The 141,200-nt window shown below is 40.5% G+C and overlaps 7 protein-coding genes across 16 annotated transcripts; 6 read left to right on the top strand and 1 right to left on the bottom strand.

Annotated features, from left to right (window-relative positions):
- Positions 1 to 30,513: 30,513 nt before the first annotated feature.
- MIP (major intrinsic protein of lens fiber) lies at positions 30,514 to 33,312 on the top strand. The gene is made up of 4 exons (XM_074270008.1): positions 30,514 to 30,955; positions 31,383 to 31,547; positions 31,961 to 32,041; positions 33,020 to 33,312. Exons 1-4 carry the CDS (start codon positions 30,596 to 30,598, stop codon positions 33,203 to 33,205), a joined length of 792 nt encoding a protein of 263 aa, XP_074126109.1. The 5' UTR covers positions 30,514 to 30,595; the 3' UTR covers positions 33,206 to 33,312.
- A 2,354-nt stretch (positions 33,313 to 35,666) lies between these two features.
- Positions 35,667 to 62,104, top strand: TIMELESS (timeless circadian regulator). Of its 5 annotated transcripts, none has more exons than XM_074269996.1 (29): positions 35,667 to 35,754; positions 39,739 to 39,887; positions 40,033 to 40,186; positions 40,321 to 40,435; positions 40,537 to 40,599; positions 41,304 to 41,405; positions 41,577 to 41,732; positions 41,837 to 41,970; positions 42,152 to 42,239; positions 42,541 to 42,717; positions 43,421 to 43,638; positions 43,874 to 43,977; positions 44,115 to 44,284; positions 48,213 to 48,350; positions 48,436 to 48,587; positions 48,901 to 48,998; positions 49,118 to 49,241; positions 49,355 to 49,556; positions 49,822 to 49,967; positions 50,489 to 50,574; positions 51,812 to 51,935; positions 52,019 to 52,101; positions 60,095 to 60,237; positions 60,401 to 60,578; positions 60,676 to 60,744; positions 60,865 to 60,983; positions 61,084 to 61,276; positions 61,367 to 61,462; positions 61,755 to 62,104. In XM_074269996.1, exons 2-29 carry the CDS (start codon positions 39,803 to 39,805, stop codon positions 61,829 to 61,831), a joined length of 3,594 nt encoding a protein of 1,197 aa, XP_074126097.1. In that variant the 5' UTR covers positions 35,667 to 35,754; positions 39,739 to 39,802; the 3' UTR covers positions 61,832 to 62,104. The 5 variants fall into 5 exon arrangements, with proteins under 5 accessions (XP_074126097.1, XP_074126100.1, XP_074126101.1 ...); XM_074269998.1 differs by lacking the exon at positions 35,667 to 35,754 and adding an exon at positions 35,826 to 35,892; XM_074269997.1 differs by lacking the exon at positions 35,667 to 35,754 and adding an exon at positions 36,047 to 36,179.
- A 2,284-nt stretch (positions 62,105 to 64,388) lies between these two features.
- Positions 64,389 to 65,833, top strand: APOF (apolipoprotein F). 2 transcript variants are annotated; one of them, XM_074270007.1, is made up of 2 exons: positions 64,389 to 64,561; positions 64,809 to 65,833. In XM_074270007.1, the coding sequence occupies exon 2, from the start codon at positions 64,836 to 64,838 to the stop codon at positions 65,742 to 65,744; it is 909 nt and encodes a 302-aa protein (XP_074126108.1). In that variant the 5' UTR covers positions 64,389 to 64,561; positions 64,809 to 64,835; the 3' UTR covers positions 65,745 to 65,833. The 2 variants fall into 2 exon arrangements, with proteins under 2 accessions (XP_074126108.1, XP_074126107.1); XM_074270006.1 differs by having other exon boundaries at positions 64,509 to 64,561; positions 64,813 to 65,833.
- A 497-nt stretch (positions 65,834 to 66,330) lies between these two features.
- On the top strand, positions 66,331 to 88,985 carry STAT2 (signal transducer and activator of transcription 2). Of its 4 annotated transcripts, none has more exons than XM_074270002.1 (24): positions 66,331 to 66,504; positions 77,194 to 77,397; positions 77,581 to 77,731; positions 78,127 to 78,225; positions 78,410 to 78,502; positions 78,612 to 78,690; positions 79,080 to 79,165; positions 79,392 to 79,540; positions 80,803 to 80,955; positions 81,086 to 81,178; positions 81,904 to 81,963; positions 82,123 to 82,143; positions 82,436 to 82,529; positions 82,890 to 82,937; positions 83,025 to 83,108; positions 83,212 to 83,310; positions 83,431 to 83,566; positions 84,219 to 84,274; positions 84,367 to 84,461; positions 84,797 to 84,936; positions 85,163 to 85,345; positions 85,645 to 85,702; positions 87,804 to 87,964; positions 88,193 to 88,985. In XM_074270002.1, exons 2-24 carry the CDS (start codon positions 77,267 to 77,269, stop codon positions 88,336 to 88,338), a joined length of 2,415 nt encoding a protein of 804 aa, XP_074126103.1. In that variant the 5' UTR covers positions 66,331 to 66,504; positions 77,194 to 77,266; the 3' UTR covers positions 88,339 to 88,985. The 4 variants fall into 4 exon arrangements, with proteins under 4 accessions (XP_074126103.1, XP_074126106.1, XP_074126102.1 ...); XM_074270005.1 differs by having other exon boundaries at positions 85,648 to 85,702; XM_074270001.1 differs by having other exon boundaries at positions 66,396 to 66,504; positions 77,117 to 77,397.
- A 744-nt stretch (positions 88,986 to 89,729) lies between these two features.
- Positions 89,730 to 91,693, bottom strand: IL23A (interleukin 23 subunit alpha). The gene is made up of 4 exons (XM_074270009.1): positions 91,418 to 91,693; positions 90,383 to 90,484; positions 90,153 to 90,299; positions 89,730 to 90,042 (listed from the first exon to the last, which is right to left on the bottom strand). Exons 1-4 carry the CDS (start codon positions 91,580 to 91,582, stop codon positions 89,875 to 89,877), a joined length of 582 nt encoding a protein of 193 aa, XP_074126110.1. The 5' UTR covers positions 91,583 to 91,693; the 3' UTR covers positions 89,730 to 89,874.
- A 6,434-nt stretch (positions 91,694 to 98,127) lies between these two features.
- Positions 98,128 to 112,188, top strand: PAN2 (poly(A) specific ribonuclease subunit PAN2). 2 transcript variants are annotated; one of them, XM_074270010.1, is made up of 25 exons: positions 98,128 to 98,949; positions 102,179 to 102,348; positions 102,494 to 102,614; positions 102,835 to 102,912; positions 104,046 to 104,313; positions 104,643 to 104,985; positions 105,202 to 105,298; positions 105,802 to 105,921; positions 106,149 to 106,268; positions 106,643 to 106,771; positions 106,867 to 107,066; positions 107,178 to 107,323; positions 107,448 to 107,554; positions 107,806 to 107,904; positions 108,025 to 108,098; positions 108,201 to 108,342; positions 108,505 to 108,645; positions 108,755 to 108,814; positions 109,008 to 109,098; positions 109,765 to 109,922; positions 110,022 to 110,165; positions 110,276 to 110,455; positions 110,633 to 110,726; positions 111,181 to 111,378; positions 111,547 to 112,188. In XM_074270010.1, the coding sequence occupies exons 1-25, from the start codon at positions 98,668 to 98,670 to the stop codon at positions 111,579 to 111,581; spliced, it is 3,597 nt and encodes a 1,198-aa protein (XP_074126111.1). In that variant the 5' UTR covers positions 98,128 to 98,667; the 3' UTR covers positions 111,582 to 112,188. The 2 variants fall into 2 exon arrangements, with proteins under 2 accessions (XP_074126111.1, XP_074126112.1); XM_074270011.1 differs by having other exon boundaries at positions 108,508 to 108,645.
- Positions 112,189 to 112,576: 388 nt separating this feature from the next.
- CNPY2 (canopy FGF signaling regulator 2) lies at positions 112,577 to 117,114 on the top strand. Its single transcript, XM_074270012.1, has 6 exons — positions 112,577 to 112,829; positions 112,980 to 113,099; positions 115,206 to 115,321; positions 115,964 to 116,167; positions 116,306 to 116,402; positions 116,944 to 117,114. Exons 2-6 carry the CDS (start codon positions 113,012 to 113,014, stop codon positions 116,985 to 116,987), a joined length of 549 nt encoding a protein of 182 aa, XP_074126113.1. The 5' UTR covers positions 112,577 to 112,829; positions 112,980 to 113,011; the 3' UTR covers positions 116,988 to 117,114.
- The last annotated feature ends 24,086 nt before the right edge of the window (positions 117,115 to 141,200 follow it).

The following is a 141,200-nucleotide window of genomic DNA, read 5'->3' on the forward strand; positions in this document are numbered from 1 at the left end:
TCTATTCCCTCCCCCCGACGACAGGCAATACCATACATTTTACATGTGTTACAATATAGTCTAGGTACAATACATGTGTGCGAATATCATTTTCTTGTTGCACAATAAACATTAGAATCCGAAGGTACATGCAACCTGGGCAGACAGATATTAGTGCTAACAATTTTCATTCCCCTCCCAGTGTTTCTTCTCTGGGTGCAGCTACCCCTGTCCATCATTGATCAACTGGAAGTGAGTTGGATCTTCTTTATGTTGAAGATTTCCACTTCCATCAGAATACATCCCCATACAGTATTGTTGTTGAAGTGTACAGTGATGATCTGGTTCTGCTCATTTCACTCAGCATCAGTTGATTTAAGTCTCTCCAGGCCTCTCTATATTCCTCCTGCTGGTCATTTCTTACCGAGCAATAATATTCCATAACCTTCATATACCACAATTTACCCAACCATTCTCCAACTGATGGACATCCATTCATCTTCCAGTTTCTAGCTACAACAAAAAGAGCTGCCACAAACATTTTGGCACATATATGTCTCTTTCCGCTCTTTAGTATTTCTTTGGGATATAATCCCAGTAGTAGCGCTGCTGGGTCAAAGGGTATGCACAGTTTGATAACTTTTTGGGCATAATTCCAGATTGCTCTCCAGAATGGCTGGATTCTTTCACAACTCCACCAGCAATGTATTAGTGTCCCAATTTCCCCACATCCCCTCCAACATTTTTCATTATTTGTTCCTGTCATCTTAGCCAATCTGACAGGTGTGTAGTGGTATCTCAGAGTGGTCTTAATTTGCATTTCTCTGATCAGTAGTGATTTGGAACACTCTTTCATGTGAGTGGATATAGTTTCAATTTCTTCCTCTGAGAATTGTCTGTTCATATCCTTTGACCATTTATCAATTGGAGAATGGTTCGGTTTCTTATAAATTATGGTCAGTTCTCTATATATTTTGGAAATGAGACCTTTGTCAGAACCTTTGTTTTTAAAAATATTTTCCCAATTTGTTACTTCCCTTCTAATCTTGTTTGCATTAGTATTATTTGTACAGAAACTTTTTAGTTTGATGTAATCAAAATCTTCTATTTTGTGATCAATAATGATCTCTAGTTCTCCTCTGGTCATAAATTCCTTCCTCCTCCACAAGTCTGAGAGGTAGATTATCCTCTGTTCCTCTAATCTATTTATTATCTCCCTCTTTATGCCTAAATCATGGACCCATTTTGATCTTATCTTGGTATATGGTGTTAAGTGTGGATCCATATCTAATTTCTGCCATACTAATTTCCAGTTTTCCCAACAGTTTTTTCCGAATAATGAATTTTTATCCCTAATGTTGGAATCTTTGGGTTTGTCAAAGATTAGATTGCTATAGATGTACCCTTTTTTGTCCTTTGTATCTAATCTGTTCCACTGATCTACCGGTCTATTTCGTAGCCAATACCAAATGGTTTTGGTGACTGCTGCTATATAATATAGCTTTAGATCAGGTACACTTAGACCACCTTCCTCTGAGTTTTTTTTCATTAGTTCCCTTGCAATTCTTGACCTTTTATTCTTCCATATGAATTTTGTTGTTATTTTTTCTAGGTCATTAAAATAGTTTCTTGGGAGTCTGATTGGTATAGCACTAAATAAATAGATTAGTTTGGGGAGTATTGTCATCTTTATTATATTCGCTCGGCCTATCCAAGAGCACTGAATGTCTTTCCAATTATTTAAATCTGATTTTATTTTTGTGGCAAGTGTTTTGTAATTTTTCTCATATAATTCCTGACTTTTCTTTGGTAGATGGATTCCCAAATATTTTATACTCTCAACATTTGTTTGGAATGGAATTTCTCTTTGTATCTCTTGCTGTTGCATTTTGTTAGTGATATATAAAAATGCCGAGGATTTATGTGGATTTATTTTGTATCCTGCCACTTTGCTGAAATTTTGAATTATTTCTAGTAGCTTTTTAGCAGAGTCTTTGGGGTTCTCTAAGTATACCATCATGTCATCTGCAAAAAGTGATAGTTTAATTTCCTCATTTCCTACTCTAATTCCTTGAATCTCTTTCTCGGCTCTTATTGCCGAGGCTAGCGTTTCTAGTACTATATTGAATAGTAATGGTGATAGTGGGCAACCTTGTTTCACTCCTGATCTTACTGGGAAAGGTTGCAGTTTATTTCTATTGCATATTATGCTTACTGACGGTCTTAAATATATACTCCTGATTATTCTAAGGAATAATCCATTTATTCCTATACTCTCAAGAGTTTTTAGTAGGAATGGATGTTGGATTTTGTCAAATGCTTTTTCTGCATCTATTGAGATGATCATATGGTTCTTATTAATTTGATTATTAATATGGTCAATTATATTAATAGTTTTCCTAATATTAAACCAGCCCTGCATTCCTGGAATAAATCCTAATTGATCATAGTGTATTATCTTGGAGATGATTTTCTGAAGTCTTTTTGCTAATATCTTATTTAAGATTTTAGCATCAATATTCATTAAGGAGATTGGTCTATAATTTTCTTTCTCAGTTTTCGATCTACCAGGTTTAGGTATCAGTACCATGTCTGTGTCATAAAAGGAGTTTGGTAGGACTCCTTCATCCCCTATTTTTTCAAATAATTTATATAACATTGGGGCTAATTGTTCTTTAAATGTTTGGTAGAATTCACATGTGAATCCATCTGGCCCTGGGGATTTTTTCCTGGGGAGTTGATTAATAGCTTGTTCTATTTCTTTTTCTGAAATGGGACTATTTAAGCAATTTATCTCCTCCTCTGTTAATCTAGGGAGCCTATATTTTTGGAGAAAGTCATCCATTTCACTTAAGTTATCAAATTTATTGGCATAAAGTTGGGCAAAGTAATTCCTTATTATTTCTCTAATTTCCTCTTCATTGGTGGAAAGATCCCCCTTTTCATTTGTAAGACTATCAATTTGATTTTCCTCTTTCTTTTTTTTGATCAAATTTACCAAAGGTTTATCTATTTTATTGGCTTTTTCATAAAACCAACTCTTGGTTTTATTTATTAATTCAATAGTTTTTTTACTTTCAATTTTATTGATTTCTCCTTTTAATTTTTGTATTTCGAGTTTAATTTTTGGTTGGGGGTTTATAATTTGGTCTTTTTCTAGCCTTTTAAGTTGTAAGCCCAATTCGTTAATCTTCTCTTTTTCAATTTTCTTCAAATAAGCCTCTAAAGATATAAAATTTCCCCTTATTACTGCTTTAGCTGCATCCCAAAGATTTTGATATGATGTCTCATCATTATCATTATCTTGGGTGAAATTGTTAATTGTTTTTATAATTTGCTCTTTCACCCAGTCATTCTTTAAGATGAGATTATTCAGTTTCCAATTACTTTTTGGTCTATTTACCCCTAACTTTTTACTGAATGTAGATTTTATTGCATTGTGATCTGAGAAGAAGGCATTTATTATTTCTGCCTTCCTACATTTAATTTTGAGATCTTTATGTCCTAATATATGGTCAATTTTTGTATAGGATCCATGAACTGCTGAGAAGAAAGTATATTCCTTCCTATTGCCATTCAGTTTTCTCCAAAGGTCTATCATACCTAGTTTTTCTAATGTTCTATTTACTTTTTTAATTTCTTTCTTGTTTGTTTTGTGGTTTGATTTGTCTAAATCTGAGAGTGCAAGGTTGAGATCTCCCACTATTATAGTTTTACTGTCTATTTCTTCTTGCAGTTCTCTTAACTTTTCCTTTAGAAAGTTAGATGCTATACCACTTGGTGCATATATGTTTAGTATTGATATGGCTTCATTATTTATGCTACCTTTCAGCAGGATATAGTTTCCTTCCTTATCTTTTTTAACGAGATCTACTTCTGCTTTTGCTTGATCTGAGATAAGGATAGCTACCCCTGCTTTTTTGGCTTTACCTGAAGCATAATAGGCTCTGTTCCAACCTTTTACCTTTACTCTGTATGTATCTCCCTGCTTTAAGTGTGTTTCCTGTAGACAACATATTGTAGGGTTCTGCTTTTTGATCCAATCTGCTATCCGTCTCCGTTTGATGGGATCGTTCATCCCATTTACATTTACAGTTAAAATTACTAATTCTGTGTTTCCTGCCATCGTATTATCCCCAGATTATACTTTTTTCCCTTGACCCCCCTGATCCCCCTCCCCGATATTTAATTTACAGACCCCCCTTGTGACGCGCAACCCTCCCTCTTTTTTTTTTTTTTTTTTTAGGATCCCTCCCCCCTCCCTCCAAGTCCCTTCATTATTCTCCTTTTCCTTTCCCCTTTTCCTCTCCCCCCTTTTAATGAGGTGAGAGAAAATTCTCTGAAAAACAAATATGTTAATTATTTACTCTTTGAGCCTCTTCTGATGAGAGTAAGATTCACACAATGATTCTCCCCCTCACTAAGTTCCCTCAGATATGGTGTATTTTCTATGTCTCTTCCTGGGATGTAGTTTCCCTCTTTTTATCACTCCTTCCCCTTTTTCTGAACCGACCTCCTTCCCTTTACCACACCCCCCTTTTTTTCTTTTATATCAGTAAAATCAAATTATCCTTGAGTATTTTTTATATACCCACAACAGAGTTACAGTTCTCAAGGGTTCTGTGTACCTTTTTCTGTTTCTCTTCAGTCTTGTGGATGTAGATCAAATTTTTTGTTTAAGTCTAGTTTTTTTCTTAGAAACATATAGAATTCCTCTGTTTCATTGAATGACCATCTTCTTCCATGGAAAAAGATGCTAAACTTAGCTGGGTAGTTCATTCTTGGTTGCAGTCCTTGATCTTTTGCCTTTCGGAATATCAGGTTCCAGGCCCTTCTATCTTTTAATGTGGAGGCAGCCAGATCTTGGGTGACCCTTATTGTGGCACCTTGGTATTTAAATTGTTTTTTTCTAGCTGCTTGCAGGATTTTCTCCTTTGTGTGGTAATTCTGCAGCTTAGCCACAATATTCCGTGGTGTTCTTTTTTTAGGGTCTATTTCAGAAGGAGTTCGATGAATTCTTTCCACATCTACTTTCCCTTCTGTTTCTATTATCTCTGGACAGTTCTCTTTGATAATTTCCTGTAAAATAGAATCTAGGCTCTTTTTTTGGTCATAGTTTTCTGGAAGTCCAATAATCCGCAGATTATCTCTCCTAGATCTATTTTCCAGGTCTATAGATTTTCCCAGTAAGTATTTGACGTTGTTCTCCAGCTTCTCATTTTTTTTGTTTTGTTTGACTGATTCTTGGGTTCTCTGTGAATCATTCATTTCTATTTGTTCCATCCTGACTTTTAAGGAGTTATTTTCTTCTTTCACAGTTTTTAGTTCTTTTTGTAAATGCCCAATTTCGTTTTTAAATGAATTATTTTGCTCTATTGAGTTTTTTTCCATTTCCCTAATTTTTTTTTTTGAGAATTATTTTCTTTTTCCAATTCAGAAATTCTATTTTCTTGAGACTTTTTTATCTTTTCCAATTCAGAAATCCTACTTTCCTGTGTTTTTTTAACCTTTTCTAATTCACTAATTTTGTTTCCCTGCATCTCCTGTGAATTCTTTATTTTTTCCAACTCCAATTTCAGGACGTTGTTATTCTCTATCATAACTTCCCTTTCTTTTCCCCATTTTTCTTCGATCTCCCTCAATTTTTTAAGAGCTTCTTCTAGGAGAGAGTTATGTGATGGGGGGCAGGAATCGTTCCCCTTTAGGTTGTTGTCTGTTGATTCTCTGCTGTCAACTTCCTCGGGGTTGGATACCCGCTCTTTCTCTGTATAGAAGGAATCTATGGTTTTTCTAGCTTTTTTGCTCATACTTAAAAAAATCTTTTGGGGTCTGTCTCTGGGGTAGGAAATTATTTACTTCTTTACCAGCTTCCTCCCAGACCGGATGGATGCAGTGGCTCCTGAGCCTGAGCTAAGAGAGAGCTCTGGGAGAGAGTTCCCCACCCCCTCCCTGGAAGTGCCTCAGAGGTGATTAGCACTACTGTGCTTCGAGGGCGTAGAATAGTGAAGACAGCACGAAGCCCAGCCTATGTGTCCGGGTGAGGAGTGGATGTCTGCAGCAGGTGACGTGAGAAGCCCCTGCGCTCAAACTGGAAGTGTCTGCCAGAAACCGTGGTCCCTAGTTCAAAGGTTCCACTTCTCTGGGACTTCCTGGAGCTGAGTTCCACTCCCTCCAGCTAAGCTAGGCAGGGTGTGTTGCCTTCGGCCGTATCCACCCACTTGTCTATCTCTTAACTATTCTCAGGTGGTAGCTGAGGCCACACCCCCTGGTGCCGAGTCTGTTGAGTCACCCCCAGGGTCCGGGGAAAATCTAATCTGAGTTTTAAAATATTTTGGCTTTCTCTTCTGAACTGCTAAATAATTAGCAGAGAAGAGCTAACAGCCTGTGCCAGATTCCTTTACCTCAGTGGCTTCTCTGATCCCAGAGCCCTTCCCAGCGCAGTGGGCGCAGTGTGCCCCTACCCCACCGTCTGTGCTGGTCTTTCTTATTCCTCCCCTGAGAACTGACCTTTCCTGTTGAAACTCCAGATTCTCTTCAGCTGGTAAGTCGTGCTTCCAGTCCTTGTGGTATCTATCAGTCCTGAGCTAATTTTGAGACTTAATTTATCTAATTGGTTGTGAGGGAGTGAGGACGTTCACTGAGTCGTGTGTTTCTTCTCCGCCATCTTCGAAAATAAAAAGCTTTAAAAAAAAGAATAAAAAAAGTCTGTCTTGTGGTTCTCTACCATCTTTGTGAAAATGTTTTGAGAAAGTATTAATGGGAGATAGTCTTAACTGAGATTACAGACAAATATTAATTTATTAGACCTTGAACCCTTTCCACCACTCTAAGCTGCTATAAAGCAACTGAGCAATGAAAATGGTGAAGAATCATCCTAGAAAGATGGTGTGATGATATCTTGAGTTGTTGCACAGCCCAAAGCTTTATCCACAAGAGGCAGATCAACTATCAGTAATCAGACAGGCAAGTATGCCCAAACTTAGTAAATGTTCCATTCATCCCTGTGGAATCCAGGCCCTGGCAGAACTTTGTCCACACTACTGCTACTTTTGTTTTGCCTGTGTAGATGCAGCCAGGTGCCCTATCTAGCAAATCTGAGCTTAACCATACAAAATAAAAGATGGATGCTCAATTATGAAGAATTTAAAAGTTTTTTAGAAAGAAAATCAGAACTGAATACATTATTTGTCTTTTGAATATTCCAAATAACAAACATGTAGGAGTAAATAAATACAGTCAGCAAGGACAGCCATAGGAACAGAATGCCACAGAAAGACCAGTAAGAGACTTTTTCCTAAATGCATAAAAAGAAGGGAAGGGTGAAGGCAGAAATCTAATAGAGGTAACATTAAAAAGTAGATGGGGGCCAGAACCTGGCAACACCCACACTACAGACAGGTATGTTTTTTGTGGAACTATATTACAACATGGAAGGATACATATAGGAGGGAAACCAAGGGAATAGAAAGGAGTGATATGCTGTGGTCAGATCAAAGGCTAGCAATGAGGTAACCTTTTGGGTCTCAAAATGAGAAGAACCTACAGGAGAATGGGTGAAGAGAAGAAAGGAAAAAATTGAAGGAAGGAAGTGGAGGAAGGAAGGAAGAGGGAACTCAAGGAAGAAAGAGGTCTTACTTTGGAAAATGAAGACCTTACTCTGGAAGAGACCTGGGGGGATGTGGTGCTTGAAAAGTCTGCTCATCCTGGGACGAGGAACCCCTGGAAGTACCTGGCAAGAGTAGCATAGCATGGACACAGGCAGATTTCTAGGAAAAGTAGGGGGAAAAAGTCAATAAAGAGTATACAAATCATAGGTAATGATTTATACATACATAATCAGGAAGTGGTGGAGGAAAAGGGCCCTATCCATGGAGCAATGTCCTCTCTGAGACAGAATAGAAAAAGGGAATCCATGGTACAAGCCCTAGAAGGCAGTGACAGAAAGAATCTTGAGATAAAGGAATACCTTGGAAGTTTTGATTGTATACAAAATACAGAGAAAAGAGATCAGATAATTATAGGGGTCAGAAATCAGAGAATGAAGGTCTAAAGCAAACAGACAAGATGGGTAATGAAAAGAGAGAAATTTTTTTTTGGAAAGGGTTACAAAAATAAAATTTAAAAGGAACATAATTAGCTAAAAAGGAAAAGAATAAAAAGGAATATCAAATGAGAAGGTTAAAATAACTGAAAACAAAATATGTCTACAGAAGAAGAGGGAGCTTGAAACTGAAAAGTTTCTGCAAACATTAATGCATCTAAGATAAGTGTTTCAATGGGAGAAAATATCTTTGTATCAAATTTTCACAATAAGGATTTGGTATCTAAGACATATTAATAAACATAATAAATATATGTAAATAATAGCTACTCTCCAATAGATAGTCAAAGGATATGAATAAACAGTTCTCAAAAGAACCACAAAGCATTCATAACCACATGAAAAAAAATGTTCCAAATCACTAAGAATCATTTAGTGATCACTAAGAATCACTAAGAATAAGAAAAATGGAAGTTTCACCTCATATCCTGCAAATTGGCCCAAAAAATGTCAACAATTTCCAGCCTTTTACCCTTATTCTGTATATATCTGTTTCAAATGTGTTTCTTGTAAACAACATATTGTATGTAGGATTTTTTTCTTTTATTCTGCTCTGCTATTCGCTTCAGTTTTATGGGAGAGTTTATCCCATTCCCACTTACAATTATGATTACCATCTTCCTCTATACTATTTTTCCCCAATATATTTTTGTTCTTTCCATCCTATCCCTCCGTAGTAGTGTTTTATTTCTAACCCACCCCACTCTCAGCCTACCTCCCCTTCTATCCAGCTTCTCCCTTTTCTTTCCTTTTCTCCTCTTTTTTATAGGGTAAAAGAAATTTCTTTACCCAACTGAGTGAATTTGTTATTCCCTCTTTGAGCCCAAACTGATGAGATTAAGCTTCAGACAATGCTCATCCCCATCCCTTCTTTCCCTCTGTTGTAAGAGGGTTTTTGTGGCTCTTCATGTGATCTAATTTGTTCCATTTTATCTCCCCTTTCTTCTCCTCCTGATACAATCCTTTATCTACCCTTTAATGTTTTTTTTTTTTTATATCATCACATCAGAGTTGATATTCACACCCTCAGTCCATGTTTGCCCCCTCTATATCCATATAACAATAACAAATACAGTTCTTAAGAGTTACAGGCATCATTTTCCCATCTTGGAATGTAAACAGTTTAACTTTTATATAATATATATATTTCCCCTGTTAACCTTTCTATGCTTCTTTTGAGTCATATGTTTGAAGATCAAATTTTCTGTTTTGTTTTGTTTTGTTTTTCAATAGAAATGATTGAAAGTTTCTTAATAAATTGAAGATCGATCTCCTCTTCTGAAAGATGATGCTCAATCTCACTGGGTAGTCGATTCTTAGTTGTAACTGGAAGTCCTTTGCCTTCTGGAATTCTAGGCCCTCCGATTTTTCATTACAGAAGCTTCCAGATCCTGGGTAATGCTTACTATTGCTCCCTGATGCTTGAATTGTTTTTTTTCTGACAACATACAGTATTTTTTCCTTGAGATTATAGTTCTAGAGTTTCTCAACAATGTTCTTTGAGGTTTTCCTTGTGGGATTTCTTTCCAGAGGTGATCAATGGATTCTTTCAATGATTATTTTGCCCTCTGGTTCTGGCATATCAGGGAATTTTTACTTGATGATCTCTTAAAGAATGTTATGTAGGGGTTTTTTGGTCATGGCCTTCAGAGTGGTATAAACATTTTGGAAAGCAATTTGTATTATACAAATAAAATAACTAAAATGTCCACATCCTTTGAACCAGAGACTCTACTAAAGAGCTTATATCCCATGGAAGCCACTGATAAGAAAAAAGTCCCCATATGATCCAAAATATTTATAGCAGCTTTTTTGGTGATAGCTAAGAATTTAAAATTAAAGTAGATTTCCACCATTTGGAGAATAGCCAAACAAACTGCAACATATGAATATAATGGAATATTCCCATACAGTAAGAAATTATATATGTGATGAATTCAAGGAAGCTTGGAAAGATCTTCATGAAAGGATGCTGAGTGAAATAAGCAGAGAGCAAGAAAATAATATACATAATAGTTGCAACAATATAAATTGAAAGAACGATGATTATAAAATTATAAAGATGAAGAAGGACTGAAATGAAAAGACATCTTTCACCATACACACACACACCGCTCTTTGTGCAGGTGGGAGATTTCACAGGTATTACACATTACATCTTTTTTGGACTTTTTCAGTGTATTCATCAGTTGTACTGACTTTTTCCCCAAAAAATACTATTTGTCATATGAGGTAACAATTTGGAAAGAGGAGGGAAAGGGATACCATGGGATACTATGGTGGTATAAGAAATAGAAAAAAAAAGTATTAAAATATATTAAAAACAAAAAGAAAATAATTCTGATCTTGTAGATCCCATCCCCTCCAAAAAAAAAAAAAAAGGATTTCAGTCCCACCTTCCCAGGAATCTATTGACTACACTTTTGAGAACTGCTGATATAGTTATTTTTAGTTCCAAGTAATTATGTGGAAGCTTGGGGCACAGGGGATAGGTTTTGCTTCTGGTAATGTGTGACTCATTGATGATTGGCTTGTATTGTGATATAACAAAAAGTCCCATTTTTTTGCTGTGGAGCCAGATAAGCTGGTGATTCAGTACATGTAATAAAGGGAATGAACAAAAGTTTAGAATAATTTCCTGTTGGACATTTCCACATAGAAGTCTGAGATTACATGTGTATCAAACTTACAATGATGCTTCACTATATTTAGTGAAACCTTTCCCCTCCCTTGTAGCAAAACGGAAATTATAGAAAGTATAAACTGTAGCATATACACTAGACCCAAACTTCTTTTTTTTTTATTAATTTTATAATTATAATTTTGTTGACAGTACATATGCATGGGTAATTTTTTTTTACATCATTATCCCTTGTACTCATTTCTTTTCTGAATTTTCCCCTCCCTCCCTCTACCCACTCCCCTAGATGACAGGCAATCCTATATATGTTAAATGTTTTACAGTATATCCTAGATACAATATATGTGTGTAAAACCGAATTTCTTGTTGCATGGTAAGAATTGGATTCAGAAAGTAAAAGCAACCTGGGTAGAAAGACAATAGTGCAAACAGTTTACACTCATTTCCCAGTGTTCCTTCTCTGGGTGTAGTTGTTTCTGTCCATAATTGATCAACTAGAAGTGAGTTGGATCTTCTTTATGTTGAAGATATCCACCTCCATCAGAATACATCTTCATACAGTATTGTTGTTGAAGTGTATAGTGTTCTCCTGGTTCTGCTCATTTCACTCAGCATCAGTTCATGTAATAGACCCAAACATCTTAAACTGTGTATGGCATCCCCTTATACTATCATATAATTTAATGTAAGGGTCATGAAATTATGATTTATTAATCAGGAAATTTTATTTCATATACTTATATACCATAAAAATTTCTTAGGCAAAAAGGCATCATGAGTAAAAAATGTTTAAGAAGCCTTGTACTAGATAATACAGAATGAAAGAGCTCTCCCATTGAAAATGAGATAGTTCAGTTAAGAGAAAAAATCTGGATCTTTCATCCAAAGTGAGGTTTCCCAAAGTCTCTAGTATAGTAAGTTAGAGATAGAAAACAGAGACTGTCAGTTCTTATCATGTCTCCCCAGAATCTTCCTTAAGCAACCTAAAGTTGGACTGGTTTCTTCCATCTTCCATCCCAAAAATGGAAACTAGAAACATTTGTTGTGACTTGAGACTCAAAGTGGACTTTAAAGAACACTACAAAAGATTGGAGTTTTCTTAATTTCATTAACTCTATCTCACCCTTCATGCAGAGCAGGGCATTCATCTCCAAGGAAAATAGTGTTCCATATCAATGAACTTTGGAACTGGGCCTAACCTAACATATCCAAAATGGAACTCATTCCTCTATACCTTCCTTATATCACTAATCAATCATTCTGTCAGTCAGGCTTCAAGTTCCCCAATTCGAATCAGACATTACAATTTTTTCTTGCTCGTAATTGTTTTTTCTACTTCTCATCTCTGCTGCTTCTACTCTCATCTGTATTTGATCATGTCACTGGTTCACAGTAGTCCTGTGACTACTTTTCTTTTCAAATTAATTTTCTCTTCTCCCTCCCTTCTAGCCAAACTTTTTGGGGACAGCCATTAAATTGGATCACTCAGGATTTCCTAAAAGTCTTTTCTACTCCTCTATGTTTGCTGGTAGTAGTCTCTGTCTAGAATGCTCATATCTGCCTATCAGAATCCTACTTGTCTTTTAAGTTTTAAGCTCAAGGCCATCTTTTTTCTATTTAACGCTTCCCCACCTCAGCTAGAAGTCACTTGAGCTTTCAGAGAAGAGCAGACTATTCCATATGAAGAGATCACCTCTAATCAAATTGGGAATTAGAAAGACAAAAAAACTGGCCTGACTTGAGTACAGGCTTCTTGTTATGAGGTACAAAAGGAAATAGAGGAGAATGGGTAAAAGTGGGCCCAAATGATTATTATCATTAATAATAACTTCTCACATTTGTGGATCACTGTAAGTTTTATATAATACTTTCCTCACAATGACCTTGGGAAGTAAGTTGGATAAATATTTTTACCCTCCTCATTTTTCAGATGAAAAGACTGACCCATATGCTTTAGATGTTTTTGCCATTTGCCCTTGAAACTGACTTTGGGGTAGGAAGGGACAGAGGGTTACCAGGGATGGTTTGTGCCAGAAACAGTGGACAGAGATCTGATAATGAGAACTAAAACAAGGACTAGAACCAGGTACAGTTTATCCTAAGCCTGGCCAGCACTAGAAGGTGAATTCAGACAGAGCAGTTTAAACAATATAGTTTATTACATTAGATAGTAGATTGGAAATCTCAGTAGCTGGTGAGGAGACCAGTAATCATATTCTTTTCTTTTCTTCCCCCACTCCATTTTTCCTTTGCTTTCACCTGTTTCAATCCAGGACTCAGAGTTGGATTCTGGACATTAACAACCACATCCCTTTCCACAAGCTGAGAGTATGGGAGGAAGTTATGGAACTCCAAAAAGAGACAGTCAATGTAGGCAGTTTTTTCAGCAGAAAAAAGAATCAACCATGGGTTCAAGAATAAGCATTTCAATTAGGAAGAAGAGCTATGGAGCCAAGTAACAAGCCCAGGAAGGCTAGCTATGGAATATTGAAGGAATACTATACTAAAGGAGGAATAGCATGAGGATATCATGAGAAGGAGCCCCCTATTACCTGAGGCATGAATTGTGTTAACCACATATATTCCCTATATCTGTGTTCACTATTAGTGTATTCTATGTAAGGGCCTACTCTTCCCACCGACTATGTGTATAAGTGGGAATGTATCCCAGTTTTATGGAGTAATGTTTTATAACTGCTTTTCCTACTTAATAAATGCCTTGTTTTGAGCTAATTCAGTCTGTTGGCTGCCTAGTAAAAGTAAGTAGATTCTACAGAGTACCTTTGAACCAATTACCCATCCAAGGGACTCAATCTTTGTGTATGAGTAGAGGGAGTGATTCCCAAAGTGGGTGTCACATATAAATATAGAATAAGGATGCTGGTCACCTGTCTTCTATGGCTTATGAATTAAGAATGATTTTTACATTTTTAATACAATAACATTTTACTTCAAAATAAAAAACACAAAATAAAAAAAATTGCTCTCATGGCCTACAAAAGTAAGCAGGAGACCATTTGGTTCAGAGGCCATAATTTGCTGATCAAAACCTGATAAAGAGGTATTTAGATTTGTGATTTTAGGTGGTTAGGTAGCATAATGGACTTGCTATGGGAGAATTGAAGTAAGAAAGACCTAAGTTCAAATCTGGCTTTAAATACTTAGCTGTGCTGCCTCAAGTTTCAGCTAATATTCAAAACTAGGTTCTTTTACTTGTAGTACAGCATCATTTCCCTGTACCAAGTTGTCCCTTAAGAGTATGCTGCCTGAATCTGGAATTATGGCCAAAAAGTTATCAAACTGTGCATATCCTTTGACTGAACAGTGTTACTACTAGGCTTATATCCCAAAGAAATACTAAAGAAGGGAAAGGGACTTATATGTGTAAGAATGTGGCAGCTCTCTTTGTGGCAGCCAAAAACTGGAAACTGGGTGGATGCCCATCAATTGGAGAATGGCTGAATAAATTGTGGTATATGGATAGTATGGAATATTATTGTTCTGTAAGAAATGACCAACAGGATGATTTCAGAAAGGCCTGGAGGGACTTACATGAACTGATACTGAGTGAAATGAGCAGAACCAGAAGATCGCTGTACACTTCAACAACAATGCTGTATGAAGATGTATTCTGATGGAAGTGGATATCTTCAACAAAGAGAAGATCTAATTCAGTTCTAATTGATCAGTGATAGACAAAATCAGCCACACCCAGAAAAGGAATATTGGGAAATGAGTGTGAACTGTTTGCATTTTGTTTTTCTTCCCAGGTTATTTTTACCTTTTAAATCCAATTCCTGTGCAACAAGAAATTCATTTCTGCACACATATATTGTATCTAGGATATGCTACAACATATTTAACATGTATAAGACTGTCTCCCATGTAGGGGAGGTGGTGGAGGGAGGGAAGGGAAAAATTGGAACAGAAGTTAGTGCAAGGGATAATGTTGTAAAAAATTATCTATGCATATGTACTGTCAATAAAAAGTTATAATAATAATAAAAAAAAAAAGAGTATGCTGCCTGGGGCAGTTTCTAAATTCTTGTGGCCAGTCATGTTGGTTGAGGGGATTACTTTGAAGAAATTATGTCAATAGAAAATTGTGGTAGTTTAAGGCAATTCCTGTTATTTTGTGAAAAATTATGCTAAGAAATTTCTCTGCTAGGGAGTGGGACTCTAGAGCTATAGGTTTTCCTATTTTTTTTTTTTTTTGTTTGTTTTTTGTGGCTGGGGTTAAGTGACTTGCCCAGGGTCACACAGCCAGGAAGTGTTAAGTGTCTGAGATCAGATTTGAACTCGGGTCCTCCTGAATTCAAGGCTGGTGCTCTATCCACTGTGCCACCTAGCTGCCCCCAGGTTTTCCAATTTTTAATAATTCTGAGCAATAAGAAATTAGTCTAGAGTTTGCAACCCAGTCAGCAAAATTTTGAAGATTTTTGATCTAGACATTTGAAACCATATGGCTTTGGTGGGTAGGAAAAGACCATACTTTTGAGAGGATTTTTTATACATATGATAAAGAAATGAACATCAGTGGGATGGTGAATGGGGAGTATAGTGCTACGTGGCAAGAAACTTTTTTTACTGTACTTTCTCTTAATTAACCGATTAATAAAATGACACCCAAGCTTTCTATAAGCTTACAGAAGGAATTATGTAAACTGGGGTAGGCTGTTTGTGCTCCTACAACGGTCCATTTGTGACATTGGTGACCTCACCAATTATATTCTAGTGTACATCCATGTCACACACCATTGTTATGATGTTCTTATTTTCACAACAAAGGCTATTCCTAAGATGAAAAAACTTCTTCCTGTTTCTATACCCATTCTTTATATCACCAGTTCTCACAAGTATCATCTGAGGAAGCAATTCTTGTGGAAAGGGGTTTGCCATCCTCACCAATCAACTGCCACTTTCATGGCAGGCAAATCAGCCTGGTTGAAGCAGCAACTGAGGGAGAGACAAGAGGCTGAATATGTCAAGAAAGTTAAACCTTGGCTTCTTAAACTTTTTCTTCTCTTTTTGCCCAAGAAATTTTTATGCTACCCCAGATATATAGGTATAGACAATAGGTATACAAATCAAACATTTACTGACAAAGAAAATTATTCTTTTGTGTTTTTTGCTGAGTCAATTGGGGTTAAGTGACTTGCCCAGGGTCACACAGCTTTATGTCTGAAGCCAGAGTTGAGCTCAGGTCCTCCTGACTTCAGGGCTGGTGTTCTGTCCACCGTACCTAGCTGCCCCCTAATAATTTATTTTTAATAAAGAAATTTATTTTTAAATTTTTTGCTCTATATGTAATTTTATCATTTACTAAAGATAAAAGCAAATATGCATGATAATGAGATGGATGTGCTTATTTCGACATAAAGAATTAAATCGTGGCAGTAAAAGGTAATTTGATAACTTTTACTATTGCCAAACTTTTCACAACCCCTCCATTCAGTTTCCCATAGTTTAAGAAATTTTGAATTAAACTATCGCTATCATTTTGACCACAATCTCCCCTTGTTCACTGATAGAGGTATCTGTTCCTGATAGTGACCTCCATTACCATCTGCTTTGCTACCCTAAGGACCATGGGACCTTTTCATCTGACTTCTCTCTGAAACTTTCCATATGTGCGTCTCCCCCATCAAAATGTGAGCTCCTTGAGGGCAGGTAATGTCTTACTTTTCTATTTGTATCTCCACCTCTTAAATCAGTACTTTGCACATACTAAATAATTAATATTTCATTCATTTATTTCTAGGGTTTAAAAAACCATTTTATTCAAATTTTAATTATAAATGTTTTCAGTTAATCAATAGCTCAAAAACAATCAAACATATTCTATGTAACAAATAAAGATAGTGAAACAGATATATGCATATAATCAGCACTATATAGTTCCATAGCAAAGTAACATTCTCATGTAAATGAAAATGTCAATAACTGCATAATGCACACCAATAATGAACATACAAAAAAAAAAAAAAGTAATATTCGGGAACTCTATCCGACATGCAAATCAGCAACACATCACCAATTATATGCAGCTTCCTGGATTATTAACCAAAAATATTCACAAGCATCCTATAAAGTATAGGCAACCTGACAGAGGAAATCCCAAAGAAAAAAATTTTTTTTTCTAAAAATATATTAAAAATCTGAAGAGAGAACAAAGTTTCCAGAAAAATTACAAAAATTAGAAGTAACATTCAGTTTCTGTTGGTCATGTCATTCACAACCTACTCAAAACTAAAATCAAAATATATCTGGTAAGATGGAGGTTGTATTTGTGCTTAGTATGTATCTCAAGGTGATAAAGCTCATGTGGCTCCTTTAACCTACAAAAAGGTAGTGTAGCACTTTATTAATTACCAAGTAAAGGAATATAATATTTGGTTTGTCCACCAGATGGGGATATATTCATCACAAGGGCAAGTTAACTTTCAACTTATCACCAACCAAATGGTTTCATCTGTGTCTTAATAGATATAAGAAAATCTTCCTCTCTACATGCCAGCCTGCCACCCTGCCAAGGGTCAAGGCATTAGGTAGCAGGTTAAAACCACAGTGACTAGATTTTGAATTTAAAAGGGCTGATCAATCAATACACATTTATTAAGTGATACCATGTACAAAGAGGAAATGCTAGCCACTGGGGAAAATAATAATTCAAATAGATAAAAGGCAATGCATAGACATGTAATAAAAAAATCATTTTGATAAATAAAACAAGAAAAAATTCATATAAGAAACCTACAGGTTTTAGTGGGCTAAATTTGCAATATGTATTAATAATGCTATATATTTCTAGTATACTCAGTCACTGGAGATCTGTATCTACTAAAGACCAATCCATTTATTCCTATACTTTTTAATGTTTTTAAACTTAAAAGGATACTGTATTTTATCAAATGCCTTTTTTTTGTATGTTGACACAATTATTTAGTTTGTATCAATTTGTTATTAATATGGTCTATTATGCCCATAATTGTCCTAATAATATTGAACTAGCCTTGCATCCTTGGTACAAATCTAAATAAAATAACATTTTTAATATATGTGGGAACCTCTTTGCTAATATTTTATTCAATACTTTTGCATTAATATTAATACACATGTGCTACTGAATAAAGGTAGAGAGAATCTATGCATCTGTTCTGCACCTCAAATTCATGTTTCATAAATTCAATTGCTGCCAAGCAATCCTACTTATCAACTTACTATTCCACTCCCCTTAGTGGAAACCTTTTCATCCCATCTTAAATCTCACATGGCTCTTCCCTCTTCTCTCAGTTGAGAATTTTTCTTCATATTTTACAGAAAAAAAATTGAGGCCATTTGCTATGAACACTCTTTTCTCCCCTCTTCCCAATCTTCTATCATTCAGGTGCCTTCTGCCATTTTCTCTTTCACCTGTATCACAAGATGAAGTAGCCTTTCTCCTTATCAAGGTTAATCCCATTCCATCTAATAGCCTCCAACAGTATCTTCCAACAGATTGCCCCTTCATTCATCCCTACTCTTTCATTTATGTTCAATCTCTCCCTTGTTACTCACTCATTTCCTTCGGCCTTCAAGCATGCTCATGTCTTTTGAGGTGGTGGTTGTTCTTTTTAAAAACTTTTCAATAGTATTTTATTTTTCCAAATATACCTAAAAGATCATTTTCAACATTCCTTTTTTGTAGGACTTTGTGTTCCAAATTTTTCTTCCTCCCTCCCTTATCTCCTCCCATCCCAAGACAGCAAGCAATCTGATAGATGTAAATATGTGCAATTCTTTTCAATAGTGCAAGAAATCAACCACAAGGGAAAAAAAAACACCAAAAAAACACCAACCAACTAACAAGGTGAAAATGTATGCTTCAATCCACATTCAGTCTCCCTTGTTCTTTCTCTGAATGCAGATAGCATTTTCCACCCCAAGTCTATTGTTATTGTATTCTTGAGAAGAGCCGTGTCTATCACAGTTGATCATCACATAATCTTACTGTTATTTTGAATAATTTTCTCTTGGTTCTGTTCACTTCACCCATCATCAGTTCATGTGAGTCTCCAGGCTTTTCTGAAATCATTCTGCTCAGGGGCAGTTAGGTGGTACAGTAGATAGAGTACCAGCCCTGAATTCAGGAGAACCTGAGTTCAAATTTGACCTCAGACACTAAATACTTTCTAGCTGTGTGACCCTGGGCAAGTCACTTAATCCCAATTGCCTCAGCAAAAAAAGAGAGAGAGAGAGAGAGAGAGAGAGAGAGAGAGAGAGAGAGAGAGAGAGAGAGAGAGAGAGAGAGAGAGAAAGCAAATCAATCTGTTCCTCATTTCTTATAGAATAATATTTCATAATATTTATATACCATAATTTATTCAGCCATTCCCCAACTGGTGGGCATCCACTCAGTTTCCAGTGCCTTGCTACCCCAAAAAAGGCTGACATTTTTGCACATGTGGGTCCCTTTTCCTCTTTTATGATCTCTTTGGCATACAGTCCCAGTAGTGAGATTACTGTATTAAGGGATATGCAAAGTTTTATAAAGTCCTTTAGGCATAGTTCCAAATTAAGCATGCCTAAGAAAAAACCCTCACCTGATCCTTACATCCACTCTATTAGTCCTATACCTCTTCTGCTCTTTGTCACAAACTCCTCAAAGAGATCATCTATAACAGTTACCTCTACTTACTCTTCTTTCACTCTCTCCTTAAGCCTTTTCAATCTGACTTCTGATCTTATCATACCACTGAAATTGCCTTCAATAAAGTTACCAATGATCTTTAGGTTTCCAAATCCAATGTGTTATAAGTTATGGATAAAGCACTTTTCCAATTAATAAAGTGCTTATGAATCTTAGAACACCTTCTTTGACTGCTCAGAAGCTTCTATTCCATCCCTTTTTCTGGCTTACTACTAAGTTCTCAGTATTTCAGGTTGTTGAGTTTGTCACATAGGCAATAAACCTTCAGATAGGTGAATTGCTACTATATTTATATGAGCAAAACAATGTTAACTGGCCAGGATGTGGAAATATCCCTATTATATTATATTGTTCAATCATGTCCAACTCTTTGTGACCCCATAGGCCATACTGTTTATGGAATTTTATTGTCAAAGATAGTGGAGAGGTTTGCCATTTAGTAAGAATCTGAGGCTGCTAGAATCCAGGTCTTCCTGACTCCTGACCCAGCATTCTATCCATCAAATCATCTCATTACTTAAAAGTATGCATTAAGATAGAGTCAGAGTCAATAAACATTATACACTATTATGTGCTGGAGATACAAAGAAAGGCAAAAAGTGTATCCACCCTCAAGGAGCTACCAGTCTAATGGTATCCATTAAACTGAGGTTCTATGTGCTCCCAACTGGAGTTTTCATTGGCTGGCCCTTGTGAACATTCTCTCTCCTCATCTCTGCCTTCCTTCAAGAATTAATTAAAATCCCATCTTCTACAAGAAGCCCTTCCTAGTCCTCCTTAATATTCATCCTTTCCTTCTGAGATTACCCCCCTCCATTTATCCTCTTGTATAGCTTGTTTGTACAAAGTTGTTTGCATATTGTCTACTTCCACTAGACTACAGTCCTTATGAATAGGAACTATTTGCCTTTCTTTGTATCCCTAACATTTAACACAGTACCTGGCATGTAATAGGTACTTAATAAATGCTACTTGACTGACTGACTGACTGTAAAGTTTATTAGGTAAATGTCAGATTGCTGCCAATATCAATGCCTCTTTTTTTAGAGATTCTTTTTTTCCTTTTCTTTTTTTATTTAATAGTATTTTTTCCAGTTACATGTAAAGATAATTTTCAACATTCAGCTTTGTAAGATTTTGAGTTCCAAATTTTTTTTCTCTCTCTCCCTTCCTTCTTTCCTGCCCAAGATAATAAGCAATTTGGTATGTTATACATATACGTTCATGTTAAACATATTTCCACACTGGTCATGTTGTAAAAGAAGAATCAGAACAAAAGGGGAAAACCATGAGAAAGAACAAAAATTAAAAATAAAACAAAAAAAAAGTGAAAATAGTATGCTTTGCTCTGAATTCAGGCTTTATAGTTCTTTCTTTGGATGTGGATAGAATTTTCTATCACTAGTCCCTTGGAATTGGATCAGTGCATTGTTGAGAAAAATTAAATCTATGATAGCTGATCATCACATAATGTCGCTATTACAGTGTACAATGTTCTCCTGATTCTGCATCAGTTCCACATCAGTTCATGTAAGTCTTTCCAGGATTTTCTGAAATCCACATTCCAACAGGCATTCTTAACTTAGAGATCCACAAACTTTTTTTAAAAAATTTATTTTGTTAATTATAATTCAGTATAATGGGGCAGCTAGATGGCACAATGGATAGAGCACTGGCCCTAAAGTCAAAGAGGACCTGAGTTCAAATTGACCTCAGACACAATACTTTCTAGCTGTGTGACTTTGGGCAAGTCACTTAATCCCAATTGCCTAAGGGGGGAAAAATTATAATTCAGTATCATTGGTTTCCTTTGGATTCTGATTTGTTTTATTTTGTACATTTAAAAACATTGTTTGAAGAAAAGGTCTGTAGGCTTCAACAGATTTCCAGAGAAGTTTAGGATGTGCAAAAAGCTCAAGAACTCTCGATTCACTGTTTTTCATGATGCTTTCACTGTTTTCTTCCTTGGGAGACAGTAGAGAAACAGGTTCCTGAACTACTGCAAATGAGGTTGGAAGCTCAATCCAAGGGAGAGGATGAAATTGGGGATTGAGTTTAACTGCTGTAATAGATGAAACCATTCCAGGAGATGGTGGAAGGGTTTGATTGTGGAGCTGGAACTGAAGTGGCTCTGCTTTAGATTGTCATTTTTAATCCATCCCATCTTCCTCCCCAAGTTCTTTTCATCAGCTTTGTATCTTTGAGAGCAAGATCACGGTTAAGGATTTTGCCCATCTAAATACATTTTTTTTTTTGGCTTACCACCAGGAAGATATACTTCCCTTTTTAAGTTCAGTTTTCATTCAGTGCCTTAACCATGTCCTCGAGAGCTCCCAGCTGTCAAGGATACTCCGGGCTCTGGCAGTCTTTTAGCCCCACTGATAGGGTAGTAATTTGCAGGTAGGTTTGGTAACAGTCTCCCTGAAGATCAGCCTCTTCATGAGGGGCTCAGGTATTCTCCCCAAGGCACAGAACCCTTGAAAAATCCTCAGAAGACTCAGGCAGATATGAGAGAGCATCCTTTCACCAGGACAGAAAGTAGGCCCCCACTGATCCAATGAAATAGTCTAGTGGTTGCTATAGAGCAGGGATTCTTGACTGGGAGTTTGTAAACTTTTTTTTCCCCTGAGGCAATTGGATTAAGTGACTTGCCCAGGGTCACATAGCCAGGAAGTATTACATGTCTGAGATCAAATTTGAACTCAGGTCCGCCTGACTTCAGGACTAGTGCTCTATCTACTACATCAAGTAGCTGCCCCAAACTTGTAATTAAAAAAAAAAAAATTTAATGAAGTGATGCAAAGCAATTCCAATAGACATGTGATGGAAAGAGCCATCTGTATCTAGAGAGAGAACTATGAAGACTGAATGTGGCTCAAAGCAGAGTATTTTCTCTTTAAAAAAAAAAAAAAATTGAAAACTGTATTTTAATATGAGTGTTTTCCTTTGTGTTTTATCTTATGCATTTGAAAACATTATTCTGAAAAGGTATCCATAGGTTTCATTGGATTCTCAAAGGTTCCTGTAGCACAAAAACAGATTGAGAACCTGAGACATAAAGGTCTTCTTTTTCCAGGATAATATGGAAAACTCCTCAGAAAAGGCTTGGGGGTCAAAAGGGAGAATTATTTAAAAGTTCTTTTTTAAATTTATTTTTATTCTGAAATTAACAAACAGGCATTTCCATAAATGGAAAAAAAAAGATTATACATGAAATAATCTTTATAATGAATAGTTAGTATACACTTATTTTTGTCTATGATAAGTTCTACTTGTAACTTTCAAAGCCGTCCCGTTTATATTGTGTTTTCCTTTCTAAAGATATCACAGTAGCAAGTCAGTTTCTGCATAGTTTTCGAGTTTGAGTACACTGAGTTCAAAACCAGCCTCAGATACTTACTAATTCTGAGACTTTGGGCAAATTGCTTAACTTCTGACAACTTCAGTTTCCTTACCCAAAAAGTGAGATAAAATAGCACCTATCTATCAATATTGGTATAAAAATACGAGATACTTGTAAAGTATTGTGTAAACCATAACGTATTGTACAAAATGCTAGTTTGTTGTTGTTCAGTCATTTTTTTCAGTCACATCCAAGTCTTCATAACTTCATTTAGGCTTTGCTTGGTAAAGATATTGGAATGATTTGTCATTTCCTTCTCCAGCTCATTTCACAGATGAGGAAACTGAGGGAAACAAGTTAAGGACTTGCCTAGGATTATACCTCTAGTGTCAAATTTGAATTCAGGAAAATGTCTTCAGGACTCCAGGACTGGCACTCTCTCTCTATTGCACCACCCAACTGCCTCCAAACCTACAATCTTACTGTTACTGTTATTATATCACCCTCCTGTGCTTCCTTGTCATTGTACTTTCTTTTGTCTAGCAGGCTGGGGAACATCTACCTGGGTAGAAGATGAATGTCAATATCAACCTTTGCCCTGGGACAAAAGGTAATAATCTTCTAGCTCTCTTACTACAGAAGATACTGCCCTGTGATGAAGACTGGTGACTACTTCAGAAGTGTCATCAATTATACTAAGGCCCTGGCAAATTTTTTGTCTTTCTCAAAACAGGCACTTCCCCCCAAAAAAAATTTATTCTTATTTCTAGTTATTCTGAACATTAGATATTCCTGGTGCTGTTATTACTAATTTCACCAACTTACCACTGTAAATTGCCCTTTGACAACACTGACACATAAACCAGATTGTTAAGATCTGAGGCTCAGATCCCAAAAGAAGGAGGCAAAGTCTGAGATTCCTAGTCTTTGTTCTCTCTTCTATATTTGATCAGTTCAGTTCTAGAATCCATCAAGAGATCATTACATTGCTTATTGCCTTTTTTGCTATCTTTTTGGTTTTATTATTCTTTTACCTACACTAATGTCCTCTGTCAATGCTGCCTATGTCAGGTTTCTCACATCCCCCACACTGGGATTGATTTGCAATGGCCCTATGGCATTTAGGTGATGGAAAATTCTTGAAAAGAGTTTTAATCTCTCGCCACCAAAGGGTGGATGTGATAGGAACAACATCTATTCTACCTAGGCTAGGCTAGCTTTTTTCACGAAAAAAAAATATTTTTGACACTTTTTAAGATCAGGGAACTAAGGCTTGAACCCTTATTGCAGCTTCCTGATTACATATATTTAAAAGCCCAGCACACAAGGAGTTGGAAATGCCTCTGACTTGACAGATTTCCCATTGCCATTCAATTCAACATACCCTTCTGACTAAATATGTCACTTGTGACAAATGTGGATAGCTGTGCCTTTTTGTACCAATGCTATGTCCTTGGTGATTATTCTTTTTAATCCTAAATATAAAGCACTGAACCAGCCTGAATAAGATATGGTCCAGAGTATTCCACTACTAGAATATGAACTTCTAAGAGGCAGGTAGAGTCTCCCCTCAGTACTCAGTGTAGTTCTCTGAATACAAATAAAACATTTAAACATTTGATGCTGTTAGTAAAATGAATAAGATCTTAATAGATAAGGAGTTAAAAGTAGGGGCATAATGTGAAGGAATACTTTACAGCGAGAGAAACAACAAACTTCCAACAACTCTGGGGCACAGAGTAAAAATTCAGGGTAGCAAAAGCTGGGGAATATCTATAAATGTTGTTCCCTTCCAACCTGAGTTATTCCCTCACAACATGTAGCCTGGAGATTGTTCTGGACTTTGCCAGCAGTCAGCAAAGCACCATCAGAGAAAGGGAAAAGAGAAAGGAGGTGACCCAGAGTTACTAGGAAGGCCAGGGTTGATCCGGGTTGGACAGATACTAAATTGGGGCCTTTGTCCCACTAAAGCCATTCACACAATGGGATTATGTTGCTATGCTGAGTTGGCATCCCATGGACCCAGAGCTGAGCTGCAGATCATAGGGGAGGGAACCTGGTATGGACAGAGGGTCCCTTTATTCAAGAGCAATATCCCACTGGCTCTTGTCCTTCCCATCTCTAGCTTCTCTGAAGGATGTAGATTGTCTTCTTTGGTATAAATTGGTTCTTAAGGAGGCATCAGCCTCAGATGGACTATCCTGCCCTTTGAAACCAATGGGGTCATTTGCATAAAGTGGGATGATCTGTACTTTGGGGGATATCCTGAACCACTTTATCATGCAACCTAAAATAAATTTTCCTAATCTCCTTGGTGGATATAGTCTGACCTATTTATACATTCATTCTCCCTTATACCCCCTGATCAACTCCTAAAACATAAATGAATAGATTACTAGAGATATTTTTAAAAGGCTTTTAGAAAGCATTTTGCTTAATCCTTTTAGAGATGAAATAATGGCCAGAGAAGCCCAAGGTTGTCCATCTCTGAAGTAATACAAGCAGGTCTTTTGATTTCAAATCCAGAACTCTTGTCATGACAGTATCAGTTCATGCTTGCTCTGCCTTATTTAAAGACTGTTAGGAAGGATGATCAGATCATAGAATCAGTAGATTCAGGATTTGAATCTTGCCTTTTCTACTTAATACAATTACCTTAATCTTCCTGACCCTCGTTATTCTTAACTATAAAAAAGGAATAAAAAGAGGAATAGTTCATATTGGATTACTTGCTATCTAAGGGAGGGAGGAAAATATAGAATATAAGATTTTGCCAGAGTGAATGTTAAAAGCTATCTTTGCATGTATTGAAGTTAGGAAAACCTGATTTCAAATCCAGTCTCAGATACTTACTCAACGTGTGATCCTGAGCAAATTACTTAACACCAATTGCATACAAAACAACAATAAAAGAGCTTCTAATACCTGTACAACCTACCTAATCAAATAAGGTAACAAATCTAATGTTCTTGGGAAACTTTGAAGTGCTACCCATATAAATGTTAAGTTCCTATAATCACTCATCTGGACACTAGGGAGGTTCACACAAACACATTATTCATCTCTCATCTACTCCCTACTTTTGCAATGGTTTTTCAGTCTTTTATGGGATGAAAAAGAAATTACTTTGGCAAGCTTTATGGGCCACCACATTCTTATGACCTCTATTGCTTTTTTTTTTTTTTTTTTTTTAAACCTTTTCACTTTTAAATTCAGGTAGCTAGTCAGTTACCAATGTGGCCCTGGGATTTATTCAGGTCCAGGTTGTTCAATTGGTGAGAAGGGATGGCCCTCCAAGGTCTATTCTATCACTGAATAATCAGCTTCAAAAAAGGGATAGAGAAGATTAGGTAGAGCTCTCTTTTCTATTCTCCCTTAGAAACCGTTCTTCAAATTAGCCCAGGAGAGTTGGAGGCTGATTGGATAAAGGAGGGAGGGGGTAAGATTTGTGGAGAAAGGAGCAACAGTGTCCTAGGGAAGTAAGAAAAATTGAAGCCACAGGCAAGAGGAGGGGGCTAGAAGATTGTTATAAAAGGGGAGAATATGCTTTTCCATTGGCTGAAGGAAAGAGGATAAATTAATGTCAGAGATGGTGCATAGCTCAGACTTGTCTGTCTACCCCCCTCTCTCTGACTATGATATCTGAAGTACTTGGCTTCCAACTTCCCCAATCCACTGATGGCTAGACCATCTACACATAAAAGAAGATTCTTTGATTTGGAGAGGAGAGACCAACAGAGAGACCCCAAACCTCCAAGGCAGAATGATAGTCTGGGAGGTAAGATGAGTGTGTTGGAGGAGTGAGACAAAGGGAGAGAGACATAATTTCTAGTCTTTTCCCAGTGATTCTATCCTTCTCATAAAGCAAAGGTTCTTAACTTGGGGTCTGTAAACTTGTTTTTGTTTGAATAATTTGATAATTATATTTTAATAGAATTAGTTTTCTTAGAAATTTTGTATAATTTACATGCTTAAAAACATTTCAGGTAGGGGTCTATAGAATTCCCTAGAGTGTCAAAAACAAAAGTTTTGTTTTAGAGAGCACAAACATCCCTGGTGTTTTTCCATTTTTAAGTTTGGATCCAGCATGGTGATATCACTTTCTCTGGCCATCCACCATAATGCATTAACTGTGTAACTATACATCTCTTTCCTAGGATCTGAGAAGTCAGTAGCTCTGGAAGGCAGTGTTGTCTGAAGGCCTGGGAACCCTAATCATTGTAGGGGTAGAGCTTGGGGCCTCTTGCCCTAGCAGGGGTCTGTTCCAAGAATAACCCCAGATCCCTTACAGCCAGTCACAGCAGGAGAGCTGGTGGTAGTGGCCCTAGTGCAGGTTTTGGGGGAGGTCAGTGGAGCTCAAACAAACCCAGCTCTGACCTTGGCACTGCTTTGTGCCCGCCTGCTTGATCTGTTCTGGGGAGCTGCCTTCATACTGGCACAAAAGCACAGGTGCCATTCTGGCCTCTTCCATTTTCTACCTGGCATTGCCCCAGGCTGCTGTAGTTCAGCTTGTAATCAGGGTGAGTAGAGGTCTCCTCCCTGCTCCAATCTCCATTAACTAGTAACAAGCAGGGCAGAAGAGATGTGCAGGGCTTGAGAAACCTGGATGGGGAAAAAGGGAAGAGAAAAAGGAATAAGAAAAGATATTTTTTAAAAATTATTGAACGGCATATTAATGCATAAATAAATATTTACCTTAAAAAATTATATAGTCAACATCTTTGACAAATTAGCTTCAGGTTGTCTACTTCTGGCTGCTTGGAGCACAAAATTTGGAATTTAGGATAAAGAAACCATACACACAAATACACACATATACATATGTCCTAGTTTCCTAATTCTGAGCATTCTTGGTCTCCTCCAGGCAAGCGGTGGAAATCAGGCAGGCCAAGCCCTGGGTATGGAATTTTTCTTCACTTTCCAGCTAATTCTCACTATATTTGCTGTTACTGGCCAGGAACAACAGAGAAAGCCAGCTGAGCTGGGAAGTCTGACTGTGGGGTTTTCTGTGGCGGCAGGGATATTGGCTGTGGTAAGAGGATCCCCACTTTCATAAGTCTTCCTACTTTTAGGACCTTTGCACAACTTAAGGAGAAAGTTGATCTTGTTCTTAATAGATAGAGTTAACCTGTGAAAACAATAAAAATGCAAACAATATGCAAATATATGCAATAATTTCAAATGAACACCTGTGTGAGCTTTTGAGTCTGCAGTTCTAATGATGTTTTTAGATCTTATTTTTATTTGATCTATTGTTTTATTATCATCATCATTCCTCCCGCAATCTCAGTAAACCATCCCTTGTAATGGACATAAAAGAAAAAAAAGCATTTCAGTAAAAACAACCAACACAGCAACTATTTCTGAAAGTATATGCAAATATTACACACACCTGGTCCTTCAACCTCTATCAAGAAGAGAAGGAAAGGTTGGTTTTGCCTTTTTTTCCCCCTAAGGCTGAGTTGGTTATTATCTGATGCCTTTTGAAAAGGAGAATATATAGTTGAGCAGAGAGGCTGATGGGAGGAGTGGCTGTAGGGTACAGTGATCAAGCTCTAGAGTTCTTATTAATGCTTGATGGAGAATAAAAAGGGAGGGGTTGACAACACACAAAGGACAAATATGCCCATTCTCCTTTGGGGCCAGAAAGACTGTCAAAGCAGGAGACTTACATCTTCCTGTTACAGGTTTTGTGCAGGGGCCGTTTTCTAGAAGCAGCATGAATCCCACCAGATCTCTGGGGCCTGCTGTGGTGACTGGGATCTGAGACCATCACTGGGTGAGAAGACCTAAGAGGATGGGTGCTTGAAGCAGAGCGATGGGGTACAAAATTAGGGTTTAGGGATCCTGTCTCTTGGAGAGGTTCCAAGGAGTAATGTGACAAAGTCACTTTGCCCCTTACAGGACCAAAGGATTATAGACTTAGAGATGGCAGGGACCTTAGATGCCATCTCATCCATTTCCCCCAGATAGCACCCAATTAAGTCAAAATGCTTATTGTAGTAACAGTGGATTATTAAACAGCATGTTAGGGAGGCCTGAGTTCAAATGTTGCGCAGACATTCACTAGCTGTGTGACCTTGTGCAAATCCCTTAACTCCTGCTTGTCTTAGTTTCCTCAACTGTAAAAGGGGGATTATGATGGCACCAATTTAACAAGGTTGTGGTTTGTAAAGCACTTAGCATAGTGCCTGGCACATAGGGGGTGCCATATAAATGTTTCTAGCCTCCTTCAAATGAATAAGTTCACTTTTTTCACTGTCATACTGTTCCTCTGGCCCTCAAACTCAATAATCCTTTCCATTTCATAGAAGGATGCTGGGACCTCTAATGAGCTCTCTCTCTGGGAATTCTCTATTCTTCTCCCCCCCCCCACCCTTGTTCCAGTGTATTGGCTTACCTTTGAGATCTTGTGTGCCATTCCCAGATCGTTCTTGACTCCCCTGTCCCTTTCCCCATAGAGGATTAGATTAGATTGGTTCTAACCTCCATATATCAAGTCAAGAAGAATGCTTACTAGTGCCAGGCACTGAACTAAGTGTGAGGGAAGAAAAGAAAGGCCCAAACCATCCTGGGCTCTCAAGGAATTAACAATTCCGCGTGATCGTGTGAATCCCAACCATCTCTTCTCTTCTCCTGACAGGTATACGGGATAGGGCCCACCCTCGGTGCCATTCTTGCAGGCTTCTCCTTTGAATTTCTCTTCTCATCAAGAGCTTCACGGAAAAAGCTTGCCGTCTGTGTAACCTGTTGTGATGTGGAAATGGTGCCAATATATCCCACTCCTCTACCTCTATTGCCACACAGCACCCACCTCCATGCCCTAAGTCCCACCCCTACCAGTCTCCTCCTATTCCACCTCTCTCCCCTTGACCAACCTGCTCCCCAAACCACTCCCAGAGCCCTTCCTTAGAATGTAGCTAGTATGGCACTGTTTGGATCTGGTGTTCACAATTTGTTTTTCTAGGAGACCTCTAGATCCTTCTACAGTATTGTGACTCAGTTTCCCCCCCTTCCACCACCTAGTATTATTGAAGTCTTGAGTTAGGATAGAGGAAAAATATGTTGCTTTTAAGGTAAAATTACCAACATTTCACCTCTAGCAGAACCTGCCTTGGCTCTATTTCCTCCCCCTGAAAAGCACCCCCATGGTGCTAGAGGCCAGGCTGAGGTTTGGAATGGAGGGGGCAGAGGCAGACCAGGGCTCAGAGAAAGACCATACACAGCAAAAATCATTCTGTCCCAGGCCTGCAGGGTTCACAGATTCCAGCCTTGGCCAGCCAATAACAGTGGATCCTCTAATCCTCCTGGATGGGGCAATTCACTCCTTTAGACACCCTCCCCGCCATCCCCCAATTCTCACCCCCAATTTCTGAAGCTGGCTGACTCAGAGTAGCCCTGAGGCCCCCAAGAACACTGCCTTTGACCCCAAGTATTTCCCCTGAGCCTGACTTTTATATCACAAGCAGAATTTAGCAGCGTTCATCTAGCTGACATCAGTTCAGGGCCCTGAACCTCCAATTCAAGACCCAAAGCTCCCCTCTTCCCTCCCCTCCCCAGAATCTCCCCAATTCCCAACCCTTCTCTGTGGATTCTCCTCATCTCTCACCTGGGAGAAGGGGGGAGGGGAAGAGAAGGAAGCAGCTTTATAAGGGGTGGACAGTGGGTCCGTCCCTCCTCAGCAGTGATGGGGTTAAGAGGCTGGGCCAGCAGCCTTTTGTCTGCCCCTCCCCATGGATTAAGAGCTCTTCTATAAAGGAAGCTGTCCAGTGGGGCCAGGCCAGGGGGGTAGCAGGGACCCAGGAACTGTATCTCCCCTGTTCCCCCCATTCCCCCCTTGCAATGTGGGAACTTCGCTCAGCCTCCTTCTGGAGGGCCATTTTTGCCGAATTTTTTGCCACCCTCTTTTATGTCTTCTTTGGGCTGGGAGCCTCCCTACGCTGGACCCCCGGCCCTATACACGTCCTGCAGGTGGCTGTGGCCTTTGGACTGGCCCTGGCCACGTTGGTGCAGGCAGTAGGCCATGTCAGCGGAGCCCATGTCAACCCAGCCGTCACCTTCGCTTTCCTCGTGGGCTCCCAGATGTCCCTGCTCCGGGCCCTCTGCTACATTGTAGCCCAGTTGCTGGGGGCTGTGGCTGGGGCTGCTGTGCTGTATAGTGTTACCCCCGCAGCTGTCCGTGGGAACCTGGCGCTCAACACGGTAATGGCCACAAGGAGCTGTAAGGGACCCTAAAGACCCCTATTCCTTGCTGTTGGCTAGGGAAGCTGGGGTGTGGAGGGGAGAGGAGCCCCAGAGTCGGGAAGTCTGATGGGGTCGTGGAGAGAAAAGGTCGTGTGTCTTCACCAGCAGCTAGAGCAGAGTATGCTGTAGGAGCCCTGGGACCAACATTACTCCTAGCTTGTTGTGTAGCTTTGGATTTCAGTGATAAGAGGGCATAACTAAACCCATACATCCCCTCTGGAGTATCGTTGGAGATAAAATAAAGTCATGAATACTAGTATCTGAGTGGTTCATAGCCTCCATCATCCCCTGGGAGGCTGCAAACTTTCCAAGGAGGGGTGGGGTGGGAGCAGGGGCAGTGCTGCTGGGCCCTTCACAACGGATCTCCTCTCTTCTCCCTGCCCAGCTACACCCTGGGGTGAGCGTGGGTCAGGCCACTATCGTGGAGATCTTCTTGACCCTTCAGTTTGTGCTCTGCATCTTTGCCACGTTTGATGAGAGGAGGAATGGACGCTTGGGTTCTGTGGCATTAGCTATTGGTGTCTCTCTCACCCTGGGGCACCTGTTTGGGGTAAGCTGTGGGTGGGGTAGGGAAAACCCCATGCTCAAGGGTGGCCAGGGCCCCGAAACCTTCCCCAATCCCCAGAAGAACTTTCTGAATTCGGAAATCTCCTACAAGTCCACATATTGATTTCTTGACCTTGGGGGGGAGGAAACAGGTATATATCCGGCTACCTCATGTTACATCTAGAATAGGGACAATGGAGGTATGCTAACTTTCAGGTTATATATGTCACCAGGTTTGACTCCAATGAACAGTGACCATCACTATCAATTCCCTCAGAACAGCTGCCTTGCCCCCATCTCACCCTCACTTTGCCAACTATAGGGAAACTCAATCAAATCAGATTGGGGACAAATGCTGGTGGGGTGGTGGTGGAGGGGAGATTGTGGGGATTTCTATTACAGCCGTGTCTCTTGCAGATGTATTATACAGGTGCAGGCATGAACCCTGCTCGATCCTTTGCTCCTGCTATCCTCACCAGGAACTTCAGCAACCACTGGGTAAGGGAGAGGGACAGACAAGTCCAGTACACGGAGGTGGGTAAGGTCCAGGGGTACAGAGTTTAGTTCTTCTACCAGCAGCCTCACCTGAGAGGGACCCTCTGAGAGGGACTGTCCATTTGTAAACAGTACCAATCTAATCTGGATCTTAAAATGAGAGTTAATTTCAGGCTTTAAAATTTGGTTCACAGATTTGGAGTTAGTACAAACTTTAGTCCAGACCTCTTGTTTCACTGATAAGGACACTAAAGCAGAGAGGACATATATATTGTACCTAAAGTTACATAAGTATTTGGTGGCAAAGTCAAGGAAATGAATATAGGATCTGACCATCAACTTATCCCTCTTTTTATACAAGCTGCCTCTCAGGCCAACTGTGTACTGAGAAACTATGAAGAGATACAACTAAAGAGGAAGAAAATGTTTCCTTATCTTCAAAGAATTAATGGTCTTTTGGGGAATATAATATATATAAACTTGAAAAAAATTTCAGCATGAAAATATGAATTTACAAACATGCATAGATGCTGAGATGATAAGACTTAAAGAATTAATTGAAGCGGGAAAAGTCATCAGGAAAGGAAACATGGCCTCTCTGACCTCAGTTTCTCTATCTCAGTTTTCTCTAAGTGAAGATGGTGACCTCCTTATGGGAGTAAGATATAAGAGGATCTGACAGTCTCTGGAATATAAAGTGAGAAAACTCTCAGCTTGCTCGTATTATCCTCTTCTCTCCCCAGAGACTCTGGGACAACTGGAAGGGACAGTGCTGCTGAAGCATCTTAAGCTGGGTTTTGAAGAACAATGGAGTGTCTAGGGGAGAAAAAAGTGGTTCCACTTAGGTCATGTCCAGTTTCACAACTTAATCCCAGAGGGTCTACATTACAGAATGTCTGTTGGGTTAGGGTTTGGGAGAGTAACCTCTCTTCTCCATTGTCCGTCCGCTCTTGGCTCACCCCTTGTTTCCTCTACTTACAGGTGTACTGGGTAGGACCAATCATCGGGGGATCTCTAGGTGGCCTCCTCTATGACTTCCTCCTCTTTCCCCGGATCAAGAGTGTGTCAGAGAGACTAACTATCCTCAAGGGTATCAGGCCCAATGACTCTGATGGGCAACCAGAGGTCACTGGGGAGCCTGTTGAGCTAAAGACCCAAGCCCTATAGGGGCCTCGATAGGACTGAAGTGGACAAAGGCTGTTTTGTTTTGGTGGCAGGGGGAAAGCCAGTCCCCAGGGGGATGGGGGGCATGTACCTCTTTATTTTTTTATTTATTTGTGGGGGCAAGGTGTTTGTTTTTTTGCTGTGTGAGATCTGGTTAGTGCAGATACCACCCCCCACCATGCCATGGTTACATGCTTGTGCTTATGTATGTGGACGTGTGTGGCCATGTATCTGCTTGTGTTTAGGGGCATGAAAGTTGGGGGAAGGAAAAGGGGCTGGGTTTGTATGTTACCCTATGCTTCTCCTGCTTCTCCCCACAACCCATTTGGGGTGTATAAAGGGTAAGGGCAGACCTAGCACCCCTAAATTTTCCCTCTTCATTGTACTGCCAGCTGTGTGACCCTTGATTTCCAACTACAGGGATGATGGGGGCTGCTCTCAAAGGTGAGAAGCAACTTCAGAGAGGCAAAGGACCAGTGCATTTCAAGAGGGAGACAGTTATTTAGTCTAGAAGGGAATTTTGGGGTGGAGAAGCTCAGCATCTCTTTTGGGGTGAGGCTGAGACTTTGCAGATGGAAAGTTATTCCAAGTAGAGGATGGAACAGAAGCTTCAGACCAAGTTGTAGCTGGACCACGTAAAGCTAATGAGACATGACAGGTGAAGACAAGAAATTCTCCCTAATTCAGAGCTACTTGCCTGGTGGGTAGGCTGGCTGCTTGGAATGAGAGCATACTCCTCAGGTTTGGGCTATTTTGTAAAGCAGCATAAACCCCTCTACACAAAATGGCTGGGTTGCGTTTTCATTCTGGGACAGGGGTGGGAGGATCCCAGGCCTAGCCTGTGGGAAGTTAAACATTTCCAACACTCCCCCTTCCCTATCCTACGGCAAATAGCATCTCTATCCCAATACAGATAACCTAGGTTTTGGTCAAGAGAAGGAACAGTCAGTGGAATGGGAGCAGAAGGAGGAACTGTTCTAGGGGGTTCAGCCAACCCAAGTTAAAGGAGCCCCTGTGATCTGAGTTACATCAAATCATTCTTCAAATGGCACTTTCCTCTCCCTTCGGTTTCCTGCTTTCACTTCTACAACTCTTTTCTACTTTCTTTCCCTCCATTCTTTCAATAAATATATTTTTTTGCCTCCTGACTCCCAACAGCACCCTTTTATCCTCTCTACTCAAATGTCTTAATTATGATGGACATTTACACAATATTCTAAGACTTATACAATTTGTTTCAATAAATCCTCACAACAATCCCGGAGTCATAAACCCATTTTGCAGGTGAAAAAAGTGAGTCAAGGAGAAGTTAAATTACCCAAGATCATAGAGCTAACAAGTGGCTAAGCTAGACTCCAAAGCTCTTATACCTTCAAATTTAGGATTCTTACCACTACAGGAAAAACTACTTTTTAAGAGTCAAGAATTCAAACCAAACTAAAAAATAAAAAAGCTCTTTATTTTGCAAAATAAACTCAAAAGAGATAGTTCCATAAAAAATGTCATTGATCCCTTCTTTAGTGAGTCTGTCCTAGCCACGTGCAGATTTAAATCGGAGTCTCCAAATTCATAGATTAGGAAACTGAAGAGCAGAGACAAAAGTTGTTTGTTTGTTTGTTTTTCCACACTAAAGAGGTTAAGTGACTTTCCCAGTCAATAAACATTTATTAAGCAACTGTTAAGTTGAAGACGCAATGCTGAACAATGGGAATACAAAGAAAGGGAATACAGCTGAATGGAGAAAACCGTATGAAAATGCGCACAAACAAGGTATAAGCAAGATAAAATGGCCATAATCAGCCCAAGAAAAGAGCACTATAAGTGGGGTAAAGATTTCTGGTGGAGGGTGCGAGTTTAACTGGACCCGCTAGGAAGCCAGGGAAATCTGGAGGCCGGCAGGAGGGAACGGCCCGAGTGCATGGGGGGGGGGGGGGGGAGAGAGGGAGGGGGAGGACAGCCAATGAGAATTCCCTGAATCAGGTGAGGGAGTTTCAGCGAGAAGACCGGAGTCCCCGGGCCGCAGGCTTGGGGATGAGAGGCAAGGAAAGTGACGAGGGCAGGGAAAGACAAACAAAGCCTAAAGATTAAGTGACAAATACAAAGTAACCTCCCGAGGCTGCGCTCGCACTCAGCCAGTATTTCCGGACCCCAAGGAAAGGGCTCCACCACGCCGCCTACCGACAAATGGTGTGAGCTCTCATTTCACCGTTCTGGATTTAAGTTCAGGCCCACAACTAGCTCTCATTTAAGCCGATGACGCCTCTTGCTCCTGCTTGTCCCACTCCCCCTAATTCTCCGAACAAACCAAAAATAAAAATAAAAAACTCAAGGATAAATCAGAGAAAACTTCACTCCGCGCGGAGAGCGCCCAGAGAACTGCCCCTCAGCGTCGGCCCACACTCAGCAGCAGCGGGCGCTCGCGGCGGGCCGTACCATTCCTCCAAAGCGGAGACGAGCCTGGCCCCGCCCCTTCCCCCTCCAGTAAATGGATGGTCCCACTTTGTCCAGTGGCGGGAAAAGGCGCCGGGAGCTGGAGGACCCGGAGGGAAGTGGTGAGTGCCTCGCGCACCGGCGGGAACGCGATAGAAGTGCGCCCGGACTTTAGGCTCCTCGCTGCCCTTCCTGAGAGTGGGGAGTGAAGAGGGAATTCTCACCATAAACTACAATTTCTTGGCTGCAGAGTGGGGCAGGTTCGCGCATGCGCGTCGGCGTGCGGTCGGTCCAGCTGGCCGCCCCACCGGATGGGGGAGGGGAGGAGGAGATTCGCGCTTGCGCTGAAGCCTGGGAGCGATCTTTTTCCTGCTAGTATTTCTCCCCTGAGGAGCGGGGGAGAGATCCGGGAAGCGAATGACCAGGTCAAGCTAGATTATTTCTAGACCTTGGTGGAAAAGGTTTGGAGGAGCAAAGGCGAACCCTAGGAATCCAGAGCTTGTTTTCGCTTGTCCCAGGAACTTTAAAGTGCCCGCTTGTGAGCCGGGTCAGTCCCTGGGACGGGGGGAAATCTCAGCCCTGTAGGCGCCTCCTTTCCTCTGTTCTCTTGTTTCCTTCTGTATTCACCTTCTGCCCCAGCAGACCTTTTCCGCGACAACTTTACCGTTAAAATCTTTGCTGCCAAATCTGGCCGTGCCCAAAACCCGCCTGGTCCTCTGCGAACTCTGCCTTGAACGCTTCTACTGGACGTGATCCCTCCCTATAGCGAATCCTGTCAGACTGCTCACTTTTGTTTTAGTCATCCCGAGCAGGCAAAAATAAATATCTTTTCATTCAGTAGCAGAGTTCTTTCATCTTGGAGGATAGCTTTTTCTCATTGCTGACTTCTATTTTGAAGGCTTGGGAAGCAGTCCTCTCCTCACGAAAATTGTTGCTTAGGAACTTGAAGTAACCTTGGGAGCAAATGGGGCCTGCGTATCTGTAGAGTTGGTAGAGGTATAGTTACCAGATTGGAAAAGTAGGAGGTGTTCAGGTCGGGAAGTACTTTCAATGCCAAATGAGGAGTTTACATATGACTAGAGGTAATAGAGAAGCACTGAAGTTTATGGAGTTGGGAGGAAGAGAGGTGCAAATCAAACATTTACTCATCATAACTCAGAGCTTTGTGACCCCCCCATATTGGGGTCATGACCCATAGTTCAAGAAGCATTCTTGTAGAGAACAGCGGGAGCAAGGGAAGCTGCTGTATGTAGTAAGAGGCTCGAGTTATTGGAGCTGGAACCGAGGCAGTGGTTATTTGAATGGAGAGAAGATGTATCCCGGAGATGTTACCGCGGTAGAAATAAGACTTGGCTAGAATGGCAGTGTGCATGAAAGGGGAGGAGACAAATTAGACTGAAAGGGTGGGTTGGGGTCGAGAAGGGAAAGCTTTTAGTATGCAGCTGAGGAGTCTGGGCTTTACTCTAACGTCAGCAAGTAGCCACTCAAGCTTAGAGGCAGGTTGAGTATAGATCCTCGGCCCATGTAGCAAATGGTGATTCTACTGCACTTTGGCATATTCACTGAGAAGGAGGCTGGGACACTGAAACTGTCCCTAGCAGTGGAGAAAGCTCCAAGTGTGGAGAGCAATGTGGGAAATAGTTTTTCTTTTCTTTTTTTTTTAATTATATAATTATAACATTTTTTGACAGTACATATTCATAGGTAATTCTTTACAACATTATCCCTTGTACTCCCTTCTGTTCTGAATTTTTCCCTCCTTCCCTCCACCCCCTCCCCTAGATGGCAGGCTTTCCCATACATATTAAATATCTTATAGTATATCCTAGGTACGATATATAAGTGCAGACCCGAATTTTGTTGTTGTTGTTGTTGCAAAGGAAGAATTGGATTCGGAAGGTAAAAATAACCTGGGAAGAAAAACAAAAAATGCAAATAGTTTACACTCATTTCCCAGGGAAATAGTTTCAAACAGAAAAAAACAGAATTGTGCATCTGTCTGTCGTCTGTCCTTTCAACCTTTGTGAGTGCTGGAGAGGCAGACATGCATGATGACAGAGTCTGTATGGGGAAATGTCATTCTCTTCTGAAATCTAGTATCTAGACAGATACTTCATAAAACCACAGAAGAACTAGATTATTTCAAAAGCTTTCTTTTAAATTGCGTGATTAAAGAGCCACTAAAGATGCAAGAGCAAGAATCTGCTGAAAGACAGAAGCTTAAGTTCCTGGCTTTTAAAACCAGGGGTGAGAGATGATCAGGATTCAGCTACACCTGAATTGGGAGAATCATGGGAAGATTTAATTGTTGCCTGCTTGTCTTGTGTCCTGCTATATCCTTACTGTTCTTGCATAGAAATGGGGATAAATAATAGCATCTATTTCACAGGGTTGTTGTGAGGACCAAAGGAGATACTATTTGTGGGTTTTGGTTGTTCTTGTTCCATAGAAATATTTGTCCTTTCTTCATTCCCTTTTTCTAGATCTATGATCCATTCTGTGAATCAGTATGTAAATTTAAAAGGAGAGTTTGCTTCACTAAAAGATAAAACCGCCTTCCTCAGTGCCTACCACATGGTAGATATTTAATAAATGCTTGATGATTGGTTGATAGTAATATACCAAGAGGGGAGACTTTTTAATGGAGACTTTTTTTTTAATGTAATAGTATTTTATTTTTCTAAATACATGTAAAGATTTTTGTAAAACTTTGTGTTCTAAATTTTTCTCCCTTCCTCTCTTTCATGCTCCCTCCCCAAGATAGCAAGCATTCTGATTTAGGTTAAATATGTGCTATTATTTTAAACATATTAACATTTGTCATGCTGTGCAAGAAAAATCAAACCAAAAGAAAAAAACCATGAGAAAGAAACAAATAAACAAACAAAAAAGGTGAAAATACTATACTTTGATCTACATTCAGTCTCCATAGTTCTCTCTCTGGATACAGATGGCTCTCTCCATCACAAATGTATTGGAATTGCCTTAAATCACTACATTGTTGAGAAGAGCCAAGTCCATCACAGTTGATCATCATAATCTTGTAATTGTTGTATACAATGTTCTCCTGGTTCTGCTCACTTCACACAGTGTCAGATCATGTAAGTCTTTCCAGGCTTTTCTGAAAGCAGCTTGCTCATCATTTCTTTTAGAATGAGCTATTCCATTAACTTCATAACTTACTGAGGCTCATTTCAAGGCAATGTTACATGGAGGACAGAGCTCTGCACTTGGAGTTGGGAAGACTTGGATTCAGATTCTACCTCATATACTTCCTAGCTGGCCCTGGGCATGTCACCTATTTGCTCTGGCTCTCAATTTCCTTGTCTGAGAGGAGGGAGCTGGATTTCTTAGGTGATCCTTTCTACCCCTAATTAATAGTTAGTACATACATAGCATGTATTATATGACAGGCACTCTGTTGAGTGCTTTATACACATTCTCTCTGATTCTCATAACAACCCTAGGAAATAGCTACTATTATTATCCCCATTTTACAGTTGAGGAAACTGAGACACACAGAAATTATGTGACTTGCCCAGGGTTATCCAGTAAGTATCTGAGTCTGGATTTGAACTCAGGTTTTTGTGATACCAGGCCTGACTTTCTATCCATTGCTCTACCCAGTATCTCTACAATTTAATACTCTTTTGATTCTTGGCTTCTTGCTGTGGTATCAGAGGTGATGAAACTAATTGATTCTTTTTCACCCAAGAAAGTTGTGAAGATAACACCTCACATTTATATAATTATTACAGTTACAAAAACACAAGGAAGATCATACAATCAGAGTTATCCTGTCAGTTGAGGAAACTTAGACTCAGTAGCTTGTTTGTGGTTGCTCAGCTAATAAATGGCAGAGCCAGGACCCAGACCTGGATATTCTGAGTCCTGGTCCAGTGTTCACAGAGGACCCAGCCCAGCCCCAGTGGCCAGTCAAGATATAGGTGATCAGACAATGATGAATGAGATGAAGGGTAGAAAGCTGGAGGGACAGCAGTCACAACGCCCCTTCTGCAGATTGGGGCCAGGAGGGAGAATATGGTCTGAGTCCCAGACATTCATCCCCCTTAGATGAAAAAGCCATTATTTTTCTCTCTACTCAGGCCTCTCCCTTGTCAACTGGCCTCCTCTCTCTCCCGGCTCAGCTATTGATTTATAGACTTGCACATGATGAACTGTGAACTTCTAGCTACGTGCAGTGCCCTTGGGTATCTTGAAGGAGATATTTACCACAAAGAGCCAGATTGCTTAGGTAAGGACCCTTAGGTATTAAATAAATAAGTTTGGGGACTTTTTATTTCCTCAGCTTGTCACCTTGTCTCAGATTGGAATTGAGTGAGGACTTAAGTGGAATCCTTGCCCCCAGCTCCCAGGGAGATCTTTTATTCCCTTTACAGAGAGTGTGAAGGATTTGATTCGCTACCTGAAGTATGAGGATGAGACCCATGATGTGCGGCAGCAACTAGGAGCAGCCCAGATCCTTCAAGGGGACCTTCTGCCCATCCTCATCCAGCATCGCCAGGACAAGCCACTCTTTGATGCTGTTATCAGGTTGTTTCCCCATGGTGTTTTTGTCCCCAGCCTATGGCCTCCCTTTGGGAGGAGGGTTAGCATGGGTATAAGCCAGTGGCCCCTGTTTTGGTGGGTGAGGGAGCCTCATAGATTTTCCTTTACTTCCTCATCAGGCTTATGGTCAACCTGACACAACCTGCCCTGCTCTGCTTTGGCAAAGTTCCTGAGGATCCCAGCTTCCGGCATCACTTCCTGCAAGTGTTAAGCTACCTACAGGCCTACAAAGAAGTGAGGCTTGGGAATTGTTGGGTTGTGCTTAAGGTGGTAGGATAAAGGACTACTTCTATGTATTTTGGCTTATATCCGTGCCTTTTGCCTTCTTGCCCTAGGCCTTTGCTAATGAGAAGGTCTTTGGGGTTCTCAGTGAGACACTCTACGAGCTCTTGCAGCTGGTAAGTAAGCTATGTGTCCTGGACCTTTGCTGTACTCAGAATTCCAAAGTGGACATTACTAGAAGATACGAGTACCGGAGGCTTGATCCTTTCCTTCAGGAATATTAGTCTAATCCCCTAATATTTATCTAAGTCTTGTGCTCCTTGGAATACTTTGTTCAGTTGGCCCAACTCTTTGTGACCCCATTGGGAATTTTTCTTGGTTGAGATATTAGAGGGGTTTGCCATTTCCATCTCTAGCTCATTTTATAGATGAGGAAACTGAGGCAAACAGGGTTAAGTGACTTGCCCAGGGTCACAGCTAGTAAGTGTCTGAGGCCAGATTTGAACTTAGAAGGATGAGGCTTCTGATTCTGGGTCTGGGACTCTGCACTGCACCATTTCACTGCCCCTAGAATCCTTTCCCAGCTCTCTAACCTTTATGATAACCATTGATATTTATGCAGTGTTTTAAGACTTGCCAAGAACTTTCCATGTTATCTCATTTTGAGTCTCATAATAATTCTGCTGGTATGATTACCTCTCCCTTCACAGATGAGGAAACTAAAGCTTGGAGATAGAAAGACTTAGTCACTACCAGGGTTGGTCATACAGCTAGTAGGTGTCAGAGGTGGGATTCACACCCAGGTCTTCTCCCATCCTCCCAAGCTGATTTCAGGTGAGTTCCACAAGATAAGCAAGCCACCTTCCATGTGTGTTTATAGGGCTGGGAGGAGCGTCAGGAAGAAGACAACTTACTAATTGAGCGGATTCTTCTGCTGGTTAGAAACATTCTCCATGTCCCAGCTGACCCGGATCAAGAAAAGGTGAGTGTCCAAACATAAAAGACAAAGGACTGCCCTCCTCCTCACACTCCCAAGAAGAGAAGGCATTTGGGTAAAGTTGCCAGCCCCTGTTTTGGCCCTCCTCCCAACCATGCCTGCCAAGGTGTAGGGAACCTGGGAGCAGTGCTGAGGGGCTCTCTCTCTCTGGGACAGAACGTCGATGATGAAGCCAGTGTCCACGACCAACTGCTCTGGGCCTTGCACCTCAGTGGTTTCGACGACCTAATGCTCTTCTTGGCCAGCTCTGCGTCTGAACAGCAGTGGAGTCTACATGTGCTAGAAATTGTTTCCCTCATGTTCCGGGACCAGGTGAGGCCCAAGCCTTGCCCTCGTACCTGCTCTGACTTGGCTACCGGGTTGCGGGCAGCTCCTCCTTAGCCCAGAACCCTCAGAAACCCCTTTGACTCCTCCAGAATCCTGAGCAGCTGGCTGTGGCCGGGCAGGCACGCTCAGCACGTGAGCAGGGTGCCGACGTGGCTGAGCTGGAAATTCTGCGGCAGAGGGAGATGGCAGAGAAGAAGAACCGGGCCCTTCAGCGGAGCAGCAGGTGAGCTGCTCTCGTCCATCACTGGTTTGTCATGGGGCTCATTCTTGGCCTCATAGGCTAGGGGTATCTGTCAAGGTGGCTTTTGGCAGAGTTTGCTTCAAGATGGTGAGAGACAGAACCATTTGAGAGATATGAGATGGTAGAAAAGGAAAAGTCACACTGAACTGTCTGCTTTCTATAGACATTCTCGTTTTGGGGGATCCTACGTTATCCAGGGTCTGAAATCCATTGGAGACAGGGACGTTGTCTTTCATAAAAGTCTACACAATGTAAGTAAAAGTGTGGTAAGTTCTCTGTGCAGTTGCAGCTGGGGTACGAGCTTAGTGAAGGGGATCAAGAAGCAAAGAGAAAGCTTTGCCAAGGCTGAAATCAGCTGTCTCCTTAGACATAGGAACAATGGGGGTGCATCTTGCTCATCTAAGAATCTGGCACTAGGAAGAGAAAAATGCACTGGGAGTCTGCAAAGGATGGACCAGGGATATACATGGAAGAAGGTGCTGTGAATGACACTGAGATCCCTTCCAGCTCTGTATTTATGATCTTATAACACTCTTGTAACTCCTTCTCTAGTTTCAAACTTATAGCCCAGATGTGGGTAAAGATACTCGCTATGTGCCCCGACGCCGTCAGCTGGCCCAGGAGCCTGCTCTCCAGCGCCGTTCAGCCCTTAATGTGCGCCTTTTCCTACGGGACTTTTGCTCTGAGTTTCTGGAGAACTGCTACAACCGCCTCATGGGCCTGGTCAAGGTAAACTTTGGAAAAACTCCATAGGAGGGTTAGGAGAGACTTGAGGGACGGAATGAAAACATAGGGGAATGGAGGTAAGAAAAGAGATGGGAAGAGTGGAAAAGAAATAAGTATCAGGAACTTGGGCAGCCCTGTGGTGCAGTGGGATAGAGTCCTGGGCCTTGGGTGAGGAAGATTTATCTCCCTTACTTCAAATCTGGCCTCAGACATTTAGTAGCCATGTGACTCTGGAGAAGTCACTTACTCCTATTTGCCTCAGTTCCCTTTTCTGTAAAATGACCTAGAAAAGGAATTGGCAAACTATTCCAGTATCCCTGCCAAGAAAACCTCAAACAGGGACATGAAGAGTAAAAAATAATTGAAAATGACTAAACAACAAAATTAGGAACTCATGGAAATTTGCTTCAAGGATACAGGTATAGATGAGGAAAAGCCCTGAGAGTATCTCTGACTCATGGGAAAGAGGGTGGCAGGAGATGATAGAACATTAAAACAAGAAATAGGAGTATTGAGGAAAAGACAGGTTTGACAAGGATGATCCTGGAGGGTGTATAAGGAGGTATGAGAAGACCTTGGAAAACCAAGAGAAGCAGGATCTTGGGGGCTCTCAATTATCATGTAGGTTCCTGGATAAAACACAAGACTGGTAGAGTGCTTGATGGTTTCTCCTGATGGAGTATCCTCTTCTCTTCCCTGGCATTAGGACCATCTGCTCCGGGAAAAGGCACAGCAACATGATGAGACTTACTATCTGTGGGCATTGGCCTTCTTCATGACTTTCAACCGTGCCTCCAATTTTCGGCCTAGCTTGGTTTCTGAGACTCTCAGTGTCCGAACTTTCCACTTCATTGAACAGAACCTCACTAATTACTATGAGATGATGCTAACTGATCGGAAAGAAGCTGTCTCTTGGGGTCGCCGGTGAGTTACACAGCAAGAATTTCTTTCTGATCATTCTGGATCCCCAGGTTCTGGCTTTGTGACCCTTAGAACAGCATTCCATTTTGCTTTGATTCAGGTCATCTGGACAGGGAGCTTAGGGGTAGGATGGAGGCAGCCTGCTGCTGGTCTTCCCACTTCTAGGTGTCTGAAGTTTGTTGCCAAACTCCTACATCTTCTTTGTTTCATTTTGTGCCCTTCCTCTCAAACCTTGTAGAATGCACCTAGCCTTAAAGGCCTATCAGGAACTTCTGGCCACAGTGAACAAGATGGACACGTCTGAGGATGAAGCAGTGAGAGAGAGTAGCCGCATCATTAAGAGTAAGGGAGACCTTACCCCTAGCCTTCTCTATCACTTCAGTAGCATCTTACTCTGTCATCTTTATTTCTCATCCTTCCTTCTTCAGCACTGTAGAAGTCTTTAAGCCAGTCCCTCTCTTTTCTTTGTTTCTTTCTAGATAATGTCTTTTACATAATGGAATACAGAGAATTATTCCTGACTCTCTTTCGGAAATTTGATGAGACACGCCAGCCCCGCTCCTATCTTCGTGACCTGGTGGAGACAACTCATCTCTTCCTTAAGATGTTGGAGCGTTTCTGCCGAAGCCGTGGAAATCTAATAGTGCAGGTATTGGACATTGGGAAGGCAGAGGTCTGGAGGTATTTTTGCTAATTTTTTTCCTTCAAAAAAGGTTTTTAAATTATAATGTAGAACAACATCAGCAAATTTGTACATTTCCATACATGAAGAAAAGTAAAAAATAGGGATTCTACATGGAACCGTGAATTTACCACATATAGCTTGTTCTTTTTAATATTTTATAAGCCAAATGGTAATTTTAACATTAGTAGTACCTGCTTGTTTGTGAACTCTACTTTGGTTTCCTCTGTATTTTTTTCAACATTTCATTGCTGCTTCTTTTTTTTTACTCTTTTCCCTTTTTTTTTTTTTTTTTCCATCATTCTCATTATCCTCTACCTGACACTTTTTTCTCTTCCCATGTAACAAAAGCATAGTAAAGCAAAACAAATTGCTTTTGTAATGAAAATGTGTCTTCTGCACCTGCACCACAAGCCTTCATCTCTGCATCTAGAGAGATTTGGCATACTTCATCAGACTTCTGGAATTGTGATTAATTTGTCCATTAATCAAAATTCTTTTCTTTCAGAGTTCTCTTTTAAAATGTTATAGCTGTTGTGAAATTAATTCTCTCAATTCTACTTTTCATTGTGTATTAGTTCATTTAAGTCTTTCCAGATTTCTCTTAAATCTCTCTCTTACAAAAGGAGCTCTTCCTTCTTAACTTTCTCTGTGGCCTAATTGTATGGGTGATGTCTTTTTATTTGTGCATAAATTGAATTTAAGTGAGGCAGAGTTGCACAAGGTTGTTAGTCTCATTCTCTGTTCTAAAGCCATCACTATCCAGTGGTAGGTCAGAGTAAATACTACTGATGATGACTCGAGAAGACCTGGATGTCTTGGGTGTCTACCCAGTTTCTAAGTACTTCATAACACTGCACCTACCTTCAAGGCCTTTGGAATAAATTGTTCTCATCTACCCATTCCTCCAGGGAAAGTCTTTACATGCTTAACTCACCAGAGCATTTGAGACCCCTTGGTAGTTTAACCTGTCTGCCAAAACAATTTATTGGGCATGGTCATTGTACATGCTTCAGATTCTTGGAGTCACAGCTGACAGTTAGATGGATCAGGTAGACACCAGAGGTGGAAAGCAGTCCTGTAAAGGCAATGAATTTGTTGACCATTAAATTCCCTTCCAGTTGTTATGACTGAGATTTCAACAAGGATAAACTGAGGCAGATCTCCATGCCAGATAACATTTATTAACAGGAGCATGCTACCTGTCTTATGAGACTAAGAAGTACTCTTTGTTTGAATCCAGGTATGAGATAGAGACCCAGACTTTTGGAGAGCAAACCAGATATCCTTGAAGGACACCTTGGTGCCTTAATGGTATCAGGCCCAAACTACCTTGTTTTCTTACACACTCTCTAAAGTCTCTGAGGCAGGAGAGCTGGATTTTAAAATTTAATCCATTACAGGCCAGCTGAACTGTGAACTAAGTTCAAAGACAAAGAACCATGACTTAGGCAGTTATGGAAGGAAATCAATTACTTGTAAATAGGCTCAATAAGAAAATAATACATGGCTTTTTGTGGTGGCAAAAAAATTGGAAATGTAAATAATAAGAAAACTACCAAAGATTCTTGAATATTTGAATGATATAATTGGTTCACTAGGAAGATGATACTATCAGTAGTGAATAAGATAAATTGGGAAAGAAACTGAAGGTGGGGAGCCTAGGAAATATGACAGTAATTTAAGGTGAGAACTATCAAATGCCTGGATTAAGACATTGGCAGTAGGAATAATAATTATTATAACAATTTACGTAGCATTTTAAGGTTTGAAATGTGCTTTTTGTCCATTTTCTCATTTGTTCCCTTTCATCAATGCTGCGATTTAGGTAGTATAGAGATGGTGTTATTTTCATCTTATAATATGAAGATTCTGAGATTTGAGGAGGGGATCACATTTCTTAAGTATGTCATCTAGCTTGTAAGTCTCAGAAGTAGGATTCACATTTAGGCCTTCCTGACTGAGCCTGATCCTCCAATCAGGATGAAGTTCTGCCCCCTCTAATGGAAAAGAAGAGAGGATATATAAAAGATATATTGGAGTGTTAAATCCATTGGATTTAGAAATTGGTTGAATAGGCAAGTGGGTCACAAATGAGAAATATCGAGAGGATTCCATAGTTTGAAGCACATGTGACAGAGACTACTGATGCCATAACAGGAATAGGGATGTTTGAAGGAAGAACAAGTTCTAGGTCAAAGATGTTCAGATGTGCAGGCTGTGAATCTTGAGGCTCAGATAAGCCAATGGAATTGTATGGGAGGCTGTTAGAAATGCAGGCCTGAGCCCTTTTTGTAGTGGCTAGAAACTGGAAAATGAACAGATGCCCATCAATTGAAAAATGGTTTGGTAAATTATGGTATATGAATGTTATGGAATATTATTGTTCTGTAAGCAATGACCAACAGGATGAATACAGAGAGGCTTGGAGAGACTTACATCAACTGATGCTGAGTGAAACGAGCAGAACTAGGGGATCATTATACACTTCAACAATGATACTGTATGAGGATGTATTCTGATGGAAGTGGATATCTTCAACATAGAGAAGAGCTAATCCACTTCCAATTGATCAATGATGGACAGAATCAGCTACACCCAAAAAAGGAACACTGGGAAATGAGTGTAAACTGTTAGCATTTTTTGTTTTTCTCCCCAGATTATTTTTACCTTCCAAATACAATTCTTCCTTTGCAACAACAACAAAATTTGGTTCTGCACATACATATTGTACCTAGGATATACTATAAGATATTTAATATATATGGGAATGCCTGCCATCTAGGGAAGGGGATGGAGGGAAGGAGGGGAAAAATTCGGAACAGAAGGGAGTACAAGGGATAATGTTGTAAAAAAATTACCTATGCATATGTACTGTCAAAAAAAAATGTTATAATTATAAAATTAATTTAAAAAAAAAGAGTACAGTTAGGTTTTGAAGCTATGGAGAGATATTTTCATATAATAGGTATTAGTTATCTATGTTATGCTATATCATTTTATGTTGTTATGTTATATTGTATAAATAAAACAATAAACATAAAAATAAAATAAAAAAGATTTAAAAAAGAAAAAGAAATGCAGGCCTGAAGCTGGAGAGAACCTTGCAGAAGAAATGGATTGGGGGCCATTTGCATCAAGTTGGTAGCTAAAAGCAATAAGTGAGAGAGCCACAGAGAGATGACCCAAAGTAGAGTCTGAGAGAATAGTTACACTTTAAAACATGAAAAAAGAGAACGGACTTCACAAATGCAGGAGTTTGTGCTGAAATTTTGCTGTAACATTTTGTTACAATGTGAGACACTGTCAGGAAGGCCCATTAAAACCAAAGAACCAGACGGATCTAAATATAATAATACAGTTTTCCCAAAAGAGCTCTAGGAATGTTCGTTCCTTAAGAGCAGAGAATTCTTTCTAGAATGACCTCCATGATTGTGTTAGTATATGGAACTTCCAGTGAAAAAACTCCCTTCATTTATGCAGATTGGCACCTTTCCTACTATGTAGGTTGTAGAGTTGTCCAGAGAGAAATATGACTCATCCAGAGTCATGCAAACAATATGGGTATGTGACAGAGATGAAATTAAAACACAGGTCTTTCTGACTTCAAGGTTGCCTGTCAATCCACTGTGTCACTTTATCTTTTGATGTCACAGTAAATATTATAATGAATTATGATATATTGTAATAATGTAATATTGTACATCAACAAACTCTACATAGCACATAAGTTGTGCAAAATACCTTGTATTGTATTCCCTAGAGGGACAGGAGATTAATGATAAGAAGAGAATGCCAGCCATTGCCACAGGAAGGGGGGGTTGGCCACTCTGGGTATCGTGCTGACTTTTACCTCCAGCACCAACTTTATGCTCACACATTGCTTCCTCCATAGAACAAAAGAAGGAGAAGGAAGAAGAAAAAGAAGGCACACACTCAGTCCCCAGCTGCTGCTGGTCATGTTCCCCATCGCCCAGAGGATGCAGAGGACATGTGGCCGTCCCTCGCTGAGCAGCTGAAGCATTGTGCCCAGGTAGATACCTCCAGAGAATAGGAAGAAGGTAGGTGGGCCCAGAAAATATTCTCCTCCTTGCCTTCACAACTGTGTCCTTTCCTAGAATTCTGAGCTCACTCTGGAGTCTGTGGTTCCCTTTGATGCGGCTTCAGAGGTGCCAGTAGAAGAGCAGCGGACAGAAGCTATGGTGCGGATCCAGGACAGTCTCCTGTCTGGTCAGGCCACTGAGGCCCTGGCCCTCCTTCGGTCAGCCAGGTTAGAGCCCTGTCTCTTCATCTTTCTGGGCCTGCAAATTCCAGATGCTTAGCTTCTTGGGAGACCTCTGTGGAGAGACACCTCACAGCTCTATTGTTGGTAGCTCTGGTAGCCTTTTCTGGTCTGAAACCAAGTCAGATTCTTTGAAACTGTGTCCTGGCTACAAGATCCCCTACCATTTTAATTTTAATTCTTAATTATATGTAGGCCTTAAATGTTTTCATGGACAACAAGTGGAGTAATTTTGTTAATGCTAAATCCTTCCATGTCTGGTTCTCTAAGCTGAATCTCTAACTTTCCTTGTATTTTCCAGAGAAGTATGGCCAGAAGGGGATATATTCGGCTCCCCAGATTTTTCCTTAGATGAAGAAATTGAACTGCTAAGACAGATATTCTCTGCCCCACTTCCCCGTGAGTATCTGGCTTCTTCATATCCTCTTGTTATTCATATCCTCATATTTAGGTATAGAAGGAATGAATGGATAAAAAAGTTAAGAATGGTAACTCCTGTTTCCCATCACTGTTTATAGGGCAGCAAGAGCCTGAAGAACAAGGTGGGGAGGAAGAAGAAGAGGAGGAGGAAGAGGAAGAGGAGGAGTTGCAAACTGTCCAAGTTTTGGAGAAGGAGTTTAACTTCCTAGACTACTTGAGAAGGTGAGAGAAAAATGGGAGATGAGGGAAATTGTCTCTGTGGCTACAAGGAGAGGGGAGGAAAGGATCTGGCTTCTGAAATCCTCTTTCTCCTCCTTCTTTGCATTTGACTATAGATTTGCCTGTTCAGCTGTTGTCAAAGCTTATGTACTACTACTGCAGAACTACCAGAAGAACACTCCCCATACCAATCACTGTGTGGTTAAGATGCTACACCGACTGGCCCACGATCTCAAAATGGAAGCCTTGCTCTTCCAAATCTCCCTCTTTAGTCTCTTTAATCGGATATTTAGTGACCCTGCTTCTGGAGCCTATAAAGTAAGAGGAAACTGAGCCGGGTGGAAATGGAGGGAGCAACAGACTAGGGCGAAAGCAGACGAATAGAGATGTCAGTGAAGAAAAAGGAGAATGAAGGGAGAGGGGCTGGGGGGAAGAAAGAACTAGAAAGGTAAGGAAAACAGTTTCCAGAGTTGAACTGAGGAAAAAGAGATCTGGTTGTTGGGAAAGCTGCTGGTCTGGGGGGAAGATGGGGGAACCTTATAAGTGTCTGATCTTTTCCTTCTTTAATTCTCTTTTCTCCCAGGAATTGGTCACGTTTGCCAGATATGTGTTGGCCAAGTTCTTTGCATTAACTGAAGTCAATCGCAAGGCCTTTGTGGAACTTCTCTTCTGGAAGAACACAGCTGTTGTGCGGGAGATGACTGAGGGCTATGGTTCCCTGGATGCTGAGTAAGTATCGGCAAGGGAAATGATCGAGGGAGGACAGAGAGCCCAGGGAAGCCTTGAGCAGCTGTGAGAGAGGGGAGGAACTGTGCTCCTGGGGAGACAGAATTGCCAGCCTACCTCAAGATAACTCTGAGAATTCATGTGAATGTGACTGTCACAGTGAAAATGCAGAACAAAGCCGTACCCTTGTCCCTGGAACCATCTTGGTTGGACTGCTTTCTTCTCATGTTTTTCCTTGCCATTTGTTCTCCCCTGTTCTCTTGATCCATTTACCTTCACCTGAAATACTGCCCAGCTCCTGAGGTGGCCATGGCAGAAAAAAACTACTTTTACCCTCCTTCACCTCATGTAGGGAAAGGAGGGCAGGCAGGCAGACCCAGGCCCATTCCCTTCAGATCTTATTTGGCTCATTTTCCTACCTACTTAAGATCTTCTCCTTTCTGGGTCTGGCAGGGGACTCCACACCTCTTACTTCTCTCACGGAGACTAGCAATTCCATTTGTTCCCCTCCTAACCTCTTCTAGATCTACTAACCGAAAACCCTCCAAGTGGAGCCCAGAGGAGGAGAAACAGCTACAGGAGTTGTACCTTGCCTATAAAGATATAGAAGGTAACATGAGAGCTTGGGCATAAACAGTCAACCAGCATTTTTTGAGTGTGTCCCAGTCATTGCACATGCAGAGACAAAAATCAAACAGTTCTGGGGAGACTGGGGCGGGGGAGAGGATGGACGGGAAGGGAGAGGATAAGAATGTGCCTACAACATCAATTCCAAGTAATTTTAAAGAGGACAAAAGGGCTAGCTGGGGTGGGTGGATCAGGAAAGGCTTTCCATAGCAAATGCTTGAGCTGAGCTTGGAGGAAAAGTAGCCATTCTGAGATGTGGTGGTAAGGAGGAAGTGAATTCCAGGACAGAGAAAACTGTAAGATTTAGCAAAAAGGCTGTTTTGGATAGAATTTACCAGGGGCAGTAATGTATCTGGAAAGGTAGTTCGAGATTGGTTTGGGAAGAGCTGTAAGTACCAGACAGCAGATTGTAAAGGGAACTATTGGAGTTTACGGAGCAAGAGAGCGACGTGCTTTGGGAAAATCCCTCTAGCATCTATGTGGAGGATTAGAGGGGAGAGATGAGGAGACCAATGAGGAAGCTCTCGCTATAGTCCCAGTGAAGCATGATAGAGACGAACAAAAGCTCTCTTTGTGTGAATAAAGAGAAAGAGAAAAATATGAGATAATGTAGAGATACTTCACAGAGCTTGGAAACTGATTGGATAGGTGGGATGAGGGGGAGAGGTAAATCCAGCTCCGGGGCAAGGTTGTAACAATGGGAGACTAATTGGGGAAAGAGATAATGAGTTATCTTGAATATAAGTTGCTTGTGAGACACCCATTTTCTAAAGTCCAGGAGGCAATTGGGAATGTGAGACTTGAAGCTTAAGCTTAGGAGAGACAAAGGCTGGAAATGTAGCTCTGGAAATCATCTGCAAGGAAATGATAAGTGATAAGGAGAGTTGGGGAGAAGGCCCAGGACACATCCTCAGGTTACATTCAACGGGAATGATCTATTAATCATGATATAGCAAAAGGGATTGAGAAATGGCCCAAGAAAGTCATGAGGCAGCTTGACATAGTGGAAAGAATGCCACTATGGAGTCAAAAGACTCAGCTTTGAAATCCATGCCCTGCAAGTAAATACCTCTTAGCTTAAGGCATTTCACTTGACTTCCATAGGTTTCAGTTGGCAAAGAAAGGAGCTGAACCTTTGCATTCTTTTGCAGTAAAATAAATGATCATGTCCAGTGAGCTCTAGATCTCCTTCTACCCACCTGTTCTTCCTTTCTCCCTAGGAGAGGATGTAATAGATGCCATCTTGACCCGCCTGACGACTACAACTCATTCTCGAAAACAAGTCATTCAAAAGTTGGTTCAACTTGGACTGGCTGACAGTGTCAAGGATTTCCAAAGACAAAGGCAGGCATCCTTAGGGAATTAGGAATTTTCTTTCCCACTCTAGCTCTCATTTCCTCCACTGATCTTGGTTTTCTTCCAAACAGGAAGGGGACACGCTTGGTTTTATGGACAGAAGAGCAAGAATTAGAACTCCAGCGACTCTTTGAAGAGTTTCAGGGTTCTGATGGTGAGGTGATGGCTTGGGAATGGTCTCTGAAAGCTGAGGAGAGGGGAGGGAAGGACAGAATCTGATTCTTTCTGCCACTGCTTTTCATCTCTCTCACTAGTTTCATTATTCTTTTTAATAAAAGTTTTATGATTTAATTATCTCAATCAGTGCAAATTTAACTACCAGTAAATACATCTAATTTGAATTAATTACATTTTCATGAAAACAAACTTCAACAGCATGTCTAATTATCTACTTTGTGTCCTCTTTATTTTTTCCATCTTTGTACTTTGAAAGTTTTGTTTTACTTACATTGCGTGTTCTTCTAATTCTACTTTCTTCTATTTCTATATTTTATATTTAATCATCTTTTACCACTTTTAATGCTATAGTAGCATTCATGATGCAGTGGAAAATGCTCTAGCTTTGGGAGGTAGAATCTCTGCTCTCCCATTCCTACCTGTGAGATTGTGGGCAAGTCATTCTTTAATCTATAAAAAGAAGAGATTAAAGTAAATAATCTCTAAGGTTTCTTTTAGCAATAAATATATGATGTATCATAGTATATTCAGTTGTTCCTTAATTATTAGATACAAAGATTGTTTCCAGCTTTGAATACTATGGATAAAACATGAAATCTTCCCTTCAGTCATTACATTAAAATAAAAAAATATCTGCCATTTATTAAGCATTGATGAGGTGCAAGTGCTGGAGATACAAATAGAAAAATAAAGTTATTAGTTTCAACAAAATATATTCAATATTTCCATGTTCAAGCTACTATTAGCTTATTACTATAGGGAGGAGAAATAGATCTTAGGTAAGCCCAATTTTGGCCTCAAAGAACTTATAGTCCCATACACATAAACATAATATAGTATAATACATATTGAATGCCTCATATAGGTTCAAAATAGCATTTTTTATAAAAAATGAAGAAAAAGTTGTTATTCATCATCATCATAATAATTGCTAATATTTGTATAACGTTGTAGGGTTGGAAGAATGCTTTTCATGCATTTTTTCATTTGATCTTCACAACAATCTTAGAAGGCAGGTGCTGTGATTATCTCTGTTTTTCAGGTGGGGATATTGAGGTTAAGAGATGGTAATATGAAATTTGCATCTTATTCTTCCTAAGTCCCAAGTTCTTTCCACCAAACTAAGCTGCCTTTTATTTACAGGGCATCAGGAAAGGCTTAATGGAAGAAATGGCATATGATTAGGCTTTAAATGATAGGTGCAATGAGTGAATACATTCAAGGTGTGGAGACAGCATGAACAAAACCATGGGAAAATGCTAGTCATGTTTGGGAAAACGAGAGTAGTCCATTTTGGCATATAATGAATGGTAGGAGGGTAAGCCATAAAGTAGGGTAGATTGGAGAAGGACTTGAATACCAGGTCAAGGAGTTTGAACTTTATTTCAATGGGGACTAGGAACTTTTTAGAATAGAAGGGTGATATAATAGCGGATAAAGCAATGGGCCTAGAGTCAGGAAGATTTGAGTCTGGATCCAACCTCTGGCACCTCCTGCCTATGTAAACTTGGACAAGTCAGTCAACCTCTGTTTCCCTTGTTTCCTCAATTGTAAAATGGGGAGAAGAACAGCACCTATCTCATAGGCTTGTTCTGAAGATCAAATAACATATTATTTGGGATTTGGGTGTTTTTTGTTTGTTTGTTTTTTAAGAGCAGAATTATCTTTATTTTTAATAACAGTGTTTTATTTTTTTAAAGTACATGCAAAGATAGTTTTCAACATTTATCCTTGGAAAACCTCATTTTCATATTTTTCTTTTTCTCTACCCTCTTCTTCTAGACAGTAATCCAAGATAGATTAAACATGTGCAATTCTTCTAAACATTTCCACATTGAATGGATCCAGTCATTCTGGAGAGCAATTTAGAACTATGCTCAAAAAGTTATCAAAATGTGCATACCCTTTGATTCAGTAGTGTTTCTACTAGTTATATCCCAAAGAAATCTTAAAGGAGGAAAAGGGACTTACATGTACAAAAATGTGGTAGCCCTTTTTGTAGTGGCAAGAAACTGGAAACTGAATAAATGCCCATTAATTGGACAATGGTTGAATAAGTTATGGTATATGAATATTATTGAATATTATTGTTCTGTAAGAAATGACCAGCAGGATGATTTCAGAGAGGCCTGGAGAGACTTATAGGAACTGATGCTAAGTGAAGTGAGTAGAACCAGGATATCATTGTACACAGCAACAAGAAGATTGTATGATGATCAATTCTGATAGACATGATTCTTTCCAACAATGAAATGATTAAGGCCAATTCCAATGATCTTGTGATGAAGAAAGCCATCTACATCCAGAGAAAGAACTGTAGGACCTCAGTGTAAACAACAACATAGCATTTTCATTCTTCTTTTGTTGTTGTTTGCTTACATTTTGTTTTCCTTCTCATTTTTTTTCTTTTTGATCTGATTTTTCTTGTGCAGCAAGATAATTGTATAAATATATACACATATGTTGGATTTTACATGTATTTTAACATGTTTAACATATTGGATTACTTGCCATCTAGGGGAGCAAGTGGGGGGAAGGAGGGGAAGATTTGGATACAAGATTTTACAAGGATCAGTGTTGAAAAATTATCCATGTATTATGTTTTGAAAATAAAAAGCTTTAATTAAAAAAAAAATTCCCACATTTATTATGCTGCACAAGAAAAATCAGATCAAAGGGGGGAGGCACGGAATCGAAAGGAAAAAACCAACCAAGCAAACGACAACAAAGATTGAAAATATTATGTTGTGATCCATGTTCAATCCCCATAGTCTTCTCTCTGGATGCAGATGGCTCTCTCCATCACAAGTCTTTTGGAATTTGGCCTCGTTATTGAAAAGAGCTGAGTCCATCATAGTTGATCACATAATCTTGTTGTTGCTGTGTATAGTGTTCTTTTGGTTCTACTCACTTCACTTAGCGTCAGTCTCTTTTTAAAAATCATTCAGTTGATCATTTTTTATAGAATAATAACATTCTGTTACATTTGTATACCATAACTTATTCAGCCATTTCCCAACTAATTGGCATCCACTCAATTTCTAGTTCCTTGCCACTACAAAAAGGCCTGCTAGAAACATTTTTGCACATGTGAATCCTTTTCTCTCTTTTATGATATCTTTGTGATGTAGACCCAGTGGAAACACTGCTGGATCAAAGGGTATGCACAATTTTATAGCCCTTTGGGCATAGTTTCAAATTGCTCTCCAGAATGTTTGGATAAGTTCACAACTCTACCAACAATGTATTAGTGTCCCAGTCTTCCCACATCCCCTCCAGGTTTTATCATTATTTTTTCTTGTCATCTTAGCCAATCTGAGAGGTGTGAAGTGGTACTGTAGAGTTGTCTTAATTTTCATTGTTCTAACCAATACTGATTTTTTCATATGACTAAAAATGGTCTTTAATTCTTTCATCTGAAAATTGTCTGTTCATATCCTTTGTTCATTTATCAATTGGATAATGGCTTGTATTCGTTTTATAATTTTAAGTCAGTTCTCTATATATTTTAGAAATGAGGCCTTTGTCAGAAACTTTGAAAGTAAAATTTTTTCCCCTATTTTTCTGCTTCCCTTCTAGTCTTGGCTGCATTGGATTTGTTTGTACAAAACCTTTTAAATTTAATATAATCAAAATTATCCATTTTGCATTTCTTGTTCTTTTTTGGACATAAATTCTTTCTCCACAGATCTGAGAGATAAATTATTCCTTGTTCTTTTAATTTGCTTATAGTGTCACCTTATGTGTTTAAATCATGAACTCATTTCAGCCTTATTTTGGAATAGGGTGTTAGGTATTGCACCATGCCTAATTTCTGCCATATTATTTTCCAGTTTTCCCAGTAATTTTTGTCAAATAGTGATAGAAGCTGGAGTCAAACACTTTATCAAACACTAGATTACTATAGTCATTGACTTTTATATTTTGTGAACCTATCCATTGATCTACTACTCTGTATCTTAGCCAATACCAAATGGTTTTGATGACTGCTGCTTTATAATATAGTTTTAGATATGGTACAACAAAACAAACTTTGTTTTAATTTTTTTTCATTAGTTCCCTTGAAATTCTTGACCTTTTGTTCATCCAAATGAATTTTGATACCATTTTTTTTAGCTCTATAAAATAATATCGTGGCAGTTTGATTGGTATTGAATAAATAGATTTAGGTAGAATTGTCATTTTTACTGCATTAGCTCAGTCTACTTATAAGCAGTTAATATTTTTCCAATTGTTTAGATTTAACTTTATTTTTGTAAAAAGTGTTCTGTAATTATGGTCCTATTGTTCCTGGATTTGTCTCAGCAAGTAGACTCTCAAATATTTTGTATTATCTAAAGTTATTTTAAATGGAATTTCTCTTTCTATTTCTTGCAAGCCCCATTCATTGATCTTTTCTTTCTGTATTTTATGCAAGTAAGCATCTAGAGATAAAAAATTTCCCCTAAGAACTGCTTTGGCTGCATCCCATAAATTTTGTTATGTTGTGTCATTATTGTCATTCTCTTGGATGAAATTATTGATTGTGTCTATGATTTGTTGTTTTACCCACTCATTCTTTAGGATTAATGTATTTTTGGTCTATTTTCCCCTGATCCTTTATTACATGTAATTTTTATTGCATCATGAACTGAAAAGAATGCATTTACTATTTCTGCCTCTCTGCATTTAATCATGTGATTGTATGCCCTAATTTATGGTCAATATACTACTGAGAAAAAATTATATTACTTTCTTTCCCCATTCAATTTTCTCCAAAAGTCTACCATTCCTAACTTTTCTAAAATTCTATTTACCTCTAACTTTTTTCTTGTTTATTTTGTGGTTCAATGTATCTAGTTCTGATAGAGGGAAGTTGAGATGCCTCTACTAGTATAATCTTGCTGTGTATTTCTTCAAGCAGCTTACCTTCTCCTCTCAGTATTTGGATGCTATATAATTTAGTGCATATATGTTTAGTATCAATATTTCTTCATTATCTATGGTACCCTTTAGCAAGGTGCAGTTTCCTTCCTTATCTCTTTTAATTAGATCTATTTTTGCTTTTGTTTGATCTGCTTTAAAAACGACATATTGTAGGATTCTGGCTTTTAATCCAGTCTGCTATCTGCTTCTGTTTTATGAGAGTGCTCATCCCATTCACATTCCCAATTAAAATTAGTAACTGTATTTCTTGCCATCCTGTTTTTCCCATGATATATTTTTCTCTTTCCTTTCCCCCTTTCCTTCCTCACCAGTCTTTTGCTTCAGATCACCATTTTCCTTAATCTGCCTTCCCTTTTATTCAGCCCTTTTCCCCTTCTTACCCCATTTTCTTTCTACTTCTGTCCTCCCTTCTATTAGCCTCCCCCTTTCTTTTCCCCTTTCTCCTCCTACTTCCCTATAGGGTGAGACAACTTTCTATGTCAAAGTAAATATGTATGATATTCCTTCTTTGAGCCAAATCTAATGAAGTTAAGGTTCAAACAATGCTCATCCCTCTCCCTTCTTTTCCTCAGCTATAATACGTCTTTTTTTGCCTCTTCATATGATGTAATATATCCCATTTCACCTCCCCTTTCCTCTTCTTCCCATATAATCCCTTTTTCACCCCTCGTTTCCTTTTTATATCTCACATTAAAGTCAACTAAAGTCATCCTCCAAGTATACCCCTAGCAAAGATTCAGTTCTCATCTTCCCATGTATGAATATATACGTTTTGAACTTAAAAAAAAAAAAAGATGTTTTTCTGTTCAGCTCTCATCTTTTCATCAAAAATAATTGAAAATCCTCTATTTCATTGAATGTCCATTTTTTTCTCCTGAAAGACAATAGTTTTGCTGGGTAGTTGATTCTTGGCTGCAATCCAAGCTCCTTTGCCCTCTGGAATATCATAATCCAGACCCTTTGATCCTTTAAATAGAAGCTATTAGGTCCTGGGTAATCCTGATTGTGGCTCCTCAATATTTGAATTGTTTCTTTATGGCTGCTTGCAGTATTTTCTCCTTGATCTGATAGTTCTGGAATTTAGCTGCAGTATTCCTTGGTGTTTTAATTTTGGGGTCTCTTTCAGGGGAGTTATGGATGGATTCTTTCAATGGCTAGTTTACTTTCTGGTTCTAGGATATTATGGCAGTTTTTCCTTGATTTCTTGGAAAATGTTATCCAGGGTCTTGTTTTTATCACTCTTTTCAGGTAGTGCAATAATTCTTAAATTGTCTCTCCTGGATCTGTTTTCCGAGTAGGTTTTTTTTTTTTTTTTTTTCCAGTGATGTATTTTACATTTTCTTCTCCCTTTTTTTGGTTTTGTTTGATTCTTGATGTTTCATTGAGTCATTCACTTCCATTTCTCCAATTCTGATGTTTAGTGAATTATTTTCTTCATTTAGCTTTTTTACTTCCTTTTGCATTTGGTCAATTTGTGCTTTTAAAGGAGTTATTTTATTCATTGGATTTTTTTTTTCCATTTCACCAGTTCTATTTTTTTTTTTTTTTTGCCTCTTAAAATTTTTTAAAATTAATTTTATAAATATAACATTTTTTGACAGTACATATGCATAGGTAATTTTTTTACAACATTATCCCTTGTACTCCCTTCTGTTCCGTATTTTTCCCCTCCTTCCCTCCACCCCCACCCCTAGCTTCCTCTAGAGGGCAACAGCAGCTTCATGCTGCTGCCCCACTGGGCTGGATGGGCCTGGCCATGTCCTGCTTGTTGTGCTGGGTTCAGGGGCTCACTATTTGCCTTCTGTGGTTGTTCTGGAGGTCTTTCATTTAGTCTGCTGATCCACTGGCTTCTGAACTAGGACAGAGTAGCCAGTGCTGTTGTACTTTGGCTAAAAGTTTTTCTGCTCTCAGGGCCTCTCTACCTTTGCTGAGCTGTGCATGTATGCCCCCTACACACCTGACTGAGACAGGCCTTTCCTGAAGTCCTTCCAAGATATCTTCTGCTGGAAATTTGTTACATTCCAAACATTTGTGAGTCCTCTCACTCCAAAATCCATTCAGAGATTTGATCTAGTGTTGATTCTGAAGGAAGCAAGAAGAGTTCAAGGCAAAGTCCTGTCTACTCTCTGCCATCTTGGCTTTGCATACCATGAAATACTACTTGTAAAAACTGTTTAGCATAATGCCTGGCATATAGTAAGTGCTTTAAAATAACAACAACAAAAAATCCTCCAAAATATACACATTAGGAAGAACAAGTAGCTGGATGAAGAATGGATTGGAAAATGGAGGAGACAGAAGAATCATCTAAAAGAAGCTATTTCAGGAGTTCAGAAGAGTAGTAATGGAAGAGTGTGTTTAGTTCTAGGAAGAAGAAAAAAAAGTGAACAAAAAGAGAAGATGAGGTGAGGGCAGAATGGGAGGACATTGGAGTTATAAAATTTGGAAATCAATTGAATATGAGAAATAAGGAAAAGGAAACAGCTAAATAAAATATCAAATTTGCAAATGTGGGAGAGTGGGTAAATACTTCTGATTGAAATAGTAAAATCAGAAAGGGGAATTTAGGAGGAAAGATTTGGGAAAGAATGCTCAGTTTGGGATTGGTAGAATTTATGATTCATTTTTTTCTGGAGAAGGCCAGAGGATTTGGGCTGAGCGTCACAAGTAGCGATGAGGGATTGGCTTTATCAGGGAGTACACATACCAGAGGGAAGGAAGAGTCTAGGTGATGATATTGAGAAAAACCAAGAATGGAGTTGGGGCATTATGAGGAGGATGGTCTCCTCAGATGGCTTCAGTCTTTTCTGTAAAGGGGATAAGTCAGCTTGTCTGAGATATGGTCAAGGTGCAGGTGAGAAAAAAAAGTTTGAAAGAGTGAGTGGGGAAAGATATTAGAAGGATTATTCAGAAGCAGGTGGAGCTCATTTTCTGCATTTTGGGAAGCAGCAGGGTCTGGTCAGCCTCTTCTGACAATTCTCTGGTCTCATTCTCTTCCATCTGGTGCTCCTGGATCGCTTCCCTACCTCTGTCCCTTTCTGCAGATGTCCTGGGTCACATCATGAAGAATATCACAGCTAAGCGCTCACGGGCCCGGATAGTGGAGAAACTTCTGTCCTTGGGGCTGGTTGCAGAGCGGCGGGAGCTATACAAGAAGCGCCGGAGGAAGCCTGCAACTGCCAGTCTTGTAAGCACATCTTGGTACTGCTTCCACTGAGCCCTCTTCATTTCATTCTTGACTATTCCCACATCTTCTAGTGAGGAGGGCAGGATCAGAAGGTCTGACTCAGCACTCTCAAGCTGCCTCTACTCCTCATGTTCTAGCCCAACTTAGGCCTGCTTCTTTCCAGATGGATGGAAAAGATCCTCTTAAGGACCCTGACCAGGAGGATCCAGAGGAAGAAGAAGAGGAGGATCAACTGCTGGAGGAGGATAGTGAGGAGGATGAAGAGGGCCCAGAGGCTGAAGCAGCCCAAGATACCCCAGGCCACCTAGCCCAAAGCCTTAGGCAGATCCTGCAAGAAGAAGGTGAGGAGACTGGGAACAAAGGTTTGGGATTAGAAAGACTGGGGTGGAGGACCCCCAGATCATCCCCCAGATCATCATTTTCCCTTTACCTCCTCAGACTTCTCTGCCCCTATCCAGTGGCTCCAGAACTGCTTGATTCGAATAGCTGATGACCGGGAGGAAGATGGTGAGTGGGAAAGGTTGGGGGATTTGAGGAGGAGGGGACTGAAGCCTTCTAGAAACATGATCAGGGACTAGAAGGAACAGGGCTTTCTCCCTCATCTAGGTCTGTCCCTTCTCTTCCTAGGCTGCAGCCAGGCAGTGCCCTTGGTGCCTCTGACAGAGGAGAATGAGGATGCAATGGAGAATCGGGACTTCCAGAAACTGTTGAGAAAGCTGGGGATTCGGCCTCCAGCCTCAGAACAGGTCAGCTCTGTGGCCCGTCAGAGGACCAGACTGGGGACTGGTGGTTTTCTTGCCCTTCTCCCCATTCCGACTGTTGGTCATATATTCCCTGACCATTTAGGAATCTTTCTGGAGAGTTCCAGCCAAGTTGAGCCCTGCACTGCTGCGGAGGGCGGCAGCTTCTTTGGGTCAAGCAGAATCTGAGAGACAGTCTACAGACTGCCCAGAGCAGGGGCCCAGGAAGGAGAAGCCTGCACAAGCCCTGGGATCCCCTGTGATAGCCAAAAAACGGAAGGTTGCTCTAGGGATGGCAGGTAACAGGTCTGGGAGTAGGGAACTGGCTGGGGCATGAGGCAGCAAGCAGAGCCTCGCCCTTACTGGTATTCCTCGTTGGATCATTTCAGAAGGAAAAGCTGATGAGGAGCCATCAAGTTCTGGGTCCCAGAAGCTACAACTACTAGACAGTGATGGGGAGCAGAAGGATGAAAATGAAAACAAAGGTCAGGGAAGGAGTCTGTCTATGCATATTTTCCTCTTATTCTTTCTTTTCATTACACTGTGTCTGTGCCTTGGGATAATACCTTCCTCCTGTCTTCCTTCTTTATGACTCTGTGTGTGTGTGTGTGTGTGTGTGTGTGTGTGTGTGTGTGTGTGTGTGTGTGTGTGTAAAATATCTCTCTCCTGTTCTATCACCCTCTTCATGTGTGTCTGTGTGTAATAGCCTTCCTTCTATTCTTCCTCTTTGTCCTCCTCATAATTATCCTGACCATTTTCCTTCTTCAAATCTCATAGATACTGATCCAGACTCCCCTGAGCCCCTGAGGATCCACAAGAAGAGGAGGTTTCTGATTGAGGATGAAGATGACTAAGAAGCTGCTTTGGTGTGACATGGGAGGGTGCCCCAGCACTGGTCCCCACAGCTAGCTCCCAGGAGCAGCTCCAAATTGCTGGGGCAGACTGGCAAAGGGGACAGTGGATGTGTCCTTTGTTCCATTTTCCTAGGGTAACAGGCTCTGCTCTTCTCTTACCCTTGGTTACCTGCCTTGGTCCAGCTTTGGAACTTTGGGGTGGGAGTAAGAGGGGCAATTTATAGATACTTCTTGTTTTGTGCTTTATTATGAAATTAAAGCAGTAAATAAAAACCTGCTTCTATTGGCCTGAATTTCAACACATTTTAACTCTTTGTCCAGGCTTCCATATATATACCTTACTTGAAATGACAGTGACACTATCAGGGTCTTTTTGTTCCATGCATACCCAACTTTAAGGGAGTCCAGGGACCCTGAATCCAGTGAAGCTTTCCATGACTGTTGGCAGGAGGGGGAATGATGTTTACAGGGCAGTGACAGAGAAAGAGAAAAAGGCATTTGTCACCATAGCAACAAGGGCAAAGGTCCTAGTCCAGCCTGCAGAGAAGGAAATATGCCATATCTTTTTTGACCTCTTGAACCATCTGCTTCCCACAATCTACTGACTTTAGCTTTTGTAGGGACTAGGAGCACAGAAAAATAGGCAGTTAGACCTAGGAGAATCATTTCTCAAGCTTTTTTTTTTTCTTCAGAGACTTTCCTCATAAATCCTTACAATACAATGAGTATCATGAGATTCAAGTCTCAGGAGAGATGGGATAAGAACAGAGCCTAACTATGACCTGGCAAAACTCTATCTTGCCATTTCCTTATCTGACTCTACTTGACCCCCTACCTTTTATTTTTCTTCAGCAGGACTACCCCAACCACCATCCTTATGGCCCAGATTCAGCTTTGTTTTGCTATATCTTACTATATCAACTGATTATCACTACAATAAAAGCCATAATAGAGACTCTCACCTCTCCTCCTGTCTCTTTCCAATAATATGCTGGCTACATTCTCTAGCCAACCTCAATCCCCAAAGTAGGATCTACTATTTGAATTTCCCAATTTGGACCCTTGCTCTGACATAAAGTGGCATGGGGTGTGGCTAAGGAGGTTTTTTGCCCTATGTTTGCACTGTGACTTGGATTTTTTGACTTAAGAGGGAAGGAACCCATTGAGACTTCAGTCCTTGGATTCCAAGATGTCAGCCAGGCTTAATAAGACCCTACTCTATAGCTCCTGGGCAAATTTCAGTTGAATTAGGGAGTATTTTTGGTTACCTGTCCCTCCAGAGAACTCATGAACTTGAGTAGATGATTTATCAAATCGAACAGCAGGCATGTGAGTTTACCTTGGTTCTGTTCCCATAGATCCCAAAACCCATTTCTGGTCTTTTACCTCTGCCTCCTACCCAAGAGTTTTCATCTGAGGCTTGAAGTATCATGTAATATCTGTTAAAATTTCCTTAATTAAAGGCTATGATAATGTGCCAAGCTAATCAAAAAGTCCTGGCCAAGCCTTCTCTAACACACGCACACATTCCTTACATCCCCTCTAAGACTTGCAGCTTGGTGAAGAATATAATCCATTTATTTTCTTACATGAAATGTAGACTATGGAACAAATAACCCGATAAGGATGAGGATGAGGGGCAGAAGCTCTAAATAGTTTGTAAATTTTTTAAAATTAAAATTAAAGGGTCTAAGAAGCTCTAGAATGGGGAAGGAAATATCCTGGATTCATTGACAACTTATAATAGATAAAGGCTGTGGATTTAAGACCTTATACCTAACCAATTCTGTTTTGCCATTTTCCCCCTTAACTTCTAGACCCTTCTTTCTCCTAGTGCCTCATTCACTCATTAAGCAAATATTGCGCATAATTGTGTATTTAGCCTTTACTAAAATCTTCTAGTGCTTTATAATTAACATGGAGGAGACTCTAGGTCCTTAAAAGTTACATTGCACTAGAGATTGCTTGACTGAGGACCAGCCTGGATACATTTGGAGAGTCTCAAACTAATCTTTTCTCTTTCATAATGTCCATTTCATAGACTTCTCTGAACCTGACCAGGAATGTTGGGATGTGGGTGGCAAATGAATAGCAATAGAACTGTTAAGTAAAACACTTTTTTCTAATTCAGAAGACATAACATTAGCTTATCTTTATACTTAACTTTATACATATTCCTTTTGATCTTTGTTGAAAATAAAAAACATAAGAATTATTATAACAACTACCATGCACCAGGCACCATGCTAAGGATTTTACAGATATCCCATTTGAAAATATTATCGTACTTGATCTTCCCATCTAGGTAAGTGCTACCACCATTTTACAGTTGAGGAAAGCAAAGGTTAAATGACTTGCCCAGAGTCACACAGCTACCTGAAGCTGGATTTGAACCCTGGTCTCCTCAACTTCAGTGCTGTCTCCAGGGCACCATTTTGGTATTGTTCCCATTATACTGACGAAGAAACAGGTTCATGGCAGCTAAGTGAATTGTTAAATGTCACGGAGTTCAGAAAGGAAGAAGACCTGGACTCCAAACCTCTGGCTGCATGTCTAGTTCTGTTCACTTTCCTACCACACAAAGGGACAAGGTCTGATCTGGTGCAAGGTAGACAAATATTTGCAGTGACCATTTCTCTTGCCAGTCTTTGGGATAGGATAGGAAGAGCAGGGCTATGTGAAGTCCACGATAGGAGACTACAAAGGAGAGACCAACTGTCACTTGAGCAGGTAGGTTTCCTTGTGTCTCTTTTGTGCCAGGAGAAATGATTCTCTAGCTTTCCATAGTCAAAGACAAAGACGAGACAGGAGAAATAGAAGGGAGCACAAATTCTTGAATGATTAGTCCAGAAATTCCACCTTTGGCCATTAGCATCAAGTTATAGAGGTGGAGGTTGTACTGTGGAGCAAAGTGTCCCCCATCTGAAATCTGAATGCCAGAAGAGAATAGCTTTGTCTCCTTTATATTCTTCTCTAGCAAGGCTGCAGTCCACCACTCTCCAAAATGCCTGTATTGATGCTTCTGTGTGGCTTCCTGCTATACCCAGTAGCTGCTGGATCCCAGCCAAAGACCCTTCCTCTCCCGCCTCCGACCCTGGACCCCCAGCCGCCCATTCTCAGCCCCCTTTCCTGCGGGGACTTGTTGCCTGAATCTCTTCCCCATTTCAACCACTTAGCCCCCCTGCCTAGGTACCTGGTTAGCCTGGCCCTGTACATACCCCTGGAGCAAGCCGGCTGCCCGACCGATGCCCGTAACCTCCGGCAGCAGCTCCATGGGCTGGGGGGGGTGAAAGCCACGGAGACCCTGCTCCGACAGCTCCACGGCCTGCCGGGGGACAAAAGAGACAGGAAGTCTGAGCGGGCCCTGCTCTCCATGCTGCAGCTCCTGGGCAGGAGGCCGCAGAGGCCGGGAAGGTCAGCGAGGACCGCCCGATCCCTCTCCGCGCCACATTGTATCTCTGAGAAGGAACAGCGGGTGCACAGCATCATCCAGCTCCTGCCCCAGGTGGGCAGTTACTACAACCTCGGGACCGCTTTCTATTACGCCGCCCTGAACTGCACGGCTCAGGCCTGGGAGCGCGGGCAGGAAGCGGGGCTGGACCTGGGCTACGATCTCCTGGTGGGGCTGATGGGAGTGGTGGGCGGCCCCGTAGGGGTAGCGGCTGGCGTGGTGCTCAGACCAGTGGTCAAGTCCGAGGCTCGGAGGCTGATCGAATACTACTACAGCAACAAGGAGGAGTTGGCAAGCCCTCCCCTGAGCCCAGGTCCAAGCGGGCAGGACTGGGGGCTCACCCCAGGAGCAGGCGGCCGCCCGACGGAAGACCACGGGCCGAGCAGCAGCGAGCTCGGGGCTGAGGAGGTGACAGAAGCCCCCTCCCTGTGGAGCTGGAGGTCATTCAGCATCTGGGGCTAGAAGGAAATCAGCGGGGAGCCGGGGGGGGGGGCGGAAGTGGCTTATGAGGAGTCCGAGGCCCGAATCATTAAACGCAGGTGCCTAATAAATGCGGCTTGTTTGTTCTAATTGGAAAGCGCAGGACGTAGACCCGTCCCCATCCTTCCTCCAGGTAACCTCCTCTAGCTCTCGCCCACTGAAGGGTTGTGTTGTTTTGCGTGACTTCGTGGGGATTTCTGGGCAAAAATGTGCAGCAGGCAGCCTTAGTGACCCGAGGCGGGACTTGAACTCGAGAACATGGGTCGGGGAGGCCCTGCAGCTCTCAAGCTCTCCCTCCATTGACTGACAGTCCTTAGTCAACCCCAGTTTCAGACAAGCTCCTTTTCCCCAAGAGCTCCGCCTCGATTCCCGGAAACTCTTCTTCCCAGCCCTGCTCAATCTTCAACTTTTCACTGGGCTATTCTTCCAGAGGAGCCCCCTCCCGCCGCAGAAAGTGGGGCGGAGTTTTCTTGCCTTCCGTCCAATTGCTGCAGGTGGGAGGCGGGGCTTTTCTCTCACTCCCCACCCTTTGGGGAGGGGCGGGGCTTGTTTTCCGGAGGAAGCCTTCGAGGAGAGCGGAGAATCGTTCGCGCGGCCGGAGGGAGGAGAGTTTGGACCGGAATAGCGGTGCAGGGGGAGGAGCCGGGGAGCGAGGGGGAGGGGCTTCCAGTGTTTGTAGTCGATCTGGCCGAGGAGAACCGGGCTGCGGGATCCGGGAGCTAGGCAGAGCGACCCCCGACAGGTAAGGGGGCTGGGAGTGAAGCGTGGCTCCCGGGTATGCGGGCGTAGAGTCTCCGAAGCTGGCGGACGGGCGGCCCCACACAGGAGCGCAGGCGCCCCAGACTTAGCACCAGCAATGAGTTTTGTTACCTAACTCGACCACCCCACCCCTCCCCACGACCCCCCACTCTCCACCCCTCGAGTAGGTCCTTTGACCCCCCCCAACCACGCCCCTTCGTATATTCTGATTTAAATACTCTCCCCAGGTCTTCCTCAATTTCCACTTCCCCATCCCCCATCCCTGGCACCCTAATTCTACCGAGAGAAGTGGGGTCTCACTAGGTGGTGGGCGAGGAAGGCTTAAAACTATATGTAATTTATTAACGTCGCATTTTAGGGAGGAGGGGCGAGGGCGGGACCTCCGGATGTTCGTTCTGAGTAGGACTGACTGCCACTGCTGCGGGAGGTGGGACTACTCACTTCTCACTTTCTCTCATATATATGAGGCTTTTAATAGCAGATAATTTTTTTTCTTGTTATTGATGCACAGTCAGGAAGGAAGGAGAAATACGAATGAACATCAAGCATTTTGCACCAGACTCACAAAAAACAAAACAAAAAACTGAAGTCATGTGGAGTGAAGGCTTTGGCACATTATCTAACTTAGGTGGTAATCCAGATCTCTGGGAATGTACCGTTAAACTTCTTCCAGTACCTGAGTTGGATTTCACTCAGTTCAGTCTAGGGTTTAACCTATAAAATCAGGGTGATTCAGTTAATTTTCACAAATTTCTTGTTTTCTTTCCCCCTAAAATCCTTATATTCTTTCCAATTTTTAATGATCCAAGAGTTAAGTACTCTCCAGAGCATATTTATTACATGGGGGGAAATGTATACATATATAATAATAATATATCCATATTTATTTATACATGTATTATGCACATGTGTACATGCATGTATTGGAATAGTTACACAGGGCAGTATACACATGTGTATTGTCTGGTTGCGTGTGTTTTGTTTGTGCATGCATGTACACATTTATCATGCAGTGTATATACATGTATATATATGTTTGTGTATTTACCTTTAAATGCATAGGTGGATAGAAAGATAGATTTAAACCCCTAAAATCTCAATATTTCCAGAGTCTCTGTCTTTGGTATTTAGCTAGGTATGCACATGATTTTTGCATAAATTTATTCCCTGCTCTACTTCCTCTTTGTCTTCATATCACTTTGGTTTCCCTTCCCCTATTTATTGAAACCCCTCTTATGACCAAGATTAAAAACAGTTCACCAAAACCAGTCCACACAGAAACTGTACAGTATTCTAGCATCATAATACTTCATCTCTTCAATAAAGGGACAGGGCTCTATTTTTTCAGTTCTTTGAAAAGCTCAGTCGTAATTACAGAGCATTCAATTTTCAAAAATTGTCCTTTTACTTTTTAGTCATTGTGCATGTTATATATTTTTCCCTAAGTAAAAGTTTCTCTTATATTAGCTACTTTGATTTCATTTATGCCAAACTTTTCAATTTCATGTAATCAACATTATCTGCTTCATCTTTTGTGATTGTCTCTTTATCTTATTTTAAGAATGTCCTCTCTAGTCATAATTGTGATGCTCCATCCCTTTTCCTCCAAATTTTAACAATATGATTTTAAAATTTTTTCTAACATGCATTTGTAATTCATTGTGGTGTATAGATGCCAGACAGCTATGTGCTTCAGTGAATGTAGTGCTGGGTCTAAAGTGAAAAGACTTGATATGATATAAATAAAGATATGAACTCAGCTATTAGCTAGATGACCTTACACAAGTCACTGAAGCTGTCTAATCCTCAGTCTTATCTTTTAAATGGACATAATAATATTTCTACCTTGCAGGTTTACTGTTAGGTTAAAATGAGATCATATATGTAAAATTCTTTGTAATTTTAAAGCAGTAGGTAAAATGTTAGCTATTATATTGTTGATAAGATCTAAAACTATATTTTTGCTAAGCTGCTTACTCGTTTCCCCAGATTTTTGTCAGTTCTTCTTCCAAGAAGTTTATGTTCTCAGTTCATTGAACATAAAGTTGAGTTTGATTATTTCTGGTTCTTGCTTCATTAATATTTTCCACTGATTGACTTTGCTATGTTTTAGTCAATACCCAATAATTTTGTTAGTTACTATTTTACAATACAATTTTGAAGTCTGAAAGAGCCATCCTACCTTTAGTATCTCTTTTTTTATTTATTTACCCTGAAATTGCAGATATTTGTTCCTCCAGATGAATTTGGTTAATATTTTGTCTAGCTCTTTAAATTATATCCTTGGATAGTTTGGAATAGAGCAATAAATTTACATTATGGTATTATCATTCCTATGATATTGGTCTAGCCTAACCATGGAAAAATGAGTAGTTCTTCAATAATTTTAGCTTTGCTTTAAATAATTATTGATATCTTTTGCATTTGCATTACTTTCATTTCTTAATTTATTACTCTTACCCCTTTAAAATAGCAGCCCATACCTTGTAACAAAGAACACAAAAAAAATAATGAAGAAAAAGTGTAGATCCTCCAATGTTGTCTCCAGAAACTGACGATTGCTCTCTGGTCTAGAGGAGAGACTTCTTCCTCCAGAGAGCCGCCTCAACTCTGACCTAGAACAGAGACTTTCTCTCTCTGGAGTGCCACCCTCTTTTATCCTCCCAGAGAATGGGCGTGGGATAACGCAAGGGCTTCTGGGAAAAATTACTTCAACCAATGAACTTGCTTCTCCTAGGCATGCAAGCTCCTCCCCAAGGAGTTCACAAGTAAAACTCCCAGTAAAGGCCGGAATTAGAGAATTGCCAAGTACTGACTTAGCACTTAGTAAGAACTTATCATTTCATTATCTCATTAGCACTTAGTAAGAACCTAACACTCCAACTAACCAACACACCAGTGAAATCTGTACAATGGAATCAGTATGTACAGTGTTCCATTTTCAAATAGCACCCTGTCTCTGCAAAGATGGAAGAAGGAGCATTTTTTTTGTCTGTAAAATGAAGAGTTGGACCAGATATGTTCTTCTCTCTCTCTCTCTCTCTCTCTCTCTCTCTCTCTCTCTCTCTCTCTCTCTCTCTCTCTCTCTTCTCTCTTTTTTTTTTTTTTTTTTTTTTTTTTTTGAGGCTGGGGTTAAGTGACTTGCCCAGGGTCACACAGCTAGAAAGTGTTAAGTGTCTGAGACCAGATTTGAACTCGAGTCCTGAATTTAGGGCTGGTGCTCTATCCACTGCACCACCTAGCTGCCCCCTTCTTATATCTCTTTTAAAGCTAAACCTGATCCTTATAATTAACCAGTGTTTAATTTATGCACCTATGAATTGTGTTTGTTAATTTTTTACTCATTAGACAGTAATTTTCCATTATATTAATTTATTATAATTTGCTTAACCATTCTTCAATTAAAGAGCTTCTTTGTTTTCAATTCTTTGCCTTCACAAAAAGTGCTACGTAACTCTTGGCATATAATATTCCTGTCTTTTACCTGCTTGACATATGTGCTCAGCAGATACACGCTTGGATTAAAGGATATGGATGTCACTTTTTAAAAAATATTATTCCAAATTGCTTTCTAATATGGTTAGTTCTATTCACCGCCCAATCAATTGTATATTATTAATAGTGTCTGAATTTCTTCAGCCTCTCAAAAAATGTAAACTAGTTTCATATTTTGTTTTCTTTGCCAATTTGCTGAGTGTGGTATAAAATCTCAAAATTTTTAATTTTTGTTACTTTTATTATTAGTGATTTGGAGCAGTTTTTCATATGGTTGTGAATTGTTTGTATTTCTTTTAGAACTGTTTGTCCTTATCCTTTGATCACATCCAATGAGAAATAGTTCTTTATTTTATATTTATGTTAGAGGTACATAGATATCACAATGGATAGAACACTGGCCCTGAAATCAGGAGGAACTGAGTTCAAATGCAACATTCAGACTTACAAGCTGTGAGACCCTGGACTAGTCACTTAATTCCAATTGTCTCTCCAAAAAAAAAAATATATATGTGTGTGTATATGATATTTATGCTAATTTATAGTTTAGTAACTAATTAATTCCTTTGCATTTTAGTTTTGTGAGCATGTGATTGGGATAATAGGTTCAAATAATTTTTTCTTATGTTTTTGAAATTTTGTCTTGTTCATTTCTTATTTTCCTCTTTGAGGATACTTATGTTGTTTTTGTTAATTTTAATCTTTTCAAAGAATTAGCTCTTAGCTTTGTTTCTCATTTCAGTAACCTTATTTTAATTTTACATATTTCTGTAGTTTTCAAGATTTCTTTTGTGCTTTTTTTGGTATTTATTTGTTTACTTTCTAATTTTTAAGATGCATACTAAATTGATTAAACTAAATTGATTTTTGTTTCACTTATGTATGTTTTCAGATACTTTTTTCCCACTGAGGATAATTTTAGATTCATCCCAGAAATGTTGTATTGTTTCATTATTATCATTTTCTTTCACCTAATTACTGTTTCTAGGAATTATTTAGTTGTCTGAATATCATTATTAAGTCTTCATTTTTTTCTCTATCTTTTACTATGACTATTTATATTATATTATGTAAAGGATGTATTTAGTATATCTACTTCTTTATATTCCAATCTTCTCTATGTCCTGGTATGAGGTCCCATGTGGTACTAAAACTGTGTTTATATGTTTATTCTTTAATGTTACTATTCTGAAGATGATACAGATCTTTTCAGATCTATTTTTTCTACAAGTTTGTTCAGCTTCACATTTTCCATTTTATATCTTTTTTCAGTTAAATTTATTCAGCTCAGAAAAAGGAATATTAAAATCTATAACTATTATATAATTATCTAGACCTTTTTTCAATTTAGTTAACTTTTCTTTGGGAATTTAAATGTATATTTGATATATACACATTAAATGCTCATATTAGTTCTTTGATTATGATACCTACAAGTATCTTGTGGTTTCTTTCCTAATCTCTTTTAACATTGTGAGTTTTTATTTTTGTTTTATCTAATAGCAGAATTGGCAACATCTGCTTTTTAAAATATCATGAGAAGCAGCTAGTTGGTACAGTAGATAGAGTACTGTCTCTAGAGTCACAAAAAATAAAATTAAACCCTCAGACATGAGCTAGCTGTAAAACCCTGGGCAAGGCACTTAATATTGCCAGTTTTCTAAACTATAAAATAGGACCAATAACAGCTCCTACCATTGCAGAGTTGTTGTGAGGATCTAATAAAATAGTATTTTAAAAGCAGGTAGCATAGTACTTAGCACATAATCAGTTCTATATAATTATTAGCTATTACTGTATTATCATTACCTTTCATTTATCTCATTTTCATTCTGCATTTTTTTTATGTTCTTCTTGTCTGTGCAAATTATTGGACTTTGTTTAATCCAGATTGTTACACTTTTATTTCATTGGATTGCTTAACTTTAAGGTCATTTATGTTTTCCTCCATTTATTTATTTTTAATTTATTTTATTTTTATCCCTTTTCTCTTTTTGGTGATTAGTTTTTCTTATACTATTTTGATTTTTTTTAAAGTACAGACTCTTCCCTCCCTTTTACTGGAACTATCCTGAATTGTTTGAATTTAAATATATTATATCTTAATTTTTATTTATTTGTTTCTCTTCTTTTAACCCTTCTTCCCCTCAATCTCTCAGCTTCTTCCTTCTGCTCTTAGGATCCTTTTGGCTTATGAATTTATGCCAGGCTTTTATAAGGGCATTTTCTCTTATTATTTTGTGAATCTTTTTTTTTTTTTTTTTGCATTTCCCATTAGCATCAGTTTTTTGGCTTTCTGCTTTCCACTGGGGAAATACTTAAGGCACAAATTAAGTTTATACCTCATACCATATGCCAAGACAACCTCCAAATGAAAGCATGACCTAAAAATAAAAAGTCATATCATAAACAAATTAGTGGCAGGTGTCACTTCTGTACAAGTATCATAAGAAGATGTCCATCCTTATATCTACTCTCTATCTCCACATAATCTTATGTGGCATGTTCCCTTCACAGACCAGGCCCTAACTGCACAGCAAACAGAAAGCAATTACTTAGTGTCTAGGGGAGGGAGAGGGAGGAAAGGAGGGAGAAAAGGAGGGAGAAAAATTTGAATCGCAAGATTCTTCAAGAATGAATGTTGAAAAAAATTTTTACATGTATTTTGAAAATATAAAGCTATTATTAAATATATATCTATAAGTACTTTACATTGTTTAGCCATTTCCTTTATTTTTCTTTATTTCTCCTGAATAATGTGTTTGTGTTTCAAAGATTCTACCTACCTAGCTTTCAGATTTAAAGAAAAGGTAAGAATTCATAATGAAACAAATTATAAAGAAGATAATGAAATAAAATGCACAATATTGATCTAAAAGTTTTTGCATAAACAAATCTAATGTAGTAAATTTTAAAAGAGAATTATTTAGGAGAATAGCAAGTGCCCAAGGTAAAAATTAGCACTGCTTTGTTCCTTTTAAGAGGGATTCTGCTGGATATTTTTTCATCTGTTGAACTCTCACATCATTTACTGTAATGCCATAAGGCTCTTTAGCCCCATACTTCCTCTTTGCCACTTTCAATATGTAGACCTTATAGGAGAAATTCGTAGATAACATAGTAAGAGGCTGTCAAGGGAAGTGTTATATAAAATTATGAGCTCATTGAGGGCAGAGTCTATACCCATTTTAAAAAATGACATTCAGTCATATGGCTTTTTATCTTTTTTTAGTGATAAATTTCATTTTAACACCACAAATCTAAAAATGTAAACTAAACCAAAATATGCTCCTCAAAAGAAGTAAGCATATTTTGTAGATACTTGTGTATATTTGTATTGTTCCTGTAGAGTGTAAGCTTCTTGAGGTCAGGAACTGTACTTTTTTTGTTTTTGAGTCTCCATCACCTAGCACAGTACCTTATATTTAGCTGATGTTTAATAAATTTCAACAATGAAATTTATGAATTGTTTGAATTGAATAATACATTAGTATCTGCTCCTATGTACTTTTTACCATGTGCTTTTCAGATATTTTATTATTATTTTTGCTTTTATTTAGTTTACTTTTATGACAAAGAAAAATAATTAAGCAAAAACACTCCCCAAGAGTAACTACATCTGACAATGCATATAACATTTCACCCTAGGAGTCTCCTTCATCTCTGCGAGAGGTTGGAAGTATCTTTCATTACCCAAACTCGATTCATAACCATTGTTGATTATTACATAGAATTCAACTTCTTCTCTTTTTGTTATATTTTTGTCTCTGATTATTCCATTGTGTCAGCAGTTCATGGAAATTTTTCCATGTGTATCTGAATAACTCATTCCTCATTTTCTTCTGTGTAGTACTATCCTATTTTAGTCATAGATTTAAAATCAGAAGGGATCTTAGAAGTCCTTGACTCCAAGTGGATCAGGAAACTGAGATACTTGACACTGAGTGGTTCAGTGATCTGCCCCGGGTCACACAACTAGAAAAATGTCTGCCTTGTCATTCAGACTTAGACCTTCTTGGTTCCAAATCCAGCACTCTTTCCGTTATGACACCTGGCTGTCCTGGGCCCAGTTTCTTTAGCCATTCTCTAGTTGCTGAGCACCTTTGTAATTTCCAGTTCTTTGCTACCAGGAAAAAGTGCTACCAGGAATATTTTCTCTTGTTTTAGTTTTTGTTTCTATCTTTGACCTTCATGGATTATGTGCTCTATAGTGAAATTTCTGGGTCAGAGGTATATGGAGACTCAAAGACAAAAACAGTACAGCTCCTGACCTCAAGGAGCTTACCCTTTACAAGGACATATATACAAATATCTATAAAACATGCCTAGGGGAGTATATTTTGGTTTAGTTTGCATTTTAGGTTTTGGTGTCAAAATAAAATTTATCACTGAAAAAAGATAAAAAGTCATATGATTGAATGTCATTTTTTAAAATGGGCATAGACTACTCTCAATTTCTTGAATAATCCTAAATCAATATCATATAGTTGAATTAGTTTCTAGAGCCACGAACAATGTATTAGTATACTTATCTTCCCCTAGCTCCTCAAATACTGACATATCTGCTTTTTTTCCTCTTTTATATGCCTTCCCATATGTTTAAAATTCTTCTTATTCTTTGTTCTTTACAGTACAACAATATTCCATCACATTGTCATTCCACAATTTAGTAAGCCATTACCAGGTTGTTGAGTAGTTTGCAATTTTCTGCCATTAAAATAGTGGTATTATAAATATATTTTTTAAAGATAATGCTTTTCATACTGTCAGTAATAATCCTAGTGAGAGTACTACACTAAAGGTTATGGACATTTTTGTAAGTTTGCATAATTTCATATTGTTTTCTATTCATGTATACATGGAAGCACATCATTCCTAGGAATTTGTGATCTCTAAAGGGAAGGGTCAGGCTCTTTTGTCTCCAGCTCTTTATATCTCTACCCCAAAATTTCAAAGGAATCATTTAGAGATTAGGTTTGCTCATATCTAAAAATCTCTTTAAAGCAAGGAATAGAAAGGGGAATGTACATTGTAAATCAGATATAGGACAGCTATTTACTTCTTTCAACCAGAATAAATCCAGAAAATAGAAAAGGTCCAAACAAGCGTGTCTTAATAAAAATTTAAACAAGGAGTTTTTTAAACAAGCAGTATTTTATAATTAGTTATGCTTTCCCTGGAAGTTGAAACTTAAAATATCAAAACCTGTATTGCAGTACTCCCCATCAGTTGTTCCTATTCCCCATCTCCAACCTTCACCTCTTCAAGGAAGTGAGGGAGAATCATTTCCTCATTTTTTTTCTCTAACGCCATTATAGTTTACAGAGTACTGGCCTTATTTTCTTTTCCTTTACCTTACTACACTTCTTGTGTGTGTGTGTGTGTAATTTCCATGGTTCTGCTTGCTTCACTCTGCATCGATGCCTATAATTTTTGTCATATTTCTCTAAATTTCTTTAATTAATTTCTTATGATATAAAGATAATTTGTTATATTCAGGTATCCACTTGGTTTCTAGTTCTTTGCTAATAAAAAAAAGTGCTTAAAAAAGTGGATATTGTGTTTTTTACATAAGCCTTTTTTTTTTCTTTTCTATCTTTAAACTCATTGGAGTATACATTCTATTTTGAGGACTCAGGGAAATAAGGCTCAGGAAGGTCATATTAAGAGGCACACTTCCATCAATTGGGGAATGGCTGAATAAGTTATGATATATGAAAGTAATGGAATATTATTGTTTTATAAAAAATGATGAGCAAGCTGATTATAGAAATGCCTGGAAAGATATACACAAATTGATGCTGAGTGAAACAAGCAGAACTAAGAATATATTGTACACAGTAACAGCAAAATTGTGCAGTGATCAACAATGAAAAACTTGGTTCTTCTCAGTAGTTCAGTGATCCAAGACAATCCTAATAAACTTTGAATGGAAAATGCCTATGCATCCAGAGAGAGAACTATGGAGATTGAATGTAAATTAACACATGCCATGTTCACTTTTTTTTCCTTTTTTTTTTTTCCTCATAGTTTTTCTCTTTTGTTCTAATTTTTTTTCTCCTAACATGATTCATAAAGAAATATGTATTTTAAAAAAGAGGCACAATCAAGGTCCCATAGTACCCCATAACTCAGGTCTTCACTCCCAGATTGGGACATTGTCTGTCTACACTACTGAGCAGGTATCCCCTTGGGAGGTGCCAGTTAAACTGCATGCATGGCACCTATTAGTGTTTATACAAAAGCAATTAGAAAGCAAGCAGAAGGTTAGGCACTGGTCATGAGCCTGCTGCAGACAAGTGAGACTGAAGCATGACAAAATGAACAAGCCCTCATCTTGCTGATCTTACATACTATATAGTTAGATATGTTATACAACTAGATCTGTGTTTTGGAGTCAGTTTAGAAAGTGGCATTTTCTAGTTACCCACCGTTAGTGCCAGGCCTCTCTTCTGCTTCCAGCTCTGTAAAGAGCTGATTGTAGACCGTGGAATGCATTTGCTCCTGAGTACTGTGGGAACCAGATAAAAATGTAATTGGAAATTATTTAATAAAATATAAAAATACAGGGATTCTTACATACATTTTAGTAGCCTGTTTGTAATTTTACTTTGATATCACTGATCTAGTCTAACGTTTTGGTTTTACAGATGAAAAAAACTGAGAGGTGCCAAATTCTGAAATGACTTATTTCATAGTTCTTAGTAGTTATAGCTCTTAAGTCATAAAAGAAGGATTCAAATTCAGACTCCTGATCCCAATTCCATGGTATTTTCTATAATACCACATTATATCCTTGAAACTCTGTTACCTCATCTATAAAATGAGAATTCTCTGACTATCCATCACTCAAGATTGCTATGAAGGAAGAGTTCTATAAACCATAAAACACTATATATATGTGTATAATATATATAGACTTATATTGTTTCTATAACAGGAATGTATTTGTTTTTGTTTTTTTAATTAATTTTATAATTATAAATTTTTTTGACAGTATATATGCATGAGTAATTTTTTTATAACATTATCCCTTGTATTCATTTTTCCAAATTTTCTCCTCCCTCCCTCTACTCCCTAATCTCATACATTTTAAACAGGAATATATTTGGCCAGAAGAGATCTTACTGTTCTTCTGAGTTTGAGCCAGATCCATCTAAACTATAAAAATTTACAGTGTGCCTGGAGCTGACCCTGCAGATTCACACTTGGATAATCTTTGTGCTGTGGCCTCTCGTGTCTAATCCTGGATGGCCAACTGGGAGATTCTGCAAGGGCTAGACCAGCCCTTCCAAGAGCAGCTACATGAACTTTATTCAAAGAGTCTCTTGCCTATGGACGTACGGAAACACCTAGCATCCTGGATTGAGGACCAAAACTGGTAAGGCTCATGAATGGCCCTCTGCTCTTGAGCTCCCAGAAACTTGAGGCATATGGGAATAGTGAGAGAGAGGTCTTAGGAGAGTAGGAAAAAAACAAACAAACCAACAAACAAACATTCAAAGGCCTCTAGATTGTGACCCTTACAAAGATGCTAATCTTTTTCTCTATCTTGTCTGCCTAGGTACCAAGCAATCACGAGTCCTGACACGTCTCATGCTTATCTGCTCTTCCATCATCTCCTAGATCAACTGGGCTCCCAGTCTAATAGCTATAGTCAGGATTCTGACCTGCTACTGCAGCATAACTTAAGAAAGTTCTGCCGGGATATTCAGGTCCTAAATATGGGAGGGTGGAAGGGGCGGAGGGGTCACTGAGCAGAAAAAGGCAAAGGATAGAGCAGGTCAGGGCTTCTTAAATTGTTTCCATTTGTGATCCCTTTTCATTTGCGAAATTTTTACATGACCCTAACTATATAGGTATGTAACCTAGGTATATAGGTATACAAATCAAACATTTATTGATGATGTCATAATTTCACTTCCATATTCAGTTACATGACCCCATAATGAGGTCACAGCCCACAATTTAAGAAGCTTTGGAATATAGAATAGGTCCCAGCTTTAGGAAACACTGAAGGATGGCAGTAGGAGACAGGCTGAGGATTTGGGGCAGGAGGCACTGAGAGTGCCTGTGAAGGAGTCATTGTGTTCCTCTCATCCCTATTTAGGCTTTGTACCAGGATAATCCCACCCAGCTGGCTGGACTAATTTATAATTTGCTGCTCGAGGAAAAAAATATCCTGAACCAGGCTCAGAGGATCCAGCAGGTAAGGAAAATTCTCTTAGTTGTAGTGGACCTGTGTTGGGTGAGGAAAGAATGGGTGTGATAGGAAGGCCTTTTTATTGTCCATGGAGAGACCATATCCATCACATGTCCCTCAACCCCACTAAGGTAATTGGACTACAAGCACTGGACCTGTGACCAGATATGTTCATAGTTCCTTCTTTCAGGACCATGCGGACCCGAGTCCTGAAGTGCCCATGGAGACAAGGCAGCAGCAGGAAATTGAGTCTCGGATTCAGGAATTGAAGGATATGATGCAGGTAGTAGGGGCCAGAGGAGGGGTGGACAGGGCTTCCCACTGACCTACCATGTCAGTCCCTATTTTCCCTTCCCCATCTCAGTTTTGTTCACCCCTCCCACTCTCTGCAGAAACTGGTTAAGGACGTTAACTACCTGAGTGACCTACAGGACGTTTTCTCTTTTCGGTATAAGACACAAAACACCTCAGGTACAGTTCAGGCTGAGTGATTCTGAGGAAGGATGCTTATGCTTGGAGGCTACTGAAGGAAATGGAAGAAGTGGAGGAAGGATGAGGTGGTGGTGGGGGGAATCATCCAGTAGTATCTTGAGATGGCCAGCTGCCCAGGGAATCAATGGGGAGAGGATGTTGGAGGAATCTCTTAGAGGACTAGGTAGGTTCAAGGAGACTTACAAGATTAGAGTGGGAGGGGTTTGGGTTGGTGTTCCCTTACCATTTCTCCAGAACTGCTGTCCTACATGATACTTTGCATAATTTACCGGGACATCAGTCATCTCCCAAGACTAGGACAAGTTAGGGAAGAAAACCAGGGGTCTGAACTTTGATTCTGATCCCTGCTTCTTGTCTCTGCTGCCCAGTGAAGACATCTTCCATGAATTCTAACCAGACCAGGCAACAACAGCTCCTGCAGGAAACACTCAATGAGCTGGACCGAAAAAGGAAGGTGGGAGGCAGAAGGAAAGGGAGTGGGTATTGTGGAAGCAAAGAGGGAGAGTTGGGGGGCTTGGAGGTGGAGCCAGTCTGGTACTTAATAGGTAAAACAAAGTGCAACCTATTCTACCACCCTGGTTTCTTGGACCATGACGTGATGCTGTAACCTGGGCAGGCTATAATGGAAGTGGGACAGTGGATATTGGTTGAGGTTAAGACTTCATGCTTCTTGATTTTAGGAAGTGTTGGATGCCTCCAGAGCAGTATGGGGCCGATGTGCCACTCTGATTGAGCTCCTACTGCAGGAGCTAAAGGAGTGGAAAGATCGGCAACAAAAGGCCTGCATTGGGGCCCCCCTGGACCAAAGCTTGGATCAATTAGAGAGTTGGTAAAATAACCTTTCCTGCCTCTCCCCCAGTGACTCTTGGTAGCCTCACCTTCTAAAAGTGATCCTAACTCCCCACTTAACTCTAATCCTTCCCAGCAGCCTCATCTTGGCTAGACTAGGATTTTTTTTTCCTATTCATATAGAATAGTTTTTTTTTTTTTTTGTGACAGAATAGTACTCCATAGATTTAAATAACAAAATTTGTGAACCCATTCTCTAATTATTGATTCTAAGTGTTTTGTTTTTTACCAACTTGAACACAAAGCAACTATAAGGTTTTTGTTTTATTTTGGTACAAATTGGTGAAAGATCTATTAATAACATCCTTAGGGTATAGCCATAATGACTCTTAACTGCCAGGTTTCTTTTCAAAAAGCCAACACCATGTTATGTATGCCTCTTACCATAGCCCAGACAGTGCTGAATATTGCTATTTTTAACTGTTTGTTAACTTAATGGTCATGATTGGGTAATTCAGAATTGCTTACATGTGCATTTCTCTGATTATTGGAGGGTTTGAACAGTTTTTTTTTGTTTTTTTTTTTAAATTAATTTTATAATTATAAATTTTCTTTGACAGTACATATGCATGAGTAATTTTTTATATATTATCCCTTGTATTCATTTTTCCAAATTTTCCCCTCCCTCCCTTTGCTCCCTCCCTTAGATAGCAGACAATCCCATATATATTAAATGTGTTACAGTATTACCTAGGTACAATATATGTGTGTAAATCCAATTTTCTTGTTGAACATTAAGAATTGGATTCCGGGGGCAGCTAGGTGGCACAGTGGATAGAGCACCAGTCCTCAAGAGGACCCGAGTTCAAATCTGATCTCAGACACTTAACACTTCGTAGCTGTGTGACCCTGGGCAAGTCACTTAACCCCAGCCTCAGGGGGGGGAAAAAATTGATTCTGAAGGTATAAGTAACCTGGGTAGAAAGACAGTAGTGCTAATAGTTTACATTCAATTCCCAGTGTGGGTTTGAACAGTTTTTTGGAAGATGCTCATTGGTATTTCTTGTTTAGGGAAATGACTTCTTCACATCCTTTGAAATCACACCTTTATTTCCCTAGAATCTACCCTTTCCATTGGGAGTCGCAGATTTACCCACAACCAAGTTGCTTTTTCTCTGATTTGTCTTATTTTTAGATCTTCAGGGCAACTGAAGGAGAGCTATTTAGAGTTGAGATGAAGGGAAGGACTTCCATAGGTCTGGCCATCTCATCCATTCGCTCTTTCCCCATTTCCCCCACCAGGTTCACAGCTGGAGCAAAGATACTGTTCCAGCTAAAGCAACAATTGAAGGAACTTGAGAATTTTAGTAACTTAATCACTTATGAGAATGATCCTCTGAAAACCAAGCTGCCATTAGAGGGGGTCACAGAATTGCTACAGCTTCTGCTCCACAGGTACCAGATGAAAGACGTCCATGGGATATTGGGGAAAAGAAGGAGGCCTTTGGGGAGGAAGAGCAGGGAAAGCTTGGTCCTTAGGAGACTGTCATAAATTCAACAGTTCCCTTCCTTTCCCTGCCCTCAGTGCTTTTGTAGTGGAATCTCAACCTTACATGCTTCTGCCTATCAAACGACCGCTTGTCCTCAAAACTGGAAATAAGTTTTCTGTTCAAACACGGTCAGTATCACGGATTCCTAGATTCCCTCTTCCTCCTACCTTGCACGGAATCCTCTTTCCCTTGTGTTGAATGAATGTCTTACTTTTTAATTTAAGAGAAGTTTCTATTCTCCCTCTGCCTTTCTCTCCCCTTCATTCCTTTCCTCTCAGTTTCATTTTAAGAAATATTTAAAAGACTATTGTGTGTCAAGATTGTCCTGGGTGCTGAGAATATGTATAGATATAACATGGGTTCTGCCTTCAAGAACTTTGTAATCTAACAAAGAGAAAGATAAATAGCAACCATAAGGGGAGACTAAGATGAATAAAAAGGAAAGAATCAAGTTTGAGAAAGGAATAAAGCGGGTGGATAAAGGAGGTACCCGCTATCTGATGGGTCTTGAAGAAAAGGAAGGAATGCCTTCAAAAGATGGAGGTTGGGCTGAGATGTGAAGCCCATTACAGACATAGGCAAAAGTGAGAGCAGCCCAGACTGGGGAAGAACCAGGATCATAACTGGAGCTAGATGGTTTCTAAGAAGGCCTCTAGTTTAGGTGAGGTCCTTGTAGAGTTAGAAAGGATTGGCCCCAGTAGTACAGGTGGAAACAGTAATGTTAGATTCAAATCCAAAGTAATTCTCTCCTCACTACTTTATCTTCTCATTCTTGCTACTCACTCCTGATCCTCCAAGCACTGGATCAGCCCCAGAGGCCAAGGCTGACCAGCCCTCTCCTTTCCTCTTGCAGGCTCTTGGTGAGGCTGCAGGATTCAAATGAGCCCCTGACTGTACATGTCTCCATTGACAAGTGAGTCGGGGAGAGGAATGTGTATGTATAAGGAAACTTGGGGTGGAGGGTAGTTAGGGAGGAAGGGTGGAAATATGGGCACTGGGAGGATTACCCCTTTCCAAGAAGAGGTTCTGGTTCTGGAGGCTGCCCCATTAACCCTCTCGTCTTGTTTCGCAGGAATGCACCTCAAATAAAAGGGTAAGAACCCGGGGACTCATGGTAGAACGGGCTGTGACAAGGACAAAAGAGAATAAGTTTGTCTTGTATCCTCTGGGATTGTAGAGGAGGGCTGGGCTTGGGCAAGGTCAGATTTCTTCCTGGAACTTATTTTGGAAATGGGAACCCAAAGGCAAGTTCACCTGTGTCTTTGATGCCATCTGATCTTTCAGTTTAGATTATTGTGAGAATTTTTTTGTAAACCTGGAAAAAAAAACCATATAAATGCCAGTTATTGATGCTGTTGGTTTTATTATTGTTTCACTTGGAGTAGTTTTCGAATATTCAACATCCTGACCTCAGAACGGAAAACTTTGACACCAGAGAAGGGGAAAAGCCAAGGCTTGATCTGGGACTTCCACTGCCTGGTAAGTAGAGTCATGCCATCTCTTTGACACAGGTAAAGGGGAGAAATTTGGGAATGGGAGACAACGTGGTGTAGTGGCCTGAGTGCTGGATAAAACCTGAGAGGCGGCTTTCAATCCTACTTCACTTATTACCCCGCTAACTTAGGAGGTAGGGTGGGGATGGAAGTCATTTAAATATTTTCTTGAAGCTATTTCCTCATCTCTAAAGAGGATAGTAATACCTCCCTCTCAGGTTTGCTGTGAAGCTCAAATGAGGTCATGTCTATAAAATTCTTTGTAAACCATAACATGCTACATATATAGAAGCAGCGTGAAGAGACCCTGTTCTAACACCTCCCCCTCTTCTCTTTCTGTTCATAGACTCTGAAGGAACAGAAAACAGGTGGCTCTGGGAAGGGCAGCCGCGAGGTGAGGTCAGGGCAAATTGGCAGGGAAGGGGATGGGACTGTTGGCGGCAGCCAGCAGGTTCTGGTGACCATCAATCTGATTCTTTAGGGACTGCTTGTTGTGACTGAGGAACTTCACATCATTAACTTCAGCGTCAAATACTCCTACCAGGGGCTGAAGTTGGAGTTAGAGGTAAAGAAGAGACAGGGGCCCTCCCCTTTGGGAGGGAGCACCAAGCACCAGCTTCCTGCTGGTTGCTATCCAACAACAATCCTCCCCAATATTTTCCTCTTAGACCAGTAGTCTTCCTGTGGTGATCATCTCCAACATCAACCAGCTTCCCAGTGCTTGGGCTTCTGTGCTCTGGTTTAATCTGCTCAGCCCTGAACCCCAGGTGAGAGATGGGGAAGAGCCTCTCCAGTGAGAGGGAGGATGAATTGTGTCAGGGAGGGGTGGAGATGGTGGGCAGCACAGGAGCCTTTGAACCGGGCTGTCCTTCCCATCTTGTCTCTAGAACCAGCAGTTCTTTTCCAGTCCCCCCAAGGCTCCATGGACAGTGCTGGGCCCAGCCCTCAGCTGGCAGTTCTCTTCTTGTACCGGCCGAGGCCTTGACCAAGAGCAGCTCAATATGTTGAAGAAAAAGCTATTTGGTACAGATGGTTTCCATTCCCTCGATGAATCCCCTTGGCTTCCCCTCTTCTTCAGCTTCCCCTAATCCCAATCTAGTTCCTTTCACCTTCTGTCTCTGTGTTGCTGTCCCTTTCCTCACCCTCCTAGCTACAACCACAGAATACAGGCCTACCTTGTCCCCTGACAATGTGCTGAACAAGTGACTATCCGACTTTGGGCTGGAAAACTCCCAGTAAGGAGGACCTCTCTCTCCTGACAGCCTATTCCATTCCATTCTTGGATGGTTCCTAGCTCTGCCCTCTGAGGCTAAGCAGAGCAAATCCAAGTTATAAGGCCCCTTGCCTTAGGCTTCTCTGGGCCAATTGCCCAGTAATTTTTTTTCCTCTGAGGCAGTGGGGCCTAAATGACTTGCACAGAATCACACAACTAGGAAGTGTTGTCTGAGGCTAGATTTGGACTCAGGAGCTCCTGATTTCTGGGCCTGCGCTCTATCCGTTGCACCACCAAGCTGCCCCCAGGATTTAGTTCTGTGACTTTGTGTGCATCAGTCTCTACTTGCCACCCCACTCCCTTCTGAAGGTCTCACAGCTTGTTAATGTTCTCTTAAAAATGCAGTATTTCAGAACTGAGCCCAGCGTCCCTTCTGTCCCTCTCTGGCTTTCTGTCCTTCAGGGCAAGAACATAAGAAAGAGTCTCAGTTGTTGGTGTCCTGGCCTGCCTTCTCCAAGGTAAAGAATGCTTTCAAACCGTAGAATTGCTCCTTTCTATGGGGTCCATCCCCATCCTCTGAGGTGTTTCTCCTTCCTTGCCTCTCCTTTAGCATGACAGCCCTCCTGGGAAGCTGCCTTTCTGGACATGGCTGGACAAGATCCTGGACCTGGTGGACAGCCACCTGAAGGATATCTGGAAAGATGGGTATGTTAAGGACACCAGGCCTTGCCTGCCAGCAGTCTGGGTCCTGAGGGTGGGTTTGGGGCTCCCCCTTGTGGCCACAGACGCCATGGGAAGGACCAACATCTCAGCGTCCTGTTTGCAAAGCACTTTACCTACAGTGAGTGTCAGGTTTGAGCTGCTGTGACACGGAGATGCAGTATCCTTCGGTTTGTAGATGAGGAAAGGGGGTTACAAAGTCAGATGAGCTGTTCTGGAGCTTCAAAGAAGAAATACATAGCTGGGTCTCTTCCAGCTCTCACAGGTAGCTCTCAGGGTCCAGCTATCACCCACTGCCTCCTTTTCACCCTATATCACAGGCACATCAAGGGCTTTGTGACCCGTGCCCAGGCACTTCGGCTGCTGAAGAAGAGTTTGCCAGGAACCTTTTTGCTGCGATTCAGTGAGACTTCCCTAGAGGGGGGCATCACTTGTTCGTGGGTGGAGCATCAGGATGATGGTAAAACTGCCCTTCCTGAGTCCCCTTCCTTACCTAGATTTGACCCTGACTTTGGCCTCTGACCCCTGCATCTCTGGCCACCCTGACTATTTGGGATTGAGGAGTGGGAGAGTAGTCAGAGCCTTAGAGGAGAAGGGGTTGACTTTTCCTTCCTCTCAAGCCTCATTTACCCCTTACATCTTCTGATGTTTTCTCTCTCTCTCCTCCTTCCCCCAACACTCACCAGACAAGGTGATTCTCCGATCAGTACAGCCCTATACTAAAGAAATTCTGCAGTTACTCCCGATTACAGAAATCATACGGAATTACCAGTTAGTGGCAGAGGAGAATGTACCTGAGAACCCTCTATGCTTCCTTTACCCTGGTATACCCCGGGATAAAGCTTTTGGGCCCTATTACCGTGAGAAAGGTAAGAACGTGGAATCTTAGAGCTCAAGGAGTCCTGTGAGAAATTGTATAATAATCTTTAATGAGTAATTATAAAATTAATTAAAAAAAAATTTTTTTTAAAATAATAATCTTTGATGAGAACACTGATTTAGGGGGAGACTTGCATGATTTGGGCAGGGCCTTCCATTGAGGGACCAGATTGGGTAGTATGGCGAGGAGGGCAGAAGGAGGGGCCCCAGGCTTTGATTTCTATTCATTAATCTTCTTGATCGTTCTTTCCTCCTAATTATATGCGGACTATATTTCTTCCTACCACAGTAGATCTCACGAAACACAGGAAATATTTAAGTCGAGAACTCATTGTAATATCCAACAGGTGAGATGCAACTTTTTTTCACTCTTTCCTAAGCTGCCATGCATTCTTCACCAGCCGTGTCAAGCTTTCTCAGCCTTCCTTTACTCTTTCCTGCTCCCTCAGATATTTCCTCCTTTTTTCCTCATCATATTATTCTTCACCTGCTTCTCTCTTCTCCCTTTTCTGTTAATTTGCTTTCTTTTCCTGTTCCTAAACTATTTGTAAACTTTCGGAACAAAAGAAATTCAACCTCTTCCTTATTCTTTATACTCTTCTCTTAAAAGAATCCCCTTCTTTCTGCTCATACAAGCACTACCTCCATCCAGGCCCTTCTCCCCTATGGCTGGACTTCTTGTAGGAACATTCACATTGGTTTCCTTGCCTCAAGCCTCTCTTCATTCAGACTTGTCTCCCCACACTGTTGCCAAAGTGATTGTCCTAAAGCTTGAGTCTGATCCTGTCACCACTTCAGTAACTGTCACTACTTCTCCATTGCCTCCAGGAGCAAATAGAAATTCCTCTTTTTGGCATGTAAAGCTCTTCACAACTTAGCCCTTTCCTTCCCAATCCTTTAACACATTCTAGGGTGCAGCCATACTGCTTTACTTGCTATTCTTCATGTGATTTAGTCTTTCCCTCATACCTGGAAGGTTTCTTCAGCCTCCAGTTCCTAGATCCTAGGGCTTCCTTTAAAACTCGGCTTAAGTCCCACTTCTCCCAAACAGACTTTCCTGGACCCTACTGCTGCTGATACCTTTCTCTATCAGGCCAACTTACTTTATTTTTTTTAATTTTTTAAATTAATTTTATAATTATAACTTTTTTTTGACAGTACATATGCATAGGTAATTTTTTTACAACATTATCCCTTGTATTCCCTTCTGTTCCAAATTTCCCCTCCTTCCCTCCACCCCCTCCCCTAGATGACAGGCATTCCCATACATATTAAATATGTTATAGTATCCTAGATACAATATATGTGTGCAGAACCGAATTTTGTTGTTGTTGTAGTTGCAAAGGAAGAATTGGATTCAGAAGGTAAAAATAACCTGGGAAGAAAAACAAAAAAATGCAAACAGTTTACACTCATTTCCCAGTGTTCCTTCTCTGGGTGTAGCTGATTCTGTTCATTGATCAATTGGAACTGAATTAGCTCTTCTCTTTGTCGAAGATATCCACTTCCATCAGAATACATCCTCATACAGTATTGTTGTTGAAGTGTATAATGATCTCCTAGTTCTGCTCATTTCACTCAGCATCAGTTGATGTAAGTCTCTCCAAGACTCTCTATATTCATCCTGTTGATCATTTCTTACAGAGCAATAATATTCTATAACATTCATATACCATAATTTACCCAACCATTTTTCAATTGATGGGCATCTGTTCATTTTCCAGTTTCTAGCCACTACAAAAAGGGCTGCCACAAACATTTTGGCACACACAGGTCCTTTTCCCTTCTTTAGTATTTCTTTGGGATATAAGTCCAGTAGTAGCAATGCTGGATCAAAGGGTATGCACAGTTTGATAACTTTCTGGGCATAGTTCCAGATTGCTCTCCAGAATGGTTGGATTCTTTCACAACTCTACTGTATTAGCGTCCCAGTTTTCCCACATCCCCTCCAACATTCATTATTATTTTTTCCTGTCATCTTAGCCAATCTGACAGGTGTGTAGTGGTATCTCAGAGTTGTCTTAATTTGCATTTCTCTGATCAATAGTGATTTGGAACACTCATATGAGTGGAAATTGTTTCAATTTCATCATCTGAAAATTATCTGTTCATATCCTTTGACCATTTATCAATTGGAGAATGGCTTGATTTCTTATAAATTAGAGTCAATTTTCTGTATATTTTCGAGATGAGGTATCAGGGTAACTTTCAACCACTCTAGCTTTATTTTATATTTACTGATTTACGTACCTCTGAATGTAAACTTCTTGAAGGTTAGCACTGCCTTTTTTTTTTTTTTTCTTGGAATTTCCTGCACTCAGAACAATGCTTGGCATATTATTAGCATCTAATAATTGCATATTGATTAATTGATTGACATTACACACACATACACACACAAGTAACTAAGTCTTATCACTTTGTCCCTTTCTTGGTTTGTGCATTTAGGCAAGTCAACGAGGTGCAGTCACCCTTTCAGTTGTCAGAACTGGAAGAGCTGGACTTGAATCAGGAGTTGCTTCCAGAGTTGAAGGAAGAGCCTGAGCTTCCCTTTGACTTGCAGAACCTAGGAAAGGACCTGATAACTCTAAATATGAATGATATTGAAGGTAGGTGAGGACTGATGAGGATTTACCTAGCACCCATGAGCTATGCAAATGATACCTAAAATCTAACAAGAGTATAAATTTTTTATTCCATTCTGAGAAAGAGTACTTTTTTTTTTTCTTTCAGCTCAAGCCAAAGTGACCCTTTCAGTCTTTCTATATTTAATCGCTGTTGGAGTGGCAGCTTTCTGACTGAGCCTTTCACCTAATTTATCTTTCTGTACTTCCTAGCTCTGAATAATGAACTGACCTGTGATGCTGTCCTGCTCAAAGATGACCCGGTGTTACCTATCCTGCCTCCTGGAGATGAGGCCCCTTTCTCTGTGAGCCACTTTTTAATGGATGGACCCTCTACTTATGATTTTCCTAATTATTAGGAATAAAATTTCTATCCCTTTCCTTTGTTTGGTAGAGATCAATAGCCTGGTTTTTGTTTGTTTGGGGGGAAGGGAGATAGAATTAGGAAAAGGAAGAAACAAAGTTTCACAGTTTCCTTTTCTCCCATGCCCAGTATCAAATTGTTGCTTTCTTCCCTGTGAAATGCTGTATACCCAGTTTTTCTTTGTAAAGGATGAGCATTGTCTGCCTTATTTTACTCTGTGAGGCTCTCTACCAAAATGGGAGTGGAGTGATTAGACCCAATAATGACTTGGTTCTCTAGTCATTTGAAGTTTACAAAGCACTTTTCTCATTAACAGTAGCCACTCTGTGAAGCAAGTAGAAGTCCTACTGTATTCATTTTACAGATAGGAATTTATCTGTGGTCATGCAGCTCTGTGAACTCAACCCCAGAATTCCTGATTCTGTTGTGTGCTCTTCCTGTGCTGCTTTTCTATCTTGTATTTGCTCTTGTTACCCCTGGAAAAAAGTCTCACATGTGCACTTTGATAGCTGGAACCATTTACTACAGATGACTAAGGCTTTGATAACAAATAATGTTGGCAGCCAAGCAGGTTTTGATATTATGATGGTTATCCAGTGTAAGAGCAAAGCCAATATAATAAACTATGTTCTTTTACAGCTATCTTGTTATTTTTCTTCTTTCCCATTTCTGGACAGTGGGGAGGTGGTGCTGAGGAGGAGGAGGAAAAAGTTGGCAACAATAGTGAAAGAGAGGGAAGAAAGCACCCACTAACCCTTCCCTTATCCCCAAGATTTCAGCTTCCCTAGGGCGATAAAATCCCCTTCAGCGGGGGCCTCAGTGTCCTGTAAGGGAGAATCCCATTGGTTTTTTAAGGGAATTTACCCTCATGTCCCCAGAACCTCCTATAAGTTCCAAACTGAACTCTTAATATTCATTCTCTTAATGATTCAAACTCCTTTCATTTAGTGATTCTCAATCACTAAATCTTGGGCTGAGAAATTAAGGATAGAGGCAATTGCAGAGCATACAGTTAAGAAGCCCCATCTTCTATTATTTTTATCTCCTTGATCTACGTGCTAATGTTAGCATCTACTAGGTGATATTCCTAAGAGAAATGATAGGATTTATCTTGAAGCCTGAAAGACCTTAGAAAACTAATTAATACTTTCTCTTTCTCTAATCGCCTAAAAGCTGGAAGGATGAATCAAAGGAGGGACATAATTTTCCATTTATGTTCCATCTTTCTCTTTTTCATTAGCCCTCACACCTGAGAAGCAGATTCAATTTGTATATAAATAAGTTTTTATTGAAGAAAATTCATATTAGTATAAATATCATAAATATCTCCCCCCCACAACTCTTGTGAGGATAAATAATTTTTCCTAATAAATATCTGTTGGCCCAGCCATTCACGCTGCAGTGTTGGTAGTTGTCAATATTCATGATGCTTTATCAGTAGTCGAAGCATGCAATTCATCATTACTTGGATTTTCCCATGTAGTGAAGGTCTGTTTTAATCCATGTTAATCCTTTGATATTTGAGGTAGTATTAATCCATTCCTTTGGGGCTCAAAGTGGCTGCCCCATGGGTGAAAACTCGTGCAGCAATGGCAGCAAAGGCTCTAAGTCTCTGTAAGATCTTGGGGCGCAGGAGAAGACGCTGCCATGGCTCACTGGGGCTAGGAACATGCTGTTTCTTCCAGGTATGGTCCTTGGGCTGTTGGGATACAGAGAAACCTGACCCTCAAATCTCAGCCCCCTAACTTCTATCTGCATTTCCTGAGGGCCACTTTATACCAACCCCAGACCCATTCTTCATTCCCATACCTGTAAGAGCTGGCTGAGGCCCAGCAGAGAGGAATGGAGTTGTCTCACAGGACCATCCTGGAGCAGAGAAGGTTCCCCCTTAAAAATCTCTGAGTTCAGCAAGTGACCATAGAAAATTAAGCCTCGATGGATCTGCTGCAAACAGAGCTGAAAGGAGGAAAGCTGGTGAGAAAAGGGGGATTCACCCAGCTCCTCAACCCTCTTCACAAGCCTGATTGTGTCCCAAATACCTGGCTGTTGTTAGTGAGACTCTGATGATCACAGCCATCACCACATTGTATGCGGGGCACGTCATCCACAGCTTCTCCAGTGCTTTCTTCTCTTGGCAGCTCCTAAAGTGGGGTTAGGTGGGAAGCAACACATAAAGTTTTAAACTCAGCTGGGTCTTCCCATTCCCCACTCTGCTTGGCCCAGATTCTTAATCAAAACTCATCTGCCCAGCTCCTCTTCTTCTCAAGGTTTATTTTAGAGCCTGTCTTCTCTGATTCCACTTTGCTGATTCATAGTTGCTAGCTTGCATCCTTCTTTCCCTCCTTGCATCATCATTTATATGGCTAATATAATCTAGCGAACATGATGTGGCAGAGAACAAAACCCAGAACTGAAATAAGTTAGAAAAGTTTATTAAGTCATCGTGCAGTGACAAAGAGCCAGAAAAAGGGGTGGCCCACTCCCTCCTCGCATAACTTATACATTATATAGGATTTACACAAAGGAACAAGGAAACAGTAGCCAATTGGCCAGCACTGAAGACAGATGGGTTTCTTGAGATGTATAGCAAGGGATTAACTTTTCCCATTCTTTGCATAAATCTTCGGATTGAATTGGGTTTCTGGGGAGTACAACCTAGGTTCTAAGTTAAGCATTAAAACAAATCTGGTCGCTATGCAAAAGATCTTTTTTCTCAGCCACACGTTTGAAGGGGAGGACAGGTGAGGTTCAAAGTAAGTCATAAAGTTTTCCCACAACTGTTAGACTCTTAAACGCCAAGGTTGTTTTTTGTTTTGTTTTGTTAGGTTTTTTTTTGTGGGGGGAGAGGGATAGAGTCATTATTTTGTGTCTTATAGAATATATTATTTACCCAGCATATGATGGATACTTAAATGGTTTCAGAGCTAAAATGAATCCCCAGTCCACTGGGTAAGCATAGCTTCAGGCTAAACCTTTCTAGCTTTCCTTGCCTTAACACCCATCATGTATTTTTCCTCCTACCCTAGTGCAAGAGGAAGAATCCTATGCTTTATGCTAGAAAGGGAGCCACTTACCAGATTTCCCATCTGAGGGTGAATGCCCCAGGCCAAAGCAGTAACATTCTGAGACAGCTCCTGACACAGGTCCCAGGCCACATTTCTTCCACTAAACACTGCCCGGCCTTCAGTGGTCCGCAGCAGTAGCAGCAGCAGTAGCAGCATCCTGAGCCCAGACTTCATCTCCCTGGTTAGCAGTTGGTTCTGCAGCTGCTTCTAGACCTCCCACACTGCTGTGTGACCAGTTCCGACTTTCTGTTTTATTCTTTTCGAATTCTCTGCCTCCTTTTCTCTCTCTGGCTTGCTACTTGTCTTTTTAAACTCTCCACTCTGTACTGCCCTTTATGCTGGGCAGGTGACTCACAGCAGGTGGGATTTCCCTCCTGCTTTTTTTCTCTCTCACACACACACACACACACCCACCTTCCTGGGGAGCCCAGGTATCTGGCCCCAGTTCCAGGGGAAGTAAATCATGTGGTAACTGTGGCTAAAGACCAAGAATGGGATATGTGTAATGCTCTCCAGGAATCAAAGCCTCTGTGGAAAGGGAAGAGAAGGCAAAGATTGTCTCATTGAGGCAAATCTTGGCCACAGCTCTTCCCCTTTGCTAGGTTTCTCTCTGTTCTCTTTTGCTCCCAAAAGCAAGGCTCTCAAAATAAATAATGGCTTTATTCCTTTTGTCCCAAGGGAAACTTCTCTCTACTTCTCAGCCTGAAATCCAGGTCCAGCTTCTGTTTTGTACCTCTTTCTTTGGAGCAGGAACTAGACATTCCCGGATTCCCTACCTGAGATGACAGCTTCAGTTTTCTCACCTCTGATCTCCTAGATAAGTCCCCAGGTTAACTATTTTTCTTCTTTTTTTAAAAAATACTTGTTAAATTTTTTTTTTTTTTTTTTGAGGAAATAGAGGCTAAGCAACTTGACCAGAGTCACACAGCTAGTGTCTGAGGCTGGATCTGAATTTAGATACTCCTGACTCCAGGACTAGTGCTCTCTTCACTGAACCACCCAACTGCCCTCCCCCTTTGTTTTTTCCTAGATGGTTACAGGTAGTTAAGGACTTTCTATTTCTGAGGTCTGCATTGGGTTCCATAGTTTCTATGAGGTTCAGAAGGAATGCTGATTGCTGAAATTAGTTCAGGCAGGAGACTGATCTTCCTAGCCTTCTGACCCTGGTAGACATGGAACTAAGGGAGGTGGGGGCTTAAAAGGGTTTCCTAATAGTGCCACTGGTTGTGCCCAGGATTGTGCACCCCTTTCTGATTTGTGAACTGCACCTGTGACTGATGAAATATTTGTAAAAGGTACTTAGCACAATGCCTGACACATAGTAGGTCCGTTCCCTTCCTGTCTCCTGCTAGGAGATGCCATTCACCATGTGTCCTATCAATAGATGAATTCCCAGGCCAGGGTCCTGAATTCTTGACACTAGTTCCAGGCAAGTCTGCGTACATCTGGGCCCTTGGATAGCAAGAGGAGCAAGATAGAAGCTTCGTCTTAATCTCCCAGAATCTATAGAGATCCTTGCCATATGCACTACGGCCCTATAGCTAGTTACATCCATGGGTAAAACCTGCCTGACTATTGATTTCATCACCTACCATGATGAAACACAGCAAAGCAACAGAGAGTGCAAGGTTGGGCGTGGGGGTGGAGGGTAGAGAGTGGTAGGCAACTGGGGCTGCCCCAGCCTCTCCTGCTACACCCAGACAGTGCCAGGAGTCTGAAGGACCCAGAACAGCTCTGGACGTCATGAAATGAGGCAATAGCTGACCACCATGGATGTGGGAGATAATCTGCTGGCCTTCAGAGACTCTTATCATCTGAGGATGGGGGTTTGGGATTTCCCTTTCTCTTCCCTCCGCTGCTCTGAGAACTAAGAAAAAGGAGTTAGAAATAATCCAATCTACAAATCAAAAAAAAAAAAAAAGGAAAAAAAGATATGATCCAAGCAAATTGACACTGGGACCCAGCTATGTCTTGTGTGGGACATATTCTCAACTGCAAAGTAGGATTAGTTTGAGAGAGAGATAAGGCCTTTCTCCTCCTAGAAAAGCTTTTATACTAATTAAATTGACTAATAACACTGATTAAAATGCTACAAAATGTCCCATCCCCACTTCCAGCTCTAGGAGGTAAGGTCTACAAACTCTTGGAAGTAGGTCTCTAAAGGTCAGGAAGGAGTCTAGACGAGGGGGTGGGGTGGAATTGGGGTGGGGGGAGGGGTGCTTTGGTATGGCAGGCAGGCACCAGGATGAATTGCAAGCAGAAGGCTAAGCAACTTTGTTTCACTTCCTGGTACTGTGGGAGCAGGATAGGAAGCAGGATTGTTGGGGCAGCTCTGGGACTATTCTAGGGCAAGAGCTTCTTCCAGGACTCCACCCGCCCTGGAGCTGCCAGGGTCACCTGACGTCAGCTAGGCCTTGACCACTATGCAAATCACCAGGACACCCCTCATCTGGCCTTTCCAACTCATTCCCCAGGCTCTTGATCCAATTGACCCTTCCTACATCTAGAGATTAAAGCTAAAGCATGTGAGAACTAGAACTTGATCATCTAGGAACTCTGTAGAGTCCAGACCTCTGTTTGAACTCTTTGAAAGAGTATCTGGCAAGTTTGATATTATTTTAATCTAAGAGATCTATTGGAGTAGTCTTCCTCATTCCAGGACCTACTGTGGTTAAAGGTGGGAGGGAAAAAATTGCCTCTTTAATTCGAGTCTTTGTCTTTCTTAATTTGAAACTTCATTATACAAAGTCTCAAAACTGGGGGAAGGGGTTGTGGAATCCTGAATCCTCTAGCACAGTGGTGTCAAATTGAAACAGAGGGAGAGAACTAATATTGCATGAAGAGCTCTCTAGCCACATACTCTTTTAGTTTTTAAGATGTAACATTTTATTGTATTTTTATTTAGTTAAATTTTATTTCCCAGTTACATTTTATACTGGATCAGGAGCACTTGAGTATTTTTGGCAGGGTTGTAGCTGCATGCATCCCTTGGGTTGAGGCTGAAGGACCATCAGGATGGGGGAATCCTGAAACTGTCCTGAAGATGGGGGGGGGGGGGAAACTCCTTGAAGGGGAGAAACTCTCCTTGAACTCTTGAGAAACTCCTGCCTCAGGAAATCAAGATAAAGTGATTTCATTGTTATCTTGGTGGGACTAGTTACATCCTCTATTGAGTTGAGTCCAGTCCTACTTAGCCCAAACTAAAGTGGTCTCATTTAGCCGGAGATGTAGATTTGATATTTCTATGGACCCCTATTTGAGCTGAAAATTAGCTCAGTACCACTCCCAGTAAGTGGTCTCATTCAACCAGAAATCTAGGCCTTGGGTTAGTGACAGCATTGAGGGAATCTCACTTGGTTGAAATTTCAGTCTCAGATTTCCTTATAAAAACATGCATTTTGGGGCTAATTTCTTTTCAGAGGTCCAAAGCAGGACCATGCCATGCGAAGGAACCTCTTCCTCCTTGGCATAGCTGCCTGTCAGGACCCTGCCCGCTGAGAAGACATTCTCTTCTCAGCCTTAACCCCCTTTATCTCTGCCAGGATCTCTCTGCTAGACCTTTACTTCTCTGTCAGGACCTTGCTACTGAAAAAGTCAGTCTTCTAGCAAAAGCTGACTTCTCAGTGCCAATAAACTTTTTGCCAGTCTAACTTTGGGGGTTTGTGAATTCTTTCATGTTGAACCTTTGCACCAACCAAAGAGGGGTTCCCACAACTCTGTCCTATCACTAACCTCAATAATAGCACTTCTGAATTTGAGAACAGGAACTTTTGCCTCTTTTTGTATCCCTGGGGCTTACCACAGTCTCTAGAAGATAACAGTGTTTATTAACTATTATCTGCCAGTTCCAAATAAGTTTTTCTCTTAGTTTGGGACCTTTCCATCCAAACTCTTCTATGAAATCTAAAATTTAAATCCACTCCAAGATGTAGTTTATCTTAGGGTCACAATAGCTGGGGAGAGGAAAATTTCAGTCCGGACTCCTGTGTACAGAGGTATCTGTTCATGTGTCTCTTATATGCTTTTTAATAACAGCACTAATGATACCAATACGTGTTACTGTAATAGTAATAGTAAAGGAGTGCATCTGCATATCTGGAATCTTTTTATAAAAGGTATTCTCTTATGGTGTTCCTCTTCAATCTGTTGCACTATTTTAGTGGAGGTGACAGGGGAATATCTCAGCCAAAGTCCTGAAAGGAAGAAGCCCTACTCCACCCTTATCTCCTGGAAAACTCAACTCCTAGAGCTGAGGGATTTTTCCCAGCTGCATAACTCTGTCCCCTGGGAATGTTTCCAGGGAGTTTGGGGAAGGACCAATCAGCTAGACAGGAGTTCCTCCTCTTTCCTGGGAGAGGGATGTGGAGGATGTAGTCACTTGGGTTGGGCAGCTGTTTGACTCCCACTTCCTTTTTTTCTTTCATGTCTTTGGAAACCATAGGAAATGTCAATGAAGTTTGGGGCTAAGGGGTCAAAAAAGAGCAGTTAAGTTAATGGGAGCTTTATGGCAGCCTGTCTATCCTTGTATTGTATGCACTGGAGAATAGGGAGTTTTGTTAAAAGGACCCAACAAGGCTGAAGACTCATTACTCATAGGATCATTAAATGTGGAGCTGAAAGAAACCATGGGCAAAATCTAGTCCAGAGGCCATAAGTTCTTTATTTATTGCTAAGTTTCAACAACAAAAAGAATTTTCAAAAACATGCCTCTCCCCAACAAGACTTCAAATGAAACTTTAAATTCTACTTCATACCACTTGCTTTAAATACATAATTCTTTCAAAGCAGTTACTATGTGAACTTCTATGTGAATTTAAAATATTCCAAGAGCCCTTTAAGACATTATCATTAAAATCATTACATGAACTCCCCCTTACCTCCCTTTCTTCTTCCCAGTTATAAACATAAAAGAGGCAACAGATGGAGCTTAACACAATCAAAATTAATCCACACAATGGCTATATCTAAAATGTTCCCTTGAACAAATATCACACCTTTAAAGTTATTTCCAGGTCTTCTGGAGACATGGTTAATTGATTGCATTCATTAGTTTCAGAGTTATTTCTCTTTAAAGTTTTTGTTTAAATTCTTCTCGAGGAGACTTACATGAACTGATGCTGAGTGAGATGAGCAGGACCAAGAGATCATTGTACACAGCAACAACAATACTATATGATGATCAATTCTGTTGGACGTGGCGCTCTCCAACAATGAGATGAATCAAATCAGTTCCAATTGTTCAGTAATGAACTGAACCAGCTACATCCAGTGAAAGAACTCTGGGAGATGACTATGAACCACTACATAGAATTACCAATCCCTCTATTTTTGTCCGCCTGCATTTCTGATTTCCTTCACAGGCTAATTGTGCACTATTTCAAAGTCAAAGTTTTTTGTACCGCAAAACAATTGTATGGTTATGTATATATATAGTATTTAATTTATACTTTGACATATTTAACATGTATTGGTCAACCTGCCATCTGGGTGGGGGGAAGGAGGGGAAAAATTGGAAAATATTTGGTAATTGTCAATGCTGTAAAATTACCTATGCATATAACTTGTAAATAAAAAGTTATAATAAATTAAAAAAAATAAATTCCTCGAGTCCAGGAGTTCTTAACTTTGTCAATAGATTTAGACAAAATTCAATAAACATCAAGCTCCCAAAGTGCCAGACAGGCGCTATGCTAGATTCAGGGGATACAAAAAGGCAAAAAAAAAAAAAAGTCTCTGCCCACCCTGATGCTTAGGCACTAGAACTAAGAGGGATTGGGTTAAGCCCTCTGTGAAGGTGGGATCTTAGTTGGGATTTGAAGGTACAGGGAGGTACGCGGTCAGAACTGAAGGGTATTCTATGCGGGGCAGGGGAGAAATGAGAACGCAACCTGTGAAACTTCTAAAAACTTGTTTTTAAATGAAAACCACCAATTATATCCACATAGTTAATTTTTTGTTGTTTGCGGGACCCCCAGGTAAGAACTCCCCGATTTAGTTCAAACCCTTTATTTGGCAGACAATGAAACATCCCGAAATGAAGCGACTCGCCTACGGAAGTCAGTTTAGAATTCCTAAAATCACATCCGAGGTTCTTCCTCGTACCCGCTCGTACCCAGACCTAATTCCCCACCCTCGCGGCGTTCCTTGCACTCTCGTTTCCCACGGGTGGAAATAAGCTGTACTGTGCTCGCGTCCTTTCCTAGGGGCAGCGCGTCGTCGTCTCCCCCTTCCTTCTCGACTCCGCTCGGCTGGGCAGCAACAACTGCCGCTCCGGCCGAGCCGTGCGCTTCCGGCCTGGCCTGATTGGCTCGAGCCCCCAAACGCCATTCGTTGGTTGGCCCTGATCGGTTCCGAAGAGTTTCTAGAGTTAAGTAGGCCAAGAGGCATTGGGAAGATTTGGGATTTCCCGCGGAGGCATTTTCCTTGAACTCCCTTTTTCCCTGCCCTATTCTGATCTCGTCCCCTAGACCGGAAGTATCCGTCACTCGAGACTTGGGGACAACAGTCAGCGCGTCTAGGGTCTCGGGAACCCACGCAGCTCCCGGGATCCTGACGCTCCACCCTCGCCCCTCCCCCACCCCCGGCGCATTCTGGGTAACCGCTCCTACGTATTTCCCAGTGGTTTCTTGGGAGCTAATCATTTGCCCCCACCCACTCCTTTCCCAGAGAATTATGGGTATGGCTTTTCCTATCCCCGCCCCTTCCTGTTTTTCCGCCCAGAGGGTTCTGGGTAACAAGTAGGCCTCAGACTGTGGGAAAATTTTATATCCCTTGTCCCCCTTTCTCCCAAAGGATTCTGGGTAGCTTTTCCTCCCACTTCCACCCCCCCTTCCGCCCCCCACCTTTCCCACGTCCTCCCCCCCTACCCCAGGTGCATCAGGGCTAAGCCAGGCAGGTAAGGGGGGGGATGGTGTGGGCGGTAAGGAAAGACAGTGTGTGGGGAAGAGGTCCAGGGAAGAAATGGGACGGTAGGAGGTGAGGGTCTGTAGAGAGAGGGTGGAAAACCCCCTTGGTAATGGAGGTTGCTTGATTTCCCGGGTTAGCCGACTCGGGTCCCCAGGAAAGCCCGCAGTGGGGCTCTGGCTAGGCATCCGCGGCTGGGCCCGCCTCCCCCTCCCATCCCGGCCACGCACTCCTCCTCCTGTCCCCCAGCAGACCAGGATGTCCTCTCAGGGGCTACCCTACTAAAGGTGGGAGCGGGCCTGTAGAAGGGGTCGGGGCGGGAAGGTGGGGGTACCTTGCCTGCTTCGACTGTCGTCATGAACTTTGAGGGCCTGGATCCTGGACTGACGGAGTATGCCCCAGCCCTGCATCCCACCCTGGACCCCGTCCTAGATGCCCACCTGAACCCTAGTCTGCTGCAGAATGTGGAGCTGGACCCCGAGGGAGTGGCCCTGGAGGCACTGTCGGTGCCGGAGTCCGTGCACATCATGGAGGGCGTCTACTCGGAGCTGCACAGCGTGGTGGCCGAGGTGGGCGTGCCCGTGTCCGTGTCCCACTTCGACCTCCACGAGGAGATGCTGTGGGTGGGGAGTCATGGGGTAAGAGACTTTTGCTTAGGGGGGGCGACGGGGAGGGTGTCTGTCTGGTATGAGAAAGCTGCCCGCTATTGGTGTAGGGCTAGAGGGGCACGGTGCTGGTGAGCCGGGAAGGGGACCCTTTGGAAGTGATTTGGTGTCCTTCCCCCCGGGCGTTTTCATGTCTGCAAGGTTCTACCTCCAGTTCCGGTCAGACTCCCAATCAACTCCACCGGTTGTTTTCCTGCCATTTAAATCTTCCCACATAGGTACTTAAGGCTAGGTAGTGTTTGTGTACCTGTTTTGCTTGTCCAGTCCTGGATGAGTCTCTGTGGTTTTGTTTGGGCTTTCTTGGCAGAGTTACTGGAAAGGTTTACCACTTCCTTCTCAGCTTATTTTACAGAGGAGGTAACAGTCCTACAGCTAAGAAGTGCCCCAGACCCGCTATGAATTCAAGTGTTTCTGACTCCGGGCCTGGCGCGCCACCCACTGCGCCACCTAGCTAGCTTTTATTCACATACCTGTTAGGTGTGGGTCCTTTTGGTCATTTTGAATTCTAACGGGTCAGAAATCAGCTACTTTGTGCTCTGCGGATAGGATCTTAACTTGTAACTACCAGAGTTCCTAGCACAGTGTTCTCCTTATAGTCAGTGCTTAGTAAACAGTGAATTTTTTATGTTATCTACTACTATGTTACTCTCAGAGCTCAGTAAAGAATAATGTGTATTTCTTGTATATGAAATTAACATTCCTGACACCAATGGAGCTCTGGAGTTTGCTTTTCCAAAAATTTCTTTCTGCTGATCTGTCCATTCTCCCTAAGACTGATGAAAGTTTTCCAAGATGGGAGTTTCAGGGGTTGGAACAAAAACTAGCCGATGTTGGATGAAATCCATGACTTAAGTCTTCTTGTCCCTTTTTAAAAAGATTCACATAGTTTGCTAGAGATAATAAATGCTGGTAGACTCATTGATAGGTACTTGGTCTTGTACCAACCCAGTTGCCAATAAATTCATAGAATTCAAAAGAAAGTTCCTTAAGAGATCAGATCTAGTACAATCATCTTATTTTAATGATGAAACGGAGACTCAGAGAAGTTCAATGATTTTTGCCAAAGGTCACAGCCAATAAGTGGTGAAATTGGAATCAGGTCTTCTGATTTTCTAGTTCAGAGCTCTTTTTTACATAATGTTCTGTTTGCTTCAAATCATAACAAAACTTAATTTTTTCGATAAACTTATTTTGAAAAACTAACAACTTCTCCAGTTCATCTTCATTCACTCCATTATGTATTTTCCTGTTATAGTCACAGTAAATATGTATTAATCTTTTTCTGCTTTTTTGTTTAACAATATTTTCAGATGTCTTTCTATATTTATTTATGCTTTTCATGTGATATTAATTTAGTTAATTAATTTGATTTAATGTGATTTTTTTTTATTACATTAACATTTCAATTTATTCCTCTATCCCCTAATCTTTGGATGTTTAATTTCAGTTTTTGTTCTTGGTTTGATTGACTTTTTTACAATAAATTACATTGTCATAAATATCTTTGAGCAAACAGATTTTTAAAAAAAATTTCTTAGGCCATACTACCAATAACGGATTACTAGATAAAAGGATGTTTTAATTTTTCTAACTCTGGCAGTAGCCTGTTATTTAATTCTTTCTCTATCCCATATGTAAGATTATTACATATGCACAAAGAAAGTCTGATTCAGATCTGGCATTACCCAAAAGTGGTTGGTTTCAATGAAGAAAACCTCCATAATCCCTTTTTTCTCGCTTCCTATCATTCCATCTCTCTCCCTACATTTTATTTTCTTAAACCTGTTCTGTCTCCTCATCAGTTTATTCCTTTCTTAATATTCTCCCACCCTCTCACCTTGATTTGTCTTCACCATTAATGAACCAGTTTAACTCTAAACTATCCCCTCTTTGACAATTCTTGATCCCTACTCTTGTTGTATTTATACCTTGCCAAAGGTCACTTTTGGATAACTACCACCATCCATCTCTTTTGTTCCTCTTCAAGATTTGGGAGAAATCATAATTCTGAACATAATTCCGAACTGATTGAACCATTACGGCTTGATGTTATTTCAGCTACTCTCTTATCTCAAAAAACAGTCTTTTTGCTCCGTCCCCACAGAGACTGTCTAAACCCTTCTCTTCTCAAACTTCACTCTTAGCAGAGAGTCTCATTTCATATTTTTATGGTGGGGGGGAGAGAGAAGCAGACAGGGAGACAGTTCTTCTCTACATCTTAAAAGCCTTGGACATCCCCAATGTTTATTCTTTATCCTAGTCTCTGATCAAGACCAACATCTCTACATCTACCCTTGATACAACCTTCCTATTTTCTCTAATAAGGTTGCCCTTGTAATCCCTTTCCCTCTACCCCCCCCCCCCCGAATTATCATCATTATCTATTGGTTTCTTCCCTTATTGCCTAAAACATGCCTGCCTTTCCCATCTTGGAAAAAAACCACCACTACAAAACATTAGACCCTCCAACTGGACATCTCTCCCCTGCACAGCCAGACTGATTTCTCAATCCTTTGCTATAGTTATCCTCTGATTTCAGAACTAATTTAATGGAAACTTTGTCCTCTCTCCCTTTCTTCCTCTTCCTTCCCTTCTCCCCCTCTTCCCCTCCCTTGCCAAAGTTTTTCCTGTTGTGCAGGTCTGATTATGTTACTCTAACTCAGTACGCTCCAGTAGTCTCTAGAATAAAATATAAATCCCTTTATTTAACTTTTAAAGCCCTTTACATCCTGACCCCAACCCACTCTCCCAGCCTTGTTATGTAATGCTCCTGCCCCACAGTCAGCCAAACTAGCCGCCTTGCTCTACTTTCCCCATAAACTGTGTCTCTCTGCTCTGCACTCCCATCTCACCTCTACCTCTTAGAATATCCTGTTTTTCCCAAAGCCCTGCTCAGGGAACACTCCCAGCTGCTGGTGCTCTCCCCATCAGAAATGTGTGCTGTATTGTGTGCTTATGTCGCCTCCCCTAATAACATATCAGCTCCATGAAGGCAGAGACTTTAATTTTTGTCTTTGTCTCCCCAGTGTCTGGTGCACAGAGGCTTTTTCTGGGCTAGGCTGTTAGTAAATGAATGTTAGTTGATAGATTGCTTTTCTGTCCATTTCTTTTTTCTGCTTCAATGTGCTATATGATAAAGGGAAGCAGAGGGAGCTGGCTGTTGCGATCTTGCATTGTGATTGAGACTTTTCTCTCCTTCCAGGGCCATGCCACCTCGTTCTTTGGCCCAGCCCTGGAGCGCTATTCATCCTTCCAAGTCAATGGCAGTGATGACATTCGGCAGATCCAGAGCCTGGAAAACGGTGTTCTTTTTCTTACTAAGAACAACTTAAAATATATGGCCCGTGGGGGACTCATTATCTTTGATTACCTGTAAGTGGCTCCCTGTGCCTGAACTGATAGGGGAAATCTGAAGCCCTTTCCCTATCTGTCATTCATTGTGCCATGACTCAGGGCTGTGGTTGGGGGCTCTAGGCTAGAAACCTGAGGGGATCCTCACCCTTTCCTGCCTCCACAGCCTGGATGAGAACGAAGACATGCACAGCCTTCTCCTGACGGAGAGCAGCACCCTGCTGGTAGGAGGATTGCAAAACCATGTGCTGGAGATTGACCTCAACACTGTCCAGGAAACACAGAAGGTGCCACCCGAGCATGGAGGGGCTGCAAGGAAGGGGATGGAGGGGACTCAGGAATGGCAAGAAGGGGCCGTGGGGTCACGGGCCACAGGGACAGGCATGGAGGGATGGGGATAGGGACAGAGGAGGCACAGAGACAAGGTCAGAGACCATAGGCATGGAGAGGCTGCGGGCCTTGTGGGGGACACCGTTCCTAGACATTTCCTTCTGCTTCCCTCCCTAGTACTCTGTGGAGGTCCCAGGCATCACCATCATGAGGCAGTCAAGTCGATTTTTCTTCTGTGGCCACACATCCGGCAAGGTGCCTTTTCTCTCCTTCACCTACCTCCAATTTAAAAAGAAAAAAATTCATAACAAACATGCATAGTCAGGCAAAAAAATTTTTTACCATATCATCCATGTCCAAAGATGTCTGTTCTGTTCTGTTTCTTGAATCTATCACCTAGAAGCAGGGAGAAGGAGGCAGTAGCACCATTTATCATCATTCCTTTGGAATCATGGTTGATTATTGCATTGTTCAGAGTTCTAAAGTTGTTTGTCTTTACATTGTTGTGATTGTATACATTGTTCTCCTTGCTCTATTTACTTCACTCTGTTCAGTTCATATAAGTTTTTTCTTGGCTTCTCTGAAACTATATCTTTCATAATTTTCTATAGCATAATAGTATTCCATTATATTTGTATGCTACAATTTGTTCAGCTATTCCCTAAATGATAGGCACCTGTCTGCCCTTAATTTCTAGTTCTTAGTTATCACAAAAGGAACTGCTATAAATATTTTTGTACATATGGGTTGTAGTCTCAATCTCCCTTGTTGGTATGGCATATTATAGAAATAAATAGAAATAGAAATATATATATATAGTTCCAAATTGATTTCCAGAATAGCAACAGTGGATTAATGTGTTTGTTTTCCCCCCATCCCCTCCAATTCTCCAATTATCTCACCAGGTGATTAACTGGGCCCAACTGCTGTGCTGTCTTCCTATCTACTTGTGTCTTACTCTGGATCATCTTCTCCCAGATTTTGGCTGCTTTTTTTTCCTTTTCATTATGCTAAGTGCCATAGAATAGGACTTAAGCTTTTTTTTCCACTTGCAACCTCTTTTGACCTGAAAATTTAGGTATATAGGTATAATTGGTATACCAATTGAATATTTATTAATAACAAATCATAATTTTGCGACCCCCATATTTAGTTACAAGACCCCATATGGGATCACAAACCACAGTTTAAGAAGCTGAACCATAGAGTTAAGGCAGCAGTTTAATAATCTCTTTGAGTCCCTCTCTTTCTCAGCTTCTTTATTCTCTTCTCAAACTGGTTTCTCAGATTTTGAGGTCTGACTCTTCCCATCAGGAATTAAGTAGGTGGCAGATACCATTGGTTTCTAGTTTTTTCTGATGTAGTTGATTGCAGTATTCCTCTCATAGGTATCCCTTCGGGATCTTCGTACTTTCAAGGTGGAGCATGAATTTGATGCCTTCTCAGGGAGTTTGTCAGACTTTGATGTACATGGCAACCTGCTGGCAGCCTGTGGCTTCTCTAGCCGCTTGAGTGGTTTGGCCTGTGACCGATTCCTCAAGGTCTATGATTTGCGAATGATGCGAGCCATTACACCACTACAAGTGCACGTTGACCCTGCCTTCCTGCGCTTCGTCCCCACTTATACCTCCCGCCTTGCCATCATCTCACAAACAGGTGCTCGCTCAGTGATGGAAGAGAGGGATGAAATGGGGGAATGGAAGGGTAGAATAGCTAACCCTGGCCCTGGGACAAGGAAGGGAGCCTCTCTGCAAGGTTGTAGGAATGAATCTGAAGCTATGATGACTTTCCCCCAAGGACACAAAGGAAAAAGAAGGGGTATTGTTTAGTGATTACAGGTCATTGCTGTTCCTTGATAAGGTGGGGAAATTTCTGCTTATCTGCAAAATGAAGACATAGCCCTTCAGAATTTTACCAAAAACTAGGTGGCTAGTACTTCAGTATTTTTTCCACATGGGCTCAGTGTCTTCACTTTCTCTTTCCAGGGCAGTGCCAGTTTTGTGAGCCTACAGGCCTGGCTAATCCTGCAGATATCTTCCATGTGAATCCTGTGGGGCCTCTGCTGATGACATTTGATGTGTCAGCTAGCAAGCAAGCCCTAGCCTTTGGGGACTCAGAGGGCTGTGTACACCTCTGGGCTGATTCCCCTGAGGCAACTTTTAACCCCTATTCCCGTGAAACTGAATTTGCCCTACCTTGCCTTGTTGACTCACTGCCACCCCTGGACTGGAACCAGGATCTACTGCCTCTCTCCCTCATCCCAGTTCCACTCACCACTGACACTCTTCTCTCTGACTGGCCAGCTGCCAACTCTGCTCCTGCGCCCAGGTAATTGCTTACCTGGATCAGATGGAAGGAGGGACCAAGATACTGGTATTCTCTTTTTCTTGCTCTGTCACTGTCCCATCCATTAGCTAGTGTCCCCATTTTTTTTTTTTTTTTTTTTTTTTTTTGGCCTCAGTTTTCTCCTTTCTCTGGGACTTGGGGATTGGGCAGTTGTGGGCCCCAGGACCCTTTAAGCCCCAGAGCTATGCTGCATTGTAGGCGGGCACCACCAGTGGATGCAGAGATTCTGCGCACCATGAAGAAGGTGGGCTTCATTGGCTATGCACCTAATCCCCGAACCAGGCTTCGTAACCAGGTGTGTATGACAGGAGATGAAAGGGGGAGACCGGGAGGCCTCAACTCCAGCTTCCTTTACCTGTAAGACAGCCAATTTATTCCCCTTCTGTTCTACTTCTTAACTAACTCATAGCTGCTATTTTCAGTAAAATGGAATATTTTTTGAATGCCCACTATGGAAGATCTCAAATGCTAGGGTAAAGATTTTAGACTGTTACCTTTTAAACAGTAGACAGCTATGGGAAAAAACAATGTTTTAGGGAGGTTTATCTAATTCAGTTGTGAGGATAGAAGATGAACTGACATCAAGGGACCAATTGGGGAATTATTGAATAATTGAATTGCAAATTGATAAAAGGCCTGAACTAGGAGTGTAGAAATAGAAAGGAAAGGTCCGAGTCCAGAGATATTTTAAAGGATTATTGATCAGATTTGGTAAGCGATCATAAGGGGTGAGGAAGATGATGTCAGAATCAGAGGTGATAAGAGATTTCCTGCCTGTGTGCTTCTCTCTTCTTTTAGATTCCTTACCGCCTCAAGGAACTGGATAGTGAGTTTGACAACTTCAACCAGGTTCCTGAGTCACCCATAGGGCGGGAAGAAGAGCCACATCTCTACATGGTCTCCAAAAAATACCGAAAGGTATGGGGTCAGGGAAAAATCAGGGAAGCTGAGAGAAGCATTGTAGTAGAGAAGGATTGGAAAGGCCAAAGTAGTTGACCTGCCTAAAAGTTCAGTGGGCAGGAATGGTAGAATTCCTCCCTCCTCATCCCCTGGTCTTCCACTCAGAACTTAGAAAAGATGTGGAGCTAGGAGCTGAGGAAATGGCTACTTCTCCCCACTTTTCACCTGGGTTATTTTCATTCCAGGTGACCATCAAATACTCAAAGCTAGGTCTAGAGGATTTTGACTTCAAGCACTACAATAAGACATTGTTTGCTGGGCTGGAACCCCACATTCCCAATGCCTATTGTAATTGCATGATCCAGGTAAGGACTGAGAGCCACTGACTAAATATATCTACAGTTATATTCTGAAGCTCTCTCTCTACTCATTTCTCCCTGTTCTACCACTCCTTTTCCTAGAATAAAAGTTCTTAATTGGGGCCCTTGGATAGATTTCAGGGAGTATGGCAAGTTAGATGGGGAAAAAATTGTCTTTATTTTCATTAATCTCTAATCGAAAACTTGCATTTCCTTTAATTATGCCTAAAAAGGCTTGACCAGATTGGGGTAGAGGTCCAAGATACAAACTGGTTAGGGACCCCTGTTTTAGGATGTCTGCCTCTGCTTCTTCTGTGATTTTTCTTCTGCTCTGCACCATTGGCCTTTCCCCATTCTAGAATTCTTTGTCTTCCTTGTAGGTCTTATACTTCCTGGAGCCTGTCCGCTGTCTAATCCAGAATCATCTGTGCCAGAAGGAGTTCTGCCTGGGCTGTGAGCTGGGCTTCTTGTTCCACATGCTAGACCTTTCTCGTGGTGATCCATGTCAGGTTAGAGACCACTCAAGTAGGCCCACATTTTGGGCACTTAGTGCCGGTTTCCTAGGATTGAAAAGCTATCTCTGGTTTCCTTCCTCTTCTTACAGGGCAGTAACTTTCTGAGAGCATTCCGCACCATCCCTGAAGCCTCAGCCCTTGGCCTAATCCTGGCAGATTCAGATGAGGTTTCAGGCAAGGGCAATCTGGCCAGGCTCATCCAAAGGTGGAACCGTTTTATTTTGACACAACTACACCAAGACATGCAGGAACAGGAAGGCCCTCAGGCCTACAGAGGTGCAGGAGGCAGGTACAAGACAGGAGCATGGGGGTCCCCTCAGATGTTTGTGTCTCTTAGCCCCTTGATGTACACAAAGTGCCTTTTTCTGATAACTCTGTGCTTCCTCTTGATCTCCCACAGCTTTTGTTCATCAGGAGATTCAGTCATTGGACAGCTCTTCAGCTGTGAGGTGGAGAACTGTAGCCTGTGCCGTTGTGGCAAAGAAACAGTACGGGTCTCCTCTACCCTACTCTTCACACTCTCCTATCCAGAGAGCCACAATAGCGGTATGACCCTGGGTAGATTTAGTGGGCATGGGAGGGAGGAAGAAAGACAGTTAGTTGATGATCATTGCCAGAGCACCGAAGAGTTGGGAAGACAACTTGAGTGACTGGTCTTGTTTTTCTTCAGATAAGAGTATGAAGAATTACGACTTTGCACAGGTATTGAAGAGAAGCATTTGCCTGGAACAGAACACACAAGCTTGGTGTGAAAACTGCGAAAAGTACCAGCCCACAGTGAGTAGCACTTGGATTTTAGGCCACCTTCCTATCTCATCTAGGATCCATTTATGTCTTCTTCCTCACCTACATTGGTAATTCAGTGCACTCTAGGATCAATCAGGATAGCACCTATAAATACTGTCTTAGGCTATCAGGGCAGGGGAAGTTAACCTAGTCTAAGGATACAAATCCCGATTTTCTTTTTTTAATCTCTGCCCAAATTTTCTACCCCTTGGATTGCCTCATCTCCCAGTTTCCTTCTCTAGGTGCAGACCCGAAACATTCGCCATCTCCCAGATGTCCTAGTTATCAACTGTGAGGTCAATAGCTCTAAAGAGGCAGATTTCTGGAAGTTGCAGGCAGAGGTAAGATCTGGAGCTGAACTAAGAATCAGGGAGGCCAGAGTACTTTGTGGTTTTTTTCCTAGCACTGAGATCTATCCCTGGGCCTTTTTGAGGACTCTTGACCTTCTCTTTTCTGTCCAGTTTGCTTTCAAGATGGCAGTGAAGAAGGCAGGTGGGGAGATCCCTAAAAACAAAGAGAGTGCTCTGGCTGATTGGTAGGTACTGGCTTACCTCCTACTGGTGGCTGGAATGCTGAAATAGATAACTTCCCTTATCTCAGGCAGAATTCCTAACTCCATTTTCTGACTGTCTGGCAGGAAGGACCTAGGAAGTCCAAAAGGGCGCCCTTTGTGTACTTCCATTGAGGAGTTAAAGAATGTCTGGCTTCCTTACTCTATTCAGATGAAGCTTACAAAGAATAAGGGATTGGATGTCAGCAATTGGACTGATGGGGATGAGGTACTTATGCTGCAAAGACTGGGTGAGAGGAGGAGGGATTCTTGAAGCCACTTGAGCATCTCAGAAGACCTTTCTTGGCTCCTGTTCCATGCTTTCTGTCCTTATTCTCCTTCTGTCCCCACCTTTATACTTAGCTTAACAACTTGGGAATTCCCTTCACAGCAGAATCCACTCAGGGAAGGGGAGGATAACGTCTATGTGTATGATCTGATGGCTACCGTGGTACACATTCTGGATTCACGAACTGGGGGCAGCCTGGTGGGTCACATCAAAGTTGGGGAAACCTACCACCAGCGCAAAGAGGTCAGTAGTATGATATTGAAGGAGGTTCGTTCTTAAAGTGGTGGCCACAGTGGAACTTTTCCTCATCCCACTGTGGTCAGACACATGCTATTCCTTTTTCCTTTTATAGGGTGTCACTCACCAGCAGTGGTACCTCTTCAATGACTTCCTTATTGAACCTGTGGATAAGGTTGGTCTTCTCATTTCTCTCCAATCTTTTATTCATCTCAAGACATTGAAAAAAGCCCCAGCTACCTACCTGGGAGGAAGGGATGGATTCCTATTGTACAACAAAGATTTGGAAGAGCAGCAGATTCAGCCTTCTGTTGAGAAAAAAGCAAATGCTTGGGCCAGGGACAGTAACTGATTCTTCCATTCCACAGTGTGAAGCCGTACAATTTGACATGAGCTGGAAGGTGCCTGCCATCTTATATTATGTCAAGAGGAACCTCAACACCAAATACAACCTGAGCAGTGAGTGGTACAGGGTGGGCAAAGGATATGGGTAGTTTTAATTGGGCCCTCTGGCAGCTAAAAGATCAAGGAAATTTTTTAATAGTTTTTGGATTAGTGTTTAATTTCAGGAGACACTATAGAACTTCCTGCTTATTGATCTTGTTAAGGTTAAAAGGGCAGAGCTTTTATTTTGAATGTAGATCCACAGATTTGGGCCCAAATTGTTGCCAGATGTCCTTATCCCACAGTGAGCCAAGTGATTTTCCCTTTTCACCAACCATCCAGCTACTCTGCTCCTTTTACCTGGCCCCATTGCTTTCCCACCATCTCCACTTCCTTTGAATAGTCTCAGTATTTGACTTCCTATCTGTCCACAAGCTGTGAACACCCTCATACCCTTTCTTCTTCTCTCTTTTTGGCCCTGAGCTAACTGAACTAGGACCCTGACTTTGAAATTCTTATTTCATCCCTCAGCCCCTTCTTCAGCCTCTACTTTGTGTATTTCCTGATAACTCCCTGGCTTGACCTCTCCATCAGCCTGTCCACCAGGCTTCATTCCCTCTACTTATGTGCTTTGATTACTGAGGGGCCACGATGCAGACTCAGAGTCCCCAGTCACCCTGAGCCTCCTTCCCCTCACCACTCCCCATCCTTGCCCTGGCTGTCTGCCCCTCTGCCCTCCAGTCAAGAACCCTATTGAAGCAAGCGTGCTGCTGGCCGAGGCCTCACTGGCCCGGAAGCAGCGCAAGACCCATGCTACCTTCATCCCACTGATGCTGAGTGAGATGCCACAGGCCGGGGACCTGGTGGGCCTGGATGCTGAATTTGTCACCCTTAATGAGGTAACTGGGCCCAGGCATCTATGGGGATTTGGAGCAGAATCCTAAGGAACTGAGGAGAGATAGATAAATCTATAAGAACCTTCTCCCCTGCTCCTGTAGGAGGAGGCAGAGCTGCGTAGTGATGGCACCAAGTCCACCATCAAACCAAGCCAGATGTCAGTGGCTAGAATCACCTGTGTTCGGGGCCAAGGGCCAAATGAAGGTGTCCCCTTCATTGATGACTACATCTCTACACAGGAGCAGGTACCAGGCAACTCGAGAGTTTGGACAGACAAGAAATTATGTTGATGATCTTTAACCTGGTGGAGACTCCCATCTCCTAGGATGACTTATTCCATTCTTTGTCCTCCCAGGTGGTGGATTACTTGACCCAGTACTCAGGGATAAAGCCTGGAGACCTTGATGCTAAGATTTCCTCTAAACACCTTACTACTCTCAAATCTACGTACCTGAAACTTCGCTTTCTTATAGATATTGGTGTCAAGTTTGTGGGTCATGGACTGCAAAAGGACTTCCGGGTCATCAATCTCATGGTTCGGACTAGATTTTCCCTGAGTATTTGGTGGGGAGGGAGATATAAAGGCAAGGGGAGAGAATAGGGTATGTCCCCAGAGTATAAGTTTTCCTTGTACTGATGATGGGTATTGACTGTCTCACTCTTAACTTTGCACTTTTCCCAACTCTTAATTTCCCACTTTCATCTTTGCTAGGTGCCCAAAGACCAGGTTATTGATACTGTCTACCTCTTCCACATGCCCCGAAAACGAATGATCTCCTTGCGCTTCCTTGCTTGGTATTTCTTGGGTGAGTGGCCATGTTTTACATTTCTTCAAGGTGATATTGTTGGAGGGAAATGAAGTGGGGGAGAGGGGAAGAAAGAGAAAAGGAAATTGGTTAGTGGTGTCCAAGTATAATTGTGGCATAAGAGCTAAAGACTGAAACCTGAAAAGCATCCTAGGAAAAAATCATCAAGTTCTCACTTTACAGATAAGGAACCAGGTACAGAAAAGGTAAATGATTTACCCAGAGTCACAGGTAGTAAATAGCAACGATGGGGTTTAAATCCAGGTTCTCTGACTCTGCTTTTTTTTTCCTACTTTGTATAATGATTAAGAGGTCCAGGAACCATTCTACCTCTGCTGTAGGGGAGTTAATTTGCCCTTTTTGTAAGGAAACCTCAGGGAAAAGGAGGGATTGATAGTGAAGACTGATCTTCGTTTCTTCAACTGAACACTCAAAACACTTTTACTTTCCTCAGATCTCAAGATCCAAGGGGAGACCCATGATAGCATTGAGGATGCCCGAACAGCTCTTCAGCTTTACCGAAAATATCTGGAGTTAAGCAAAAATGGCAGCGAACCAGAGTCCTTCCACAAAGTGCTCAAGGGACTTTATGAGAAGGGCCGAAAAATGGATTGGAAGGTTCCTGAGCCTGATGGCCAGGCAAGCCCCAAAAGTAAGATCTGGGAGAGGGGAAATGTTGACTTGGTTTTGGGTGTGTATACTTCTTTGTCTTTTTGTGTGCATGCCTGTGAATTGATTCACCACTACTTGAGAAGTTAATCTCCCCCCCCCCTTCATGAACACCTGAGTCTTCATTCACTTGATTTTTGTGTCTTAACAGATTCCGCCGTCTTCTCCACAGTGCTGGCACTCTGACTGCTCTTTTCCAGCCACTTCTTTCCATCTCCCCTCCTTGAGTGCTCTGTGGCTCCACGACAGAAACAGCACCAGGGAGAGGTGGTTTCTCCAGTTGCTGGTCCTCTGTCTCCCCCCGCTCCAGCACTGCCCTGGGGACAGGGCCCAGGCCTCAGGCCCCAACTCAGACCTATAGGGACTCTGCTGATGGTGCTATTATTAGAACTGTTGGAATTTCCTCGGTGCAGCTAGGATGTTATAAAATATGCAGGAGCTGAGCTCCCTCTATCCCTGTGGCAACATGGAGAGTAAAGCCTGGAAACTGGCCCTTAAAGGAAGCGACAGTACCATTAGTTAACAGAACACTCAGTCCCTAGCTGGCTAGGGACAATAGTGCCAGACAATGACAAGACAAGTCAGTGTCTCTGGATTGAGGATCTGATGGAGGATCCAGGAGGTACAGCTTCAGGGCCCAAAGCAAAAACACACAAGGGCATAGCCAAAGGGCCTTTGTGTCCCGGGCCTATGATCTTTTGGCTACAAAGCTCTGCAGGGTTACTCTTGCTGACACCCTCTTCCTAAGCTTTGTCTGCAATGGAATGTTTTATAAAATAAAAGCAAAAATCTCTGTGGTGGCGTATAACTGGCTCAACTTTGGGGGGAGGGGGCATCGCAACAGCGAATTCTTGCCTTCACTAATTTGCATCGGATTCTAGTGTAATTTAAAATTCGGGAGTGGAAGTAGGGATTCTCTCGGGGTGGAGAGCTAGGCGGAGCGAGCCTCAGATCCCTGCTCGTTAAGGACCCACCCCTTTCACCAAAGAATGGGAAAGTGTACAGGAAACTGAATGCCAGATGGCGGGAGCTGCCGGGAGCTGCAAAGCTGCTCGGGAATGGTAGTTCTCCCTCGCCGATTGCACCTAGGACCCTCTCTTCACCTGTCCCCGGTTCTCTCTCCGGGCTCGGGCTTCGGCCTCGCCACTCCCACTCGCCCGCCCTTTGGGCCACGCCTCCTCCTGGGCGGCCGCCTTCCCTTGCCACGCAGGTCCTGCCAGCGGGCGCCGGGGTCTTAAAAACTGCCTTTGCCGCGAGAACCGTCGAGCTTGGACTGCTAGCCGCACGACTGCGGCGTCCGCGTTCTCCGGGAGGCTGGGCCCCGCCGGGAGGGCGAACGGGCCACGAGGTGCAGGCGCGGAGTCCTACGACCCCGGCGGTGCGCGGCGCCTTAAGAGCTCCGTAACAACCCAGTCTGCCGCGCTCGGCGCCTAGGTGCGGGCTGCTAAGCTGACGTGGGGCGACCGGACGGCTGCTGTCCCCGGAACTGAGGGGAAGCGGGCCTGGCCGAGGCGTGGGGACGCCGGGAGGCAAACGCAGGCGACGGGGGCCCTTGCTCATCCTCGGTTGCTCCTCTCTCCGCAGGTAAACGGAGCTGCCCCGGCCCTGCGCGGATCATGGCGGGCTGCGGGGGGCTGGCCCTGCTCCTGGCCGCCCTGCTGGGCAGCGCGTGGGCGCGGAGGAGCCAGGACCTGCACTGTGGAGGTAAAGGCCGGGGCGGAGGTGGGGAAGGAGGTCGGGAAGGAGGTCAGGGCCCCAGGAGCTTTATTTGCAGCCCAACCTTTTGGGGGGGTCCCGGAGGTTCTCTGGCAGTCCGTAGAAGTCTGTGGACCCCCTCCTCAAATCATATTTTTCTTTTAAAAATTTTTTTTAACATTTTTATTTAAAGTTTTAAGTTCCAAATTCTATCCCTAACCTTCCCCCTCGCTCCCCACACACTATCACCACCACCAGGATAAGCAATCAGACACAGATTGTAGTGCAATTATGTAAAAAAAATCCGCATTAGTCACTTTGTACCCTAAGACTCGAATAAAGGAAAAGAAAGTGAAAAATGCGCTTCAGCAGAGTAAGCTGCATCACTAGTCCTTCGGGACTGTTTGAGATCACTGGGTTGCTCCGAGTAGCCAGAAATTTCCCAGTTCTTCATCGCGATACGTCGTTGTTGCTGTGTCCAGTGATCTGGTTCTGCGGACTTCTGCTGTGCATCAGTTCGGGCAGGTCTTTACAGGCATTTCTGATACCGCACTGCTCATCATTGTGCACACAGTACAGTAATTTCAAGAGGGTCTTGAAGTTGGATAAAAAACATTTGTCCATTACAGTCATGGACCACAGCTTGTTTAGCCGTCCCCAATTGGTGGAGGATTTTGATTTTCAATTTTCAATTCTTAGCTGCCAGAAAAAGAAGTGCTACATTTTTATATTTTATATTTATTACATATGTTTGTTTCATATCTACAAAGGACAAATAGGTCCTGTTCTCTTTTTCTGGATATCTTTGGGATATGCAAGCAGTGGTTTTACTGGATAAAGGGTAGCAGTTTGATAGCTCTTTGGGCATAGCTCCAAATTGCTCTCCAGAATGTTGGATCAGTTAGCAACTCCACCAACAGTGCATTCATGCCCCATTTTCCCAACATCCAAAATTTCCTTTTTTGTCTTAATAACTACTCTGAAAGTTGTTTTAATTTGCATTTCTCTGATCACTAGTGATTTAGAGCATTTTTTCATTTGATTACAGATCTTATTTCTTCATTTGAAAACTACCTATTCATATCCTTTGATTTTTCAATGGGGAATGATTTATGTTTTTATAAATTTGATTCAGTTCTCTACGTATTTGAAAAATGAGGCCTTTATCAGAGGTACTTGTTGCAAACATTTTGCTTTCCTTACAATTTTAATTGTATTGGTTTTGTTTGTGCAAAAACTTTAATTTTATATGATCAAATTATCTATTTTACATTTTGTAATGCTCTCTTATCTTCTCTGGTCCTAAATTCTTCTCTTATCTATAAATCTGACAGATAAACTATTTCATCCTGTCACAGTTTGCTTATGGTATCACCCTTTATGTGTAAGTCATGTATCCATTTTGATCTTATCTTGACAAATGGCCAAGATGGTGAGATGGTGGTCTATATCTACTTTTCTGCTATGCTGTTTGCCAGTTTTCCCAGCAGTTTTTTTTTTTTTTTTTAATCAAATAATAAGTTTTCAAAAGCTTAGAATTTGGTACTGATCATATACTAAATTACTGTAATGGAATTTGTACAATCTATTCCACTGATCCATCACTCTATTTCTTAGCCAGTACCAGACTGTTTTGATAATCATCACTTTATAATACAGCATGAGAAATGGTATGGTTAGTTAGACCACCTTCTGTCATCGATTGCCTTGATATCTGTGAGCCTTTGTTCTTCCAGATAAATTTTGTTATTATTTTTTTTTAAGTTCTGCAAAATAACTTTTTGATAATTTGATTGGTATGGCACTGACTTGTCGTTTTATCATAGTGGCTCAGCCTACCCATAAGCAAATAATATTTTTCCAATTGTTTTTATTTGTATGAAAAGTTTTATAGTTGTGTTTGTATAGTTAGTTGTTTATTAATATATGGAATTGCATAAGAAAATAACCATTGAAATACAGCTATCTAATTTTTTTTTTTTAATCCAACTTCAAGAACCTCTTGAAATTTATTCATATACCCTTTGGGAGTCTGAATACCAGGTTAAAAATCCTTGATTTAAATAATCTCGAAGGTTGCCAATCCTTTATGCTCTTCTGCTCCTTTAATTTCAGCCTGCAGGGCTCTTGTGGATGAACTAGAGTGGGAAATTGCCCAAGTAGATCCCAAGAAGACCATCCAGATGGGTTCCTTTCGTATTAACCCTGATGGCAGCCAGTCATTTGTGGAGGTAATTTATACTTTGTCTAAAACTGAATAGCTTCATTGGCTCTGGGCAGAGCCTGAGGATTTATTCTGGCAGAAGGGGGCTTTGATCTCATTAGGAGTGAATGAAACATTACTCAGATGGGAATAAGAAAGAGTTGGCTATACTTAATAAGGGAGAAGATGGAGTTGGGGATTTTGACTGCTATGTGTCTTTGTTACAAGTAGATAATCAGCTTCTATTCTGAGAACATTATATTATAAATACACTTATCTTATAGTTGGGAAGTTTACAATCATTGGAGGAACTAGTCAGTGTTTTCACTGAAGATCACCTCAGCTATACACTTTGAAATGATATTATATAATCAAAATAACTCAGATTCTATGTAAGTCTCTGTCTTAGCACAAAGGTGCTTGATAAATGTTTGCTGAATTATTTCCATTATTAGAGCAATAAACAAAAATACACATTATGTAAACTGGGTCTCAGTACTTAGGGCATATAGGTAATAGAATAGTTAATCAGGAAGGCTTTCTGGAGAGCATTACTTTTAAATTAGGTTCAAAAGAAAAGGAAGGATGTGAGTTTGGGAAAATAACCTCTTTGAATGCACAGAGAGGGGAGGGATAGAACCAGGCTGAGGATTATGTATTGCTGTCCTAGGTGCCCTATGCCCGCTCAGAAGCACACTTGACCGAACTGCTGGAACGGGTTTGTGAACAAATGAAGGAATATGGGGAACAGGCTAACCCTACCACTCATCGAAAGAATTATGTACGTGTAGTGAACCGGGACAAGCAAGCTAGTGAGCTGGACACGGAGGGCATTCGAATTGATGGAGACATCAGAGCCAGCCTCAAGTTTGCGGTGAGGGCTAACAAACACTGGGAAGTGGGGTTTCAGGTGTTCTGGGTTGTCAGTGTTGCCTTAGTTTCTCTTTTGGAGGTTGGGGCAGAGGCTTCCCTGCAAGCATTCCTCACTTTGACTTGTCCCTTGGGCTTACAGTGTGAGAGCATTGTAGAAGAATATGAGGATGAGCTTATTGAGTTCTTTTCCCGAGAGACTGACAATGTTAAAGACCGGCTCTGTAGCAAACGTACTGGTGAGTTTTCCCTGTATTCACTTCACCATATTCTTGACTGTAGCCTAAGAGTTTTTCCTTCCTTGGAGACCTGAGCTTCACAATTCGCTATCCTTCAGCTCCACTGTCCACAGCAACCAGCTCTTATTTGCTTCCCCCAAGTCTCAATGGCGTGTTCCCATATGAGATAAAGAGATTGGGACTAGGAACTGCTAGGTGGCGCAGTGGATGGAGCACCAGCCTTGAAGTCAGGAAGACCTGAGTTCAAATTTGGCCTTAGACACTTAACGCTTCCTAGCTGTGTGATCTTGGGCAAGTCACTTAACTCCAACTGCCTCAGGGGAAAAAAAAGAGAGAGAGAATAAGATTGGGAGTAGGAATGGTAAGAAGTTTTTTTTTGGGGGGGTTTAATACTCCAAAGAATGGTTGGGAAGTATGTATGCCAGCTTGATGCTAGTAATTATTCTGATTTTGTGTGTGTGTGTTTGTGTGTGTTCAATGAAATATATCAGCATAATGGTAGTATTTGTCTGCAAGATTTTGTTGTTTATTGTCCCTGCAGATTTATGTGACCATGCCCTGCACATATCTCATGATGAACTGTGACCCACTGGAGCAGACCTGATGGACCACCCCCTAGGAGGGGAAGAGGGGCTGCAATACCTTTTATATGATGTTTTTACTAAAATGAACCCCCCCAAAAAAAGGAGAAAAAAAAAAAACATGGTACAAATTAAGTTGTGTCTTCCCACCAATCTCACGCCCTTGTTTTAGATCTGGGGGCCTACAGAAGAGGAACAAGGAAAGAATTTGGGAGTTGGGGTAGAATGAACATGTATCTCTCATGAAGAACTGGTTTTATTCATTCAGTCATTTCTTAAATGCTTATTCTATGATGGAGCCAGCCCCATTATGACCCTAATTTAGGGTATAAAACAAACATGAAAACTAGAGAGCCAACATTTCACAAACATTACCTGCCATGTACTGTATAATGCATCAGAGAAGCAAGGATTTCTGTCCTTATATTTGAGGAGGCAAGATTAGCTTTTGTTACATGGATTTTTAACATAAGTACATGAGTAGTATGTGAACTCAACTTAGAAACTTCCCATTAGGATTAGGAAAGATTTTATGGAATATATAATAATAAGCTTTAAAAGACAGATAGGATGTTGGTAAGTAAAGGTGATGATTGGGGGACATTCCAAGCATAAAAAAGAGGTTCAGCAAATGTATTTAGGTGGAAAAACATGGAATATATTTGTGAGGTGGAAGATGATCAGAGATGAAACATATGGAATAGTGGTGAGAAATAACACCGGAAAGATGGATTGGAATCACATTAAGGAGGGTCTTGAAAACCACAATAGAGACTGTGGATTTTGGTAGGCATGAATGCCAGAAATACTAATCTAGCATTGATATAAAAATTGGAAATGGAAGGAGGAAGGCATGGAAGCACAATAGGAGGTTAATAGTTTAGGTGATTTATTGGGGGCAATGAGAATGGTAAGAATGGGACTGGACTGGTTGAAAGGAAAGTGAAATATCAAGTGTTTATGGATATTGGGAGAACAGTATGCGGTTGATTAGGACAGTAAGAAAGTAAAAGCACAGGAATGGGAAGTAGGAGAGATTCATTTAGTTTTAGACCTGCTGAACTCGAGAGTTAAGTGGGACACACAGATGGAAATGACAGTCTGCAACTTGGAGAGATCAAGCCCAGGAATGTTTGCTTGTGGGTTGCCTTCTCTGGTAAAGATCCCCAAATGAAAACAGAAGACCAAGTCCAGTCTTTGACAGATGGTTACTCTGTAGGAGTGAAAAAGGGGGACAAAGGAGTGTGAGAAGCGGACCGTTGCAAACATCCAGGAAGAGGAACCAGCCATGGTGTCAGTGTCTCCACTATGTCACTGTCAATGACATGTGGGTATCTTCAGTACTGAAGAGATCAAGAAAGACGTAGATTGAGAAAAGGATGAGGTCATTGGGGCTCTTTGAGAGTTTGAGTTCAGTGGTGAAGATAGAAGCCATGTAGCATGAGGAATCCAAGAGAAGGAAGTAGAGTTAAATTATACCTGAAAAGGGAAGAGGTCGGACATACATGGGACAGAAGCTCCTGGGGATACTAAACTTCAACGAAATTGTCTTTTTGGTTTTTTAGAATAGATGAGAACTGAACATTGTATGCAGGGAAGCCAAAAGCTTTGTGAGGGTGATAGGGAAACCTATAAGAGAGAATGTGTAGTTGGATGGAGATTGAAGATGCTGACAGGAAAAGAAGACTGAGTGCCAAAGTGGAAGAGCTAGCCTTGGCTGGAAGGGAAGACATGTTGCTTGAGGAGACTCGATTGCATATTAACAAATGGGTGAAGAAGCTATAGAAATGAGGAGGTGGAAGTTGGCAGTTTGCAAATAGGAACAGTATGCATTTATTGAACAGAAGAGTGGGTAAGTAGTATATAAAAGGATTGCTAAAAAGCAGCGAGACTACAGCTAAAGTTATTGTAGCGAAGACCTAATGGATGGTGTCTATGCAATATGATCTTTTTCATCACCACACTCTTACCAGCAAACAGAAAAGGAAAAAACATGACAGTGCAAATTGTATAGGAACAAAAATTAAGATACTGTTTGATGTGGAGTAGGGGTAGGAAGGCTTTTTGTAGGAACTGAGGCTTGGTCTTGATCTTAAATGAAAATGGATATGAATTGTTCTCCCTCCTTACAAGGCAGGATTGATAGCCAATCAAGCAAATAGATACATGGAGGTGAAAATGAATAGAGAGTCATTCAGGTACATCAATCAAATCAGTAAACATTTATTAAGGACTGACTACATGCCAGGCCATGTGCCAATACCAAAAAAAAAAAAAAATACTACCTAAGGACCTTGAATGTCATGGAGAAGTAACATTCAAATAACCATGGATATCAAGATCTATATATATAACAATTTCAGAAGGACAACACTCATTGGGGAAAGTGAGGGGGACTTTAAAACACTTGAAGCCTGAAGGAAGGTTAGGAAAAAGCATTCCAGGCATGAAAGAATAACCATTGAAAAGACAAAATAAGAAGATGAGTTATCTGTCTGGTGTGAAGAAAGGGAATCAAGTGTGATATAGGAAAGGTAGGAAGGGGCCTGGTGGAAAAGAACTTTAAATGACAAGATCTATATGTTTGATCCTTAAGGTAACAGGGGACACTGCAGTTTAGAAGAAAAGGGGTCAGACCTGTGTTTTAGAAAAATTACTTTAGAATTTAGCAAATGAATGGGGGATGGATTTAGTCAGAAGAGACTCTAGGTAAAAATGTCAAATAAGTAAATTATTGGAGTCCAAAATAGAGCTTAGCAAAAAAGTGGTGGATATGACTAAAGAAAAAATAAGAGAGATGTTGTGAAAGTAAGATAATATCTGATAACTGATTGATTTGTGGGATGAGTACAAATGAGTCCAGTATGACACAAAAGCTTCAAATCTAGGGTAGAGGGTGTTTAAACAGAGGAAGAATTTGGGTGGAAAGAGCTACACTTGAGAAATAGAATGAAATGGTCTTGGATAGCCCCAGAAAGAAAACAGCTGGTGATGTGGGACTAGAGCTCAAGAGAGACTAAAGGGCATAGAGAAGGAGTGGCATAATGATTATCTAAAAAATAATTTCTTAAGTATAGGTAAGAGCAGGGTGTCTTAACTTTTTTTTTTTTTTTTTTTTTTTTTTTTTTTAGAAAAAAATGCTTTTAGTGAAGTATAAGTTTTAAAAGTCAGGAGTCTAATGTAGCAACAAAAAAAAAGTGACTCCCAGCATCAACTGACCATATTAATTGCATTGTGTTGAGAAATACAGAGAAGATTTTCATGGTATTCTTGGCCCTGATGAGATCGTAGCTAGAGTTCTGGTTTCAAGTAGCTACCTCTTAGGAAGAATATTGAAAAGTAGATATCCATCTGGAGCAGGGTGATCAGGATGGTGAAGGGACTTGAAAACATTACATGAAGTTCAGTCAAGGAACTAGAAATATTTAAGTCATCTGGAAGATTTAGTTTATACCTTATCTTAGCTTAACTTTTTCTAAAAAGCAAAAGGAGAAAGACCTTGGAGATAATAATGAACACAAATTACCGTTTCTCCTGCCTACCTTTTTGGGAAGGGTTGATATATAGTAGATTATCTCATTTGCATTTCCCAATAACTTTGTGAGTTAATTACTGTTCTCCTCTTTTTACAGATAATGTGTGACATGATAGCTGTCTTCAAGTATTTGAAGGGTTTTTTGTGAATTAGAGTTGGTAGTTTGGATCTAGAAAGCAGAACTCAGCAATAAGGCCATAGTTACAGACAAGTTTTTACTTCATAGCAGAAACACCTTCCGAATGGGTCTGTTCACAAGTGGCTTGTACTATCTTGCCAAGTTCTCTATCACCAGAAGAAAGAGGGTGGGTGTTCAAGCAGAGGTCAACTTGTCAAGGATGAACAGGGCCTTCCTGTTCCTGAGTGGGTTAAGCTGGATGGCCTATCGGCTCTCTCCCAACATGAAGAGGTGAAGTACTTCTCAGAAGTACCTGCAAGTTTCCTCATAGATAGCATCCTATCTGTGCCTACCCTTGCTGTACAGCCCATCCATGAACTCTCCTAATTCCCCATGTAGGTAGGTTCCCCCAATGTGCTGGGGGCATTTCTTGCTCTCTCCAAAACACCAAAAGTGCTATCTACCAGCCATTTCAATATCCCCTTTTTTTGCCATGTCACATGTCAGTCTGTTCTCTTCCTGATATACAATCCCTCCATGACAGAGCCAGAAAGGAACACGAGATTCCTGAAAATGATGTTTCTCAGATTCATCAGCATGGATTAAGTACTTGCTTTATTCCTTCATTCCCTATCAACAGTGATGGAAAACTGTCAGTCCACCCAAATCCCTAAGTAAACACTAAGGAAGAGACAAGGTTCTACCTCTTCACTTTGGTGCTGATTTTAGGGAGTGAGTATGCTAGACATCTGTTTTCTACTTTTTCCTATAGGACCTGACTCCAGCTCTTATAACCAAAAGGTGAATGGAAGAGCAGTATGAAAAGGTCTATAGGAGATGTAAAGGAGATTTGCTTTTCCAGTATACTTGGATTAAATGCAGTTGTTTCCTTTGTAGATACCCTAATTTGCTTGGTGCTTCCAGATTGCAGTTAAACTCTTCTTGGTCTAGGAGAAAACATTAGATTTGTAGGGATAGAATTTCAGTTCAGTCCACTACACCTGTGACATTGAATCAATCTCTCTAGGCCTCTCATCATTAGAATGAGGTCCAACTAGTTGACCCACCTAGTCTGCAAGGCCAAATTAGCACTGTCTTGTGGATCTGGTTATACTCTGCGAAGATAAGGCTACCATTGGGCTATAATAATACCTGCTAGTACAGCCTTGTGATCTGAATTCACTCTTTTTAATGAACAGAGATGAAAACACGGCAGTGAGAAGGGACATAGCTAAGAAGCCCATTTCAGTTTTTAACAGCTCTGATTAGTGGATAGATCTCTAAAATGCTCTGCACACAGGAAATGCTCATATATTTGTTGAAGACAGCTGTCCTGTGAAATATCAATTGTACTAAATCCCACCCATTCTTTATTTTCTGGAATTTCCAACCTTGCAGCCTCTGACAGCAGCAACAAGAAGAAATGGTAGTCATCCTCCCTAACAACCTAGAAAGACTAAGGAGGTGCTTTTTGTAGCTCAGTCTTGTCTGGCTCTTCCTGATCCCCTTTTTTAGCAGATAGTGGAATAGTTTGCCATCTCTAGCTCATTTGATATGTGAGGAAACAGAGACAGGGTTTAGTGGCAGGTTCACACAAGCGTCTGAAGCTATATTTGAACTCAGATCTTTCTGACTAGGTCTGGCACTAGCCACTGTGCCACCTAGCTGCCTAGGGAGATACCTCAACAATCTCTTTTAAGTTCCTTATATTACTATAGGAAATTAAGAATTGGGGCAGCTAGGTGGCGCAGTGGATAGAGCACCAGCCTTGAATTTAGGAGGACCCAAGTTCAAATTTGGTCTCAGACACTTAACACTTCCTAGCTATGTGATCCTGGGCAAGTCACTTAACCCCAGCCTCAGAAAAAAAAAAAAAGGAAACTAAGAATTGACCTAAAATCATGTGGTACCTAAAATGCAGCTTCATTGTAATGGAATATTATATTGCAATAATGAGTGTAATTTGTAATTAATCCACATACAGAAATACTGCATATCTGCCTGCCCAGTATGTGCCCTTCCAGTCACCCTATCTGAAGCCTTAAGAATAAGTCCAACACTGATAACCTTTTATGGTCCAACCCCAGCCTACTTTTTAAGGCTTTTTTCACATTTCTATGTTCTAGCCATTTGCTATTCTCTGAAGTTGGATTTCTATTACCCGAGTTGAAATTCCGGCAAAGACTATCCCCTGTCCTTGGAGTCCACTGCTTTCTCTCCTGCCTTTCAAAATCATCATTCAATTTAAGGCCCAGTTCATGTGCCAATTAAAATTTTTTTCTTAATGAGATGTTATTCTTATGTAAAGAAATAACACATTCTTTCAAGTTATTGGACTTTCTCACATATATATTGGAACTGTTTCAGAATCCAGTCCATCAAGTGTGACTAGTGAATCATAAAAACACTTTATATTTTCAACTAAAATAAGACACTTTATATTTCTAATTTTGAATTCAATTTAGTTCTAATCTCCCATGAGTTTCATATGTTAAATAACTACTAATAAGAAAGTAAAGGAAGAAGCATTTATATAGTGTCTACCGCGTGCCAGGCACTATGCTAAGTGCTTTTTGCAAATGTTAAACCTCATTTGATCTTCACATGTGAAACTGGTGCTATTAATCCCATTTTTTTTTTATTAATTTTATAATTATACATTTTTGACAGTATATATGCATGAGTAATTTTTTTATAACATTATCCCTTGTATTCATTTTTCCAGATTTTCCCCTCCCTCCCTCTACTCCCTCCCCTAGATGACAGGCAATCTCATACATTTTACATGTGTTACAATATAACCTAGATACAATATATGTGTGTAAATCCAATTTTCTTGTTGCACTTTACGTATTGGTTAATCCCATTTTATAAATGAGGAAACAGGGATTAAGGAATTTGCTTAAGATCACACAGTTAGTATCTGAGACTGAATTTTAACTTGGGACTCCAGACCTAACTGATCTGCTGCTACACTGAGCTGATTCTAAAATAAGTTAAAACAATACATTTAGTATATGCTTGTTATGCACAAAATACTGTTACATAGTAGAGAGCAAACAAGACACTAGCTCCTATAAACATAATATACATTGTTACAAGTTTAAAGGGGATGTTCACACAGTAAAATAAACATTTGAGAAGCTAGAAATCAATTTTAGAAATCTGAAAAATCAAGCTGTTGAGTGGGTCTTGGAAGAAAAGGATTCACTAACCTAAAATGTCAAGACCTGAATATTCTAGGAATCTAGATGTAGAAAGACAAAAAGATTGGATTAGGTCAGAGTACTGAGGCCTTAGCTGGAGCAGCATGGGATGAGCTTTAAAGAGTACTTTGGGTTGAGGGATTTAGAAAGATCTGAGTTCCAATTTGACCTCAGACACTTGCCAGTAACTATGTGACTCTTTTTTTTTTTAATTAATTTTTATAATTATAACATTTTCTTTGACAGCACATATGCATGTAACTTTTTTTTTTACAACATTATCCCTTGTACTCCCTTCTGTTCTGAATTTTCCCCCTCCTTCCCTCCACCCCCTCCCCTAGATGGCAGGCATTCCCATACATATTAAATATATAGTGTATCCTAGGTACAATATATATATATATACATATATATATATATATATATGTGCAGAACCGAATTTTGTTGTTGTTGTTGTAAGGATTGTATTCGGAAGGTAAAAATAATCTGGGAAGAAAAACAAAACAAAACAAAAAACAAGGCTCACAGTTTACACTCATTTCCCAGTGTTCCTTTTCTGGATATAGCTGATTCTGTCCATCATTGATCAATTGAAATTGGATTAGCTCTTCTCTATGTTGAAGATATCCACTTCCATCAGCATACATCCTCATACAGTATCATTGTTGAAGTGTATAATGATCCCCTAGTTCTGCTCGTTTCACTCAGCATCAGTTGATGTAAGTGTCTCCAAGCCTCCCTGTATTCCTCCTGTTGGTCATTTCTTACAGAACAAACTGTGTGACTCTTAATTGCCTAAGAGGGGAAATAGAGGTAAATCATGAAGAAACTGAAATTTCAGTGTAAGGGTATTTTTTTTTTTAATTTTCCTTTTAAAAGGATAGGGACCCACTGAAGAGTTTTGAGAATGGGACTGGAAGATTAAAGTTATTCTGGTAGCCTGGTGAAGATTCAAATATGGACTAGAGTTGGACAGACACGAGATGGGAGAAGAAAAAATGAAGGCTCAAATAAATGAGGTTGAACTGGTAGTAGAAACAAGTGGGTGATTGATGTGAGAAGTTTTGTAGATCCAAAAGGCAGCTGACTGAACGTAGGGGTGAGAATAGGAAGGGATTTGTGGAACCTAAGTGAGGTCCTCAGAGTAGTCTGCAGTGTCTTCCAACACAGAGAATGGTAATATTACACAAAAAATGAATTCCATGTTGGTTATATTAACTGTGTGGCAAGAGGATATCCATATACATGGGGATTTTCATCAAGAAGCTGGAACTCAAGGAGAGAGATCAGAACTAGAAATTGAAACTTGGAGGAATGTCTGAGTAAGAGAAGCCAGAGGAACAATCACAGAGGTATGAACAAAAACCAGGAGCATAGCAGTGGAGTAAGGGAACACAAAGAAAGTAGCATGTGGAGAGGGCATAGTTTACAATGCCTAGTGCTGCAGAGATCATGGATAATGACTTTTAAAAAATAATTGGATTCAGCAATAGGAACTCAGAAATTTTGCAGAGTAGAGTGGTAAACATACAAACTGAATTTCAAGGTGTCCAGAATGAGGAATGATTTGGTAAAACAGTGTATAAGGTATGGGGACAGAAATCACTCTTTTTCAAAGTTTGGTACTGAGAAGGAAAGAAAAGATAGTGGCTTGTGAAGATGGCAGAGTCAAGAGAGCAGTGTTTTGAAGTAGGAAACATATTTATGGATTGGGAGAAGAAACCAAGAGAGGAAAAAATAAGATGAAGGAAAGGATGACTGCAAAAAAATATATTTTTATAAAAAGATGCAGATCATGCAGGCTATAAATGTTTGCTGAATTCTATCATTTAATCAGAATTTTCCAGCTGGTTGATAATAGCTAAGTCCAAGGAAACAAAAGAATGGAAGATGGAAACCTTTGTAAAATAGTGTTTTTATACCTCCAAGTTTCCAGAAATACACTTATTTCTAGTATTTCAGGTTCAAGTAAGCATGTCTGTATGTCTGTCATCTTTATTCTTCCTTCATGGTTTTATCAATTTCTATTAAATGACTCTTCAAACTTTCTTTTTAAACTGAAGAGAGCCCATCTTTTGCATCTTTCTTTTTAACCCCTTGACTAAATAGATTATTAGTTGCCCTTTTTTGATTGTTTTAAACTCATGACTTTTTGAGACATACTGACCCCAAGTGCTTGCAAATTCTATAATACACTAGAATCTTAAATAAGCATTTTTTGAGTGCTTTCTGTTTCTATACCCTCCATAAACATAAGTGATTTCTTTTGGAAATAATTCAACACTTACTTGTAAAGACTGAGTTAGCATCCTGGATACCTTAGAATCAGCTGGAGTCAGAATAAGCAAAAGTCCTTGGTCTTTAGGGGTAGAAGTGAAGGGAATGGACACAGGAACTCTGCGACCTTCCTTTTCCTCCTCTCCCGCCAAAGTGAGTCTGGCTTGTCTTACTGCACCCCCTAATCCTTCCCACAATTTTCTGTACACATCAAAAGATTGAACCAGCACAGAATAATGGGAAGGGCCATTTTCCAAGCATATGCTAATAGAGTATTGTCCAATCGATAATTAGTCTTAAGTGCTCAGTTGTCCACTCTCAGTGCATCAACTTAAGAGTTTCAGCCCTTTACATCTCCCACTTTCTTTTGTTTTAGAACACAGGTGGTCATGCCATCTCTGACTTCTCAGAGAGGTGAGAACCCCAAAAAGGAGGTGATCATGTTTCCCCCCCCCCCCGATTTCTCAGGAATGGAGGTAAAAGCACTAAAAAGGAGATGATCACACCCTCCCTGACATCTCAGTAAGGGAGATGAAAAGCACCAAAAGGAAGTTGGGATTGCTAGCGGTTTCTGGGCTGAAGGGAATTATTGGAAACAGGTATGCACAAATCATCAGCATGGGAAGTATTACACAAGCACATAGTAATAACATACAAGCTATTAGTGGTGACTCTCCCCACAGTCAGTGCAGGCTCAATGTGGTGTAACAAACATGAATTGTACATGCAAGTAATGATATAACAAACAATATAAATCAACATGGTATTGTAAAAGATTTCCAGAAGTCCTAGAAGGAGGATATGTAAATAACAGTCACACATAACGCCTTCTTCAGCAGCCAAGAGATAGTACAAAACCAATCTATTGTCCATTGCTTCACGTGTCAGGGAATCCAATGATCTCCACAAGTTTTTGAAGTCCTGCAATAGTCTTTTTATGTGTTAGGGAATCCAGTGATTCCTGCAGATTCTGAAGTTCTGCAACAGTCTTATCATTTCTTAGAAAATCCAATGATTCCTGAAAGTTTTCAAGTCCTACAATAGTCTTTATTTTTTTTAAATTAATTTTATAATTATAACATTCTTTTTGACAGTACATATGCATGGGTAATTTTTTACATTATCCCTTCCGAATTTTTCCCCTCCTTCCCTCCACTCCCTCCCTTAGATGGCAGGCATTCTTATACATGTTAAATATATTATAGTATATCCTAGATACAATATATGTGTGCAGAACAGAATTTTTTTTGTTGTTGTTGCACAGGAAGAATTGGATTCAGAAGGTAAAAATAACCTGGGAAGAAAAACAAAAATGCAAATAGTTTACACTCATTTCCCAGTGTTCCTTCTCTGGGTGTAGCTGATTCTGTCCATCAATTGGATCTGAATTAGATCTTCTCTTTGTCGAAGATATTCACTTCCATCAGAATACATCCTCATACAGTATTGTTGAAGTGTATAATGATTTCTTGGCTCTGCTCATTTCACTCAGCTTCAGTTCATGTCAATCTCTCCAAGCTTCTCTATATTCATCCTACTGGTCATTTCTTACAGAACAATAATATTCCATAACATTCATATACCATAGTTTACCCAACTATTCTCCAATTGATGGACATCCATTCATTTTCCAGTTTCTAGCCACTACAAAAAGGGCTGCCACAAACATTTTGGCACATACAGGTCCCTTTCCCTTCTTTAGTATTTCCAGCACTGCTGGATCAAAGGGTATGCACAGTTTGATAAAAGGGTATGCACAGTTTGATAACTTTTTGGGCATAATTCCAGATTGCTCTCCAGAATGGTTGGATTCTTTCACAACTCCACCAACAATGCATCAGTGTCCCAGTTTTCCCACATCCCCTCCAACATTCATTATTATTTGTTCCTGTCATCTTAGCTAATCTGACAGGTGTGTAGTGGTATCTCAGAGTTGTCTTAATTTGCATTTATCTGATCAATAGTGATTTGGAACACTCTTTCATATGAGTGGAAATAGTTTCAATTTCATTATCTGAAAATTGTCTGTTCATATCCTTTGACCATTTATCAATTGGAGAATGGCTTGATTTCTTATTTAGAGTCAATTCTCTGTATATTTTGGAGATGAGGCCTTTATCAGAACCTTTAAACTGTAAAAATGTTTTCCCAATTTGTTACTTTCCTTCTAATCTTGTTTGCATTAGCTTTGTTTGTACAAAAGCTTTTTAATTTGATGTAATCAAAATTTTCTATTTTGTAATCCATAATCTCTAATTCTCCTTTGGTCACAAATTCCTTCCTCCTCCACAAATCTGAGAGGTAAACTATCCTATGTTCCTCTAATTTATTTATGATCTTGTTCTTTATGCCTAAATCATGGACCTATTTTGATCTTATCTTAGTATGTGGTGTTAAGTGTGGGTCCATGCCTAGTTTCTGCCATACTAATTTCCAGTTTTCCCAGCAGTTTTTGTCAAATAATGAATTCTTATCCCAAAAGTTGGGATCTTTGGGTTTGTCAAACACTAGATTGCTATTTTTATTCACTATCTTGCCCTGTGAACCTAACCTATTCCACTGATCAACTAGTCTATTTCTTAGCCAATACCAAATGGTTTTGGTGACTGCTGCTTTATAATATAGTTCTAGATCAGGTACAGCTAGACCACCTTCATTTGATTTTTTTTTTGTTTTCATTAATTCCCTTGAAATTCTCGACCTTTTGTTCTTCCACATGAATTTCGTTATTATTTTTTCTAGGTCATTAAAATAGTTTCATGGGAGTCTGATTGGTATAGCACTAAATAAATAGATTAGTTTAGGGAGCCTATAATAGTCTTATCATGTCTCAAAGAATTTAATGATTCCTGAGGATTTTGAAGTATAACAGTTTTTGATGTCCATGAGTCAAACGCCATAACTGCCATGCCCTTTCGTGGTGGGCACAGTCAGTAACGGAACCACTCAATGTTTCTTCATCTTCTTCGTTTCAAGGGTCTACTCTGTCTTTCTCCTACGGACAAGGCAAATACAGCTCATTGGCACCTATCTGATTCCTTCTCCCTCTGTGGAGATACAAGCAAACTCTCTCCCCCAAGCAGTTAACCTATCTGGTCCCTTCCATTCACCACTTTCTGGGTCTCTCCACATCACCTGGCGATTATCTAAAGATAGTGGAGCTGCTCTCACTGGACACTGCCCTTCTGGTGGGTTATAAAACCTGTCTGCTGGAGCCAGTGCATCTTTGTTAAAAATCAAGAAGGTAATAGTATAAAGAGCTAGATTTAGAAGTTCTCTAGGGTTACTATTGGCTCCCCCTTTCTTTTGTTTTTGGAGGAGCGCTTTAGGTCTGTTTCTCCTCTCTACTATTGCCTGTCCTTGAGAGTTAAAAGGTATGCCAGTGGTGTGTAAAATCTTATACTGTGCACAAAAGTGTGCAAAATGTTTAGAAGTATATGCAGGTCCATTGTCTGTTTTTATTGCTTGTTTAAATGCTTAAATAAGGAATTCAGTGACCACTTGGGCTGTCTCTTTTGCTGCTGGTGTTGCAAAAGTGAATCCTGAAAAAGTGTCTACCACAACATGGATAAAAGACAGACGACCAAAATATTTATAATGGGTCACATCCATTTGCCAAATTTCATTAGGTCTCAAACACTCCCTGGAGGGAGTGTAGGTGTGTGGAAAGGAATGCAAACTGTGCAGGCTTTTATTATGCTCCTAGCTTCCTCTCTTGTTATTACAAATTATAAACATAAAGCTGGAACAGCCTGATGATATTTAGAATGAGATTCTTGGGCTTCCTGAAATAAAGAAGTATTGGCCAACATGGTTAGAAGGCTATCTGCCTTTGAATTACCATCAAAAATAGGACCTGGAAGTCCACTATGAGAGTGGACATGTAAGATATAAATCTTACCTGGATGCTTTCTCACTTGCTCTTGAAGTTCCTTAAAGAGCTGATATATATTAGAGGCTACAAATTTTATTTGGGCTATGGCAATTCTTTGTACCACACCTACTGAATAGGCCAAATCAGATATTATATTTATATGTCCTAGATAGTAAGAGCTAGAATGATTACACACAATTCATTCTGCTGAGTAGACTGAAAAGGAGTTCTGACTACTCTCTATAAATAGTTAAGTCACAAGAATATATAGCACAAATGTTATATTTAGATGGATCTGTAAAGATAGGTGGTCCTTTAAAAAGGAACCTTAGAAAACTTTTCTTCAAAAATCCATTGCCAATTATGTAATAGTCTGGTTATCTTTAGTGGAGACCCATGTGTAAAATTTGGAGCCATGGCTAATAAAATTTGCTACTCTGGGATGGTTTCATAGCATACGTTAATTTGTGCATTAGTATAAAAGATGTATATCTTGTCAGGTCTTATCCCAGATAATTGTACTACTTGCTTAATGGCTTCCCCCCCCCCCCCCCCCCGAGGCTGGGGTTAAGTGACTTGCCCAGGGTCACATAGCTAGGAAGTGTTAAGTATCTGAGACCAGATTTGAGCTCAGGTCCTCCTGAATTCAAGGCTGGTCCTCTATCCACTGTGCCACCTAACTGCCCCTACTTGCTTATTGGCTTTTAATAAAATTTTAGCCACAAGCATCGGGGAAGGAGTAAGGCTTTGTTCTGGCTGTGCTGGAAGGTTCATCCACTCTATCACACTGTCTCCTTGATGAAGGACTGCTGCAAGTGCCTCTTGTGTAACAAAAACTAATATTTCCAAGGGTTTTTGAGTAATTCTTTCAACCACATTGGATAAAGCCAACTTCTCTCAAAGCCTCTTGAGCTTTTTTTGTAAGCTAGCATAGTGAGTTTAAAGCACTATCTCTCCTTAAAATGTCATATAATGGTTGTAATTGATAGGTAGTTGAGCCTAACACTGGATGCATCCATTGGATATCTCTGTAAAGGGCTGAAACTCTGAGTTGATGCACTGAGGTTGGACAACTGAGCACTTAAGGCTAATTACCGATTGGACAATATTCTATTAGTATATGCTTAGAAAATGGCCCTTCCCACTATTTTGTGCTGGCTCAATCGTTTGGTATATACAGAGAATTGTAGGAGGGATTGGGGGTGGGGTAAGACAAGCCAGAGGGACTTTGGCAGTGGAGAAAGAGAGAAGAGGTGGTGGAGATCCTGTGTCCATTACCTTCACTTCTACTCCTAAAGACTAAGAATAAAGACCAAGAGGGGCAGCTAAGTGGCACAATGGATAGAGCACCAGCCTTGAATTCAGGAGGACCTGAGTTCAAATGTGGTCTCAGATACTTAACACTTCCTAGCTGTGTGACCCTGGGCAAGTCACTTAACCCCAGCCTCAAAAAAAAAAAAAAAAAAAAAAGAATAAAGACCAAGGACTTTTACTTATCCTGACTCCAGCTGATTCTAAGGTATCCAGGGTGCTAAGTCAGTCCTCACATATCTCCTATCAATTTCTGAAAGTCATTTAAGTCGTTTACCTTCTCTGTTCTTAAGGAAACTTTTTGTACTGTAAGCACCTTAGGGTATACTTCATATCCTAAATACTAAAAAGGACATGTCTTTGAGTTTGTTTGTTTGTTTTTCTAGAGCTATGTGCAATTTGAAGTTCCTTAGTGTTTCCAAGATCTTTTGTAGACATGCTTCTAACATTTGTTCCTCAGGTGCACATCCCAATATATCATCCATGTAATGGAATAACATTACTTTTGGAAAGGCTTTTCTTACTGGAATAAGAGCAGCAGCAACATACACTTGACACATAGTAGGCTGTTTTTCATTCCCTGTGGCAAAACTGTCCATATCTTTTATAAGACTCAGCTAAGTTAATGCTGGGCACTGAAAAGGCAAATCTTTTCATATCCTCCTTATCTAGAGGGATAGAATAGAAACAATCCTTAATGTCTATAACCCAAAGAGGCCATTCTCTAGTCAATTGAGTAGGAGATTGGAAGTTCAGGTTGAAGAGTTCCCATAGTTTCCATCTGTTCATTTACCTTTCTTGAATCAGTCAACATCCTCCATTTTCCAGACTTCTTTCTTACAACAAATACTGGGGAATTCCAAGGAGTTAGAGAAGATTGTAAGTGTCCTTGGTCAAGTTGTTCCTGTACTCTATCTAATAAGGCCTGAATTTTATTGCTATCTAAGGGCCACTGTTCTATCCACACTACTGTATCAGTTTTCATTGGATAGGAACAGGTGAAAGTCTTGGCAGGCCTTCAACAGCAGCCCTGCCTAAAAAACCAAAGTACTCAATTTTAATCCTAATTATTGTAAAATGTCTCTTCCACACAGATTGATGGGGATTTTTTCAACTGTAAAAGGAGTAAAAACTCCTGTTTCACTTTCAAATATCCATCTCAAAGGGATAGCACTAACTTCAGCCGCTATTGATACTCCTACACCAGACATGTAGGTGTCTGCCTTAATCTTTGGCCAGTGACTGGTCCAGTTGGCACCTCTAATGACTGTACCATCTGCACCTGTGTCTACCAATTCTTCTAATGATATGCCATTTATATAGATAGTGAACATAGGTTGGTCAGCTGTCACAGCTGCTGTCCAGTATATTCCTGGATTTTGTTGCTTGGAGTCAGAATATGGGTGACTATCACCAGATTGCTTATTAGGAGTCTGAATCAGTAAACGTGATGCTCCTACTTCTGATTGATAAGTCACATGCCATCTACCTGTATTAGTGACTGGGATATTATCTACACATTCCCCAGTTTCCCACTTCAATGTATGGATGGACACTGTTTTGTAAGTACTCTCAGGAGATAAAATGGTCAAGCCTACTGTGCCTGGAGGCAAGGGATCCTTAGGTTGGAGAGGAACAGAATTGACTTCTCCAGGGGTTATCTCAGTTGTCCCAGCTGCATACAATTCTATCCTCCCTAATTGTAATCCCTTTCTCCCATCAGGTTGCTTCCTGGCTGATTGATTGTGTAATCCCTTTCTCTCATCAGATGGCTTCCTGGCTGATTTGTCATATCTGGGTACTGAACTTCTAGGCATTCTCTGGGTGTAGCATTGGCTGCTATCATGCCCCAAATATTTTTTGTTTTGAGCCCTGGGGCTGGGCCCCCCATCCTGCTTCCCTGAATTAGTCTACATTCTGATGCCCAATGGAAGCCTCTGTTTCATTTTGGACATGGGGTTTTGGGTCTTGTTCTCCCACCCTGTTTTCTTACTCTGTATCTATGCCAATGTTGAGTTTTCAGATGCCCTACTTTACCACATTGAAAGCATTGACTAGTCTCTCTGGAAGTCCCTTGCCAAAAGGGACCCTGTCTTCCCAAGTTTGGATCTTGGGAAGTCTGCATCATAGCCTGGCTATAAAAGTATTTGTGCCCACTGTGGTACAGCATCTTATGATCTCCTCTAAAGGAGCATCCCTATGTAGTCCTAGTATAATTCTTCCACAAACTTCATTAGCATTTTCTTTAGCAAGTTGCCTTATCATAATGTCTGTTTCACTATTAGTTCATATGATAGCTGTCTGTAAACGTCCCACAAAATCAGCAATTTTTGTGAAGGCCTCACTCTTGTCATTTTTACTGGGGAGAAAAGCCCATGCTTTGATAGCAGCTGCAGCAATTTGTTCATATGCTGCTAAGGGGTAATTAATCTGTACTGAAATGTCTGCATAAGAATCTGCACCTGTTAATTGGTCATAGGTGATTGAAGTATTAACTCCACTATGACTATTTTGTTGGGCTTGTATCCTACAGAGCTCACTATATTCAGAAAGCCGCAGAAAGTTTTGTCCAGGTTCTAAGCATGTCCTTGCTATAGGTTTCCAGTCACTAGGGGTTAAGACTTCATAAGCCAAATTCTGTAATAACATCTTAACATAAGATGATATAGCCCCATAAAGGGTACAAGCCTTTTTCAGGTCTTTGAGGATTTCTATATCAAAAGGAGTGTATCTTATACTTTCTTGATCTGAAGAGTTAAACAGTTGAATTACAGGATACACTTCTATTTTCAAATCAGCTAAATCCTGGCCTTCTTCTGTGGTTTTAAGTAGTGCCTTTTGCAATCTAGACATAGGAGGGGGTGATTGCTGGGGGGGGAGGTGCTGGTGGTATCACTGCCCCTCCCATTACTCCTCCTTCCTCCATCCTGGAAGACAGAGTTGATGGGGGCATGTCAAGGATCTGCTCCATAGACAGAGTTGAAGCTGCCTTGTGAGAGCAAGAATCACCATGCCCTTGAATCCCACTTAAGTCCTCAAGCCTTCTGGTGATATTGCCATTAATCTGTCCTTTGTCTTCCTCTTTTTCCTCACACTCTTAAAACTTTTCTTTTTTCTATAACTTGAAGGATTCTTTAAGGCGAATTGTATTATGTTGTACATATAGAATGTTTCCTTGGAAATTGAATGAGGACCTTTATCATTGTAGTATTCAAATAGTTGATCTCCTACTAGTTTCCAATTATCTGGCCTTATATCGTTTTCCTTTAAGAACAAAGGGGATGTGTGTTCTAATGTACTCAAGAGTCCACCAATCTCCTCCTAAGTTACAAGTCAGCCTTGTCCCTTGATCAACTTAAGCATGCTTTCTATAGCCCCTGCTTGGGGCGGGAGTGGGGGTAGGGCTGGGGATGGGGGAGAATCTTTTCCTAATATCTGCCCCATTTCAGTTAGAAAAGGTTACTAGTTTAGCCCTTACCAAAGTAAGTTACCTGTTTATCTTATTAAAATACTTACCCTATATCCTGGTCACCAGGGGACTTCTTCACTGAATTAGGGTCCTTGGTCCACACGTTGGGCACCAAATGTGAAGACCCAATTAGCACCCTGGATACCTTAGAAGAAGCTGGAGTCAGGATCAGCAAAAGTCCTTGGTTTTTATTCTTGCTCTTTAGGGGTAGAAGTGAAGGGGATGGACACAGGATCTCTTTGAACTTCCTTTTCCTCCTCTCTCGCCAAAGTTAGTCTGGCTTGTCTTAATCCACCCCCTAATCCTTCCCACAATTCTTTGTATACACCAAAAGATTGAACCAGCACAGAATAGTGGGAAGGGCCTTTTTCCAAGCATATGCTAATAGAATTTTTAAATTAATGAACTTAATTAATTTTTGCAAAAATTTTATGCACAGGTAATTTTCCAGCATTGACAATTGCAAAACCTTTTGTTTCAACTTTTCCCCTCCTTTCCCCTACCTCTTCCCCAAGATGAGAGGTGACCAATACATGTTAAATATGTTAAAGTATAAGTTAAATACAATATACATGTCCAGTTATTTTGCTGTACAGAAGGAATTGGACTTTGAAACAGTATACAATTATGCTAATCGAATATTGTCCAATCGATAATTAGCCTTAAGTGCTTGATTGTCCAACCTCACTGAGTTTCAGCCCTTTACACTTACTATTATATAAGTCACTGTACTGAAAGGTTGGTGAAGAGGATAAAAGTGAACAGGTTAAAACCAATTAAATATCAACTATATAAAGATTTGAATGGAATTAATGTGTCTTCAGAAACAGGGAAAATAGAACATGCGCAAGTATAACCATAATGTAAATAATTAGACATAAAGAGTAGGCAGAAACATTTAAGTCAAATCACAACAAGCAGAATGGGAATTTTTAAAGACAAAATTTCTCAAAATTGAACCAAAAACAATTCTGATCATCCAATGAAGAGGAAAGGAGGGCCAGACTAAAGAGACTCATGTAGATATACTCAATGATTATTTTTTCTTTTAACAATTATTTTCATCAATTAGAAACCATTTATTTTCTTTCTGACCTTTATCCACTAAAAAAGAAAATAACCAAAAAAAACTACCTCATTCTAGTCAAATTCCTTTAATGTTCACATCAAAAATTATATTTCTCATTCTGTGTAGTCTATCACCTATGTTAGGAGTTGGGCAGCATTTTTCATTAGTTTTATGTAATCTGGGCTTTTCACTGCATTAATTAGTTTTAAGTCTTTTTAAATTGTTCATTTTTGCAATGTTATAAATTATTTTCCTAGTTTTGCTCATTTTATGCTACAAAAGTTCATGCAAGTCTTCCCAAGCCTCAAACTAGGATTTTCATCATTCCTGTACCCAACTCTGTGAATATGTATTCCTCTTTTGCTAGTCCAGATGAGTGAAGTTCAAGTATCAACTACTTCCCCTATCCCTTCCTCTTTGTTTATATAAACATCTACTTGTTCATCCTGTTCCTGTGAGATAATTTTCTTCATCCCCCTTTTGTTTGCTCATTCTTCAGCCTACTTCATGACTTTGGACTTTATGTTGGGGCCAGATCCAAGCATTGGATGGGGGTGGGGTGGAAGTGGGCAGAATGTTTGGGTTGGTTGTATTATGGCTTTCTGGGTTACTGAATCCAGGATCTCAGGGACAGCTCAGACTGGCAAGCTTTCCATGCTCTCAAAATAATATGATCTAGGGCAAAGTCTGATCACTGCCTCTGTAAGTTCCTGAGAGTTTAGGTCTGAGCCACAGGTCTGCTAGCTTATCTTGTTTGGACTTTCAGTAGATTGATGTTGGACTTAGCTATTATCAACCAGCTGGGAAATTCTTTTTAAATGATGAACAGGATTCCCTTTCATCTAGGATTCCTTCCTGGGCTATATTTCTAAAGGGTTTAGACTGGGTTGGAAGCTGGAACTACACATACTGTGCCTCTTGCTTCTGAACTTGCTCCTTGTTCCAGGTATATGACCTAAGGTTAGCTTCTTATACAAGTTTAGATCCCTTCTTGCTCTGAAACACAGCTTCTCCTTGTGCTGGAAAGCTTACTTTATACTCGTGCATCTCCAACCAGACCTGATCCCACTTATCTTCCTATATTGTTCTGTGCTGGAAAAATGACTGGTGATTTTTCTTGGATTTCAGATTCCATAATACCTTTTCCAGATCTGTTTGGAATTATTGTGGGCTTTTTTTTTTTTTTTTTTTTTTTTTTTGGAGGTGGAGGGAAAGGGAATAAGCAGACTCCCTTTATTTCTTTCTCTTCCTTCCACCATCTTGACTATAGTTTACCAGATTTTCAGAGAACACAGAAGAGGAGCAAGCAAAATACAAACAAAAGAATGACACTATTCATAAAAATGGTATCAGTACTAAAGCTCAGAATGAGCTGAATGTCAAAAACAAAAAGAATTTTTTAGCTATCTTTTTTTTTTTTTTCCCTGAGGCTGGGGTTAAATGACTTGCCCAGGGTCACACAGCTAGGAAGTGTTAAGTGTCCAGATTTGAAAAGTGTCCAGTGTTAAGAGACCAGATTTGAACTCTATTCGGGTCCTCCTGAATTCAGGGCTGGTGCTCTATCCACTGCGCCACCTAGCTGCTCCCATTTTTTAGCTACCTTAAGGAAAATGAGAGGATCAAGGAAGGAAAGACTGCTCTTCGGGTAGCTGGGATATTGACAATGTATAAGTGAGTGAAGATAAAGCTACACTTTTATTTTGTCTCTTTCTGTCTGCCAAGGAGAAGGCTCTTTCTTTGGATTTCAAGTGATAGAGCAAAGGTGTCAAACAGAATGTTGATATCCAAGATAAATGAGAAGGTTCTTTTTTTTTTCTAAATTTTATTAAAGCTTTTTATTTTCAAAACATATGCATGGGTAAATTTTCAACACTGACCCCAGCAAAACCTGTTCCAAATAATCATCCCCTCCTCCCTCCCACTACTTCCCCCAGATGGCAGGTAGTCCAATATATGTTAAATATATAATATTTCACATATTACATACTTATATATTTATGTTTATTATTATATAATAAAACTATAAAATTCAATATATGTATACATATTTATAGTTATTTTGTTGCACAAGAAAAATCTGATCAAGATGGGAAAAAACTGAGAAAGAAAACAAAATGCAAGCAAACAACAGAAAGAGTGAGAATGCTATGTTGTGTTCCACACTCAGTTCCCACAGGCTTCTCTCTGGGTATAGATGGCTTTCTTTGTCACTGAACTTTTGGAACTGCTTTGAATCCTCTCATTGTTGAAGAGAGCAACATCCATCAGAATTGATCATTGTAGTCTTGTTGTTACTGTGTATAATGATCCTCTGGTTCTTCTCATTTCACTCAGCATCAGTTCACATAAGTCTCTCTAAGCCTCTCTGAAATCATCCTGCTGCTCATTTCTTACAGAACAATAATATTCCATAACATTCATATACCATAACTTATTCAGCCATTCTCAAACTGAATGGCATCCACTCAGTTTCCAGTTTCTGGCCACTACAAAAAGGGCTGCGACAAACATTTTTGCACATGTGGGTGCCTTTCCCTCCTTTAAGATCTCTTTGGGATATAAGCTCAGTAGAAATACTGCTGGATCAAAGGGTATGCACAGTTTGATAACTTTTTGAGCATAGTTCCAAATTGCTCAATGAGAAGGTTCTAAGAGAGCACCCAGTTGGTTTTGATGATTACATTCTAGGAACTGAAAAAACTGGGAGAGCTCATTGATGAACCACTCTTGGTAATTTTTGAAAAATCATGGAAAACGGAAGTTATGCAACAAGGTCAGAATATCCCAGTTTTTTCCCCTCAAAATGTAGTTCATGAACAAAGGGAAAGCTTATCTTATATTCCTGACAAAATTCCAGAACATATTAAATGAATAATTTGTGATCTGTTACCAGGAAATCTAGTTATCAAGAACTACTATGACTATAGAAAGAACTAATCATATGACCCTAACCTCATTTCTTTCTTTTGATAAGGTTATTATACTGGTCAATCCTAGTATATAGATTTCAAGAAAGCACTTAAAATTATTTTCTTCTTGTAGACAAAATGGAAAAATAAGGGCTAGATGATATTTAGACAGATTTGGATTGTAGAGTTGGAACTAGTTAAGACATCCCAAAGACTAGTTATTAATGGATTAATGAATGTCCACTTGGAGAGAGCAATAATGAAATATTTTTAAAAATCTGTCTTTGGCCCTATAATGTTAATGATCTGTATCAATGATCTCAATCAACTAACAATTTTTTTAAAGTAAAAAATATATATATTTCAGAGTTCATTAAGTTTTCTTTGGAGGTAAACCCATCATAAGTCCTTTTATATTATCTTAGATCTTTGCATTCTGTACTGAGTCTTTTTTTTTTTAATTTTTATTTTATTTTATAATTATAACATTTTTTGACAGTACATATGCATGTGTAATTTTTTACAACATTATCCCTTGCACTTACTTCTATTCAGATTTTTTCCCTTCCTCCCCCAACCCCCTCCCCCAGATGGCAAGCAGTCTTATATATGTTAAATATATTACAGTATATTCTAGATAGAATATATGTGTGTAGAACCGAATTTTTTGTTGCACAGGAAGAATTGGATTCAGAAGGTAAAAATAACAGTTTACATTCATTTCCCAGTGTTCCTTTTCTGGATGTAGCTGGGTCTGTCCATCATTAATCAATTGGAATTGGATTAGCTCTTCTCTATGTTGAAGATATCCACTTCCATCAGCATACATCCTCATACAGTATCATTGTTGAAGTGTATAATGATCTTCTGGTTCTGCTCGTTTCACTCAGCATCAGTTGATGTAAGTCTCTCCAAGCCTCTCTGTATTTCTCCTGTTGGTCATTTCTTACAGAACAATAATATTCCATAACATTCATATACCATAGTTTACCCAGCCATTCTCCAATTGATGGACATCCATTCATCTTCCAGCTTCTAGCCACTATGAAAAGGGCTGCCACAAACATTTTGGCACATACAGGTCCCTTTCCCTTCTTTAGTAGTTCCTTGGGGTATAAGCCCAGTAGTATCAACTAACAATTTTTGTAGAAAAAAAAAAAAAAAAAGATGTGAGAGGGTATGAGCTGCTATAGCAGAGAAGACCATTTCATTGTCCATCAAGTATAAGCAGCTAATTCACAGGAATAACAGTGTAAAATCCCTTAAATAAATGAGAAGCCTTGATCTTAAGACCAAAAGACACTGATTTTGAGTTTTGTTTTTCTTACTCTGATTTCCATTGGACTATTGAGTTTTCTAAGGATTAGGTTTGCCTGTGAGGTATTTTGTCCAAGCATTTACCTTGATGGAGAAGTTTGTATTTCTATTCTTTATGCTATTGGAAATGATCCAGTAGAAGAGGAGAGCAATACTGAGCAATGGAGCCCGGTTCAGAGTGTAGAGAATACTGTCACACACACAAACACACCATGGCAAACAACAAAGACATTTGTGTTCTTCACAAATTGTTAGTAACCTCAAGGCAATAGTCCTCCTTGCTCAGGCCCCAAAAGAAAAAGGTGACAAATCCAGAACCTATTCATTGCAGTAGTCCTCTGCTCCCTAATTTTTTGTAAAATGAAGTCAGTTCAATATATATATTTTAAAGTATTCCTCAGATAAGTAAGACATCCTTGGAAGTGCCAGTGGCTACCTCTCTATATTAAAAAGTTTGGAATCATAACTACTTGTACATTTCTCAAAAACAGCCTAAGGATTGATTTCCTTCAATGTGGAGATGACAGTAAAAAGCCAGGGTATCATTAATGTTCTCACCAAATTAATGAGATGAAGCTTTGTAGTAAACAAAAGAAAGGATTAAATGCTGAAGCTGTTTGCAGAAGATATATATTTATATATATGCTATATGAAGATCAACTACAATTATTTGATAAATGTTTTTCTTGTAATTTAGTTTAAATATCTTCTTTTAAGGTATATTATAGTCAAATCCATAGATATGTTTTGGAAAATGATCTTAATAATGGGGAAACTAAAAAATATAATCAATATTGATCAATATAAAAAAGTTTTAAAAGTCTTTTTAAAAATGCAATTGGTGTTTAAACAACATTTCTTTTAAAAAAATTCAAATTCAGGAGGACCTGAGTTCAAATCTGACCTCAGATACTTAACACTTCTTATCTGTGTGACCCTAGGCAAGTCATTTTAACCCCAATTGCCCCTGCACCCCCCAAAAAAATTTCATTTTAAATATAAATGCAAAATGGGAAGACAAGAAAACATTTGCCATGTACACCATAGAATATAAAGAGATTTAACACAAAACATTTTCATTTCCAACTTTTACTTTTTTGAAAACCTATGATAAATGCTACATATTATTTTT

The sequence above is a fragment of the Sminthopsis crassicaudata genome, chromosome 5, assembly GCF_048593235.1.
Source record: "Sminthopsis crassicaudata isolate SCR6 chromosome 5, ASM4859323v1, whole genome shotgun sequence".
In the NCBI taxonomy this organism is placed as follows: domain Eukaryota; kingdom Metazoa; phylum Chordata; class Mammalia; order Dasyuromorphia; family Dasyuridae; genus Sminthopsis; species Sminthopsis crassicaudata.

What these genes read in the sequence shown, in the direction of transcription:
- MIP (XM_074270008.1), top strand. Translation starts at nt 30,596, where the DNA reads ATGTGGGAACTTCGCTCAGCCTCCTTCTGGAGGGCCATTTTTGCCGAA. An exon ending in GGAACCTGGCGCTCAACACG is followed by an intron (nt 30,956 to 31,382) that starts GTAATGGCCACA and finishes CTCCCTGCCCAG; the next exon opens with CTACACCCTGGGGTGAGCGT. An exon ending in CCCTGGGGCACCTGTTTGGG is followed by an intron (nt 31,548 to 31,960) that starts GTAAGCTGTGGG and finishes TGTCTCTTGCAG; the next exon opens with ATGTATTATACAGGTGCAGG.
- TIMELESS (XM_074269996.1), top strand. Translation starts at nt 39,803, where the DNA reads ATGATGAACTGTGAACTTCTAGCTACGTGCAGTGCCCTTGGGTATCTT. An exon ending in AGCCTGCAACTGCCAGTCTT is followed by an intron (nt 60,238 to 60,400) that starts GTAAGCACATCT and finishes GCTTCTTTCCAG; the next exon opens with ATGGATGGAAAAGATCCTCT. An exon ending in GGATGAAAATGAAAACAAAG is followed by an intron (nt 61,463 to 61,754) that starts GTCAGGGAAGGA and finishes CAAATCTCATAG; the next exon opens with ATACTGATCCAGACTCCCCT.
- APOF (XM_074270007.1), top strand. Translation starts at nt 64,836, where the DNA reads ATGCCTGTATTGATGCTTCTGTGTGGCTTCCTGCTATACCCAGTAGCT.
- STAT2 (XM_074270002.1), top strand. Translation starts at nt 77,267, where the DNA reads ATGGCCAACTGGGAGATTCTGCAAGGGCTAGACCAGCCCTTCCAAGAG. An exon ending in GTACATGTCTCCATTGACAA is followed by an intron (nt 81,964 to 82,122) that starts GTGAGTCGGGGA and finishes CTTGTTTCGCAG; the next exon opens with GAATGCACCTCAAATAAAAG. An exon ending in CTCATTGTAATATCCAACAG is followed by an intron (nt 85,703 to 87,803) that starts GTGAGATGCAAC and finishes TTGTGCATTTAG; the next exon opens with GCAAGTCAACGAGGTGCAGT.
- IL23A (XM_074270009.1), bottom strand. Translation starts at nt 91,582, where the DNA reads ATGAAGTCTGGGCTCAGGATGCTGCTACTGCTGCTGCTACTGCTGCGG. An exon ending in GTCTCACTAACAACAGCCAG is followed by an intron (nt 90,300 to 90,382) that starts GTATTTGGGACA and finishes TCCTCCTTTCAG; the next exon opens with CTCTGTTTGCAGCAGATCCA. An exon ending in GCCTCAGCCAGCTCTTACAG is followed by an intron (nt 90,043 to 90,152) that starts GTATGGGAATGA and finishes GTATCCCAACAG; the next exon opens with CCCAAGGACCATACCTGGAA.
- PAN2 (XM_074270010.1), top strand. Translation starts at nt 98,668, where the DNA reads ATGAACTTTGAGGGCCTGGATCCTGGACTGACGGAGTATGCCCCAGCC. An exon ending in TGCCATCATCTCACAAACAG is followed by an intron (nt 104,314 to 104,642) that starts GTGCTCGCTCAG and finishes TTCTCTTTCCAG; the next exon opens with GGCAGTGCCAGTTTTGTGAG. An exon ending in TCCGGGTCATCAATCTCATG is followed by an intron (nt 110,456 to 110,632) that starts GTTCGGACTAGA and finishes CATCTTTGCTAG; the next exon opens with GTGCCCAAAGACCAGGTTAT.
- CNPY2 (XM_074270012.1), top strand. Translation starts at nt 113,012, where the DNA reads ATGGCGGGCTGCGGGGGGCTGGCCCTGCTCCTGGCCGCCCTGCTGGGC. An exon ending in CCAGGACCTGCACTGTGGAG is followed by an intron (nt 113,100 to 115,205) that starts GTAAAGGCCGGG and finishes CTTTAATTTCAG; the next exon opens with CCTGCAGGGCTCTTGTGGAT. An exon ending in GCTCTGTAGCAAACGTACTG is followed by an intron (nt 116,403 to 116,943) that starts GTGAGTTTTCCC and finishes TTGTCCCTGCAG; the next exon opens with ATTTATGTGACCATGCCCTG.